Consider the following 144,179-nt stretch of genomic DNA (forward strand, 5'->3'; position numbering starts at 1 on the left):
AAACTATCACATACTAAGAGATTTGAAGCTTATTGTATTAACATCCCATCACGAGAAAGTTTGTCTTCCTTCCATTAGTTTTAGTGATGTGTGTGATAGTATGTTCAAAATATAAAAGTTTATCAAAAGTACTTACTTGAAAGTGTTACTCATACAAGTGCATGTGTGTACTCATAAACTCTAAAAAACCTAATGCCCTTGCAGTTTCGTAGTACCAAGGCTTTGTCGCAGTCTTGTTTTTGGTTTTCTTATGCTTCATAACCTTCTTCTTGAGTTCCTTCTTTCATAACTTTGATGGATTTGAAGTTGCAAGATCCATAAGGAGATGACATTTTTTGAGGCATTATCAAAAGCAACTACTACAAACTACAATTTGCTTTCAACACTTCACATTGAACTCCTAAGTTCTTAAGGCAATGTAGAGTCACTCAAGTAGTTTCTCACCACAGTCACAAAGCTTTAAGGAATGTAATTGCATGACAGTACACAACTATTGTTATGTGAGTGCTTTCACTATCAATGGTACAATGAGTCACTCATCAAATATCTAGCACAATCTAATTGAAGAAACCATTCTATGTGTACTTTGTTTGTTATATGAATTTCATGACTGCTAAGTATGATTTACCATGTAGGACAAGTATGGAGTAGCTACGTTCGATCAATTCAACTTTTCCATGAATGAAAATAGGCATGGGTGCATGCGCAACATAGGAACCAAAGATTGAAGGATCTGAAATACAAAACATTCGAGTTACGATCTACTATCATGAATGGATTGCTAATAAAAAACATGATGATAAATTATGTATGCCATGCCGAGCAACTGTCTCAGGTGAAAAAAGAGGGTACAAACATGTCCATCAACAGTTGCTTACTACCAATTCCACAAAAGAAAGCCAAAAAAAGCTAGTTGAAACACATAGTAGTAGCAATATAGAAGCATATAGTTTTAGTGCAAATCTAACTGAATCTATTGCAATGATTTGCAACTGACACTAGTGATACCACCACCTCAACCTAATAGTTTCACTAAAGCAAGCCATGTTGAAATATTGTGTAAGAATAAAAGTAAAGACAAAAGCAAAGCAAACGATATTGAAATATTGTGCAAAAAAATACTTCGAATCAATCATTTTTATGTCCTTCATTACCTTAAATTGACATTCAATCTTTTTCTAGCCCAAGTAAGATGTTCATAAATGGCAACCCTGCTCGTTTGAGCATAGAGTTTTAACCTTGTACTATTTTGTATTTCAACAGCTCAGCCAAGCTTGTTTGGGATGCATGACATTCGAACTCACCAAAATCAATTCAATTTTTGAAATAGTATAGAAATTGAAAGATATATTCAGCTAAACCAATTAGGAATGCTTGAGATGAGTACAAGCACAACATGCCTTCCAAGTCAAAAGATGCTGAATTTCAAGTCATCAAAGATGCCGTCAAGTGGACAATGCCTCCCCTTTGCCACCTACATTCTCCGCTGTTGTCCTCCAACACAATATCATTTTTTATGATGCAAGGTGTACGAAAGGTATCCCATGAGGACAACTGTACTCCACCAGGTGCAGAGTTACTAACAGCTGTATGGAAGGTATCCCATGAGGATGGAAATGAACATTTCATCCCTTACTATTTGAGCAACCTTTGTGACCTAAATTGATCCCCCTTTGTAATTCTAAATTAGCTGCCCAAATGACCACAAAAAGACGCTATGCAATTTCATCGAATACTCTGGCAAGGGCTTATCACCCTTTCTTCCAAAAACTTTGCGAGTTATAAGGCATTTCTCTACATATTCCATATCTTCAATTATAGTATCTCTGAGAAATTCAGATCTTCTTGATTCATCTTGTTGTGGCCAAAATAAATCATGCTCGGCAAATTTTCTTGTCCTTTTAGATATTCGATAAGAGCTTCATTTGAATTAATTATCTTGTGCCCAGGTTCGGATGGCCTCACCCCGTCTTTTTTCATTGCATTTTGGGATATGATTGGAGACTACATTACTTTAGGACTGCAGGCCATTTGGGACTCTGGCGAGATGCTTGGGTCATTTACAGAGGGTCTCATCCACCTTATCCCGAAAGGAGGTTGTAGAAATTTAGTGTCCGAGTGGAGGCCTATCACACTTCTGGGGACTTGTTACAAGATTCTGGCCAAGGCAATCATCCTTTGATTGCAGCCCCTTCTCCCTGATCTTATTCATGACACTCAAATGAGATTTGTGCATGGCAAAAGCATTTTTTATAACATTTTCTCTTTCTGGGAAGCTTCAGAGTAGGCCATGCAGAGTGGCCAGAATCTAGCCATTCTACTTTTGGATTTTGAGAAAGCTTATGACAGAGTAGATTGGGGTTTTTTAGAGGGCACCCTTCTATGCTTTGGCTTTACTGATGCTTGGATCAGAGGTGTTTCCTCTTTATACAGATCAGCCCACACCTAGGTACTTATTAGTGGGGTAAGGGGTGAGAGATTTCAGATTTCGAGATCAGTCCGTCAGGGATGCCCCCTTGCTCCTTTCCTTTTTTTGTTCGTGGCCAAAGCTATGAGTATCTATGTTAGATCTCAAGCTGACATCTTTGGGCTGAGACTTCCCATCAGAAGGGAAGAGGAGCTACTTGACAGTGAGTTGGCAGATGACACAGGAGTTTACTTGGATGCCACTCCATAGACGCTCACTTCTTTCAAGACAGCATTGGATTTATTTTGCTTGGTAGCAGGGGCGCAAATAAATTAGCATAAATCCAATGGCTTTTGGATCAGTGATGAGGACACTCCAGTTTGGGGGCTTGACATAGGATTCACTTGGGTTCAAAGGGGTGTGCCTATCAGGTATTTGGGCTGCCAGGTCGGCTTGGATATTTCTTCCACACAGCAGTTTGCTCCCATTTTGGAGAGCATCAAGAGGAAGCTTCTTTTTTGGAGCTCAGCCAAGTTGGATCTTGCCTCTAGAGTTGTGGTGGTCAACCAGGTCCTCTTGGCCACGGCCTGGTTTATTTGTTCATGCTGGTGCCATTCTAGGGACTGCATCATTCAGCTCAGAAGACTGATCAGAAATTTTCTTTGGAGTGGGCTTGATGGCACAGCAGATGCCTTAGCCAGGGTGGCTTGGGAGACCCTCATCCTCCCTACACAGGAAGGGGGTCTCAATATTATTGATCCAAATTTAAAGTGCAGAGCTTTACTTTGCAAGATGGTGGTGCGAGGACTTATGCTAGGGCAGGAACCGTGGAAGGACTTTCTTATTAGTAGCATACAGTGGTGCACACCTTCTTCAGGAGGAGACTGGATGAGCAGTGTTAGGTGGATATTCACTACATCACACCTCAGATCACCTTCGTCCCCTCTCATGGTTGCCATTCTGAAAGCTTGGGCCAGTTTCAGAAGGACTCTTTGGAGGATTCCTCCTGCCTCTCGTGAAGAGATTGATAGGCAACCCATCATGTGGAATGACAGTATTTTAGATGATCATGGCAAACCACTGGGTGCCTCACCCTACATGCAGTGGTCCAGGTGGGAGACGGGACCTACATCATCTATGGGGTCTTGGAAAGCTTTCCACAGGCTTCCAAAGGAGACCAAATCAAGGTTGACAGGACATCTCAAAGGGAGTGCAGGGAGGATCTTGCAAATTGAGGCAGCCCTTCCAAAGGTTTGGGTAGACACAAATGATATGCCACTCACTTCCTCCACTTGGGCAGGTACTTTTATGAGAGGTGGTGTTTTGCTTCAGGTTTTGGCCTTTCGAGATGCACAAGAGGATGCTTTAGTTTTTAGTGTCCAGGATGGTGGTAGATTGCTCAGGTCCACAGAGGACATCTTGCTTGAGTCTGCTTTTCAGCTTATCAGGGTTGTAGATTTTTTGGTGTAGGGATCAGATTCAAAGTGGTTCCTAGACCCGGACCCCCGGCTACTCTCCACCGGGTCTTGGAGGCTCTAGCTCTATGGGGGAGTTCCCATCAGGTATTTGCAGTGGGACCCCGGAGAGTGGGAGTGGATTGACGGAGGTCACCGAGAAAAGAGCATCCCCTTATTTCGTTACACGGTCAGTAATGCTAGGAGATTTCAACTCAGTAGTCCGCATAGCCGGTCGTGTAAGACCTCAAAGGCAGCATGGGATATTTTGGAGAGCATGTATGCAGCTCGGAATGATGCCAGGGTGTCTTTTTTGAAAAGAGAATTGTCTCATACACATATGGAATAGGGTGACTCCATGTCAGTGCACCTCACAGAGCTACAGGATTTACGAGAGCAATTGCTGAATATTGATGAGATCATTCCTGATTCAGAGATGATTACCACTACTCTGAATTCTCTTCCTGAGTCTTATCTCAGCTTTCATACCTCGCTGAATTTGTCGTTGAGGGGGGGTGCAAATCCTCTCAATTTTCACGTGTTGATAGGACTTTTGTTGCAGGAAGAGCAGACCAGGAAAAATATGGCTTCACGAGCAGGTGAACATGCCATGCTTTCAAAATTCAAGCCTAAAGTAAAGGGACAAGCAAAGACATCAGCAAATCAGCCTTCCAGTGGTTCAGGACAGCATTCAAAAGGCTAAGGGTGATGCAGGTAAGCCCAAGAAGAAGGGAATATGTCATTATTGCAAAAAGCCAAGTCACTACATTGGAGAATGCAAGAAAAGGCTTGCAAAAGAAAAGAAAAACAGCTCCGGTATGGCTGTTTCAGATTCAGCTCCTCATGCCTCTGACAATGAGCAAGCTACAGCCAACTTTGTGGAGCACGACTATGCCTTCTTGTCTTGCTCTTCAGACTCTCAGTTGGCTGCTCCGGATACTACAGGCACTTGTAATGATGACTCTTATGCTTTTTTGACATGCAGTTATGATTCTTCCAAGGATGCATCAGCTTTCAGTGTCAATGAGATACAAAATACATGGTATTTTGATAGCGGTGCCTCAAAGCATATCACTTCCAGGAAGTGTCTCTTTTCACATCTTTGCATCCACCTCCCATTGGTAAAAAGGTCACATGTGCCAACAACTCCTCCTATTCAGTTCGTGGTACAGGAGAAGTTGAACTTACAGCCATTGATGGCTCAACATTCAAAATTTCTGATGTCTTGTATGTGCCTGGTATCACAAAAAATCTACTTTCAGTGTCCACTCTTAACAGAGCTGGATTTCAGGTCATTTTTGAAGATGACAAGTGTGCAATCCATGACAGCCTTCCAGAGTTCCTCATTAGGAGACATTTGATATCACTGCGGATCTGCAGAGGTGCTTCTGGAGGAGACTCTAGAAATCCCACAGGAATAGAAAGATCACTATCTTCTTTTAGCTCTCTATCCATGGTGGGATTGCAGTGAACCTTTGGAGGTCCAGCCGACCCTACTTACCTTCGCTGCCTCTCTACTTCAGAGTCTATTCAGCATTGCTTATGGGATTGCAGATAGACGAGGATGATTTGGATGGGGGTAGCCAGGATTTTCAGTCACTTTGCCCACTCCCCATTCTTTATGACATGGGGCTACGTGGCTTGGCTTTCTCTTATAGGGCCTCAGGTATTCTATGAGAGATTTGACTCCTCTCGGGCCATTTCGGTTCGATGTCATCAGACTAAGTCCTGTTCGTTGGATGTGGTACCACACCTTCCTTTTAGAGCTGTACATGCCTCTGTTAATACTTCTTGGGAGATTCTAGCGAGCATAGCATCTTGGCATATCTAGAGAGCCAGATGCACAGAGGCTTTGGAGGGTACTCAGGTTCATCCCTCACACACATTGGCTAGTATTTGGACAGACACCGTACATACTTTGATGGCCGTATGGACGGGTATGCAGGGAGACTCTCGTGCAGCCTCAGCTAGGAGGGCTTCTTTCTTCAGGGAATGGAAGGATTCTCCTTTCTTCTCTGAGACTACTACAGGGTTGAGGTGGCACTTTCAGCCTCAGCCTTGGTTGTTTTCCACCTCACTCTGAGGGTGTTTTTTATTTATCCTCATGATTTCATGATGTATTCCGCTTTGAGCTTACTCTTGTGGGTTTTTTCTCTTACTTAATAGAAGTCTCTTTCTTGAAATTTTTTTTTTTAAAATTATCTCAGTATTTTTATTTGACTACTCTGGTATTGTTTCATAATACTTTTAGCATGAGAAATGAATGTCTGTAATCCTTTCATTTCATCTATGTTGAGTGCCTTATTTTTTGCAAGAAAAAATATATTCTCTTCCAACAGTGGTATCTTTTCCAATAAAGCATATGGTTGGCTCCATAAGTCATCTCCATCTACTGAGTAGTGATTCCATTACATCGTTGGAGTGTTGTTATGCATGTAAACCTAAAGTAATGTGGATTTATATGACCTATTAGTGCATCATCTCCTTTTTTCAAAATGTGGCTCAATGAATGTCCTCCAGTCTACCATCCTATATAAGATGGAAACTTTTGATTCCTCCTTTTGAGAGCCACCAATTTTTTTTCAAATTCAAGCTAGCATGCCCTCCCTAGTCAAAACATCCCTTGACTTCAACTTTCCAGATATAATACTAAAGATTTGGTCTATGTCTTCATGTGTGTGCCCAACAATGAGAAAACTCATCTCCACTTCTTCAAATATTTTCAAAGCAACCAACATGGAGCATAGCCCAAATATGTATCTATTCTTGTCTTCTCTTAACCAGCAATTATCAGCTTGTATTCACAAAATTCGAGGTAACCATCCGCGAGCATCCTTGATCTTTCGTATTGCCTTCATGATAGATGTTGCCACTTGAGTACTGTCGTGTTCATGCAAACTATTGCCTTAGTCTCATAATCAAAATTCAGCTTCTAAGCCTGAAGCTGCTGGCTGAAAATAATATTGAATTCATTCAAGTGAGAAGCAATGGAGACCCCTTCCTTCATTTGCAGCTCAAACACCCTCTTCATGAGGCAAACTTTATTAGAGGCAGTTTCCTTTTGATAATAAGTGGCACGTAAATTCTTCCACAAATCTTCTATACTCTGCTCATTTACTACTATGAAATAAAATGACTCTACAAGATGAAGTCTAATAGTGGACGTTGCTAAAGCATCCAACTCATTCCAATTAACTACACGGGAACCAGCTAACTCTACTTATAAGCCCCCCATATGAGGAGAAGGTAGTTGAGTAGCTCAGTTATCCAGTAGGTCCTGGTTTGGACACCAGATGGGGGCCATGTGTGGCCTGATGGCTAGACGGCTTCAGATACAGTTGGCACACTACCAACTAGACTACATGCAAGTGTGGGAAGGCATCCCATGATTGACCGCACAGAGGCTAGATGGAGCATTTCTCAGGGCAGCCCACTCTCGGAATGCGAGGCCCATTTGGAGCCCCAGATGATCCCAGATGGCTCTGGGCCGGTTCTATCATGTGGTCGGTGGCCTATTTCAGGACCGCCGACCCCTAGTCGACCATTTTGGGCGAATTGGGTCTAACCGACTATGACTGGTGGCTATATAAGAGCAAGCCCGTGAAGCACATTTTATCACTGGAGATAGCAACCCCGATTCCTTAGCATCTAGCCGCCGTCCTCTACTGTTTCCAGCACGCCATCAAAGCTTCTCTCACAGGAGCGCACGGTTGGGAGGTAGCACCATCTATTGTATCAGTTCTACAGTAATCAAAATTTTGATTCTCCATACTATATACTTTTCTCTCTTGCGTACGAGATCTTGTTATCTGTTGAGCACAGACGTTCTATTATTTTCTTACATGGTATCAGAGCCTGGACACCAGCAAGAAGATTTGGTAATGTGTTTCTGTTTGTGAGCAGATTGTGAGAGATGGCCCAGCCCGCAAGACTGCGAATCCCACCGTTTGCCGAAAGCGAAAAGTTGGACGGCACTATCCACTCCGGAAGTTCAAGATGAAGACCATCCTAAGTGCATACAAGCTTTGGGATGCTACTGGGGTGGACGTGAAGCCAGTTGCGAGACCGGATCCAGCCAATGCAGGACAACAAATAGTACCAACTGCGGATGAGATTCTCGCATGGACAAGAAGAAATGCAGATGCGCTGTGTTCTATTGTCTGCAGTGTAAGTGATTACATCATGGCGTTAATTCAACATGTCACCCCAGCGGAGGAGGCATGGATGGTCTTGAAAAATCAATACGAGACCATGAATCAGACGTGGATTCAAAATCTAGAGACAACTCGCGAACGAGAAACTATCTGAGTCTGAAGCGGCAGAGAAGTTCATCACCAGGGTGAAGAATTTGCACGATCAGATGACTGCGATTGGCATCACCATTACCAGTGAGAATCTAGCACGAAGGTGCATATGGATTCTCCCACCAAAGTACGATGGTCTTGTTACGGCACTGAATATGCAAAATAGAAATCTACCCCTCAACTTTGAGGATTTTAGCACAATGCTTCTGGAGGAGGAGATGCGTCAAAAGATGAGGACTGGAGAAGATTCGGCTTTCTATGCTGGATCAAAGAAAGGTAAGGGTAAGGACTCTAGTAACCCATCTTCTTTTGATGATAAAAAGAGAAAAAAGAAGATCAAGTGCTTCTATTGCAACAAGGCAGGGCACAAGCAGAATGAGTGCCCAAGGATCAGGACCTCAAAGTTCACTTCGATAAGTTGGATCTTCAAGGGAAGGTCGTTGGTAAAGGTACACGGCGCAACAACATCTACGAACTCTCAGCTTTCAGTGCTTGAGCTGATGTGAAGAACACTAAGCTGTGGCATGACAGGTTTGGTCATCTAAACCTTAGTTCTTTAAAGGAGATGCATAAAAGTGGAATGATTGCAGACCTATCAGAAATTATAGATCTGCTCGATGTATGTGAAGCTTGCATGATGGGCAAGCAGCATCACCAACCCTTTCCTAAAGAGGCCAGTAGGGCAAAGGCTCCTCTACAGCTCGTTCACACGGACCTCTGCAGAAAGATGGAGATGGAAGCTTTGGGTGGTTCCTACTACTTCATGACACTGATCTCGACGACTACAGTAGAAGGATATGGATATGCTTCCTGAAGACTAAAGATGAGGCTTTTAGTAAGTTCAAAGAATGGCAAATAATGGTCGAGAAAGAAACAGGGAGGAAGGTGAAGAAGTTGAGATCAGACAGAGATGGAGAGTTCACATCAAGTGAATTTGAAAGTTACTGCAAAAGTCACGAAATCAAGAGGTAGAAACCCCCGCCACATACATCACAGCAAAATGGAGTAGTAGAGCGCAAAATGCGCATCATTTGTGAAATGGGCAGGAGTATGATGAAAGGGAAAGATTTGCCAAAGACTTTCTGGGCTGAAGCATTTAACACGGCAGTTTACATTATGAATCGTAGCTACACGAAGGCTGTGAATGGGATGACTCCACTGCAAGCCTTTTCTGGTAAGAAACCTTTAGCTGCACATTTTAGAGTTTTTGGATGTAACTGTTTTGTGCATGTCCCTGATGCTAACAGGACCAAATGGGAACCGAAGAGCCGAAAGTGTATTTTCTTGGGCTACAGTGAAGAGGCGAAGTGTTATCGTCTCTATAACCCTGTTACCAAGAAGGTAATAGTAAGTCACAATGTGGTCTTCTCAGAACAGCCGCATCAATTGGAGGAGGATGCTTCCTTCCCAGACAACGAAGACCAGGATATCCATCCAGTACAACCACCAATAGCAGACCGAACTCCCCCAACAGTGCTTGGGAGGTTCAAGATAAAGAAGAGGAAGAAGAGCCTGCAAAACCACAATGGCAACGGCCATTCCCGAAGTGAGTAAAGTAGCCTTTGGATGGCAAAGAACCTCCAGCCATTGAGGAGGAACCATCCGAACAACGCCGATCCAAGAGATTAGAGGAGCAAAGAAGGGCACAAGAACACTTGGTGAACTACGCTTTGATGACAGAGGTGACATCATGAAGTTGTAACAAGGGAGCCACAACTATTTAGCTCCCTTGCTTAGTTAAATTGAGCTACCAGTAGAAGGAACCACACAAACAGCAAAAGACAAGTCAATGGCTCCAAACAAATTATAGAATTACATTAAAGTTCAAGGTCCTTCCTCTGCTCCACACTAGAAAGTCTTGAATAGCCAGCCATCCATGAATGTCCAATTTCAAGTTGAGGGTGGAGATGTATTTGTTCACTCCTTCCTCTTCCCATTTATTTTCACGACTATGTAGTGGGCTTCGTTGTGTTTTTGTGTACTATGTTGAGTCTTTTTGTCCTCATGCGGCCTCGATATTTCAACACTCTATTGTGTGTGAGCTCCATACGCCTTGTGGCCACTTGTTCGAGAGTAAAGATTGTTAATGTATCTTTTTGGAGAGTCCAAGGCTTATGCCTTGAGCTGTGAGCAGATCCTCCTCTTCCTTTGGAGCTCCCCTACATTCCTTGGGATTTGGGACTTCCTCAAACACCATGGCTTTGCCTCTTCTTTTGGTTCCTTCACAAGGGGATCCTGTAATGTTCTACATCTTTTGATGGTTCCCATGCAATCAATATCCCACCCTCTTCCACTTTCTTCATAAGTGTATTCCATTTCAAGAGAGAATAATCCTACAAGTGTGGGGAGTAAAAATACGTACCCATAACATTAGTTGGGTTATCTAAGTTCTATAAGCCAAGCATGGCCATTAAAGTTCCTCCATCTCCCCATGAATCTCCTTCATGGTCCCATCAATTTCAAATTTCCACTTGTCATGCTTACAAATTACTAGAAATAATGTATGTGAAACCACTATCCACTCGCTCCTGTCGTTGGTCAACCATTTAGGAGAAAAGCCATTTCAAATTTACCAAATCTCATTTTACACATACAGGGCCAAATTATTTCACAAAGTGAAGGCAGCTTTTTCTAAAGGGTCACCAAACTGTTGAACAAGTGCCAAGGGTCCCCCACAGGAAGTTTAAGTGATTGTCAATTCATAGATGCAACCTAAGAGTGCAAAGGTCCATGAGCGGAGGTCTGTGTGTGTGCATGCATGCATGTGTGCATGCACACACGGGCACATGCACGTGTGTGTGTGTGTGTAAGTGTAAGTAAGTGTATGTGTGTGCGTGTGTGTGTGTGTGTGTGCATGCACGTGTGCACACATGCATGTGCGCATGTGTGTGTGTGTAATATTAAATAATATATTCATAATATATTAAATAATGTATAATATATAACTCTCTCTCTCTCTCTCTCTCTCTCTCTCTCTCTCTCTCTCTCTCTCTCTCTCTCTCTCCCTCCCTCCCTCCCTCCCTCTCTCTCCCTCCCTCTCCCTCTCTCCCTCTCCCTCCCTCCCTCCCTCTCTCTCTCTCTCTCTCTCTCCCTCTCTCTGTGTCTCTCTCCCCCCCCTCCCCCCCCTCTCTCTCTCTCTCTCTCTCTCTCTCTCTCTCTCTCTCCAATGTTGGGCTCCCGCTCTACCATATCAGCTTCTTGCCACATGGTTGTTTTTGTGCATACGACACATGTCTTCATCGCGGGAGGCTTTACATGCTCGATGTGTCATTTGATCGTTGCGACTAACGTGCCAATCTGCTTTAGTGACTATGCTCACCGTTCACGACTGTTGTATGGTCAGCATGGTCATTAAGGCTTGGGCTAAAACTGTTAATGAAAGTGATAGTGGTTAGTGTTACGTGAGGGTGGTTGACAACACAAGGCACAACAACACGTCCGAGCAGCATTTTGCAATCACTATCATGATTTTCTAACCTACATGGTGACTTTAGGGTTGTTACAACTTGCCACATTGTGCTGCATTGCCCTTCTGGTCAACTACACCTTTTAGTCCACTACAACCCTTCTGAGCTATGCCATGTGCTACCACATGGCAGTAGTTTACGTGCACCCCTATGCACTTCTACAAAGTGACACGTGGGGCAATCTCCAAATCCTTCTACTCTATGCGAACCTCCTCCTCCTCTCCCCGAGCCTTTCTTCTCCTCTTTCCCAACCTCCAAATCTCTATCACATTGGCAAATATGGTAATGTTTGCCATGTGGTAGCCTCTTGTGCCTCCCACCATCCTTAATATATAGTAAAGGGGTAATGACACGGTGGGAAAAGTGTTTTCATTGGAAAAACAAAAAATTAACGTTGAATGTCATAATGATTAGTAAAATGTGAAATTTATTGTCATTTTTAGCCCTTAAATGCTTCACAAACTCTTTTTCCCACCAAAACATTGGGCTCAAGTGCTCCCTTGTTTTGTGGGGGGGAAATGGGAAGAAAAGGTAGGGGACCACTTGCCACCTTGGCATAGAATTTCCCCTCTTCCACAAAAGTACCAAAATGTCATAAGGGCCTTAAGAAGTAAGATAGAGAAGATTATGTGCCTAATGTTTTGATGTCTTCGGTGCCCGTGTAGTAGTAGATGGAATCAAAATAAATCTTGGTTTATGGGATACATTAGTTTGAGAAAATAAATAGATAAACTTTATGAAATTTATTACATTAACATGTTTATATGCATACAATTGTGTATGTGCATGCACAAACACACACCCATACCTCTATACATGTATATATATACAATTTATTTCACTGACCCTCTTTCACTATAAAAGGAAGGAGAGAGAGAGAGAGAGAGAGAGAGAGAGAGAGAGATGTGGAGAGGCTTATTAAAGTGAAGGTGCAATTTGAAAATACGGAAGCTAAGGAGAAAAAGAAAAAACCTAGGTGAAAAAACATTTGATAAAAATTTAATAAGGTGAGGTAAGAATAGATTTGCTAGTTAGGATTAGGATGAATAGGGTAAGTGAAAAAACAATTTGGAAAGGGGTTACTAATAAGTAAGAAAAAAGAAAGTAAAGAAATAGAGTAAGGAACTAATAAATGTGACTATAACAGGGAAGCATATAATATATAGAGAAGTGGAAAAAATATATAAAGAGAAGGGGGAGGGAATAAAGAGGGAAAGGGAGGGGGGGAAGGGCAAAAGGGGGAGAGGGGGAGGGGGGGGAGGAATTATTAAAAAAGGAAAAAGTTTTGGGGAGAAATAAATAAATAACCTTAGGGGGAGGGATTAGTGGAGGAACAATAATGAATGAAAAGAAAGGATTGGGGGGGGGGGTGTTTGAGGTTTTTTTAATTAATAAAGAAGAAGAAAGAGTAGGCATTATTAAATGGAAGGACCTATGAGTCCATCAAGGTCTTTGAATGAGGTGGTGACATAGATGAGGGATATTGCTCAGAGGAGGGAGCATGAGGCACGAGACGGAGGTCAATGCGAATGGGGATAGAGAAACTGGGGGAAACAACAGTCGTCATGCAGGGATTGGGTCAGATGAGAGGACGATCAGGGAATTGTAGCACATGCAGATAGCAACGATAAAATAGTAGATGTGGCGGGTTTTGGGAAACGAGAGCGGGGGAGCCGTAGCGACCGGGCATCACAAGTAGGGAAGTACATGGAGGCTACATAGGTACATATGAGAGGAGGTCAATGCGAATGGGGATAGAGAAACTGGGGAAAACAAAAATCGTCATGCAAGGATTGTTTCAAATGAGAGGACGATCATGGTTTGGGGGAAAAAGTGTTGCTTTATTGGATAAGTAAATGTGTTTTTAAAATTATTGGAGTGTTTAAAGGGAAGAAATGGGGAATAATAAAGGGAGATAATGAGAGGAAAATTAAATAAATAGGTAGGAGGGAGATAAAAAGGAAGGGGGATTTTTATAACAAAGAGGAGGGGGTAACAAAGAAAATATCAATAGATATGAGAATTCAAAGTGTAAATAATGAGATAGAAGGTTAAATAATGAGTTAAGAAGATAAAAAAGTAAGGAATAAAGCGAGGATTAAAGGGAGAAATAAAAAAGGTTAAAGATAGAAATAAAGAGGGAAAACTTAGGGTTGAAGTATTTTCATATAGAAAGAATTAAAACATTATAAAGGGGGGGCGGTAATAGACCTACGAGAGTGTAAAAGAAAAGGAAGGGGAGGGGAATTATAGAGCTAAGAGGGGGGGGGGGGGGGTTATAATAACCAATATGAAATAAATAACCTATGAATCATTGTTTTCGACTCTCGAGGAGTTATGAGGGTGGTGAAGTCCAGGTATGTCGATGCACACAAACCGCACCATCAAGCTTGGCACAGAAGGAGGCAGAGTGTGCGGGCAGGTATAACGAGGAGTAGAGGGCTATCAAACTTGGCGCAGAAGTCAAGATGGGGGGAGGTAAAGCATGCGGGTGGGTATAGCAAGCAGTAGAGGGTAGCAAGGCTGGCAGTGCAGTATTGCGGCTGTGAAGGAGGAAGAGTACACAGGTGAGGGGGAGTTGAAGCCTACATGGGTGGGTTGGATAGCCAGGGGTTATAATAACCAAAATGAAATAAATAACCTATGAATCATTGTTTTCGACTCCCGAGGAGTTATGAGGGTGGTGAAGTCCATGTATGTCAATGCACACAAACTGCACCATCAAGCTTGGCGCAGAAGTCAAGACGAGGGGAGGCAGAGTGTGCAGGCAAGTATAACGAGGAGTAGAGGGTTGTCAAACTTGGCGCAGAAGTCGACGGGGGGAGGCAAAGTGTGCGGGTGGGTATAGCGAGCAGTAGAGGGTAGCAAGGCTGGCAGTGTAGTACTGCAGCTCTGAAGGAGGAAGAGTACGCAGGTGAGGGGGAGTTGAAGCTAGCACAGGTGGCTTGGATAGCCAGGGTGCCATAGTTGAGGCGAATAGAGGGGACTCAGGGAACAAAGGCTGTCACAACGCATGCGTAGATAAGTAGTGGGTGGCAATAGCTACAAGAGGGCGCCATTAAATAGGCAGTGACATGTAGTCAGGGTTGGAGAATATGGTTTGGGGAGTGGGGAGATGAGCCGACTCGTGAGGAATTTGGGGAGAGCAATAGTCAAGGTTAGAACTTAGAGGAGTAAAAAGTGAATTAGTTAGGGGGGCAGGGTTGGTTGGGTTCGATGGGTTTGGTAGAGTTGGATAGGGAGAGTAAATAAAAGGGAATTAAAATGAGAAAAAAGGAGAAATTGGTTTTTTAAGACAACAAATTTTAAGGAATACGTTTTTAAAATTAAAAATAAGAGAAAAAGTAAGGAAATTTTGGAAAAAATAAATAACACAAAATCAAATTTAAAATAAGGCAAAATTAAGAGAAAAAATGTTAAGAGAAAATAGAAAAAATTAGAGAAAATATTTTAAAAAGATTTAAGAAAATAAAGAAGAAATTAAGGAAAATAAGGGAGACTTAGGGGGGGTTTAAGGAGCAAAATAAAAAAGTAAGGAACAATGAAAAAAAAAATAATAATAATAATAAGGAAGGTAAGAAAAGAAAAAAATAGGAGAAATAAGGAGAAATATAAGGGAAGTAAGAAAAAAAAAAGGGGGGGGAAGGGGAGGAACATAGAGGAAAAAATAAAAGGATAGGAAGATAAATAGGGAAAATAATGGAAATTAAGAGGGTTTTAATGAACAAAGGTTATAGGAAAAATCAAAAGTTAGAGAAAGAAAAATTAGGATTTTTTTAAATATTAAAAAAAAATTAGGGTGAAATTGGGAGAAGCTATCAGTAAAAGGGAAAATACATAAGGAAGATTGGGGAAAATTAAGGGAGGTAGGAGGGAATAGGGAAGGATGGGGGGGCGGGGGGGGGTGGAGGGAAATAGGGTAAAGTGAAAGAAAAAGGGGAACTTTGTGTGTGTGTGTGTGTGTGTACCCACCTTTGCCCAAGTAGGGTGCATTATACTAGGTGAGATAGTAGGTCATCACCTAGTGTGATGACCTACTATCTACCAAAAAGGGATAGAGATGTAAATAAATCAACTTTTAGTTAAGGAAAGGTATTGGAAGAGATGTAATCGTGGATATATTTTGTGATTCTATCAAGTTGGAATCCATTGTGCTTGCAAATGTCTATAAGAATGGATAGGTCAAGGAAAGCTTTGAAAGTGTCCAAACAAGAATAGAGGAAGGGAAGGACTAATTCATCTTCCTCCACTCCACAGTAGCTAGCTCCTTGTCTGCTGACTCTCCCTCCACTACCTAAAACTATACGTTCAGCTGTAGCTCTTGCTTGAACTTCACTAGCCTCAGCCCCATCGCTGCCAATGACTCGACCCTCCCCTTGCCTAGTTTTGGCAATGCCACCCCTTCATATTCTCATAGAAGCCTTCGCTCTACCCACTCCCACCTTACTCGCTATTGCTCTCAACAACGTGGCCCGTTGCACCCCCTGTGATATGCCAAAGTCCATTATATGCACCCTCCCATCGCCTCAATGCCGTGAGCTATGCGAACATGAAGTATGCATGTTGCATGAAAGTATCGGCAATGCAATGAATAAAATCACTACTCTCAAGACCACATGAAACTGAAACCATATCAACATAAGCACACAGATGCAAATTTTAGCTGATACAGACATATATTGTAGTTGTACAAAAATTAGAGTATCAGTCAAAAGCCATTGCAATGTCTATCAGATAATTTTTTTCCATCTTCGATGATGATCTAGTGAGCTCTCATGAACAAATACAGTGCGAGGGCCAATAGTCGCTCCTCAAAGACTCATCTCCCTCTACTAATGGCCCTTTCAGCCAGATATGCCTCCTCCAGAATCTAGGTCCTCCTCTTGGTGGTGGGAAGATGACGCCCATCACCATAGCTGAAAAAATGGCTAGAAACAACATTTAGAACCGAGTAGATGTTGCTGAAGGAGGGTTTCTCCATGAACTGCTTCTCACGCCAATATTTGGCAACCCACTTGTTGGAGGTTTGAAGAAGGGCTTTGACGGTATCACCTCCGAAAGGATCAGCCTTGTCGAGGCCATGGGTGTGGAGCGGACCTACACGATAACTTTCTAGGTCTCGTTCTTGTACTCGTCTTCAAAGTTGGTGAGGGCAGTGGGCTTGCAGCCATGCTTGTTCATTGAAGAGGTTTTTGTAGTCATGAGTTCCAAAGCCGATGAATTGTCATCTTCATCTGACAACTTCAGAAACTTAGACACTTCCTCTTCATTGATGGTGACCATTCACCCCTCACCTAAAAGGTTTTCATGGTGAAATCATAGTGTTAATAGCTTCAACAGCAATGTTCCAATCAGATGCCTCTTGCCATGGTACTCATAGGATTCCCTCAATCCAGTAAGGTCGAACCATTTTAGTATGGCATCGAGTGAGGTCAAAGTATGGGAGGGTGGTTGTCCGAAACTTGCGCTTCTCTAGCTTTGGCTCCTTAGTAAAGGTTTCTTATCCCTTCTGAGCTAGTCTCTTCTTTGGTTGGTAACTGTCATGGCATTCATTGACTTTGTGGTGGAGTTTGGGTGAGGAAGCATGGAGGCTATGGAGGTAGAGGAGGAAGAACTCTCTCTTTACTTGAAGATGTAAAATGAGCTCCTCTCCCTTGAGAGGAGGTTTATATAGATGGGTCCTAGGGTTTTCCCTCCCTCCCATGTTTTTGTTAGTTCATATCACCTTTAATGCCTCTCGTTATTATTATTAGGCCATGAACTTCAAGATCATGCCTCATTATGACTGTACTTCTAGGAATTTGTGCCCAATTTTGGCACTCTCCATAACCATGATTTCACATGATTGATCTTTTAATTGTGATTTGACATGTAACAGTTCTTGAGTTGATTGCTTCAATTTGTTCCTTTGGGATTTCCTCTGTGAGGTTTGTTTGAGTGAAAATGACTTGTGGCCAACACCTCTTGATCTGGATTCCATTGATTTGCTCTACCTCTATTTTGATTGCCACTTGCAGTGCATCGATCCTTGCAACTGGCACAATAGTGAGTGTCAACAGCTGGTCCCCTATGTTCGAGGCATAATCTTCTTCGACCTCCAAACACTGGGGCTTGCAATCCTTCTAGATCATGCTTGTGCCCATTAATATCCATACATCCTTGCCTTCTTTGGTTATTGTGAGGGTTTCCCCTCCGTAGATGGAGACTTTGGCACCCTTCAACCATGGTTATCCCAACTACATGGGATACCCTTCTTTGCTCTGCACCTTGACCACAATGAAGGTTAGAGTGAAGTAGGCTCCGTTGATTTTCATATAAACATCGCTTTATCATGCCCACACGCATGACCAACCTTTGATCCATCATTAGAATTTTGAATGGCGGAGGTTTTAAGCTCTTCAACTTTAGCCTCTTGTGGACTTTGTCTAAGATGATGTTGGCACCCAAGCCTCCATCGACTATCATGTGCTTCAACATATGGTTTCCAGCCTTCATGTTGATCATGGGGGTACATCTTTGTCCCATATCATCGTCTCCATGACTTTGATGGTGGATGTAAAGGGCGTGTTGTGGGTTGTTGTTCCACCATGAGATTTTGGAAGAATTTCAAGCAATGGGGATTGAGTTCCATCTGTTGACTAATAGAAATTGTCACATTTAGCTTGCATGGCGATATTGATCCATGTGTGCTCCATTGAATATTCGGTCATGTCTTTGGTTGGGGTTATGTTGCCCCATCTCATTCGTTTTTTTTGCACCATCACTTGCCCTCTCAATTGTCGATCCTATACTTCTCCCACTTCTGTGAGCGGTTCTTGCTTCTTCAATGCATGAATGATCTTCGTTATCGTTGTCTTCTCCTCCATCCCGTGAAACTCTTACTCTTTCAACTTCTTTGGTTCCATCTAGGCTAGCCCTCGTGATCAAGTGACTAACATCGAGTCCACCTCTATTATCACCACACGTGCTTGGGTTGCACGACTTTCTTGATCGCATGCTTTTTGCAACATGTTGAGTTGCTTTTTCCACAATTGGCATTTACTTTTTCAGTGTTTCCTTCGCATAGAAGAAACATGCAATGTTGGTGCTCTTAAGTTGTTCACCTTAGCAGGCTTTCTTCGGCTCTTGTTCCACTTTGTAGAAGTCCGTTGTTTTCTTTTGCTTGTTCTATTAGCGGTCTTCAATCGCGTGGCTCGAGTGGTTGCAAATGTCACACCATCTACCAAATTGACTTTCATGCACCGTATGACCATCGGTTTTGCATTTTTGGCACGAGGTCTCTCCATTTTATGGGTTCCCTTGAATGCCATCTCTTTCAAGATCTTCTTGAGCTTCTCCTTTTCTATTTTGATGTCCTTTTTTTGCCACTGTTTCTTCTTCTTTTTCTTCATCACTCTCTGCTTCTCATAAGGGTAGTAGCTTCTTCTTTGTGAGCTCTGCATTCCCCTTTTCTGGGTCGATTTGTTTACTCTCTAGCAAGCAAATTTATTGGTCAATTTTTTACTCTCCACTAGCTTCTCCAAAGTACAAAGTTGCATACTCCCTACTAGGATCACCGAACGTGTGTCGTAGAAACTAGTTCAGCTCTTTGTGTTGTGGCCCTTCCTTCATCTTGGTTTGAAGGACAATTCGCTTTTTCTAAGTAGACAATGAAGCATTAAGCAAATGCAAATCGATAAACATATGCACATTGTGAGGGCAAGGGGGAATGAACAACTCAGAGTGACATGGATAGTGAAAGAATAAGAGAAGGAAAGAGTGTCATCATTTGTACATGGAAAGCCTTTTTATTACTTAGCCATACAATTATGGCTATTGACATCTAGCTAATATGCCAGTATCTTATCCATTCACCAGACTTATTCTCGACGCTTATATTATTGGCGTTTATATTCTGGGCGCATAGGGAAGGGTCTATTTCCTCGGATTATAACTCTTTGGGGAAGGAAATGCACCGCCTCCCCACCCACACTATGTATGGTTATAATAATTATATATTATACATTATCATGCAAATATTTTCAATTACTTTTCCATTTGCAAGGAGTATCGAGTCCTAACAGACACTACGTCGTGTCTCATGCCCACATTTTTACACATTCACATTTTTCCTTTAAGAATTTGATAAAACGCTAGGATTCAAGCTCAATTTTGAGTTAATAGTTACGTGCTCCACCACGGAAGGGCTGCTTGCCTCAATCTAGTTTAAAAGCACTGGCTAAACCAACGACACTAGACCATTAGCCAAAAGGGCCGCCTGTCACACACACATGCCAAGCAATGAAAATGCACCTCGAGTCGACTACCCATCACACCTGCCATCCGCTCCATCTCGTCACATGGCACCCGCTCTCGATGGTGACGATCGCTGATTCTTAATTGGAAATCAATGAAACCGACATGCGACCTACTTGACAGTTGCCAACGTGAATGTTATTGTACCACATAGCGCCCGTTCTTGACACACTAGGAAACTGGTGAAACACCTATTAAGGAACAACTACCACGTAGCACGTACCCGCGACTGGGGGCTTGAGTTCTGAGTACTATAGGGAATGGGAACTACTCTTGAGTTTCGAGTTCCCATTCCCTACTATTGTTCCCAATAGGGGGGCTATGAGAGAAATTGTATTGGCCCATAGGGAGGGGTTGAAGGGCGATAATGGGGGGGCAAGAGAGATATCAAAATTTGAATGTTTGGCACGTGTCCTGCCTTCGTGAATTTTCCCAACTGCCCTGCTCCACATAAAGTGAGAGCCTAACCCTGCTTCGCGTCGCTACGCCAACCTGAGAAGCTCCGCATCTCCTTGAAGCCACACTCGCATGCTTTCAGACTTTTGAGGCCGAAGACCGTCTTCTCGATTGCTTGTATTTTTGCGGAAGACTGTTGAGGCCGAAGACTGTCTTCCAGGCTGCATCAAATCATCTGTTGTTGGATGGTCGACAAATTGTACAAATTGTTGTTGGGGGTCGCCGAGCGGGTCTTCACTTACGAGTTCATCTATGCAAATGGGGCTGCAAGGACCACACTTCCTTTCTTGCAATTGACAGATGACACGGAGAATGACAACTATTATCCATTTGTCCATCTCCTACCTAACGGAAACCTCTATATCTTTGCAAACATAGATTCAATCATTTACAACTACTAGACGATGAATGTGGTTCAAACTTTCCCCACCATCCTTGGTGAGCCTCGCAATTATCGATCTGCAGCGTCTTCGGTAATGTTGCCAATCCTCTGTGGAGATCCGCTGCAGAGACACACACGGAGATGGAAGAGGGAAGACGTGGTTGGAGCTGCACGGTGCAAGCGAGCGGGTCGATTCCTGAGCGGTGCATAGGGGTTGAGATGAGAGATGCGAGGGGGAGGGGAGGGAACATGGTGGGAGGCGACGTGAAGGATGCAGGGTGGGCTAAGCGGAGGGCACTGAGGAAGGACAATTAGATTAACTAGGGGGATTAATGCGATTAGAATTGGGGGCTACTTAGATCACCAAATAATTTTTTGGATGAATCTTTCAAATCTTTAAAACTTTGATAGCACTGCCAGGCAGTGCAGCGCTCTAGGTACACTTTTGTTAAAAGTGTCCCACACACTTTGTTGCCACATGGCCCCTTCTATTTTGGTTCTTTCTCTCTCTCACACACACACACTCACACACACTTCTTTTTTTAAGAACTCTCTCTCTCTCTCTCTCTCACTCACACACACACACACACACACACACACACACACACACTCTCAGGGTCTTTACAGATTGCCCAAGTCCCCGCCCGCCAAGCTTTATTGCAGGGGCATGCTGCCACATTTAAAAAGCTTATCGGATCCTTAAAAAAAGGAGGGTGGATAAAGTTGGGCAGCCAAGACCCCTCGCCCAAGAGCATGGGTGGGGGTTTACATTGTTGAAAGCATTTATTGCTTAGGGGTTGGTGGGGCTTGAACCTCCCATACCTTGCTACATCTTCATGGCAGTGTGTAATGAACCCCACCCGCCATGGAGGGAAAAATAGCAACTTGGTCGAGCGGGGGCTTGGTCTATAAAGACCCTCACTCACACACACACACACACACACACAGAGTAAAGACCCTCACTCACACACACACACACACACACACACGGAGTTTGCAAATCATTCGAACTTTCCTATACACAGGCTTCCATCACAGGTGTTGCAAATTAATCATTCATTCATCTTGACAATTGTTTTCCTTTGACAGAACCAATTTGAAGGGAGTGCTCACTTGTTAATGTAATGCATTTTATGAATGCAAACACTAATGAAACACAAAATTAAAAACCTATTGGAACAAATCCGGTGGAAATCGGATGCTTGAATGACACACACAGGAGACCCATTAGACAAAACACAAACCCATTAGACCCATTACTCGTCTGAAACCTTGTGTAGACGGAGTATGGCAAACACGAAAGAGAGAAGCGACCATGGCGATGGCGATGGCGAGATTGTGAAGAAATTCATCGCTTTGCTTGCAAATCAGCTCACCAGCGAGAACACGGATTCCAATCCGCTTCCTCTGGAATCCTCCAACTTGGAAGAGGTTTTACTCCAAGTTTCACATGATTTGCCTGCCGGCAACCTGCGCTCTGCTCTGCTTCGACAGGAGAATTTCTCCACTTTCGTTGCTGCTCTACGAGATGAGATCAAAGCAAACAAGAGCGTTTCGGAAGAGTCGGTTTCCGTCGAGAACTTGCCTGCTTCTTTCAACTCCTCAGGAGTGCTGCTCTTCGCAGAGGACTATTCGAGGCTTGTTCATGTGCTCTCAAACAGGATCGAGAGTTTGCATTCAAATGGTAAGCAGGTATCGGACTTCAGTCTCGAAGTTCGGCGTCGTCTCCTCACAGAGAAAGATCCGCCGCTCAATGTGCTCTGGACTATAGCAGCGCTTGAAGTTTCGCATAGAAGTTTACCCCGCCAAAACGAAAACGAGTCGTCTGCAGCCCTTTCCGCGGCAAAATCTTTGCTGCGGTGTCTCAAAGCATTGATTATTGGTCACAAGAGTGCTTGCACAGCTGTTGCTGCCTTAGCTCCGCTCGTACCTGTCCTGTTCCAAGCCATAAAAGACAACCTGCAGTTGGCGTTAGGGGAAAGCGCCCCACTCGACACAACTACATGGAAAAAGGCTAGAAAGGACATCAAGGCATTGCAAGCAACGATTCGTGAGATTTTGAGTTTCATAGTCGTCTGCCGCAGGAAGGAAAAGGATAGCTCAAAAGTTGAAGCTCTATGTTTCCCACCTTTATTGGACGCTTTCTCCTTACTGCTAGGCGCTCTGGAACTGGAACAGATGAGGGAGCAAAGCGACGTGGCTGCCGTTACTAAAAGACTCAAGCGTATGTTTCCTCTTGTTTCAAAAGTCATCCTCAAACGCGTGCAACGACCAGATTGCAAGATTGACTACGTCTCCGGCCTTGTTGTTATTGAGTTCGTACAATTACAGCTCATTCTAGAATTGATGCATTGGCGGAACGAAGTGAAGATGCAAGAAGTAACAAATGAAGCCAGTCGCCAGAGGTTCATGGCAGCGATGAGGGCGATTGCTGTTCACGGGGTTGCAGCAGTAGATCAGGGTGATAATCTCTTTAATAACTCGAGTTTTCGTAAGATTACCGGCATTAAATTTTGTATTGTCCTGAAATGGAATGCTTGAATAGCCTCTCTTTTGTACTCACTTGAAGTGCGACGAATAGTCATCGGTTTGTGTTTGTGAACGATTCAGATTCAACTCTGAATTTGGTGAGCGTTTGCCAAATGCCAGGAGAAGGCCCCTTCGTAACCTTTGAAAGAAGTCCCTTCAGCATGATACAAACCCTTCTGATGCATTCCCCTCCCTTCTTGTGATCCTTGGTCCAACTCCAACATCCGAGATTGTACATAGCTTCGTGTACACTTTCTCCCTTGTCTCAGCTCCACCTAATACCCTCACTAGCTTGCGTACGTACATCTGAACGGGTTGGATCCTGTTCGTCTCCTTACACATTCGTTGTCCTACATCTTTCATCAGCCTTTTTTCAATTATCTACTCTAACCTGGCTGGTTATTTGAGGGTCTAACTCAAGTTAGAAGGAGTATCCAATTGACAAGCTTTTGCACCTTCCAAAAGAAGATCTAGAATACCCATTTGAGAATGTGTGGGTGTGTGGATTTGTATGTGTGAGAGCATATTTTTATACTATGGTCTACACCCACTGTTGGGCTCTGATGACGTTAGTGGGGATGTCATAGTACTTAGTCCCTGCTATGCGTGATGAAGTTTATGGTTTTCAATCTTATGAGTGACTATCGTGAGATTGAAACTGCACTATGTTGTGTTTTAGAGGATGACTTTGGGAATGTTCCTGGATTTATCTAGGTATATACTTCTACCGTATTAGCGGACATGCAAATTTCACCTTATGAAGTTTTCGTCCAAGTTGCGGCCTGCTGGTATTGTGATAATTCTTTCTATCTTAATTGGTGCGTTGCCCTATCAGCTAGATTTAGATGCTCGTTTGGGAGAGACTAAAATGAAATCGTTTGGACTTGTAGCTTGAATGAAGAGATTTTGGACTACTTTTTGATTAGCCTTCTCCTTTAGTGCTAGCCTTCGTCATGGCTGAGTCTGCCCTTCACCTCTAGAGTGCCGACAGAAACTCAGTACGAAGACTTCGTATAAATGGATGCTCAAGTATGTGTGGGTATGTGGATTTGTATGTGTGAGAGCATATTTTTATACTATGGTCTACACCCACTGTTGGGCTCTGATGACGTCAGTGGGGATGTCATAGTAGCTAGTCCCTGCTATGCGTGATGAAGTTTATGGTTTCCAATCTTATGAGTGACTATCGTGACATTGAAACTGCACTATGTTGTGTTTTTAGAGGATGAGTTTGGGAATGTTCCTGGATTCATCTAGGTGTATACTTTTGCCGTATTAGCGGACATGCAAATTTCACCTTGTGATGTTTTTGTCCAAGTTGCGGCCTGCTGGTATTGCGATAATTCTTTCTATTTAATTGGTGCGTTGCCCTATCAGCTAGATTTAGATGCTCGTTTGGGAGAGACTAAAATGAAATCGTTTGGACTTGTAGCTTGAATGAAGAGGTTTTGGACTACTTTTTGATTAGCCTTCTCCTTTAGTGCTAGCCTTCGTCATGGCTGAGTTTGCCCTTCACCTCCGGAGTGCCGACAGAAACTCAATACGAAGACTTTGTATAAATGGATGCTCAAGTATGTGTGGGTGTGTGGATTTGTATGTGTGAGAGCATATTTTTATACTATGGTCTACACTCACTGTTGGGCGCTGATGACATCAGTGGGGATGTCATAGTAGCTAGTCCCTGCTATGCGTGATGAAGTTTATGGTTTTCAATCTTATGAGTGACTATCATGAGATTGAAACTGCACTATGTTGTGTTTTTAGAGGATGAGTTTGGGAATGTTCATGGATTCATCTAGGTGTATACTTTTGCCGTATTAGCAGACACGCAAATTTCACCTTGTGATGTTTTTGTCCAAGTTGCTGCCTGCTGGTATTGCGATAATTCTTTCTATCTTAATTGGTGTGTTGCCCTATCAGCTAGATTTAGATGCTCGTTTGGGAGAGACTAAAATGAAATCGTTTGGACTTGTAGCTTGAATGAAGAGATTTTGGACTACGTTTTGATTAGCCTTCTCGTTTAGTGCTAGCCTTCATCATGGCTGAGTCTGCCCTTCACCTCCGGAGTGCCGACAAAAGCTCAGTATGAAGACTTTGTATAAATGGATGCTCAAGTATGTGTGGATGTGTGAATTTGTATGTGTGAGAGCATATTTTTATACTATGGTCTACACCCACTGTTGGGCACTGATGACGTCAGTGGGGATGTCATAGTAGCTAGTCCCTGCTATGCGTGATGAAGTTTATGGTTTTCAATCTTATGAGTGACTATTGTGAGATTGAAACTGCACTATGTTGTGTTTTTAGAGGATGAGTTTGGGAATGTTCCTGGATTCATCTAGGTGTATACTTCTGCTGTATTAGCGGACATGCAAATTTCACCGATTCTTCATTTGTTGATGGAGTTGTTCCTTTAGCCAGATTTGCTTTGTTGTTGATGTAGTCCTTCTTCACAAAAAATGCTTCATTCTCTTTGGAGTTCTTCTTCTTCATGGAATAACACACTCCCTTTTCCAATTGTAGCCAAAGGAACTTAATAAGCAAGATATATTTGAAGCATTTCTCTTGTGCACCAAATACTGTGTGAAGATGATCCCAAGCTTCATGTGACGTTTCAAAGCCATCAATGTGGTGAATGTATGAGTCACTTAATCCCAAAGCAATGATAGCAAGAGCCTTCTTGTCTTTGATCAACCAATCAGCTTCTTCTTTTGTAGGCTTCTTTTCCTTTCCATTCACAACATTCCATATCCCCTTTTTCATAAGCACAAACTTAGCTTTTGTTTGCCAAGTATGGAAACTAGTTCCATCAAACTTCTCTACTTGCTCGGGCTTAGTCATGTTTACAATTCAAGTACTCATAAATCATGGTCAAAGAGAATTGCATAGTCATCATTCTAAATGCAAAGTATAAGGACACTCATGAGCTCCATGACTGAGTTCTACTACTCAAGTACAATCAAAACAATGAAAATTTGCAGGAAATAAAAGAAGCCCCAAACTTATGGTGATTGCTCAACACCCTTTGACCAAAATATGAAGAATTCTGCCAGTAGAGACCAAGGTAGATTGGAGGCCACAATTCGCACAGCTCGTAGCTCTATTCAAGGGGATTTTTATGCAGAAATAAAGGCCTTATACTAGAGAAGGTCCTCAACCAAGGAAGCGCGCAATGTTGCGCTAGGTCGCCATAGCCAAGCTTAGTAAGTTTGACTGGTTTTTCGTCTGTTTCTCCTCCAATACTTGACCAAATGGGCTCAAAATTCACCAGCAGCTTGCTTGTAGCGTCGCCCAACTCATGCTCATAGGAATTTGGAAATGAGTGACCATAGAGGCGAAATTACACGATACATCGGCGGACTATTTTCTTGTTGGCACAGGTGATGGAGGCACAATTTCGCGACAAGCTTCAAGCTGAAGGTGCGCCTTACAGAGATTGTTCTACAGGACAAAGGGCTTGGAGAATGGTGAAACGACGAGGGAGAACAAGCTCTCACAAATTTGGGGAAGAAATGGTGAAGATGGTAGAAGCTTGAAAAAATCTAAGAATTTCTACTAGGGAGCATCTAATGCTAGGCTAAGCTAGATCTAGAACCTAAAGCTTTGATACCAAATGTAGAAACAGGTGGGATAGAATAGATGCATCTTGGAAGAGGAGTGAGAGCACAAGATGTAACAAAAAATGTTGTTCACTCCATTGATTGTGAGAGAGGTGACTCTCTCTTATAGAAATGGGGAGAAGGTGGCCTAGATCAAAGGCACCTTCCCTACATCAGTGGTAATCAGCCCCTACATCAGGGGGACTGGTCTAAATCAAAGGAACCTCCCATGTGGGGGCCTTTGGCTTACATCATCACTTAGGTCACACACTAGACACATCATAGCACTAGATGTGCCTCTACAACACACACACACACGTGACTACCCTAGATGCACACATGCACCATAGAGCAAGCCCTTGACCATAATTATCCCAACAACTTTCACTCTCTCACTCACACAGTAACCTTGCATTCCGGTGGACAGGACAAGCCTCTCCCTTGCCTTGCAGAAGCGTCCTACATCGTCAGTGTGGACAGCATCAAGGTCTCGGTATTGGTCGGCGTTGCCTCTCAAGTCTTTGGTTCTGCTATACTTATGCACAGTGAGCAGCTCTTTAGAAGCGCGTTTCCGTTCTCTCTCGAAAAGTGTTCAGAGGAATTTGGAAATGAGTGACCATAGAGGCGGAATTACGCGATATATCGGCGGACTATTTTCTTGTTGGCACAGGCGATGGAGGCACAATTTCACGACAAGCTTCAAGCTGAAGGTGCGCCCTACAGAGATTGTTCTACAGCACAAAGGGCTTGGAGAATGGTGAAACGACGAGGGAGAACAAGCTCTCACAAATTTGGGGAAGAAATGGTGAAGATGGTAGAAGCTTGAAAAAATCTAAGAATTCCTACTAGGGAGCATCTAATGCTAGGCTAAGCTAGATCTAGAACCTAAAGCTTTGATACCAAATGTAGAAACACGTGGGATAGAATAGATGCATCTTGGAAGAGGAGTGAGAGCACAAGATGTAACAAAAAATGTTGTTCACTCCATTGATTGTGAGAGAGGTGACTCTCTCTTATAGAAATGGGGAGAAGGTGGCCTAGATCAAAGGCACCTTCCCTACATCAGTGGTAATAAGCTCCTACATCAGGGGGACTGGTCTAAATCAAAGGAACCTCCCATGTGGGGGCCTTTGGCTTACATCATCACTTAGGTCACACACTAGACACATCATAGCACTAGATGTGCCTCTACAACACACACACACACATGTGACTCCCCTAGATGCACACATGCACCATAGAGCAAGCCCTTGACCATAGTTATCCCAACAACTTTCACTCTCTCACTCACACAGTAACCTTGCATTCCGGTGGACAGGACAAGCCTCTCCCTTGCCTTGCAGAAGCGTCCTACATCGTTTGTGTGGACAGCATCAAGGTCTCGGTATTGGTCGGCGTTGCCTCTCAAGTCTTTGGGTCTGCTATACTTATGCACAGTGAGCAGCTCTTTAGAAGCGCGTTTCCGTGCTCTCTCGAAGAGTGTTCAGAGAAATTTGGAAATGAGTGACCATAGAGGCGGAATTACGCGATATATCGGCGGACTATTTTCTTGTTGGCACAGGCGATGGAGGCACAATTTCACGACAAGCTTCAAGCTGAAGGTGCGCCCTACAGAGATTGTTCTACAGCACAAAGGTCTTGGAGAATTGTGAAACGACGAGGGAGAACAAGCTCTCACAAATTTGGGGAAGAAATGGTGAAGATGGTAGAAGCTTGAAAAAATCTAAGAATTCCTACTAGGGAGCATCTAATGCTAGGCTAAGCTAGATCTAGAACCTAAAGCTTTGATACCAAATGTAGAAACACGTGGGATAGAATAGATGCATCTTGGAAGAGGAGTGAGAGCACAAGATGTAACAAAAAATGTTGTTCACTCCATTGATTGTGAGAGAGGTGACTCTCTCTTATAGAAATGGGGAGAAGGTGGCCTAGATCAAAGGCACCTTCCCTACATTAGTGGTAATCAGCCCCTACATCAGGTTGACTGGTCTAAATCAAAGGAACCTCCCATGTGGGGGCCTTTGGCTTACATCATCACTTTGGTCACACACTAGACACATCATAGCACTAGATGTGCCTCTACAACACACACACACACATGTGACTCCCCTAGATGCACACATGCACCATAGAGCAAGCCCTTGACCATAGTTATCCCAACAGCTTTCACTCTCTCACTCATACAGTAACCTTGCATTCCGGTGGACAGGACAAGCCTCTCCCTTGCCTTGCAGAAGCGTCCTACATCGTCAGTGTGGACAGCATCAAGGTCTCGGTATTGGGGTCTTGCTGAGAATTACACGATTAGATTACCGTTGCATGTTACACCCCTTCACCCTCCTACATGTTTTTAAAGGTGAATTCATGATTGTACGGCTGATTTTCATCCTTCTCATGGTGCAAGGACCTTGGATTTTGCTGCTGCCCACTTCCCAAGGTGATTGGAAGCTGTTTTTGCTGATTTCTGCTCAGATTTCGAAGCTGGAACAGCTGCCTAAGGCTGGCACGCATCCAGAGGCAGCATATATGCTGCAATTTGACCTGCTTTTGCTGCATTTCAGCCCGTTTTTGCTGCTGGCACGCATCCCAGGGCAGCTCTCTTGCACCAGAACTGTTGGCATGCAGTCCAAGATGTGATTTCCAGTTGGTACATCATGTTTTCTGGATTGAACGACCCATTCTGAAGCTGTACGGGTTGTTTTGCGCCTCCAGAGATCGTGTTGCAGATATTTTAGCCTTTCTCTCTTGTTTCTGGCTTCTACACCTGTGAGCCTTGCGGGCCAATTTCGTTGAGAGGGAGAAAGCTTCTTGCTTTCAAAGGCTGTTGGCCTTTCCTCTTGGAGGAGAACTGCTCCTACTGCAATGCCACTCGCATCGGTTTCAATGAAAAATGGTTTTTGGGGATGAACTATTTTTAACACCGGTCCTAAGACCACAGCTTGTTTTGTGGTGTTAAAACTTTCCTGTTGATTTTGTCTGCATACAGAAGATACTTTATCTGAGGTCAGATCAGTTAATGGCGATACTATCTTGGAATATCCTTTGATATGCCTTCGATAAAAGTGGACAGTTCCCAAGAATGATCGCAAAAAGCGGTCAAACTCTGAGGGATAGGTCAAGTTAGTATCGCAGCCACTTTCTTTGGATCCATTTCTACCCCATCCGGAGTAATAATGAATCCTAAATATTCAAGTCTTACCATACACAGTACAGTTTTTTTAAAATTTACATAAAGACTGGCTTTCCTCAAAGTATTGAACACTATCCTTAAATGTTCGTGATGTTCAATAATACTTTTGTTGAAAATAAGAATGTGTCAATAAAATGTACTACAAACTTCCTGATATACGGGCGTAGTAAATCGTTCATAAGCATGACGAATGTAGCCGGAGCATTGGTAAGTCCAAAACGGCATTACCAAAAACTCATAATGTCCAAACTTGCTTCTAAAAGCGGTTTTATGTACATCCTCGGCTCTAATACGGGTCTGATGGTAGCCACACTTAGAATCAATCTTGTTGAAAATTATGGCCCCATGTAATGCATCTAGCAAATCATCGATCCAAGCCATCGGATACCTATGCTTAATAGTGATATTATTCAATGCTCTGTGATCTATACAAAGGCAAAAAGTATCGTCTTTCTTTTTCTTCAATATCATTGGCGAAGCAAAAGGTGAGAAATTGGGCTGAATCTGTCCCAGCTTGAGGTATTCTTTCAGTTGTCTTCGCACCTCCGCTTCTTTGGTACTTCGCACCTCCGCTTCTTTGGTACTCGCACCTCCGCTTCTTTGGCAAAACTTAACGTATAGGGAGGTCTATTTATAGGTTCTGCCCCCGGGATTAGTTCAATCTTATGTTGAACATTCCACTCTGGAGGTAACCCATAAGGGAACTCATCCCTAAAGGTAACCCATAAGGTAACCCCATCTTGGGTAACATCAGTACTAGCGAAAGGACCATCAATCGGTTCTACCGGTGCACTACAAAGAAACAAAAACTTTTCGAACTTCCATTACGGAAACCAACGGTCCTTGAGGTATATCTTTTGCACCTCGTAAGACATACATCACATCATTCATCTTGAATTGATAAATGTGCTTTTTCCAATCTATGGCTGGATTCTTCCTAGAATGCCAAGCCTTACCCAGGGCTATATCTTCGTGAGCAAGTTTTGTCATTTCAAAATCAAGCTTCTCTGCATAGTCTTAAATTCGGAATTCTAGTTGGGTAACCCTTTGGTCCCATACTTCAGTTGAACTTCAATTTGCCATTTTGACTGTATATGCATAGTCAGATGGGCTAGTCCTTTAATTTCAGTCTCTTTACAAGCTTGGAGTTAATTACATCGTGCGTTGACGCTGAGTCAAATAACACAATGACATCATGATTGGCTACTTGCCCCTTCATCTTAATTAGCTCCGTATCGTTAAAGGCTGTATATCCTGTTGCTGCAGGCTTTGGTAGGATATTATTAGGTGCACTGTTTACTAGCTTAGCAACAGACACACATAACAAAACAGGTACACTAACCTTTGAGAAGATCCCGCTAGCTAAATCTGCATCAGTTCTGGTCTGGGACTTTCCTCCATTTCCACGTCGCATTCTGAGATCACCATCTCAGCCATCTGACGATCCTTGTTTCGTGGACAATCTTTCCACTGATTAGGTTGAAGGCATCAAAACACTAGCCTTCTCTCCTCTCTTTTTCTCTTTGCTCTGGGTTCAAAGAAGACTTCGACCAAGACTGAGCTGCCTTTGGTGTTACTTTTCTTTTCACATCAATAGTGGTACTTGGTTTAGGAGTCGTCTCAACTGGCTTCGCCTGCTTGGCTTGGCCACTAGGTTGTGAGGCGCTCCCTTTGCTAACCCACTTCTTCTTAAACCTAGTTTTCTTCGGGTACTCATATCGAGTCCCAACCTGCACAAACAACCCACTTGGTCTATTGCCTTTGGCATCCTCATAGTTCAAGGCTATGGCAATTGCTTCATCTAGTGTGTTCGCATACTTAGCCCGAACTTCCATCTTGCTCCGATCATTCAGTCCAAAGATAAAATCTTTTACCTCTGCACCGATTGAGGTAGGGGTTCATAAACTTTCATTACACTTTCTCTGAACTTATCAGTGTATTTAGCCACTGATAAATTTCTCTGACGAAGGTTTCGATACTGTTCATCTTGCTCCGATCATTCAGTCCAAAGATAAAATCTTTTACCTCTGCACCGACTGAGGTAGGGGTTCATAAACTTTCATTACACTTTCTTTGAACTTATCAGTGTATTTAGCCACTGATAAATTTCTCTGACGAAGGTTTCGATACTGAACCCAAGCTTGGGATGCTTCATCAGGAGGTAAAAAGTGTTTTCTAAATTCTTTTTTAAACCCCTCCTAAGTAGTGGATGCCACTCCATCTCTCTGTTGTTTTATCCACCATCTATCCGCTGCCTCATTAAACATGCGGGTGGCCTCGCGGATTTTCTTCATATCATTCCTGATTTCACAAATGGCGAAGGCCTCGTCCACTTGTGTAATCAGGTCTCTATGATATCGGAACTACGGTTAGACCTCCGACCAGAATACTTATTTGGCCTATAATTGGCAATATTAGGCACCTTAGTCCTCCTAGGCTCGACCGTATGAACATTGGTTTCAGGCTCCATTGGAGCTTTACCTTTCTCATCATGAGATGGCCTAGTAAACATACTATGCCCTACATTTGCTTGCAATTGTTGAGCTGAAATCTGTTGCAAGGCATCCGTCAATAATGCAATTTTACCAGACAGTGTATGGCTTGCTGGATGCGACACTTGCGGGGTCAGCTGAACTCTCGACTCTACGGGATCCACCCTAGAAGCTTCTTCTTCAAATTCCATTTAAGTCTATTGGGTTTTTTTTTCCCCCCCACCCACTATCCAAATGATACAAACTCAAAAATTGTATTTACAAGTGTATATAACAACTTTCCACAACCTCGCTTTACAAGCATATCTCCAAATACTCACAACTGAGACAAATATGCTTTCCCTATACTAGGGAAATATCTGCAATTTTAAATAATTGCACAGAAACTTGTATGGCAAACACCCGAAAACTTAAATATAAATCATCGGCATGAAAGAGAGAATAGAAAGCCCCCTGGTCAATCGTCTGGAGCTTGCAGAAGAATGTCGAAATTACTCTGCTTTTATATTTAGGTATGCGAGGATGGTAAAACCCCCATAAAACGCCTCTAAATTGGATCTCCGTCTAGTTCCGTCAAATTTTGGATGGAAAAAAACGGGATTTTGTCACTGATTGATGGAATTCTATAACCCCCGATTTGGCTTCACCAAACGTCATCTAGCCTTGCAAAGTTCACTAAAGCCCTTCTTCTAGTGAAAGCGATGTCTTTGTTTCAGAACCTCACTGTTGTAGCATTCAAATTCCTGCGAACTACTTCTCAAGAAGTGTCGCTACAGTTTCTCAGCGCATGTTCAAAATCTTCCTTGTAGTCGGCTCTCTTCCAGTAGGAAACAAGGAGATTATTGTCACAGTTTATGTACCACTTCTGCCATGGCTTTCAATCGCACTCAGGTCAGTTTGAGACACAACTAAATTGCGTTGTGTATTCTCATGCCATATGTGTCTTCGCTTGACGGATCAGTGGTGCTCTCAGATTCCTCCTGTGAAATCCGAATATATCTTTGAAGCTATGAAAGTAGGAGGTGACGTGAGTTTTTCACTAGACACGTCAGCGCTTGCACCATGTAGTCTAGGAGAGTTCATAACGTAGGCTTCTTATTCATTGTCAAAGAAGCACACATTTCCCAAATTGTCACCGGACTGCAAATTCCCCAACTTCGTCCCTTTTCTGATGCAGCTCTGATACCAAATGTTACGTTCCACTGACGTACAACCTATTCCAATCTCTTGAGTCTACTATCAATCACGGGGCAGGCACACGTTTTTCCTCCTAGCCAAATCTTAGTGTTAGCAAGCTCTCTCTCTCTCTCTCTAGATAAAAATTGTACGTGAAAGCTCCTGCTTGGAAAAAATCCACCAAGCCCCAATTCCCTAGATGGATCTAGTATGCCACATGTCTTTATTCTAGGGTAGCTCTTAAATGCACCATATACCCCTCTCTTGGGATACCATTATTCACTTGTCCCTAGGCACATTACACATTTAATGTATTTAAGACCCATAGCCTTAGACCTATCTAGTCAATGCTTGTCACCCTCATCAAAGACCTTGACGTTAATCCTGATGACCATTTACATGAAGCCCAAATAAATATCATACAAACATTGATCCTTTAAAGGAAAATGTCCACTGACCCTTCCGAGGCCATGTTACCTCAACTTGAGCGTAACAGAAAGCCCCCATTGCATCCCAGTTACATGCATAAAGCCAGCAAGCATGTCACACCGTGAGAGGTCATTGACTATCTCAGAGCAAGAAGAAGATAGCTTTGAGGAGGACAACACCAGTGAGGGTAAAGAAGAACAGAATGATCAGGGACATCATGTTCTTTCGGGGTATACCACTGAGGTATCCCAAGATGAAGCTGATGAAGCATAAGAACTATATGCAATATTGGATGCCCCTCACCAGAGCAAAAAGACAGCCAAGAAGAAGCATAGGAAGCAAAGGCCTATGCATAATGATGCACCTCCAAGTGGACAGCCACCCGTGACTCCACCTGTAATGCTCTCAGTTGCTCTTGGCACGGGGAATGCCCCACAGGGCAACAATTTTCAGTCGGTCAATTACGGACAACAACCCTTTTCCCTTCCAATGATGCACCACGGATATTTTGGAGGAGGGTCGGTCTTCCAAGCAATCGTGGGACAGCCCACAGAAGGGCTGAGTATCCTTCGCACATACTTTGGGAGTCTTCAACCAGGGATGCAAAATTTCCAGCAACAAATGATGGGGGGAGTGCCGGCTACAAATGCCAACATGATGTATGCAGACATAGGGATGCAGCCCTGAATGCGGATGGGGATGCCAGGAATGATGAGTGGTTCCATGAATATGTCACAGATGCAGGGAATAGGACCTGAAATGGTCAATCCAGCTATGGAAATTGGCAATGCACAGAATTTGGGCCAGATGATGCCACCTTCTTATTTGCAGCCACCTGTGTATGACAACATTGCACCCAAAGGCAAATTGAAAGACTACAAAGAGGGTGGGGCTGCTGTAAAATTTGAGACGTTCAATGGGACTTAGGACATGCTGAAAGCATTGACTTTTGTGCAAAAATTTGATGGTGCCTATGCCGGTGGGAACTTCATAGAGTCATCAAAGGTCAGGAAGGCAGCTACATTTCTCAAGGGCAATGCACTTCAATGGTGGACCAATTTGCTCTTGCAAGGTAAAGCCCCTAACATTTGGGTTCAATTCAAGCAAGTTTTCTCATCTGTTTGGCTCACCACCACTTTTGAAGTGGATATAATGACAGCATGGCATAAGCTGGATGCCATGAATTGTAAGAACCTCGAAGAGTATGATAAAAAGTTTTGGGAAGCCTTGCTGCCCCTAAGCTCTTACAGGCGTGCGGAGCTGTCTGAACAGAGTCCGAACAGATTGAGAAATATTGTTGTGGGCTGCCAAAGGAAATTCGGGACTACGGCACCAAAACCAAAGTTTCCAATATGTCCCAGCTGGTAGAAAATGTCGTGACAGCTTATGCCCTATTGTAGGGGAAAGCTTCGCGCTTCAAGGGCAGCCACCAGGAAGCACAAAAGTTTAGGGGCAGCAAGCATGGCGGCCATAAGCATTTCAGAAGATTTGAACAGCCCGTCAAGTCTAGATTTGTTGCAGGACAGAGGCGAGGATCGCCTTGAAAGAAGTTGTTAGAGGAAGAGAAGAAGGGCCTCTATGATGCCAACAAACGTTTCATATGTAAGGAAGAGGGCCACCGAGCACATGAATGCCCATATAGGAAGAGAAAGTTTCCCTCGTTGGATCAGAGGAGAAAAGAGGGATGACCAACAGGGTAAGAAGCCCAAACCTACTGCTGGTCTTATGCTAGATGTCACTGGCGCTATACAATATGTGGATGCCACGGAGTTATGTAGAGTGTGGGGTAAAATCCGTGACCAGACCGCTCTATTCTTTTTTGATCCAGGCGCAAGAGCCAATTTTATATTGCTAGAGCTGGCTGGAAAATTGGGCATAAGGGTAGAAGAGATGGGGCCACTATGTGACGTGGCCATGGACTTCATCTTCGATAATCCTCGTACACTATCAGCACATGATTTAATTTGGACCATAATTTGCAGATTCAGTAAGTAGGCCCACTTTATTCCAGTGCGGAAGAAAATTACAGCAGATCAGATGGCGAGATTATTTATGTCTCATATTTTCAAGCACCACGGGATGCCTCAATCCATTGTCAGTGATCGAGACCCCCGTATGACCAGCCTTTTCTGGAGAGGTTCGTTTGAGAACATGGGCACTACGCTGAATTTTTCATCTTCTTTCCACCCATAGTCAGATGGACAGTCAGAAGAGGCAAACTCTATTTCCCTCGATCTTTTCAAATGCTATGTTTCAGACCAACAAACAATATGGGAGCAGTTTTTGCCACTGGCTGAGTTTGCCTACAACAATACAGTGTTTTCTTCCACAGGGAAAACACCCTTCGAAATTGTGGAAGGTGAAAGAAAGGTGCCTCCCATCTTGCACACCAAAAAGAAGATCTTCGAAGCGGACAGATTTGTGGAAAGTGTAAATGCAGCCTATTAGAAGGTAAAAACAGCGCTCCAGAATAGCTAGGAGAAGCATAAAAGAGCAGCAGATAAGCACCGAAGTGACTTGGTCTTTAAAGACAATGATTGGGTGTTGCTGCGTTTTCAGAAAGCAAGACTTAGGCAGATGAAAGGCAAAGATAAGGTGTACACCAAACTGAAAATGCGGTACCATGGACCTTTCCAAGTCTTGCAAAATATAAATGATGTAGCTTACAAGCTGAAACTACCATGCCATTGGACAATTCACAATGCCTTTCATGTGAGTTTGTTGAAGCCCTTCCAGGGAGATGTGCTAGAAGACATGCTTGATGAAAACAGCCTGAAGTGGAGGAATTGGACGAGATTTTGGTTCCGGAACAGATTCTGGCACACCGTGAAAGGAAAGTTAGAGGTAGAGTTTCCAGAAGGTATTTGGTTAAGTTTCATAATTACTCAACACTGGATGCCAAGTGGATGGAGGAAGGTGAGCTGGCAGATCCTTGGAAGCATTTCAGCTCGAGCCCACTGCAGTACAGGCTCATTCAGGCTCAATAGAGAGTAGAGGTTTGGAGCATTGCTTGTTGCTCGAGAGGGGGGTAGCACCTCTGCTCCCTCATGATACAGACAGCTCACAGGATATCTAGAGGTTGCTTGGTGACACTGCAGGTCTCACCGAGGTAGAGGTTGCTGACAATATTTCTGCCGTGGAACCTCTATGATGAATGTACTAGTCACTCCACATAGGTGATGCATTGATGTATGGATGGAATCACACGTTCTCGTAGACCATATCATCATTGTTGGTTGTATCATACAGATCATGTATTATCTGGTATGGGCTATTCATGCCTTTTCCATTGTTGTTTATTTGTTGCAGCAAACAAGATTGTTTGCTGTCTCAAGAGGCGGGTATGTCACGGGGACGTGAATTTCATGTGCATCTAAACTCGTGGCTACACCCGTGGATATTTTGACCGCGAGGGATTGGCCTAGAGGAAGTGTCTACTTCCTAGAATTCCCTACTGGCCGCAGGGACTGGCCTAGAAGAAGCGCCAACTTCCTAGAAGTCCCTAGTTTGATTTCTAGAGCACCCAAGTGCTGGGGCAAGGCAAGGCTAAGAGGGGTCCAAAAGTTGGGCCCAAGGAAAGCCAATATTTAATTGGTTAGGAGGGGTTACGACTTTAATGTGGGGCAAACCAACTGTTTCATTGGTTTAGAGCATTAATGAAGGGCCGTTTGGAAATCCCCCATGCATGCTTCTTCCCCCCTTCACCCTCCTCCATGTTTTTCAAGGTGAATTCATGATTGTACGGCTGATTTTCATTCTTCTCAAGGTGCAAGGACCTTGGATTTTGCTCCTGCCCACTTCCCAAGGTGATTGGAAGCTGTTTTTACTGATTTCTGCTCAGATTTCAAAGTTGGAACAGCCGCCCAAGGCCGGCACGCATCCCTAGGCAGCGTGGCTGCTGCAATTTGACCTGCTTTTGCTGCATTTCAGCCCGTTTTTGCTGCTGGCACGCATCCCAAGGCAGATCTCCTGCACCAGAACTGCTGGCATGCAGTCCAGGACGTGATTTCCAGTTGGTACAGGATGTTTTCTTGATTGAACGACCCATTCTGAAGCTGTATGGGTGGTTCTGCACCTTGAGAGATCCTGTTGCAGGTATTTTAGCCTCTCTCCTGTTTCTAGCTTCTACACCCGTGAGCCTTGCTCTTCCTTCTCTTTTCAGCTCTCAGAATCTTTATCCTTTTTCTCTCTTTTCCCCTTGATTGGAAGCCATTTCTACACCCCAGGATAGGTGCAAGACTGAGCTTACCCCTCTGCCATGGACAGTGGGTATGGATATTACACTCAAAAGTCAAGGGTTTGGTCCTCTGTCCCGTTGTCATTGTCCTAATGAAGCTTTTGAAACTCTGTGATAGTCTCCCCAGTACCATCAAGGCCAAATGGGACGAGTCCACCTTCTGACCAACCAATGCTAGTTGATCCCTCACCACCTTGACCTTCGTCAAGTGGTCATGTACCGAATCTCCTTCACTTATATCCAAGTTGTAGAGCTGCTGAAGAAGCAAGATTCGTGATGTGTTATCTGTCTCAGACAGATCCTTTTGAATGGCTCACGCTTCTACTGACGTGTCTGTCATCTGCATGTGAGGAAGTATAGAGTCCGCCGTAGTCTCTATGATCAATGTCAGGGCGTGGGCATCTCTATCTTCCCAAGCTTCGAGCTCCTCTCCATCTAATGGTATGGGTATCCTCCCATTGTTGTCCACCACATCCTCCGGCTTCTCCTCGACTCCCATTGTCAGTTTCCACAGTTTTCGAGCTACTAAATGACTCCGGATCTTCACTTTCCCGATAGGGTAATTTGTCCCATCTACTCTCCAAGACTCTCCAAAGTTAGGGATGGTGAAAGAAAGAAATCTGGGGGAGGAGGAAGGGAGAGAATGGGCTGAAGAGGCTTTTGAAATCGACATCTCTGTTGCTAAACCACACAGCGAAATCGAACAAACTCAACCTTATGTGCATCATATAGATGTGCACTCATCAATAGACAACGATCCAGCCAGATATAGGAGCTACCAAAAGAAAAAATATTTCCATCCAAAGCTATGGAGACAATATAAAAGAGAGAGAGATCCAAAGTCCTACTAAAGCGTGGTCCTTTGCTCTTACCACCACGTACCTCTACTACCTGCCGGATATCTCTAGACTAGAGCCCGCGTGCTCCACCTCGAGCGTATGTAGACTCTCCGTCCTTTGACCTCAGCTCCTTGCTGCCCTAGAAGACAGCCAAAGTCCCAGCCCTCTGTGAGCTCATCTTGATCTCCTCTCCTCCTGGATGTAGGTCTGAGGGAGTGTGTGCTGCTGCTCCTGCTGCTCTGAAGTGTGCTGTCTGCTGGATGTATGAATGAGGCCAAGTGCCTCTCTTTTATAGGGCCAAGGCCCCTCGAAATAACCAACTGGTCAGCCCCTTGCTGGCCGACCCAGTTTACCAAAGATCCGCCCCCACATGCCCTTTATCTTGTGCTGTGGGCAATTCCTGTGGGGCTGTGTGCCCTCTGCATTTATGTGGGGGCTTTATATGGGGCAAGGCTGCCCACAACACCACCGACCCAGTAGGGAAAAATTAAAATAGCCGACCCCTACTGGCCGACTTTCTCTCCCTCCTGGCCACCTGTGTGCAGGCCCTCCTGCCCAAAACCGACCCTCCTGGGTGCTTTAAAACCAGGGCACATGCCCTTCTTTCTTTGCAGGGACCAGCCCTCCTGGTCAGCCCATCTTCAGGCCTGGTTGGCTGGCTCCAACCAGCCCTACCAGCCTTTACAATGGTTGACCCACGTGCTGCTTCTGTTCTGCCTCCTGTTGCGCCTCCTTGCAGGTCTTGCTGCAGGTCATGTTCCTGCCTGCAAACACTGCCAAGCAGCTCGCCTTCTCTCTTGGGATGCCCCACCAATATTGCGCCATCTTCTCGCCCTGTTCTAGGCCTAATGCAGGCCATGTGCCTGCCCTCATATCTGTCCATTGCAAGGCTCCTTTGATCTCTCCGACTCCTGCCCCCATGGCAGCCATCTTGCTACCCATGTGGCCATCCATCAGATCCAAGGTCCACCTCCCCCATGCTCTCCTCATATGGGGGCTTACAGATGGGGAGGTGACCTTTCCAACAACTTGGGCGTGCGGCATTGGCTGTAATTATTCTCTCTCCTCTTGTTAGTAACACAAATTTTGTTTTTACCTTGGGTTGCATTGACTTCATGGCCAGGAGTTGCACAATAGACGAGCAGGATTTTCATGATTTCATAATTTTCCTCTCAACTAAAAGGAGGAGGTTGGCATAATTTATGGGAGATATCACTTGTTTTTAGAATCTACCCATATTTATAGGCACATGGATGTGTGTATCATTTTGAGGACTCCCTGGTTCTGTTTTGAAGGAGCCATTCCACTTAAAATTGAAGATGATGTGTTTCATTTGATTACCATCCCGCTGGATATTACTGAAATTTTTTCACTATTTCAAATAACAAAATTATGGTTTAATCTATACTGCCAGTGTGTGCCCCCGTAGTCATGTGTTCAAGCTAGGAATGGCCAATGTTAATATCTACCCCTTTGCTAAAATTGCTTTTGTGCTTTAGCAGGCGATGATGTGTTACTGGACGTATTATTATCTCGCTTATCCATGGGCAACGTGTTGGTAAATATCTTATATACACACAAATGAAAATATTTCTGACCCTTTTCTCTATAAGCTCTAAGCTCTTCTCTTTGGCACTCAGACATTCATGTGGACTGAATCTCAATTTTTGTGTTAGGATGACAAGGAGACGGCCCTTATGAATATATTCCTCTTTGAAGCTCTGCTTGTTGAAGATCGACATTTTGTCAACAAGCCCATGGTTGCAGCTTCAATAAGCAAAGGGAAGATTTGTAGTGCTTTTTTGAAGAGGATGGCAGTTTCAAGGAATGCCACCCACAGTTATCGGTGAGGTTGACTTTCCATGTAAAGCAAAAACTTAGAAAGCTATCTGCTGACTATTGTGGGGGGATTTAAGGTGTTTTATTCTAAGGTGTTAGATGTAACCTTATCTATGGCCTTGGGGAGAGTTCCCTAGAATCAATGTGCTTTCTTAATTTAAGGTAATTTGAAGGCTGTTGGAGTTTCTGGTTTGCAAAACTTAAAATGAAAATTCTGTCATCAAACGATTGGAGTGTCTGATAAGCTGAGTGTGAAGCCTTTTGTACATGTGATGTCAATCATAGATGATCCTCCACACCTTGGTTTGTTTAACATGCATTTTACTGAGATTCAATTTTTGAAAGAAGGTGTGAACTGCCTGTTGCTTGTTAAGTCCTTGCAATTGTGTGTAGAATTCATATCCCCCTTACTAATACTTTATAAAGTCACCTATGTATTGTAAATACATGATATTCTTATGCCTTGCAAGTGACATCAGTACGTTTCCGTAAATGGGTTCGTTTGGTTTTGTTTTCAGGTTAGCAGGTGAGCAAAGTTCATTTGATCAGTTGCTGCACGATTTGCACGTGCCTGTGGAGCTAGTTCAGTGGTTGAAAATGGCAAAACTAATGCAGAAAGTACCAGAAAAGGCCACGACGAGCCCTCAAATTCTGATTGGTTAGTTGATGATTTTTTCATGTGCATGTGTGTATTTTGCTACCATCATTACTCTTTTCTTCTTTCCATGCACCATATTCACATAAACAAAATTGTTACCTTCACATCTGGAAAATTCTCTAGAGACGGTGTCTACAATAAAATAAGTGGCAAAACACTATTCAGGAAAACAAGGACCGGAAGAAAGCATATTAAAACAGTCACTTTTCTTCCTGCTAAAGTTAGACTCACAGTCATAGGGATGACTAATGATTCAGAGGTGGAGAAAAGAGATACAAATCATGATGGCAACTCCAGCACTCTAGGAATGGTAGTCGCCAAACATCAAAAGTATGAAAGTGACTCTAGATGGCAGAGGATCACGGGAGATCAGCAGAATTTAAATTGGATAAACTTCATGACCCCTGGACTCATCCAGATGATTAATGCCCAATTAAACTTAGAACATTTAATTATAGCCCAAGCTTGCTAAGGCCCTAACTTGAGCTAGGCTTATCAAAATGTACCCAAATCGAAACCAACAGTTACGGCTTGTAGTGCACTATCTAATCTGCATGTGATTGATCAAGGTACAGATAACCTTACTCAAAGATTATTGGTTCCGGAGACCACATCATACTCAGAGGTTTAATCTTTGTAATCTCGTTGTGTCCTTGTAAGACTCAGCATTACTGCCTAGATGCATCAAGGCTCTCCCCCAGGGCCCGTATGAAAGCACTAGGAGTTGAAGGGTATAAAATCCCCTTTTTGAGTTGGGTATGGAAACCCAGTGGATGTGCTGTCTCGTGAGGCATGCTGGTAGGTGGAGAGTGATCCGGTAGATAACCATCAAGTACTTGGACAACCTTATGGGTAGTGAAACAACTCCATGTAGTGGAATCCACCCCATGCACTAGCTCCTATCATCCTATTACCGTAATGTGACTGGTTGTACACATAAATACATGTCAGTTGTGACCAAACCTTCTACAAAAAGGTGCCATTATCATGTTAAGATAGTAAAGTCTCATGATGTAAAAACCATGGATAAAGTGACATCACGGAACTAATGAAGACCAATGCATTAAGTGTCTATAAGAAAGAACTAACATAAAACACACACGTGTGATCAATAAGTATGTGCACAAGAAATACATAAGCATTAACTGAAAATAGAAAATGTAGTAACAATGTCTGTGGAAAAATGTGTAGGTATGTGACAGATGAAATGATGTAGGAGTATTGTGCTCCCCACCGTGATGAAGTGGAAAAAGACCACTCCTAAAGCAATGTCTAGAGAACATCTATAGTATCCTTTGTGTTCCCAGGCATATCCATGTGAGATCGGAGAGAGAGAGAGAGAGAGCAAGAGAGTGAGCTTGAGAGCTGAAAGCTTGATAGCTGAGTTGCAATAGAAGAGTGTGTTAGAGTACAACACAAAAGTGAGAGATAAGGTTTTGTCTAAGTGACAAAACCTTAGTAGTCACTAACCATAGTTAGTGAACTAACTGCAATTAGGGGGAAAAACCTCTTAAAGAGGGAAAAGTGCCCCTAACTAGCTTATTAAATTACATTGGTCACTGCTGAATTATATCTGTAATTCTAACACCCCCCTGCAGTGCCAATGTCATGTACAAGGCTGATCAATCACCAAACGGATATAAGTTTAGGGCACTACGAAATGCCTCAAACTTTTCACGTGGTAGTGCTTTGGTGAAAATATCTGCAACGTTGTCATGTGTGGACACAAAGATCATACTGATCTCTCCTGCATGCAACTTCTCTCTGACATAGTGATAGTGAACCTCAATGTGCTTCGTGTGAGCATGAAACACTGGATTCTTTGCCACTGCAATGGCACTCTTACTATCAGTGAGAATTGGAGAAGGACCCTCCAATGACAGATGAAGATCAGCAAATAGACGTCGCAGCCAGACACATTCAACTGTTGCTGTGAAAGCTGCCCTGTACTCAGCTTCACATGATGAGGTAGCCACTGTAGATTGTTTCTTGCTCAGCCAGGAAATGCAAGATTTACCCAAAAAGAAACAATTGCCACTAGTGGACTGCCTAGTGTTAAATCACCAGCCCAATCTGAATCACTGTAGGCATGCATCTGCAAGTCACCCCCCCTGGGAAATAGCAAGCCAAAAGACTTCGTGCCCTGCAAATAATGGAAGATGCGCTTAACTGCCTGCCAATGCATAGTTTTTGGGCTGTACATGTACCTGCTCACCTGAGATACTGCAAACTGAATATCAGGTCTAGTGTTGCAAAGACATATGAGGCATCCAACAGCCTGACTGTAAAGTGTGGCATCAACTAATTCTCCTGCATCATGCATTGTGAGTTTCAGCCCCGGCTCCATGGGAGTGGCTATGGGCTTACAATCATGCATGTTAAATCTGTCCAAGAGTTTCTGCACATACTTGGACTGAGACATAACAGTGCCACGTCTCTCATGAGAGAACTGGATCCCCAAATAAAAGTGAAGCAGCCCCAAATTTGACATGTCAAATTTGATCTGCAAATCAGCTTTGAAATCTGCAATTTTGTCTTCATTGGACTCTGTGAGCAGTAAGTCATCGACATAAAGAAGGATGACTAAAATTTCCCCCCCATCCATCTTGATGTAGAGGGTGTTCTCAGTAGGACTATTGTGCAGCCCCTTGCTGGTCAAAAAGGCATGAATCTTGGCATACCATGCACGGGGGGCCTGTTTCAGCCCATACAAAGCTTTGTTTAGCTTGCATACCTGAAGTGCATTTGCTGTAATTTCAAAGCCTGGAGGTTGTTTGACATATACCTCCTCCAACAAGTCTCCATTTAAGAAGGCTGCTTTTATGTCCAACTGATGAACATTCCACTCAAAATGTGCAGCCATTGCAATAACAGATCGGATGGTGGTCATCCGGGATGTAGGAGCAAAAGTCTCCTCATAATCTATGCCCTTTTTCTGAGCATAGCCTTTAGCAACCAGCCTTGCCTTATATCTGTCAATGGAGCCATCTGGCTTCCGTTTCACCTTGAAAACCCATCGTGTGCCAATGGCATGTTGACCTGGTGGCAAGTCTACAACATCCCAAGTCTGATTTTTCTTTATGGGCTGCAACTCATCGTGCATGGCATTCATCCAATGCACATTGTCCTTGGCTTCTTCGAATGTGTCAGGCTCCTCCTCATCTAGAAGAGTACCTGCATATGCTGATTCCACTGAATTAGCACCTTCCATGTGCCTTGCTGCACTGCGAGTCCTGCCAGGTAATGGAGCATCAATCTTACTCTCCCTGAGAGTCTGTAACAGCCAGTTTGGGACTGTTTTTGCTGCATATATGTCTGCAATTTCTTGCTGAACCACCTGTTTCACTGCCTGTGGAGGTGGCAAGACATCCTGTGGCTGAACTGGAGCATCGGGAGGTGGCTGTAAATTCTGATTTGCATCAGAAATATCAGCAGGGGAACCCAAGGCAATGGGTAGTAACCCCTCAAAAACATCCTCTGAAGAAGAAGGCATCTGAAATTCAGCTTGAGTGTGAGCTGAATTTTCTGCAAATATCACATCTCTACTGACAATGATCTTGCGTGTAGCAAGATTGTAGAGACGGTACCCCTTGCTTTCTGCACTATACCCAACAAATATGCACTTAATTGCCTTATCTGACAACTTATGCCGAAATTCCACTGGCACATGAGCATATGCAAGGCATCCAAAGACTCGGAAATGATCCACTGAAGGCTTTCTCCCATTCCAGACCTCATAGGAAGTCTTTGTTTTCAAAGCCTTAGTGGGAGCCCGATTTAAAATGTAGTCGGCACACATTAGACCTTCAAGCCAGAATTTGTGAGGCATGTGTTTGCTTTTCAGCATACATCTGTCCATCTCCATGAGAGTTCTATTTTTCCTCTCAGCTTTGCCATTTTGCTGAGGGGTCAGCCTCACTGTGAGCTGATGCACAATACCCTTGCCTTTCAGAAAAGCATCAAAATCTGCAGACAAGTATTCCCCACCTCTATCTGTGCGCAATGTCTGTATCTTGAGTCCGGTTTCATTTTCAACCATGGCTGAAAAGTGTTTAAACACCATGAATACTTCTAATTTGCGCTTCAGCCCATAGACCCAAGTGAAATTGGAGAAATCATCTATAAAAGTAACAAAGTAGAGATGACCACCCAATGATGGAGTCCTCATGGGACCACAGACATCATTGTGTATAAGCTGTAATTTGCGGACAGCTTTAACTGAACCATCCTTTTTGAAGGGGAATCTATGCATCTTGCCTAAAATGCACCCTTCACAGGTATGTGGAGGAGGTATCTCAAGGGGTGGCAATGCATCAACCATAGAGTGCTTCTGAAGTGTCATCAAGCTGTTGTAATGCATGTGGCCATATCGGGCATGCCATAATTCTGCATTCTGCATGGCAGCAGTAGGAGTAGCAACTGCAAGAGCATGGGCTGATCTTTTCTCAAAAAGGTCAAGCTGAAAAAGCCCACGCAGCAGAGTACCAGATAATCTCAAGGCATAATCATTTTCCCTGTCTCGGACAGCACATTTGTCATCCTCAAAGATGACCTGAAATCCATCTCTGTTAAGAGTGGACACTGAAAGAAGATTCTTGGTGATACCAGGCACATATAAGACATCTGAAAGTCTGAAAACTGAGCCATCAATGGCAGTGAGCTCAACTTGTCCTGTGCCACGTACTGAATATGACGAGTTGTTGGCACAAGTGACTTTCTTATCGACGGGAGGTGGATGCAAGGAAGTAAAGAGACACTTCCTAGAAGTGATATGCTTGGATGCACCGCTGTCAAAATACCGGGTATTCAGTGTTTCATTGACATTGAAAGCTGATGCATCCGTAGAGGAGTCATAACCGCAAGTCAGAAAGGCATATGTATCATCATTACAAGTGGCTGTACTATCTCGAGCATCTAGAGCAGCCAGCCTAGAATTCGAAATGCAAGATAAAAAGGCATAATCCTGTCCAACAAAGTTGGCTGCAGCATCCCCACTGTCAGATGCATGAGGAGCTGAATCTGAAATAGCCATACCGGAGCTGTTTTTCTTCTCTATTGCAAGCCTTTTTCTGCATTCTGCAATGTGATGACTTGGCTTTTTGCAGTAATGCCAAAAACCCTTCTTCTTGGGCTTACTTGCATCATTTTTAGCCTTCTGTGAAGGCTGTCCTGACCCACTGGAAGGCTGTCCTGACCCACTGGAAGGCTGATTTACTGATGTCTTAGCCTGTCCTTTTGTTTTTGACTTGAACTTTGAGAGCATAGCTTGTTCACCTGCACGTGAAGCCAAGTTTTTCCTGGTCTGCTCTTCCTGAAGCAGAAGTCCTATCAACTCATGAAAAGTGAGAGGATTTGCACCCCCCCTCAATGATAAGTTCAGCGAGGTATGGAACCTGAGATAAGACTCAGGAAGAGAATTCAGAGTGGTGGTTATCATCTCTGAATCAGGAATAATCTCATCTATGTTCAACAAATGCTCTCTGAGATCCTGTAGCTTTGTGAGGTGGACTGACATGGAGTCACCCTCTTCCATAGGTGTATTACTTAACTCTCTTTTCAAAAAAGATACCCTTGCATCATTCCGGGCTGCATACATGCTTTCTAAAATATCCCACGCTGCCTTCCAGGTCTTACACGACCGGATATGCGGAATGATAAATCTTTTCACTGAAAGAGAGATGCATGACAAAGCTAAGGCATCCCGTGAATCCCATCTCTTCTGCTCTGGAGTAGTGACTGTAGCTGCACCAACAACTTGTCCTGCAGCTGCACCCCGTGCACGACCTCTTCCACCTCCTTGCTGGGGAGGGGTAGTAGGTGCCATATCTGCTGGTCGGATCTCACCCCCATTGACATAATCCCATAAATTGCGAGAAATTAGAATATTGCATACCATAAAACTCCAGGGGGAGTAGTTGGTACCATCCAACTTGTCTTCCTGTGAAAGACCACCGAATTGGAAGTCATTCTGATTTTGATGGGCCATATCTGAGAAAGAGATTTAAGCAGATACAAAACTGAATTCCCTTACTGGGAATGAAATGCACAACTCCAAAAAAAACACAGCCAAGCACTGGCTGTAAATGCAACTCCAATTTCTGCACTTACACTGTCATAAATCTGTCCAAGCATCAAAAACTCTCCAGAACTTGCCAAAAGTGCTGCAAAACACTTCAAGAAAGGCAGTATGAATTGAAATCTCCAAAATTGCTCTCCCAACACAAAAACCCCAAAATAGGCCCGAAATTGCAACCGGAAAGGGGCAAACTGATCAAAAGCCCCAAATGTTGCAAGAATTGCCCTGTGTCTGCAAAAGCTCCAAATTTTACTACAAAATTGCAGTGTAATCACTAAATCCCCAAATTTCTTCAAGAAATTGTACTGCAAAACTGAAAGCCCCAAATTTCGAGCTTGAAATTGCAACCAGAAAGGGGCAATAGCACAGAAAGCCCCAAAATTTGCAATTTCAACAGAAAGCCCCAAATGTTTGGACTAAATCTGCAGATCTATCTGCAAGATTGCAAGCAGAACCAAAAAGCCCCAAATTTCTGAAGCAGATTCTGCAAATTGATTGCAATGTTTGCAACAAACAAGATGCCCCAAATGTACTCCCAAAAACTGAGCCAAACAATGGCTTTCTGCAAGATGTGCCTGCCAAAGATAAAAAATGCGAGATTCTCGTGCAAGAAAGAACTTGTGTGCAGGTACAACCAGTTGTACCGTGCATACTGCAGATGTACGGTAAACTGCATGGAATCAAGGCGACATTGTACGGCAATTGTACGGTAGCACGAGCTGTATGAACCTGTACGGAAGCAGAGATTGTACGGAGGCAATAATGACGACCTGTTGTACGGAAGCAGGACCAGTATGGAAGTACTGCCTGTACGGAAGCAGGAATGAAAACCTGCTGTACGGAATGTATGCACATGTACATCTGCTACGTACGGCGATGACGCAGGTTGTACGACAGGTACAGTGAACTAATTGCAGGTGTGCTGGTACGGGCAGCGCAGGTATGTACGGCCAACGTAGACTGTACGGTGATGATAACACAGAAGGTACAGCAGGTACAAACAGCAATGGCGCAGCAGGTATGGTACGTACGGCGTCAGCTCAGCGACGCAGGTTTTGGAGTAGCAGATCCGTACGGACCTGTACGGAACGTACGGCGCTGTACGGACAGCTTTGTATTACTTCGAGTTGTACGGACGGGTTGTTGAAGCAGGAGCGATAGCAGGAGCAAGAGCTACAGCAGGAGCAAGAGCTAATGGGTTGGGTGCAAGAGCTCAACTTGGCTCTGATACCAAATGTGAGATCGGAGAGAGAGAGAGTGAGCTTGAGAGCTGAAAGCTTAAAGAGGGAAAAGTGCCCCTAACTAGCTTATTAAATTACATTGGTCACTGCTGAATTATATCTATAATTCTAACAATCCACTCCTGAATTTCCCTCGACCTCCCTAGTATTAGTCTAGACAATCTGCTTCCTTTTTCTCTCTCTCCTCTTGGGAGGTGATACTATTTTCTCTTTACTCTTCCCCCTTGTCTTAGTTAGAGGAGTTGTACTCTCCTCAGTATCCATCTATAGAACAGTAACACAAACAACAATAAGAAATAAACAAATCTTCACAATACCATTGGAATGAGATAAGACTCCATGTGAGAGAATTAAGTCGTGGGCAATCGAAAAGGCAAAGTTGTCTTTGGACTTTCCCTAATCATATAAGCAATAAATTCCTCACAAGAATTGGCATTAGAAGCTAATTCCACTCAATAGGGTACCACCACATCCACATCCACAATCCCAAGATGGACATATAATATGTGCTCAGTGTGTCAATGATTGACGATTTGCCAATGGCCATTATTGCCAGCCAAACATGTTGTAAAGATATATCAGCAATGAGCAATGCCTGTGTGCCATGAAAGAGTCCCAAAAGCGTCGACTTTTTTGACCGACTTGGTCAATGGTCAACGTTGACCAGCCGACCAAGGTCAGCGGTTGTCGTTGACCAAGTCGGCCATGCTGACCTAACAGCCTATAAAAGGGCAGCCTTTGGCCCTCATTCTTCATCCCATAGTTAGGCATCACAGCCTTAGAATAGGAGTAGCAAGGCCTCAAAGTAGCAGACCAGCAGGTAGCCTCAACCTCTTCAGGGATCTAGTAAGGATTCACCTCCTCTAGGTAGTCTAGTCTTCTAGTTTTGCAGTGAGGATTTCAGCCCCTCGTACAGTTGTATTCAGCCTTTTGGGCATTCATTATTCAGTTGTATCTATTTCCTCTTCGGAGGTCCACTACATTCTCTCCCTTTGATTCTCTCACTCACATCCACAGCATCACTTTGTGTATTGAGTGCATCATCTTGCAGTTGCAGGCAATATTGAGCAGGAGAGAGAGAGAGAGTGAGGATAGTCTCTCTCCCGCTACAGGATACACATGGGAGGCAACATATCTGGATGAGACCTTGGATGCATGATCTTGCAGTTGCAGGCAGTATTGAGCAGGAGAGAGAGTGAGGATAGTCTCTCTCCCGCTACAGGATACACATGGGAGGCAACATATTTGGATGAGACCTTGGATGCAAGTGCAGTTCAAGGATTGGGAGGAGTGGCAGTACCGTATCGATCATCCCTTACCTAGATGATCTCCATTGAGAGATGAGATACACACGCCAGGTTCTTATGGGCTCGGATCCGGCAGCCCCCCCCCCCCCCCGAGAGGACCTCTTTATTGTAGTTGGCTATTTCTTGCTTGAGGCCTCACACTTTGCTAGGGAGGTACGTGAGGAGGTTGAGAACTCACTGTACGCAGCCCTCTACCTTGAAATCATGATTTTTCACGCCACGCGGAAGCTCTCCTTGTTGGGGACTTCAACGTGAGGACAGGTACCCCCAAGCAGCAATTCTAGATTTCCGTGGCGATTCTATCATATTACCAAATGTTGAGAAAGAAGAAGTTGGGATGTCTCGAGTCCCTGCAGACAGACGGGACTTGGTCACAGCCTATGGTTATGCTGGCCCTCCTCAGGCGGGTTCACTTGTTTCCCACAAGGGGGGGCTCTAGTGTAGTTGACTATCTAATGGAATCTCATGGGATTTCTTGCCTTTACTTCACGTATTATTGACTTCTCCATCTCACCACCACCCCCAGGAGCAGACCACATCTATTTGTTTTTTAGTATATCCACACCACCTCCTAGGTCACATACTATGACACCATCCACACACACTACTTACTATGACATACACTTTGATTTGTGTATGTCTCTCTGATTTACTCAGAGACATTGACTGCATACCACTCTTAGAGGATTCAGCTACCCTTATCATTTGCTCTCTCCATGAGGCCGCCTTACACACTTTCCAACACACCACTCGATTTACTCCCCCCACCACTCAGCTTAGTACCTTGCAATAGCTGGCACGATAACGAGTGTAAGGCATTACGCTGATAACTACGGCTTAAAATGAAGCATCATGTTTCGAGTGAGGTAGAGACCGTACACGAATTGTGGACCAGTGGGGAGAGACGACGCAATGCTATTGAGCGAGGGACGCAGAGACCACACACGCATGGGAGAGTGATAGGAGCAGAGGTCCAGTCTATGTCAAGAGTGGCGCCTCGTCTCTGGCGGTCTCCTCTGAGGAGAGCTGAGATGGCCCATTGGATAGAGAGATCGAGGAGACCACGTCCTCCGCCACAGTGAGAGACAGCTTGACAGATGTAGATACGGAATATCTTTGCAGCCCACCGGAGAGCTACCATAACACTGGGTTTGGATTTTGAGCTTTCAGTTTTTCAGTATTTCAGCTCTTTAGTTTTGATTTTTGAGTTAGCTTAGCATAGCACTCAGCAAGGGCCCTAGTGCGCCCTTGGCTTCAGCCCACATAGGCTTGTATGGGTTTCTTCTTTTGATGTACTTTGTCCCGTAGGCCCATGAGGTCTTTTGAGGACATTAATATATCTTTCTTTCTTTCTTTTCTCTCTCGCTCTCTCTCTCCCCTCCTCATTTCGAGTGCTTTCCTAGTTGAATCGTTGCTGCCCTTCAGTCGTAAAGTTTTCAGCATTTAGTATTAGTTTGGACGTGCTTGGAGTTGCTGTGACTGGATGAAGGTATGTGAGATTGCAAGTCGGTTGAGTTTCAGCATTGATCCATTGCAGTTATAGGAACCAAGAGACAATTGCAGGCTGATGGAATGATATTAAGCGAGAGAATCTCGCCACAAATGAAGGATTCACAAACCACCAAGTGATCCGCCAAACAACGTCGATGTCTTCTCAAATATGTGCCATGCAACACCATGCAAAGCATGCAATTGCCACATGCACTAATGGTTGCATTAACCCTTTATTGATCCTAACCAAATCAAATCGTACTAAGGTTTGCTTTTCTTTAACCGTCCCCCCTCAACCTGAGGTATCCAAAAAGCAGTGAAGGCTCGAAACCAAAAGGCCTCACCAATAGAATTAGGAATACCTGCCTGACAAAAGTGTGAGTTCTCAAACTGAGATTACTCTCACAAAACAAAGAGAGAGTATCTCGGACAAAGAGACTTCTAATTCCATAAACAACAGGATGATGTTTCCTCAAAAGCCAACCATAAATGGAACTAGAAATCCAAAAAGCAGTGAAGGCTCGAAACCAAAAGGCCTCACCAATAGAATTAGGAATACCTGCCTGACAAAAGTGTGAGTTCTCAAACTGAGATTACTCTCACAAAACAAAGAGAGAGTATCTCGGACAAAGAGACTTCTAATTCCATAAACAACAGGATGATGTTTCCTCAAAAGCCAACCATAAACGGAACTAGAAACCCAAACCTAAACCACTATGAGCATCAATAAGTTTAGAAGTTCACATGTGTCTAGTTCAACAACACACGGTCCTGCATATTCATTTGTCACCATATTTGTTGTAGCTGCGTCCTTCTTGTCAGTGTCATTTCTTTTCTTGAGGAGGCTGGCACCTTTGGATCCTTGAGCGCTTGGTATGCAGACGTGATATGGGAATAGAGGGTGTAATCCTAACCCACATATATGTATTTGGAGTGGATCGCACAGCCATTGAGTTGCTAAAGCTAGGCTTCCTTGAGCGGAGAGTGTGCTAGTGACCTTACAACTTTGTACTCCCCCTGTGTTGGTGCTAGTGTGCTTCTTAGATGATCGAGAAGGAGGGATCTCGTCCTCAATTTGTAGTTTGACTGTAGGGATGTCGAATGGCACCTTGATCGACCCTGAGGGCATGCTTTGGGATTTAGATGAGTCGGTGGGCAAGGGATTTTGACAAGTGCTGGATTTGGGGGGTGGAGACCGAGTTTCCTTTTGAATTTGAAGAATTCAATTTTTGGATGCATTGGAAAGAAAGTGGATAGGGTGAATGAATTTGTGTGTTAACATCCACAAAGTGCAGCTATGATTACTGAAATGTTCACCAAGAGAAGTATTCTCAAAACATTTTCAAGCCAAAGGATTCTTGCTTCAGTATTACTTTGGAATTCTTTAACCAGACCCGAACAATGTGTTGACTGCAATCCATAGTTTACTAGCAAGCATTGATAGATCGAGATGGTGGTTGTACTTTCTCCGGAGTGCTCTACCAAGTATTCCAAGGGCCTTCTCGTTCTTTGCTTCCCATTGTGTGGCCTTCTCTTCTGTCTTGTTCTTGCCTGGATTTTCTCTGATCTAGTGACCACTGATGACAAACCTTTCTCCATGAGATGCCACGTGGGCACAACTAATGGGGAAAGCTAGGCTGCCACATGGACAGCACATGGGCAGCCAGCTTACAAAGAACAAACAGGAAACAGGGCTGCCACAGGGGCAGCACAGAGGCTGACAGCACCCAAAGTTGTACCTGGCTACTTGGAGTGTACAGAATCTGTACTGAATGTGAGATGCGACCAGCTGGAGCTGTATGGAGCAATCTGGGACAGATTTGGAGCAGCAACAGTTCATGGAGATCTCCCAGGATGGGCCGTGATTCCACGTGGCATCATGTACTTGGTGCTCAGCAGTTGTACAGGCCTGGAAATGTTCTGGAACAGAGGATCTGAAGCAGGGACAGGTGGTCTGGAGGCTGGGCCAGGCAGAGGCTTGGAATGGACCTGAAAAAGGGCTGGGAGCAGGCCGGGATTAAGGAGCCTGGATCAGCAGCAGAACTGGGCAGGAACAGGAAAACAGCTCCAATTGGCTGGTTGGCTCGTGGTTGGCGGACTGACCAGGTGGGTTGGTTGGCTCCACCAGTCGGCTGTTTGGTTGGCTGGGGATCAGCCTATAAAAAGACCCCTTGGCTGGGGCATTTGTACATTCCAGTGACCTCAGGTCTTGGGCATTTGAGGCCACGTCAGGGAGCAGTACACCCCATAGGTGGATGTTCTAGAGAGAGGTGATTTGCAGCAAGAATTGATCTCAGGATTGCTGCAGGTTCCTGGAGCACATGAAGGAGCAGATCTACGCAGAGTGGAAGAGTTGGATCATGGTGCATAAGAGCAGCAAAATAAGACAACTTTGGAGGGTACTTGCGCCGTATGATTGGCTGTCTTCAGAGCAGCAAGCAGGCCAATGATGTTAGAATTATTAATATATTCTAGGCAGTGGCCAATGTAATGTAATAAGTGAGTTAGGGGCACTTTTCCCTTTTAGAGGTTTTTCCCGCATTTCTACTCCATCGCCAAGCTTCAGCTCCTGGACACCCGTACAGCTCAATCCAGTCCATACACTCCGTATAGTCTATACAACTGTACGGATTCTGTACTGTGCCTGCTTCCGTCCGTACAGTCCGTACGAATGCATGAATTTCCGTACCTGCGCGTCAGTTTGTCCGTACAGGCAGTACAGTTATGCATTTCGCCGCCCGCACAGATTTCGCCGTCCGCACTGTCCATACATTTCGTACCTCTGCTTCTGTACAGTCGTCCGTACATTGTATGGATTTTGTACAGCTCTGTACTTGCATATTTTTACAGGCTGAAGGTGTCCGGTGTCCGACTAGTGCATTCAGCCATTGTTTGACTTCGCTTTTGGGAGCACATTTGAAGCTTTAGCAGACATTGCAGTAGATCTGCAAGTTTTGGAGAATTTTTGGGGCTTTTGCAATCGCATTGCAATCTGGGAGTGAAATTTGGGGCTTTTGTAGGCATAGTGCAATTTGTGCAACATCTGGGGCTTTCAGATCATTTGCCCTCTTTTGTATGCAATTTCCCGCAAGAAATTGGGGCTTTTGCATTTGGGTTGCAATTTTGCAGGTAAAAGAGCATTTTGGAAGTTTGCAAGCAGTCCTGGACTCAGTACGAGTCAATTTGCAGACTTTTGCCACTTTTTGCAGATTCTATTTGCAGATTTTTGAAGGGCAGATGTGCAAAAGAGGAAGTACTGAAGTTGAGGGAGATAAGCCATCACGTCAACTAGATTAGAATAAAATGAAAAGTACATAGTACTTGAAGGTAGACCCTAGGACTAAGTGTCCTAGGTGTCACATAGGACTAAATGTCCTAGGTGGCATAAAAGGCACTAAAACACTAAGTGCCTATAACTATGCCTACAAGGCACTTACCATGGTCAATAGGGCATCACTAGAACCGAGAGAAGATGGCCTACAAACTCCCCTGCATGGTATGGGCTGAAGCCTGAAGTATTCTGGAAACGTCTCAGAATACGTAGTATTTTCTGGTCATGGTGGTACATGTTCATCCAAAAGGATATAGCCACTTATGAATGCACAAGGTATGTCAGATCATGTAACAAAGGGAACCAAGTGTAAAGCCTGCCTGAAGACTTCGAACTTTGGACGAGAAAGTGCCTTTGTAAACATATCTGCTATGTTGTCCTTTGTGGGAAGGTAGGACAACTCTATGTCTCCTGCTGACAACCGCTCTCGAACATAATGATAGTGAACTTCAATGTGCTTGGTACATGCATGAAACACTGGATTACGCGCAATGGCCAAAGCACTCTGGCTGTCAGTGTAGACCATAGTGGAGGATGTCTAGCGAATACCAAGATCTGTAAGTAACTGTCGAAGCCAGACACTCTCTACTGTAGCAGTGAAGGCTGCCTTGTACTGAGCCTTACAGCTAGATGTGGCAACTGTTGGTTGCTTCTTGCTGAGCTAAGAGATACATGAACTGCCAAGTAAAAAACAATTGCCGGTATGTGACACTCTGGTGTCGGTAATGCATATGGTAAGTGGACCCTGATCACCATAGAAGAGGGCTAAATCCTGAGTGCCTCTGAGATATTTGAAGACTCTCTTCACTGCCTGCCAATGCTGTGAACTGGGCATGTGCATGAACCTGCTGAGCTGAGATATTGCATACTGTAAGTCAGGTTTGGTGTGACATAAGTAAATGAGACATCCAACAGCCTGCTGGTAAAGGGTGATATCACATGGTGGGCTCCCATCATGAGCTGAAAATTTGAAGTCAGGGTCCACTGGAGTAGAGATTGGCTTGCCCAAGAGACTCCGTGGGTCTTTAGAAACCCAGTATAGCTGCTTATGCTTGGGCACTGATGACGACATAAGTGTTGCTTTGCTTGCTAAGTATGTCTTCCTTCTGTTTTTCATAAAAGTTTTTGTTTACCTGTTTTTTCTTCTCTTTCATTTTCTCTTTTATTTTCTTCGTAGATTTTTGATCTTTAGAACAACAAAAATTCTAAATTTATATGATTGGACTTATTCTAGTCTTACAAAGGTATATATAGAGATTGGCTTGCAATCCTCGAACTGAAAACGATCAAGGAGCTGTCCAATATACTTGGACTGTGACATCATGGTACCCCCCTCAACATGAGCAAACTGAATGCCCAAATAATAGTGTAGCTGTCCCATGTCTGACATTTCAAAAGATTGCTGCAAATCAGCCTTGAAAGCTGCAATATGCTGAGTATTCGGGCCCGTGATTAGCATATCATCCACATATAGAATCAGCACTAAAAAATCAGATCCACTCCCACGGACATAAAGAGTGGGTTTTGTGGGGTTATTCTGAAAACCAAGGGATAGTAAGTGTGCATGAATTTTGGCATACCATGCCTCGGGTGCCTGCTTCAAACCATAAAGGGCTTTTCTAAGCCGGCATACCTTGTTTTTAGAATTAACAACCTCAAAGCCAGGAGGTTGTGTCACATAAACTTCTTCCTGTAGATCCCCATGAAGAAAAGCAGTCTTGATGTCAAGCTGGTGCACTTGCCAATGGTGATGGGCTGCAATGGCAATGACACATCTAATAGTAGTAATCTTGGATGTGGGAGCAAAGGTCTCCTCAAAGTCAACGCCTTGTTGTTGGGCATACCATTTTGCAACAAGACGGGCTTTGTGTCGATCTATACATCCATCAGATTTCCTTTTTAATCTGTAGACCCACCGGGTACCAATGGCATGCTTGCCGGGAGGGAGATCTACTAATTCCCATGTGTCATTTTTGGCAATGGATTGTAACTCAGCTCTCATTGCATCCATCCACTCTTTGCTGTCAAAAGCATCTTTATGGCACAAAGGCTCTTCATTGCAACCTGTAGCAAGGAGTGCAAACTCAAGAAAGTGACCATGCATCTGTCTATTCCCTGTTCTTGTCCGGGCATCAAAAGGTTGATCTTGTTTACTGTCCCTCAATGTATCAAGAAGCCATCTGGGAACTTGCCTTTGCTGTCTATTGACAGCTCTTTCTTCAATCACTGCATCATGAATAGTGGGATCATTTTGTGTTGGAAGAGAAACCTGCAAATCAGCATGGGGTACTGGCTGATCATTGCTTGTTGGAGGGCTTGCAGGAGGCTCATGTTGTGGGTCAAAGTCCCCCAAGTCCCCCTCTGAGGAAGGCAGAGGTAACCAAGAGTCAAAGGCATCAAACATGTCCACTTCTGGCTTAGCTTTGCAGTCCACAAGAGGAGAAGCCGAACGTTCAGCAAAGATTACATCTCTACTGACAATAATCTTCCCAGTATTTGGTTGGTATAACCTATACCCTCTGCTCTCCTGGCTGTAACCAATAAATATGCATTTGATTGCCTTGTCATTAAGCTTATGTCTCAGCTGAGATGGTACATGAACATATGCAAGAGACCCAAAAACTCTCATGTGTGAAAGTGAAGGCTTTCTGCCTTTCCATGTTCATAAGGTGTAACAGTCTTCAATGCCCTTGTAGGTGATCTATTCAGCACATAGTTGGCACACATCACTGCATCAAGCCAAAATTTATTGGGCAAGGACTTGGCCTTAAGCATGCGTCTGGCCATCTCCATAGTGGACCTGTTCTTCCTTTCAGGATTATGCTGAGGAGTGTAAGGAGTAGTGCATGAGTGAACAATGCCCCGTGAAGAAAAAAATGCATCAAACTCCTTTGACATATACTCTCCCCCCCTATCTGTGTTGAGGGTGACAAGCTTGCATCCTGATTCATTCTCAACCATATTCAGCCACCTCTGAAAGCATGAGAACACTTCAGATTTGGCTTTTAAAGCATATACCCAGCAATATCTTGTTAAGTCATCAATGAGAGTCATGAAAATTTGTACTCCCTAATGGCATTTGTCCTCATTGGGCCACAGACATCATTGTGTACTAGCTGCAATTTCCTTTGTGAGAGTTTTGGACAATTCTTTTGAAAAGGAAACCGATGCATCTTACCCAAAAGACAACCCTCACACACATGTTTGGAAACTCTGTGAATTTGAGGTACATCATTTGCCATGTCGTGTGAATGTAACTTGGCAAGAGCTCTATAATTGAGATGACCCATTCTCTCATCCAAAGATGAGTTTCAGCAAGCTGTGAATCTGAAATAGCAAATGCTTCAATAGAGAGTGCAGCTGAGTGATCATCAAGGTGATAAAGCCCCTTTTTCAAAGTGCCAGTGAGAACTATGGCATTGTCATCACGAAGATCATATACTAGGCATTTGTATCCATCAAAAATCACTCTGAAACCTGAAGTGGCAATTGCTAAAATTGAAATCAAGTTGACTTCTATTCTAGGCACGAAAAGAACATTAGTCAGAGTGACAGGATGGCTTGAAATGGATGTGAGCTGCACATCTTCAATTCCTTTTACAGCATAGGAGGCATTGTTAGCACATGTGACAGTTCCCCCACGAGGTGCATTAGCTAAGGAATGAAACAATTGTCTGCAAGATGTGACGTGCTTGGAAGCACCACTATCAAAATACCAAGACTGAGCATCATTAACAGTAAACAATGCATCAACTTGGGAGGGATCAAAGGAGCAATGGACAACCCATGCCCAATCATCTTGGAGAGCATGTGCATGTGAGGCATTTGCTAGCTCGTGGGATTCAATTGCATGTGAGGCATTAACTGTCGATCTTGCTTTCTTTTTCTCCGAAGCGATGCGCTTCTTGCATTCTGAAATTTCATGCCCGGGCTTGCGACAATAGTTGCATCTTTTCTTCTTTGACTTGTCTGCTGTATTTTTAGATGCATTGGAGGAATTGCCATTGTCAGGCCCATATTTAGGCTTGCCCATAAGCTTGGAAGCCTTGCCTCTTCCTGTTTGCTGTGAAGCAAATGCATGATCAGGAATAATAGCTTGTCTATTAGCTCGACTTTGCTCTTCCTGCAAAAGCAAAGTGACTAGCTGATCAAAAGAGTAGTGGTTTGGATTACCCATGGCCACTAATCGAAGGGTTGTAGCAAGCCCTTGATATGTATCTGGCAGTCCATTCAATGTGGTACTGACAAGGTGAGAATTTGGCACCACCTCATCAATATTGGCAAGTTGTTCCATGAGGTCCTTGACCTTTGTCAGGTATGCATCCATAGAGTCACCTTCATTCATACTGACTTCCTGCAATTGCCTTCTTAAATATGCAACATGTGTCTCATTGCGAATCTGATAAAGAGAAGCCAATTTGTCCCAAGCATCCTTTGCTGTCCTGCAAGACCGGATGTGTGGAATAATGATTCTCTTGGATGATAAAGCAATATAGGAATGTGCATTTGCATCTCTTGAATCCCATCTTGATTGTTCCTGAGTTGGAGGAGCAGCAGCAGGGGTGGTAGAGGATAAGGCATCAGGAGGAGTACCCTTTGCAGAGGGACCAGCAGTAGGGGCAGCCACTGTAGCATTGGCTGGCCTCAGATCAATCCTAGAAACAATATTCCAAAAGTGCCTTGCAACAAGAATATGTTTCATGAGATAAGACCACATCGGATAGTTGGTGCCATCCAACTTATCATCTTCACAAAGAATGCCAAATAGATCATGATTGTTGCCAGCCATTGCAAATGGGATACCCTGAAAAGAAGAGACCCGAAAACACAAAAGCCTCAAGACTATCATTGCAAAGAGCTGGCTGTCCAAAAATGACAGCAAATGTCTGCAAGTAAATGTTCTGCAAATTTCCAGCCCAAATCAAAGGGCAAATGCAAATTTGACCCAAATGTGACTATGTCAGGCAATGTTTACTGCAAAAAACAGCAAATTTGGCAAAATCCCCAAATTGAATGAGGGCAAATAGGCCAAAAAGAGGGCAAATACAAAAGAGCCCCAAATTTTGCTGAGATTTTTGCAAATGTGACCCAATGTATGCAATCTGACCCAATGTCCTACAAATGTGACTCAATGTCCTGCAATCTGACCCAATGTATTGCAATCTAGACAAGAAATTGCAGACCAAATCCCAAAACTCTGATGTTCTTGCAAGAAATTTTCAACCAAAGGAGGTGAAAAGAACTGAAAGCCCCAAATTTTCCAATGTCCTGCAAAATCTCCCAAACTATATATAGCTTTGTACGTGCGAAACCTGTACGGAATTCCGAAAGCAAGTACGAGTTGTACAAACAGCTGATTTGTACGAACAGTACAGATACACTTGTACGGAGCAGGTACAACGTATCGAGCAGGTACGTAGCTGTACGGCAGCGCAGGTACGTAGCGCAGTGTACGAAGCATGTACGTGGTTGTACGGCGGCGTAGGTACGTGGCGCAGTGTACGGAGCAGGTACGTGACTGTAGGGACGTGCTATTTGCAGGTTGTAGGGATGTGCTATTTGCAGGTTGTTTGAGAGGGCGTCTGTACAGACGTACGAACTATATGGATGGAGGCGCAGGTAGATCTGAGATATGTATAGATTGGACGGATTGCTGGACTTGTTCCCTCGTCCCCGGACCCTGTATTGCTCTGATACCACTGAAGGGGCGATGTGCAAAAGAGCAAGTACTGAAGTCTAAAGACTTTGTCACGATAATGATTGCAGGGCAATGGTTGGCACTGGCAACTTTTGAGGAGCTAGTGCCTTCGCTTCTGCGGGAGGAAGCTCAGGAAAGGAAGTATGACGGATCCAGTGAAACGGCCTTTTAAAGACAAGGCAAAGGCAAGGACAAGCATGGAAACTATAAGCCCAATAACAAGAAGAAGGATGTCAAATTTGAGAATGATGGGGACAATTTTGATGGTGAGGATAAGAAAAGAGAAAACACCAAAAGAAGTGCTTCTATTGCGATCAGCCATGACGTTATGCAAAGGAGTGAAAGAAGAAGGCAGATCAGAAGTCGTCGTCCGATCAGGATGCAGAGGAGACAAAGTCTACGTTAGCACGTGTGGTAATCTCAGGAGCTTTTGTTGGCGACATCTCCATGTGTTATTGAGGCAAGGCATGCATACCATGGTGTTATAGTAAGAATGTCTGACATTGGGAGAGAGTTTGGAGAGGATTCAGAAGCCTTTGTGAAGGTGAATGATATCAATGAGTGCTTAGATTGCTCTTGGTGTTTGGTTTGGTATCACTAACATGAGGGAGGAGTCTTCAGAAGACCTATGGATTCAGGGTCAGATGGGAGTTGTGATATTGGAGGGGGGAATATAGGATTACACAAGGAAGCTGGTGTGCTTGCATGAGATGCATGGTTTGCTTTCAGAGCAAACAGACAAGCAGGTGGATCATGGGGTATGCACATTCCTTGTTTAGTCAAAGGGAGAGGACTTGGAGCTTCTCCAAAGCTTGGAAGCAGGGTGTTGGAAGGTGAATATGGTGGACCTGTTGAAGCCTCAGTGGTGAATATAGGGACATCTATAGGAGGACTGTGTGCTGAAGCCAGAGGAGTATTTGCTCAAGAGCTTATTGGGAGCTCATGGTCCAGGTATTCTGGGGCTATATTTTGGTTGGAAATATGTACCTAGATGGTTCTACTGTACGGGACTGGACCTAGGAGGAGCAGGAACCATTGGTTGAGAGGGGTTCTTCATGGGAGCTGATGGCATATCAGGTGGACCAGGTTAGGTTAACTCACATGTGGGCACTGTTTGAGCCTGCCACATGGGCATAACTAATGGGAAAGCTAGGCTGCCACATGGACAGCACATGGGATGCCACGCGGGCAGCAAGCATACAAAGAACAAACAGGAAACAGGGCTGTCGCATGGGCAGCACATAGGTTGCCATGTGGGCAACACCCAAAGTTGTACATGGCTGCTTGGAGTGTACGGAATTTGTACAGAACTGAGGTGTGACCAGAGGAGCTGTACGGAGCTCTGGGGACGTAGTGCAGCTGCATGCAGATATGCATATTGGCTGGTGGGAGGGGATCTGACTTCGTGCTAACAGTTGTTGGACTGATTCCTCAAGGGATGTGAATTACAATGATCATTTAACGAGGGATCCACCACATGCACTTTATGGAATCTATATAAAAAAGAAAAATACATGCAATGTGGGAAGGAGTTGATATGATCATAAAAAATTGGGTAGGATATATAAGGCATTTGAGTTAAGAAATGATATGCTATCACTATGCAAGCATAAACTGCATTGGACTTTGCAAAGGCTCGCTTTCTCTACATACCATGGATTATAGTTGTCCTCTTGCCCTGTAAAGTCTGCGTGGAAAGCTAATGGGCACCCTGGAAGGATTATCTTTGCTACACCTTGAGCCAGCCTGGCAATTTTGGTTCAAATGCTGGTTTCTGTCTCACTTCTACTGTTAAATGTTTATAATCTGTAAAATGCTCAGTTACAACAAATTGTGAACTTGCAGAGGCTTAGTTTAGTGAACAGGAGGCAATCTACCAGTGATTCACTCATTATTGAGATTGGTGCTTCATGTGAGTATTCTTTGCAAATGGGGCCACGGATTTATTGCCTACAGAGACATAACTTCTTTCCTGATTGAAATTCAACTAGATTTTTTGTATCTTGTTCTTGATAGGAGTAGAATGTAAAGAGAGGTGTATGGTTATTCGACGAGGGAAGTCTTGTACTACCCACGCTCTTAACACGGGCCATGCTACTTATCTTTATGGTGCATGGTTTAACTCTAAATCTCTAAAAGAGAAATTACAGCTCTGGATTTGTTGATGTGACTGTCTAATAATATAATGTTGTCTCTGCGTAAACAATTGCAAGGATGAATTACATGGATAGCTTGTTTTTCTTTCTACAAAGAATGTTGTAGAAGGACTAAGTGTGTTGTGTAATCACTTGGCGGTTGTCTAGGTTGGCTTCTCAACCTGCCGGACATGGATTTCAAGGAGATATTTGGCAAATCGTCCAACTATGCCTCTCATGCTACTCGAAATCAGGAAGAAAAGACCAAAGGAGTTGATGTCTTTGATGTTACAGAAGGTGCCCAAAACCATTCTTCAAGAGATGTTTCCTCACAGGTTGAACCTGCACATCTTTTCTTTGTGGACACAAAGGGAGAGGCAGAAGGGCCCGCTGCTGGGGACATGACTTTACCAACTGCCATCCCTGTGAAAGATAACAAGAAAACTAGAAAAAAGAAAGGTGAGATTCTCTTTGACAGGTATGCACATGTTACAGATGGAAATGCATCTGATAATGTGACCAATGAGTTGGTCGCAGCTGTAAATATGGTTGATATGAATAAGGGAGACCGGAAAGCAAAGAAAAGGCGCCGGAAAGGAGGGAACCCTGTATTGTGATCTTTTATTCAAAAATATTGTGACCTTGGAACTAAGCAAGCCAGTAAAAATAACAAAGGTATCAATAGGCCAGCCAACTTACGAGGCTGTCGGTGTTAATGCTCACACAATGTCACTTTTGTCTCGAGAGACCAACATTCGCCCTTAAGCTTTTCATTTGGGGTGCCTTCTTGTGGGCACTTTTCCTTGATGGGATCTTAATCTGCTATGTGCAGGGGAGTATTTTATATATATATATATATATATATATATATAGAGAGAGAGAGAGAGAGAGAGAGACGGCTATAAATCCTTATTTAGCTCATGGGTAGCATAAGCTGTATTAGCAGTGCTTGTATAGAGGAGTGCCACACAAGTAATGCTTTACCAAGAATTTGGAAGACGCTTAATGTGATTTTCACGTGCTTGTTTATTATGAAATCTTCAACTTTTGGACTCCTTGCTTCGACATTCAACACATGGCACCATGTAAATGATAATTGGAAAATGATCCAAATGATTCACAAAATCAAGGCAAAATTGGAACGAGTATGTCACCTCCTAGCTGAAAGTGATGATAGGGAAGCATGAGGATGCATGGGGAGAGGTGTGACCATCAAAAGGGGTGTGGGAGTTGAGTTTATGATAAGCATGCTTGCAGATTCTCTAGTGAGCTTACTGCACTCTTATATTTGTTGGAAGCAAGTAATCTGAAGAAATGCGACATCTTCTTGTTGTGAATTGTGCGAATGTCAAAAGCTCAGGAAGTCTCTAGCAAGCTTCTATTTCAAGATTTGGGGTATGAGGAGTGGAGGGGATTGCAATGACGATAAGCATGATTGCAAGTTTTTATGTGATCTTCGTGCAGAGATGGTCTATGGCATTGCTAGCTACGAAGCATGTTGCTTACATGCAAATTCATTGGCGTAGGCATGCATTTGGAGTGGCTACGCTTTGGGCTCCGTTAAGGAAATGTGCTTGTCTTCAAGTTGCATAATGAAATCTCATCACAACCCCTTGTGTAGAATGCTCATTCAATGTTAAGTGGTGTAGTGGATACATTGCTTTAAGACATTGAGGGGAATTTTCCATTGTGGACTATATCCATGTATTTTTATTATGCTTCATAAAATGAATCTCTTGAAGTTTGATATTATATTTTATGTTTGGCTAAAGCTCGCACACATAGTTGGATATCATATTTTCCTAATGTATTGCATTTTATCTCATGATGCTAGAATTTGTGTTTATATGGCTTTGTGGTTCCAATTATCAAAACATGTAGAACTACAAAAACCCTTCACAAATGACCACTCACCACTTTTCCAATCATTAGAACCTGAAGCATTGCTAGAACCCTTCACGAATGACCATTCATCCTTTTTATACTCTCTTCCAATGCTTGGCATGTACTAGACACCGGGCATTTGGCCTTTAATTGTCACTGAAGATTTCCCCTTGATGAGGCCCATTAGTAAATGTGAAATGAGATGCTAATACCTAAAGTTGATGGGTTATGTTATACCTAATGAAGAAGCCCATATGAAGTTATAAGTGATGGAGAAGCCCATCGTTGTTACATTCACCCTCGTGTACCTATGACTTTTCTCTACCATACTTCGTAATCGTTTGTTATAATGTAGATCAAGTAGCTTCCATCACCATGGGCATTTGTGTATTGAGTAGACATCACCTGGTATTTTGCAGATGGTGAAGCCATAGGTTGTAGTTGTAGTCTTCAAGTAATGACTACGACTTTGCACATGGTCCCATTGATGGACACCCAGCATGCAAGTGGAACTTGCAAAATTATTTATCTTGGGAATAGTGCGTGTGCTACTGCTATTCTTTTGTTGGTGCATGGAAGATTTTCCATCTTCAAATGATGAAGTTGCATAATCCCTAATATGCGCTGGCTTAAACCGTCATCCTTCTTTCATATTCTGGAACTATGGCACAACCTCAAGAGTCTCATAGTACAATGGAATTAAGGCCTATGTCTACTCTTATTCTTCTCAGAATCTTTTGGGTCTAACATTGCATGTTGCTTGTGCATCTTATAGGCACCCCAACTTTTTGTATTTATGATCCATTGCATGGGAAACATTATTTTATCTCACCAAGTGAGTTATGCATCATGCCTATCATGAGATCTATGGACTATTACCATGGGCATATGTTGCATTGTATGTACATTCCATGTTTTATCAAATTTCACTACTTGAGGCATTTATTGAAGCCCATGGCAAATTCCGATGGGCATCAGTGAATGGATTCAAGCATGACTCTATTGATGGAAGTATCCTTCAAACCATAAGTGGGAGCCCATCATAATTTGCCATGGCCTAGCATATGGTATGGAGTGAGAGTGAGGAGATTGAGCAAATGTTTGATGATTTAAGTGGGCCCCAAATGTATGATGAATTAAAAAATTCTTGGATGTATATTGATTTATGACATTTAGGATTATATGTCATTGTGGACTACATCCATGTATTTTTCTCATGCCTCATAAAGTGTGAATCTCTTGAAGTTTGGCATTATATTTTGTGCTTGGTTAAAGCTCATAGTGTAGTTGCAATTTCTTGATGATGATGTTTTATCTCATGATGATTTTTTTTTTTTGCGCAAAAAGTAGTGCTAGTTATATTGCTTGAAAACGAGAGTACAAGAGGGCCTAAAGACCAGCGGGCTGTAATCACAAAACGGATATAGCTCGTGGTAACAAAATACTAATTACAAGCCTCTCAGGGCATAATCATCGGAGTGTGGACAAACAGCCATGGTGGGGGGGAGTAATGCCATTGAAGACTCTGATCAGAGTGCTGGAAGAACAGCTCTCGATGGTCCCAGTCGCGAAGGAAGCGCCATCTCTTCTCCTTTCCTACCCGGGACTCCCCCTGAATCTGATCCCACTAACCCTTGAGCGTGTGAATGATCGTGCTCCAAATGTCCGCTAGGGTCTGGGTAGCAGAAGAAGCATGACCTCCTAAGGTCTGCGCGCATCTGGAAGTCTAGATATGCCAGCCTACAATACTCCCTATGATCTCCCAAACTGGGTGCCGAGTCATTGCTCCTGCATCTGTCTCTGTCAGATGCCAAGGGAAGTTGTCCATGTATGCCCAGGTGGCCTGCGTGATGAAGAAAACTGGATCCTACCTAGAGAACTCATAAAGCCAAGTGATGTCCCATCTCGGTGCTGCACCAGCAAACGGCTCCCCAAGTGACTAGTCCTAGCTCGGGTGCAGCCCTCGCTAAGATCCCCATGACTCCCTTCCACACTGTCTGAGCATGCGAGCAGCTCCAAAGGCAGTGCTTCAGGGACGACTCCTCCTGAAAACACATCTGGCAGTGCCCCTCCTGCCCCATCTGCCTCAGCCAGTTGCCAACTGGTAGCCCCTTGTGGGCCACCATCCAAAGAAAGTAAGAGATCTTCCTCGGCCGCCAGCTTGCCCAAAGAGTCTTCCAGAATGTGCGAAGAAAAACCAGAGATATCCCTTGGGCATACCAACTATATGCCTGTGTGGGTAGCCTACGCTAGAGAGCCCCAAGAGCATGCCTACCAGTACGCGCACTGTATGAGAAGAAGGGGGTAGGGTTCTTTGAGGTCTCCAGTGGTGGCCAGCGCCACTCCCCTGGGTCCCACTCCACCTCTGTCAAGGAGCGGCCCTCCCCAATCCAGAGTCTTCAGTCCTGGTCCTGCATAATCAGGGGGTCTATATGCCACGTTTTCCCTTGTAGCCCTATGATGCGAAGGCGCTACCAGGGAAGCTGGGGGGCCTCTCTGCTCTGGAGACGGCTACCATCAGCGACGGAGAAGAAGTGAATGGAGGAGTTTGAGAAAAGGCCTGCAACCACCAAAGGAATGCTACAGGGTGTGAACTACCCTAGCCACCTCTCATCTCCCGGGAGGAGCTGTCTGTTGATCATGGGAATCCTCCAACCTGCAGGAATGGTAGCATCGATCTCCGCTCGCCGAGCCTGGATCCCACATGCCGTACCTACTATTGCTGCCAGCTCCAGCTGGCTATAGACGTCCCTCCAAACCCGGAGCGAGTGCGCAGGCCCACACACCCAGAGCGCCCATGGGATATGGGATCTCTCTCCAAGCTGGCGACCTGTATCATCTGTCACCTGGCTGCTCCAGATCAGGGGCTGTCTGTCTATCTCCTCTCGGCAGCTGGGGGGAACCTGAGAGAGGTTGTGCTGCAACTTTCTCTAGACCGAGACGAGGCTACGGAGAAAGGGGGAACGGGGATGAGTCAGTGGGGCAGAAGTGAAAATCCACCGGATAGACGGCTTCCAATCACCCCCTCTCTAGGGAATACACGCGCTGAGACCATGCTGAAGCAAGAGCTTCCACGTCTGCCCTCCTGGGGTCAGACCGCGGATGACTAACTTGCCAAGTAATGCCTGACTCTGCAGTTCTGGATCTATGATGCTAAGACCGCCCTGTGTCTGGGGGAGAATGATTGTCTGCCAGGCGACCCGGGCTCTGGTGGTGCCAGAACCATCTGAGATAGACCAAAGAAAGTTTCGCACTAGTCTCCTCAGCTGGGCTACACACGATCTTGAGAAACACAAGCAAGATGCCACGTATCAAGCGGTGGCAAGAAGGACCTGGTTGACCACAAGGGCCTTGCTTGCCAAAATAGCCGAGCCGTGCTCCAAAAGGTTAGCTTCCGTCGTATGGAGACTAGGACTGGTAAGAACTATTGAGCCGACGTGATATCCAGGACCTACCTGGAATCCCAAGTAACGTGTCGTCTGTCCTCTAGGGATCCAGCGAAACCCCAGGAAAATACCGCACTGTGAGCTGGCTCCCGGATCCGTAAGAAAACCAACTGACTTATGGCAGTTGATTTTCGCCCCAACGGCTAGGCAAAAAACCTCTAAAGACAATCTCACTCGCTTCAGTGACTCGATATCATCCTGCACATATAGGGCCGTGTCATCTGCATACTCGGAGTCTAGAAGTTTTGCATCGTTCCGAATAGGGAGGCGCATCCCTTGAAGACCAGTGGTACGGGCTCGTAGGAAGTGAGTCATGGCCTCCACAAAAAATAGGAAGAGGTAGGGCGCAATCGGGCAGCCCTGACGCACCGAGCGCTCGAGGGTGAATCTCTTCCCCATCCTGCTGCTGATGATAACCCGGCTGGAGGCCGACCTGTAGAGACTAGCAATACCTCTGATCCACTCGTCCGGAAAACCAAACCGAGAGTGTACCTTCCAAGAAGGACCAGTCTACCCTGTCGTACGCCTTCTCAAAGTCAAGGAGGAGTATGGCAAGGTGCTGGCCACTGTGCTGCGCCCACTCCATCGCCTCTGAGAATGTGAAAATGTTGTCCAAAATGCTGCGATCTTGGACAAAAATAGTCTGGGTGTCATGGATCAAGTCATGTAGTAGGGGGTGGATGCGGCTACTGATCATCTTGGCGAGGATTTTGTAGGCAGTCGGGAGGAGGGTGATAGGGCGCCACTGTCTGATCTCCTGATGGTCCCCCCCTTTGGGGATGAGGCAAATCAAGCCTGTCACAAGGCTCTCTGGCATCTGTCCGCTGGAGAAGATATGTTGGAAGGCTGCGAGCAAGGGTTGGTGGATGTGCTCCCAGAAGGTGGTGAAGAAAGCTCTAGAGAGCCCATCCTCACCTAGGCATTTCTTCCCATCAATAGCGCTCACCGCATCCTGCATCTCTGCCACGGTGAAAGGGGCAAGAAGGGTTTCACTCATGCTAGGCTGCACAAGCGACGGTGTATACCTCCACACCTCCTCCCTGCAACGGCGGGCACGAGGGTCTAGGGGCTCCTGCTAGAACAGGGATCTATAGAAATCTGTCGCCAAGTCTCGAACCTCGTGTGGATCTGTCCTGACACTACCATCCTGCGCTCTAAGAGATCGGAGTTGTTCCCCTGCTGACCTCTGGCCATGAGTCCTGAAGAACTCTCTGCACATCTTGTCGCCTTTCCTAGCCCAAAAGGACTTGGAAGCATGAAACGAGAACTCTGAGCATCACTGGGTGATCTCCTCTAGTATGGCTCGAGCTCTAACCTCCTGTCGTCGTCTGAGCTCCTCAGAGCCTGGAGAAGACTGCCGCATCCGCTGTATCGAGGCAAGATCTCGTTTGAGACCCCTCTCCTTCGCCCACCATTGCTGCCTGACCTGAATCGCCTCCTGCTGATAGATGAGACTAGACTCTGCAAGAACCTGAGCTACCTGAGCTGCCATATCCCCCATGGGGTCCCAATCCTGCTCCCACAGGTCCACTATTCTGCTACGAACTACTGCTCTAGAGTAGATGGAGTCTGGGATCCGGCACGAGCATGGAGGTAAGGAGTGAGAGGCTGAGTCCAGGACTAGGATGACTGGGGCATGGTCAGAGAGGGTCATCCCTGGAACCACTCCTGACTCTCCACCTCTACCTAGCGCCCAATCGCTGACATAGAAATGGTCCAACCGCTCCAGAAGTCTGCCTCCCTCCCTCCTGTAACCCCAAGAGAAGTCCAGAGTCCCTGTCCATCTGCAAAAGGAAGGCTCCCTCCAGCTGTCCTGACCTCCCATAGCGAACAAGGAGTCCCAATCTGCCTGCTCCGCCTGAGCTATACCGAGGAACTCTGGGCCCCATCCTTGCTGATCCTCTAAAGTCTCAAGGTTATTGAAGTCCCCTCCTACAATCCAAGAATCCATCTCTGGTAATAAGTCTGTCAAAGAGCTCCAGAAAGCGGCTCTCCGTCTGAGGTTGGTCGGGGCATAGATATTGAGGATGCCGATGCGGGATCCCTCAATATTCAAGCCCACCTAAAGTGCTCGTCCTGGGATCAGGGTGCCAAAACCACACACATGCTGAACTAGAGAAGCGTCGATGGAGGTACAGACACCCTTGCTCCTCCCTTGCTCGCCAATCGAAAGTTCCCAGTAGGTGTGGGAGCGTCCTGTGAGGACCTTCCCACACTTACTGGTCTGAGAAGCCGAAAGCTTGTGTTCCTGCAATAGGAGCACATCTACCCTTCCCACCAAGGCTGGCTGGAGCTCCTGTCTAAGCACCATCTTCCTGGGGCCACGGGTTCCTGATGAGTGGAACCCGTTGACGTTCCAAGAGATAATGTGTATACTCATGAAGAGGGGAGATGGGCCACAAACAGCTGTCTGCTTGCGGTCGATGTCGAGGTGGTCGGAGGATGTCTAGTGTGCAGACGAAGGCGCTTCTATGAGGGTTCCGAAGGAGAGGCCGGATCATCGAACCCATCCTCTAAAACTTTCAACAGAGGGAAAAGGCCCTTCGTCCCATGGTGGTAAGATCTCTCTAACCAACTCGAAGCCTCTGCCAGGGAAATAATGTAAAAGCCCACTACCTCTGAGGTCCTCCAAGGGCAGAGCCCTTCCGCGTAGATCCACTCTAGAGGCGGTCGAATGATGACCAAAAGGCGGAATCGTTTGGCGCTGTGGTGCTATCTTAGACGAACGTCACCCTCCTTCCACTACTGCTGGAGAAGCTCCGTTGCTCTGCTACCGATCCAATCTTGCACTTGCTCCTGGGACTGATCTCGAATCGTCTCCCAAACATTTTCATTCGTCCATTGCTCATTCCCGTCACTGGTAATAGTGAAGGAATAGCTAGGACCATCATGGGGGGCAAGGACGGACACCTTACCCTCCGCCCCCTTTCAGAGGAAGAAGATGTTGATGTCTAGGCATGCAATACCCGCTGCATCCAAATAATCCCAAGGCCCTGCTCGCCAAAGGTAGAGCTCTAGGAGTTGCCCTTGGGTGTGGGGACGAGGATGAGGAGTCTGAACCAGAAAGAGGGGTGCTGGCTGTCGAACAAGATGGAGTGGTGCTGGCCATCTGCGGGGAAGGGCCTCTGCCCTCCACCGGGCCAGGCGGGATAGACGCGGAGGAGGTCTGTGTTGGCTTCGGGGCCACAGGCGGTGCATGCAGAAGGGGGGGTTCCCTCGGGATCATGCTCGAGGGAGAGAGGGGAGCTGAAACCAAAGGTGCTAGGGGGGATCCTGGAGGGGGGGGAGGTAGGGGGACCGAGAAGGAGGGGGGAGGGGGGGTGGGGTGAAGGATGAGGGGGAGGCTGGCTGATCTTCTCCTTCCCTTTCTCCTTCCCCTTACCGGGCTGCTGCTGATTGGTGACCACAAGGGTCTCTTGTTGTAGATGGGAAGGCTTTTTTGGTCCTATTTTGTTTCCTTTCCGTTTTCTTTTGACCTCAATCCAGCCTTCCCCTTCGGGAGGGGGTGTCGATGCTTGGCAGGGGGGATCCTGAGTTGCCTGTGGATGGGGGCCATCTGAGGTTCTGTTCTCGTGAAGCGAGGACAGGAGTGCGCTTGGTGCCCGAAGCCGTGGCATCTTAGACACTGATCTGGGCGACCAGTGACCATAATGCGCTGCATCACCACACCTGTGTCCGTCTCAATCTCGAACTCCGAGGGGATACTCTGCAGATCTAGGACTGCCACTTTGACATGTGGCACCCCTTGGGCTACCGCCGCATCAACGAAGGTGTCCTGCATGAGCCAGCCAAAGTGTGCCCCCAGGTCCTTGATGATCGGGCGAAGCTCTGTTGCGAGGCCTGGGAAAATGAGGGTAACTGGATGGTGAGGAATGCGAAAGCGGGCATCGAAGTCCGCTACACTGAAACCCCCATACCATGGGACCATAAGGATGATCTTCCCACCCACAGAAGTAGGGGACCGTCTGACCATATCGCTTGCAGCCTGTGCTGAGGAAAGCTTGAGCTAGAAGATACCACGTCCCATGAGTGCGACCTCCTCAATGTGGTTGTCCTCAAGGTAGAGGGTGGACTGCAGCCAGTCCCTGATGTTTGCTCGTGAAGGGGCGTAGCCAATGACTCTCCCATAAACGGACGTCTGAGAGAAGTCAATGGCGGCCTGCTTCACCAAGGAGACCTGATGCTCTGTTAGTGTTATGCGGTAGGCTGATGGAGTGGGGGGTCTGTTTGGGCCACCGGTTTCGGGCTTACGGTCGCCATACCGCACCGATAAACTGCGAAAGCTCCAAAAGGTGGGGGAAGGAAATGGCAGAGGCAAGGGAGGGGGGAGTGGGATGGAGGCAGGGGAGGAAAGAGGGAGGGATGGAGAAGTACGGGGAAGCGGGGGGAGGAGAGGTGGTGGAGAGGGAGCAAATGGCGAAGGGGGAAGGAAAGGAGGAGGGAGGGGGGGGGGCAGCACACCGTAGGGCAGGAAAGAGGAGGGAGGAGAGGGGGGGTGTGGCAGCGCAGCGTGAGAGGGGGCGGGGAAGAAAGGCGAGGATGGAGGGGAAGGGGGGTGGCAGCGTTGCGCAACAGCAGGGAGGGGAGGGGGGGGATGCGGGCAGAGAAGGAGGAGAGGGGGATGGAGGAGGCGTGGCGGGCGGCTATGAGTTGGGAGGCAGCGGAGAGAGAGGAGGGGGAGGGGAGAGGGGGCCGCGCAGTGCGAGGGGGGGTAGACGGGAGCAGGGGAGGGGTGGGAGCATTCGCAGGAGCGATGTAACAAAATTCTTATCACCTTATCTCATGATGATAATGTTTCATCTCATGATCTTAAAATTTGTATTTACATGATTTTGAGGTTCCAATTATTAGAATCCGTAGAACTAGTAGAAGCCTTCACAAATGAACATCCACCACCCTTCCAATTATTAGAACTTGTTGAACTACTGGAACCCATCTCAAATAACTAATCATTTTTTAAATACTCTCTCTTCCAATGCTTGGCATGAATTTGATGCTAGGCATTTGGCCTCTAACGAAGCCCAAGTGACGCTGAAGATTCCCCTTGATGGAGGCCCCCACTTGGGTTGCCTTTGCATTACAAAAATTTTGGACTCAAAAAGGGGCCCTTTAGAGAACTAATAAAATATTAGAGGTCTAGATAAGGGAATATGGAATCCATCAAGGAGATTATGCCATGTGGACTTCTCTGTAACAGAGGCTCCCCAATTCCAAGGGAAATTCCCTTCTTTTTTCTAAAATAACCCAAAAAATGTCATTGGTGCTTCATAATAAAGTATTGCCCATGGCTGGTTTGGCCTGACCATGTTAGACCTCCTTGTTTTCCTCCTATCCAAACTTGCCCTTAACTAGAACTATGCTCACGTTTTCCTTCTAGTTCAACCAACTTTGACTTCCAAACCAACTCTCTCACTCTTCTCTCTCTTCCAAAACGGTTCACCTCCTCCATGCACTCAAAAAAAGCATTCCCGCCATATTCTAACACTTTGTTTCAAACTCTCTCTATTCTACTCTTGATTAGTCATTTTTCCTCCTCTTTGTTCACGTTTTTCTTACACCTGCAAAAATCTCTTAGACAAAACTTTCATCCATTCACCCCTCTTGCTTCTCTACCATTTATCCATTACACATGATTTCCCTTAAATGTAGTCTTTCCTCTTCCTTTGTTGACTCTAATCAAAATCTCATCTGCATCTCTACCACTTTTCTTAATACACACATTGCCCTTTCTCCTCCTTTCCTAAGAGAATTCTTTACCACTTTTGTTTGGAAGAAAAAACTTCTCAAAGTTCTCACTGTCTCCCTCATCAGTCATCCTAGTAACCGACCTCTCTCCTCCTCGTACAAAGTCTACCTAACATTTGTCCTTCCCTTCCTCTATTCTTGTTTGGACACTTTCAAAGCTTTCCTTCACCTATCCATTCTTATAGACATTTGCAAGCACAATGGCTTCCAACCTGACAGAATTAGAAAAATTATCAACAATTACATCTCTTCCAGTACCTTTCCTCAACTAAAACTTGATATATTTCTTTTTTGTAGATAGTAAGTCATCACACTAGGTGATGACCTATTGTCTCACCTAGTGTGATGTACCCTACTGGGGCAAAAGTGAGTACACACACACACACACACACACACACACACATCCTATTCCTTCCCCCCTTTATATTTACTTTACCCTATCTCTCCCCCCCCCCCCCCCCCCCCCCCCCCCAGTTATCAACAATTACATCTCTTCCAATACCTTTCCTCAACTAAAACTTGATTTATTTCTTTTTTGTAGATAGTAAGTCATCACACTAGGTGATGACCTATTGTCTCACCTAGTGTGATGTACCCTACTGGGGCAAAAGTGAGTACACACACACACACACACACACACACACACACACATCCTATTCCTTCCCCCCTTTATATTTACTTTACCCTATCTCTCCCCCCCCCCATTTTCCCACTTAAATCTCCCCTCCCTTAATTGCCTTTTTTCTCCTTCAAATCCTCATTTAAATCCTCCCTTAACTATTTTAACCCTCCTTTAAATCTTTTTTTCTTTCTTCTTTATCCCTTCTTATTATTTTTTACTTTGTCACACAAACTTATCCTCCTTATCTCCTACATTGATTTTTAATTTATTTATTTCCACTCCCTTCCCACCTTATCCTCACTGCTTTCCTATTGTTTTCCTTAAATCTTACTAATTTTATCCAAATTTTCCTAAAACTTATTTTTTTCAAAATTTCCTCAATTTTCCCTTAATTTTTTTCTAAATTTCCTAATTTTTCTTAAATTTATCCTAATTTCTCTTGATCCCCCCCTTCCCCCACCTTTTCCCCTATTTTTCTTCCTTGTTTACTTATACCCCCCCCCCCCCCCCCAATTTCCCCCTATTCCTTCTAAATTCCTATCACTTTAATTTCCTACCCTTAAAAATTCTCCCCTCATGCGTGTTTTGTCGGCTTGCCTCTCTTTACTAACTGGTAGCCTTTTCGTATTCATGGCACGCCTCTCCGTATTCGCGCTCTTCCCAACCCTTAGACTCCCTAACTCTCTTTATTCCCTTCCCGACTCCCTCACTATTTAATAGGGACTCCCCCCTATCCTAGCGACCCGCAAACCCTTCGCCTCTACTTGCCTATGCTCTCTCTGCACGGTGCACAGACTTACTGTGCCTCGCCCGTGTGCTCTTCCTCAGTGCCTCAGGAGTCTACATCACTCATTATCAATGCGCTTGGTTGCCGCATGCCTTGGGCTTGGTGATTGGACCGTGGACAGTTCGCCAGCGTCGCTCGTCTTCACCTCTGCATTGTGCTACTGTCTGCCCGCCGTCTGCGTCCCAAGGTGACCTCGAAACTGGTCACGATCTGCAGATGTGCTGCTCGTAGTCTACTCCCGTCGGCGTGGCCGTGCCTCTGTGTAGGCATTACAGCTCCGCCGTCTTCCACGCTCCTTCACCCGCCATCTCCGCCGTCTTCCACACTCCTTCTTCGGACCTCGTGCCTCCCTTCAACTCAATCTCTCCCGCGACTCGCCCACGGTGTTCTTTGAAGCCCGTTTTCGAGTCACGTGCCCGTTGTCGATGACTTTGCTACTTGCAATGGACTGCCAGGTCCTTACTGACCCGCCGCCCCGTCCCTCCCTCCTTTTTAAATTCCCCCCTCTCTAAACCCTATGGGACCCTTTCTCCTATTAACCTTTTTCCCTATTTTCCTTTTCCCTCTCCCTTCTCTATATACATTATTTTCATTCTCTTAAATTTTTTTCCCCCTTCTCTATTTATTTTATTTTCCCTTCAAGAGTTAGATTTATTAAACCCTTGTTTTTATTTCTTTACTTTTCTTTAATTTATGTTCCTTTAATTTTCATTAATTCCTTTACTTTTCTTTAATCTATGGTCCTTTAAAAACTCATGGCACAAATTTCCCCCTTTAATCCATGGGCCTTTAATTTTCATTCACTTCTTCACACTACTCAAAGCCCCCACCTCCCCTTTATCTCTTGTCTTGTGGATTGGCATCCACATCAGAATCTCCTTATTTTTTTGGCTTACCTTTAGTTAGATTAATCCCCCCTTTTCTTTCTATTCATTTGTTTTAAAATTTCCCTCTCAAGTTGATTGGTTGTTTGATAACTATACCTTCTAGCATAACTTTTTCTCCTCCACACTTATTCCAAAAACCCCTCCCCTCCCGCTCCCCCTCCTCCACACTTATTCCAAAAACCCCTCCCCTCCCGCTCCCCTTCCACACACTTCTCACCTACCCCACGTCTACAAAGGTTCAATATTCCTCTCCCTATAATTGCTTAACTCATTCTTCTACTCAAACAATCTGGTTTTTTCATTAAAGCTTGATAAGTATATGGCAAAGTGTTAATTTTTATTGTGACTTCGATAACAAGGGAGGGGTGTTTATGACACCTGTCTTCCCAACTAAAGTTAAAACTAGTTCTTACTATTTTTCTTGTTGGATGGTGGCAGGTAGGCAAACGCCCCTCTTTAATAAAAATGATGCTGCCAACAGCTTATCAAAGTTGAACTGCTCACATTTCCTTTTTCTTAATAGAAAAAATTGTTCACCCTCTAGTGATGTTACTTCACTTTTAGTGGATGTTTATTTTAAAGTTTATCTATAAAACATTTTCTCATTCCTACTCTAAATTGTCTTCTCTTCACTATGGAAAGGGGTGTTGTAAATGTCTTACACACACACACACACACACACACACACACACACACACACACACACACACACACACACACACACACACGAATATAAATTTTTGCTCCACTGGCTCTTTTTGCTCACACACAAATTATACATTTTGTTCCACTTGCTCTTTTTGTACACACCATGTATTAATAAATATGGTAATCTTTTCAAACCCCCCTAAGTTTATTATCCCCCATTTAAAATAAAATAAAAGTTTTACTTTTATTATTTTTCCTTTCTCCATGTTTCTGAACCTTCTCTTCATAAAATTTATTAGTAATTTAATAATTTTACATTCCGCTCATTATTATTATTTCGATTTAATAAACATCCCCCCCCCTTGATCCTCATATGTTTATAATCACTCACTCACACACACACACATGTAAAGAATCCCTTGGCCCCCTTTCTAATTATTTAAACTATTCATAATATTAATTGTTAATTTATACTCTGTGTGCCTATACTCTTCTTTATTAACACTCTCTTATTATACTAACCCTCTTTATTTTCTTTCTCTCACATTCTTAACCTTATCTAACCCCCTAATTTATGCCCCCACAACCCAGTCTCTTAAAAACCCCTTTTACCCCAACCACATCCCAACCCGACCCCAAAACCTCCCTCATCATAGACTCCCTTAACTAATTTAACCCCCTACCTAAGTTCCCGTTAACCTATTCACGCAACCTCCCAACCCGTTTCTTACCCCAACCTAACCAACCACACCTTACCTAGCCACTCCTACCTAACCCACTTGCATCCTCCATTACCCCTACGTAATTACTATACCTTTCTTGCCTTGCAACTCAACCACCATCATCATTACAAATTATCACACATTAAGGTCTCACACTCACCGCCCTTGATTGCACGTTCGCCTGTTTTTATGGGCTCACTGCCTCTCTTCTTCCCTTATTCTTTTCACTGATCTACCATTGTGTTGTCTTGCTAGCTTCCTTCATGGTCTCTCTTTATGTACACAATTAGTCGCTTGGCATTCTTTCACACTAAGCTTCATGGTAGCCTTTTATGCTCAGGTCGCTGCTCTCTTGGAACTTGGTCGCATCTTCTCCACAAGCTTGGACATTCTTGGCTCCATGCTATCCCTTCTCTCCCTGTTTCTCTTTTGTGGCCGGTGCCCTCCTTGTCTAGTCTTTTATGGCTGTTCAAACTTCTTTCTAACTGCTGAGCTGCCCTTCATGACCACATTCTCAAGTGCTCTTCTTTGCCTTTTGCCTTTTGTCTTCTTTTGTGTCAACTCTTCCATTCCTCTACAAGCCTATAGCCTCCTTGCAATGGATGCCTTCTACTTTTTCATCTCTCTCATGATGCCTTATCCCTTCACACACACACACACACACACACACACACACACACTTCCTATTCATTTCCCCCTTTACATTTACCTTAACCCCTTTTTTCCCTTCCCCCCACCCCCCCCCCCTTTCCTCTTTTTTTAGTTTCTTCCCTTTTTATCTTTAATGTATCCCTTTAATGTCTCCCCTCAATTTCTTAAATTCACTATCCTTATCTCACCCCTCTTCCATTTTCCCTTTATTGGTTTCCTTTTTTATTCCCCTCATCTCCCTTTCCTTTTAAATTTTAAATAAACCTTTTTTCTTTTTTCTTCTAATTTTATTCAATTTTTTTCTCCCTAATTTTCCTTCTTTATCAATAAAACTCTCCCTTTTAAATAAACCTCATTGATACCATTGCTCTTAATGAGTATTACTCCATCATCCCCAGCCTCACCAATGACATAATCATCCTCAATTGTGCCTTCCCCCTCCACGTCCCTGCTGGCCTTGCCCCTCCCAACAACACCTTTCACTCCTTCATCAACCTTGACCTCCTCTCCGCTGAGGACACAGTCTCCTTTGAGACCCTCTCCTAGTCTCATTCCCAGTCTCCTCAACACATTAAAATGAAGGCCCCTTTACTTGACCACAAAATCTGGTGCCTCAATAATCTCAGCTTCCTTGCCCCTTTCACCAACCAGTCTCTTGCCTTCATTTGTAACCTCTCCTCCAAAGAGGTTGAGCAATGGCAAAATGATGCCTACCATGGTCATCAACATTTGAATTCCAATTATTTCCTCAACATTCCCTTCTTTCTTAAAACCGTTAATCATTCTAAGTGTGGTCTCACTAAGGAAATATTTTTTCGCTCCAAAGGATCCAACCGACAAGACTCTGGCTTCTCAAACAAAGATGACAATTACTATGTCAAAAACTGCTGGAACGTTTTTTGTCCTTACATCAAATGTACTTGCCTTATCAAGAAGACCAATCTCTCCTACAAATCCTCCATTCTTTGGCTTAACCATGTCTTATGGTATATGCTAAATCACCTAGACATCTTTTTTCCTCTCGGCTCCCTTCAAGCTAAGTTCTTCGCCTTTCTCAATTGGACTTCTTAGTTACCAAAGTAAGTCATTTTCTCCCTTACCACCTTTTATCATTTCAGAGTCATACTTATTGAAACAGCCAAGTCTCCCGCACTCTCTATCGACTTTACCTTCCCCTCCTCCTTGCAAAACCTTCCCGAACCCTCTCTTTCTCTCAGCATTCTCTCCCTTCCCTCCTCTTCTAAAACCAACCTCTCTCTCAAATGCAGACAGAGTTCCCCTCACAAGTATACCCCCAAACTTTAGAAGACATCCCCTCTTGAGGTTAATCTTTCACAAGCTTCCCTAGTTAAAAATTCCCTACCGACGTCCTCCACTGCTTCAGTTCCCAAAGTAAAAGCACTTGATGATGATGATCTGCACTACTCCAACGACTAGGATAAACACTGATCTACTTCGGCTCTTTGATTTTGCAAATTGCCCCTTCTGATTTACCTGAGGTACGCACTACTACTCTTCTCAACAATGGTTTACTGCATTTACAATTGTCTCCTAATCAAAAGAATATGAAATACTTTCATGTTCTTTATGCTCACAAATTTTAACTAAAATCTCCCCCAAATCCCTTTACAGAAGTACTCTGCTTTTACATTACAATTCCCTTTTAGGCACTGTTCAAAATTTTGATACTTTTGCCTTTAGTTGGAAATATACACCTCCCCTTAGATCCCTTCTCTACAAGCCTAAACTTACCTTCTTAGCTGAAAACTTCACGTCTTCTTGTCTTTGCACGTCTCTCAAGAGATTTAAACCCTTTCTCAAATCCTTTGATAACAAACTTCATGTTTGTACCTCTGACCCCAACTTCTTTCATCATCCCTTCCTCTGCTCGCACATTCATTATGGCCTCAATCACATTCCTATCACACCCTTAGACCGACATCGCACTCTTCAAGGACTTATCCAAACCTTCCATGACGTCTGTCTCTCCCTAAACTTGGACCCTACTCCTCTATTAAAAAGCCTCTCCCATCTCTTTTGGAAAGAATTCCGTTCTTTTTTTCCCTCCTTAAAATCCAAAAGCTTCCTCTTGAAGACAAAACTCTTCTTGACGAAGTTAACTGGCTTCTTGGCCATGTTTTCATCACCGGTCTAGATAAAGCCTCCCAAACTCCCATCATTCTTTGTAATTTTTTAGTACATACCCTAACCCTTGAAAGATTAAACTCCCTTGAATTCCTACCCTCATCCAACCCCCCTTCCACTACTCTTTCATCCATTTCTATTACCCCTGACTCTCTCAATCTTCCTTTTATATTCAATTCTTTACCCTGTCTCATGTGTATCTATAAGGCACACAAACATAGCTTTCATTGGCTTACCAATGCCCATAACTGCATCTTCTCCTCATCTTCTCCTCATTTACTAATCTCTTAGCTTCAGGGCTCAAAGAGCTAAAAAATGTCATCGCCCTAGAGGGTGAAAAACAACATTCCACGTATAAAAATTTCCTCAATGTATCCACAAACATGCTTTGGGGCATCGATTCTAACTTACAGTTCCTCATCAATTTACCCCTTGAGATTCACTGCTTATATTCTACTGACATAGCAAACTGTTGTGAAGCTATTCCCACTTTGGCCCTTTCAACCTTATGGAATCCCTCACCTATATTTGTGAACTTCCTTCTAAAGTAGGTTACAAAGGCTTTTTTCTCAAATTTGGCAGTTTCCACCTCACAAAAAGGGATAATGTAAAATTTCTTTTTCACTGTGATACCTTTCTAAGCTACAACCACCTTCTTCTTGATTCATGTGTTATTCAGGCTGGCTCTGATTGCAGGACCCAATCTAAAGGTATCCCCATGGGCTTCTCTGGTTCACCTCTTTAGTGCCACGTTTATCTCACTTCCTTTGAATTCAAGTTCATAAAAAAATTCCACAGAATCAGAAAAATTAGTCACGACTACATTGCCTCGAACTCCTTTCCACGTCTTAAAATAAATTTACAAACACTTCTCTCCCTCGGGTAGACAGTAGGTCATCACACTCGGTGATGACCTACTGTCTCACCTTGTGTGATGTACTCTATTGGGGCAAATACGAGTACACGCACATGCACATAGGCACGCACGCATGCACACATGGACGTGTGCGTACACACACACACACACACACACTTCCCATTTGGGTCCCTTGTGATTTTTGAGTATGCATACTCATCCCCCTGGGGGACCTATGTAAAGTCTATGCGTGAGAACACTTTAGAGGAAGAATTTTGGGTACGTTCTTGGCATTGTCCCCCACAAAAAGAACTTGGACTTGTGATTGGGGGTTTAATCATGTTCAAAAACTTTTGGACCAGTACTTGGAGCTTAGGAGGTTTTCTATGTGTTAGCCTATGGGTCGGAAGCACCATACATCACCTTAGAGATCATGGTGTCCTTCGACTGATATTTGGGTGATGATGTGTATGCTTGAACATTGGATGCATTTATACTCAATGGGAGAATTTTGATTTTGGCAATGATCGGATATCTGCCATGAATTTGGATTATTGGCATGCACTTAGAAAAGGTTCTCTACATGTTTGACAACAAAAAGGGATTTTGCCTTGGAACAAAAATGGGTTGGATATATATGGTATATGCTTAGGCCCTATAGATTTATTATACCTTGGGGATCTTTATGGTTTCCTTGTATGGGGACTATGTATAAGACCTAATTGGTCTTTCTCTTGCCTCCTCTTTGGTATCGACCTCAAAAGATAAATAGTTTGAGACCACATCAACTATAGTTAATGAGATGGATGACCACACCTATATTGCTTGGACAATATATGGATGGCCACAGCTAGATAGTAATTGTCCTCATGGCTTGGAAAATATTTATTTTTCCACAATGAAAAGAAGGGTTTACTAACACTTGTACATTTTGATAAGTTGATGGTATATAAATAGAACACGGTACCCACCTTTTTTATAAAACACGGATAGTAGTGGGAAGTGTACTAAAGGGAGAAAAATTAATGACTAAAGATGGCTTAGGATCTTGTAAGATCTTTGGGGACTTTTTAGGGGAGAAAAGAAGAAGGGGTGGTATCCAAAGCACTCAAATTTTGTCAGCACAAGTGCAATCTTGGGACAACCATGAGAAATGTATAGAGGCACAATTTTGCCTCCAACTCCTCCTCCTATTCTCCTCCTTATTGGAATATATTATGGTATTAAAAGTACAATGAGCATGGGTTATATATCGGCCTTGGATACCATTGGACCACCACTTGGATCCAAGATATCCCTTGGACCACTGTTAGAGAGGACTAAGTACACCTGAATGTGGAGGGTGATAGAGTGGTACTTGGAGGTGGAAATAAAATAGCCACGTGACCACATATTGGGCTTAAGCAAAACATGATTGGAGTTAATTGCATTGAAAATTTTACTTATAGATGCATACTTCGAGGAGTTGTAGTTCAAGTACTCTGCTTGGAGAGTCCCTACACAGAGGTCAAGGGGGTGCGAAGTACTAAGAGCTGTGCACAGAGCTAGATAGGACATGGAGACCCAACAGTTCTCAAGCCGTGAAGGTCATTGGAATTTGGAGATAATTGTATTACAATTTCCTATGTCACGCACCAAGATTAGAGCATGGTGATCGTTTCCTTTGTCAAATCTCTCTTGTTGCTTTTCGGGATAATGTCCCTGTCTGTTGGCCAGCAATGATTGAGTAGCAGGATGGAGCAGGATAGCCCCATTCAAAAGCACTAATCAAAGAAGAGGCGTTCAACACAGGCGTCCACTCAAATGAATTCAGGTGTGTGTATGAAACAAGTTCAAGAAAAGTAGAGGCATATGCTTAGTAGGAGAATATGAACGTCATAATGCTCCAACCTATAGGTCTGGGGATTGTTTCACACACTATTTACTCGATAATGTTTGTCGCCTATGCTGGCTATACCTTCAGAAATGTATGGACCCTGGAGTCCTTGGGCTTGAAACAAACTCTCTGGAATGTAGTGACCTTGAGGAGGGAGTCCACTTTTTGGCTTTTTGTCTTCTTTGAGTGTCCCATGAGGACACAATGATGCCGATGACTGCAAATCTCTAGAACAATGGTGGGTTTACTGGCTTATGTTTCGCTCCACTATGCCTGGGTGAGGGATCCATAGTGCTATAACGTGTTAATGTTGGGAGCTTCTTCCAAGGTCATCCCAAGCTGCCCAAGCCTTCGTACTCAGAGTTTTCTTCACCCTTATATATGTTCTCCTAGTAGATCGACTAGAGCTTAAGATCCAATAGCTGCGAACAAGTTTGATGCGCAACTCTAGCTTGTTTTAGTTCTATGGAGGATCCACACCACACCACACCTAAGAGGGGTTTTGAAGCTCTTTACTGGTTTGAGAACTACAATGCAAACGCATCATTAGAGAATAATGCCGATACTCCTATAGATGAAGCATGCAATTCTAAAAGCGGTGCCACAAATCAACAATTAGAGTATCTTGCTATGAATAGAAAGCCCTCCAGCATCAAATTAGTGGTATACATTGTGCTTAGGGCTAGAAGCCAAATATTCGATGCTGCACAACATGTGCAAGAGTTTCCTTAAGTGTAGATATTCAGCTTGATACCCAGGAATCCTTGACCCGGCTCCTCTGTTCAACTCTTCATTCATGACTCCTCTGTTGCTTCAATCAGCTATGGCAATAAGACGAGGAAGTAATCCATCTCGATGTTGGCTTAGGAGCAAATAATCCATGGGCTGGTAACCAAGCTCATCTCGACATTGGCTCAGGAGCAAGTAATCCATGGGCTAGTAACACGAAAGTCCTTCTGTTTGGGCCGCTACATGAGGCATTCCCCGAGATGCGAACTCCTTCTGTTTGATCTAAGCCTATCTTCACTCTTTAAGTGAAGATTCTAGCCTCCCACCATTCCTGATTGTTTCATGTATTCTAAGTGCCGGAAAAGATAATCATTATGGCTGATCAAATTCTCTGCCATTTCCTCATATGATTGAGCTTATGCCTAGCATTTTCTAATACGATTGAGCTGTGCAAACAAAACATTGACTATGGCACATGAGTTGTTCGGTAGTTTGTGGTTTCCATTATGCTCATTAGCTGCTCATCGCTTATCTGTGATGGATTTTATTCAACCCCATAAGCCTTAGGGATGTCGAAAGTGAGATTTTATGTGGCAATATGTATTATTATATTCTTCAAAAGGGGCTGCAACCACTTAATCATGTAGAAGACATAGTTTGGACCCTTTCCACTAATACATAGTATACATTACCTATAAGTAGTTATGTAGATTAGTAGCTTATAATATAAGAGACCCATGTTATAGAAGTCAAACTCTGTGTTGTGACCATGTACTTTTGTTGGCTTTGGAAGATTGAACTTACTAGTTAGGAAAAAAACTTTCCATTGTCGGACTAACCTTTATTGTACCTTTGCGTAGATACTTTACAACCTTCTACTATACTATAAATGAAATTTGTAGGTTGTAGGGCTTAGGATGCAGTTAGAAGTTATCTGATACTTTAAATTTTACTAGGACTTTACTCTACTATTCATGGAAAAAGAGAAAAGAAAATGAGAGAATTTCCTTGAGAATAGTTATTGAATTTCTTATTAAGTGTGGATTATTTTAAGAACATTAAAGAAATATCTTCTGTTATTTATTAATGACCACATATAATGATGGACTGGGAGAGTAGATAGATCATATACGTGCAATTCTTGCATGGTGGAGTTCTTTACAATTCTAAGAATTATGGTGATACTTACAAGAGGCCTGATGAGAACCACTTGGGCAATATATTTAAACTATATTATATTGGAAATTTCTTCACATTCATGAGTATTATGTGGATAAACTACACAATCATTAATATGGACCTATGAGATGGCCTTGACTTAATAGATAGCCCTGACTTATTTGGTTTTCACCATATGGTGAGATTGTTTTAGCATTCTTTAATCTAAGGTGATAAACACTGTACCATTGGAACTTGGAATTTCTCTTTAAATTGAAACAAGGGAATTGCAAACATGAGGAGAAAGAGCAATGTCTTTGATGAATATTATTTGAGTATTTCTTTATGGTATTGTTTATAATAAATTTTCCTTTATGGTGAATGGATTAATGCTTTTATGTGCCACTTTTGCATTGGAAAGAGCATAAGTCAATGTACAAGTTCCAATGACCAGGCCCCGTCAATGGTTGTGTAGGCCAGTGGTGACTGTGGTGGCATTTGTTCTTTTTGGGTTTCCATGTCATGCACAAAATCCTCCTCAGATCTATTGCTCTAAACCACAAATGCATGTCCTCTATGCTATCCTCCTACCCATTGGCATCTTATCACAATATGTTATGCCTAGGATGCCATTGGTGTTTGAAGACATTTTCTGGCCCTATGTTCTAGATTATTCAAGTGAAAAATGGGATCATCTTGGATATATGTTGAGTCAAGATATATATTTTCTACCCTTTGATCTATATGCAGGTTTATATCCATCATTTTTTTGGGTTCTTGTGTGTAGGCCTAACATAATGCAACATCATGATTGGTTGAGATTTGGTCAAAAGACTTGGTTGGAATACCCAAATTTATGGTTTAATTGAGATTCCCACTTATTACTTGATTTCACTAACATTTTATATGCATTTCTTCATATCTTTAATTGCCCACCTCTGATTACTATTGAATAATAAAATGCCAAGATTTGATTATGCTAATCTAGATCGAGTGACATGGATAACAACTATGTGCTGGCATTGAAGCCTGTAGTCCCCCTCAATTTCTTAAATTCACTATCCTTATCTCACCCCTCTTCCATTTTCCCTTTATATTCCTTGGTTTCCTTTTTTATTTCCTTTTATTATTTCTTTTTTTAATTCCCCTCATCTCCCTTTCCTTTTAAAATTTTAAATAAACCTTTTTTCTTTTTTCATCTAATTTTCTTCAATTTTTTTCTCCCTAATTTTCCTTCTTTATTAATAAAACTCCCTTTTATTTCTTATTTAATTTTCCTTGGTTTTATCTACTCACTTTTTGATTTAATTTCCACCTAGTTAAAATCTCCTAAAGCTTTTCCTAAACAGCTTTAGTCTAAAATCCCTAAACTCAACTAAACTATCCATTAACTACCCCTCAAAAGACCTGACCTCTAGCGCTCCACTTCCCGAATCCTGACTCCCTATTTCCCAACACCTCCCTTCATTGACCTATGGAGTCCCTCCCCTATAAAAAACCTCCTCCTATCATCTAGCTCCTCCCACCTCATTCTCCATGCTTCCCTACTCCCTCACAATGTTGCTTACCTCCTCAGTCTCCGTGCTCCCCTACTCACTCATAACTATGCTTGCCTCTCACCTCCCATGCCCTTGATTGCCCCTGCTCCCTGCGTTGCACCAATTTGTACCCGGTCCCCGAGGGAACTCTGCACCTAAGCAGTCTGAGACTCCTCAAGGCTCACTCGTGGCCCACCATTTCACCATTTCACTCCAGGCTTCTAGAGTCCAGAGTCTCTAGAGTAGCGTGCCCTTTGCTATTCCACATGCTAGCCTTGACGGCTCACCTCGACTCCAGCACCCTTGACTGTAGTACCCCGCCCGTGGGCTCGCGGCTCACTGTGCACACTACTCTCTACTCACTCTCCCCTCTCTTTCTTTATGCAGTCCACAGACCTTTCTCCCTCACCATTTCTCCATTATCCCGCCCCCTTTCCCTTTCTCTTTTTCTTTTTCTTTTTAAATTCCCCCCTCCCCTTTTTTTATTATTTTCCCCGTCTTAATAACCCTTTCCCCCCCTTATTATTAACCCTTTTTATGTCCCTTCTTTAATTAAAAAAATGTTTCTCTTTAAAATTATAGTTTATACCTTTTAATTTCTTCTCCCCCCTTGTTGACCCCCCCCCCTTTTTTCCCCTTTTTTTTAAAAACTTTTTTTTATACTTTGTTTTACCTCTTCAAATTCTTTTGTATCTTGAACATTTGCATAAATCTCTTATTTCTTTTTATGCTTCTAACACTAATAGTAAATTTTATTTCTTCATAAAATTTATCACTTCCAATAACCTTATCACTTCTCTCCCTTCCCCCTCTTTTCCATTTTTTCATCTCCTAATTTTGCAAAACTTTTTAAATAAGTCATAACCTTCTTTACCCTCTTTATCCATATTACTTAATGTTCTTTAAAATGGTCTCTCCTAACTTTTTCTCTCTCCCTACCTTCTATTTCCTTATAATCCTTTAATTCTCTCCATTAAACTTAAATTCTCACCCCCTCTTTTTACAATACTTATGTCTATTTTTTCATTACCTCCCCACTTCATACCCCCATAATTCTCTTAACCTACTTCTACAACCTTGCACTCATACTTTTTTACAAACTAGCTTTGTAAGTCAGTGGTTAAGGGTTTATTTTTATTGTGACTTCGATAACAAGGGAGGGGTGTTTATGACACCTGTCTTCCCTAACTGGTTCTCACCATGTTTTTCTTGTTGGATGGTGGCAGGTAGGCAGACTCCCCCCTTCAATAAAAGTGATGTCGCCAACGACTTAACAAAGCTCTACTACTCACATTTCCTCTTTTAGAAAAAATTGTTCATCCTTTAGTGATGCTACTTCATTATTAAGTGGATGTTTTTTTCAAAGTTTATCTATTAAACATTTCTCATTCCTACTCTAAATTGTCTACTCTTCACTATGGAAAGGGGTGTTGTGAATGTCTTCTACAATCTCTCTCTCTCTCTCTCTCTCTCTCTCTCTCTCTCTCTCTCTACCCCTTCTTCCTTTTTTGTCTTCCTAACCCCAACCCCCTTTCCTCCTCCCCCCGTCCTCTATGTGATCTTCCACACTTCACTTAATTTTTCCCTTTTCTCTTATTTCCCTCACTTTTTATCTCCATTTCTCCTTATTTTTCTCGTAACTTTTCCCTTATTTTTTCTTTTCTTTTTCTTTTTCCTCTTTTCTAATTTTTATTTCCTCCATTAATCCTCTTCTACTTTTCAAAATTTCCCTCTTTTTCCCTTAATTCTTCAATCAAAAAAGTTTTCATTTTCTTTTGCCTCCTAAAATTCCTATGTACCTTCTTCTTTTCTTATTTCCTTTCTTAAATTTTTTCTTAGTTCCTTAATTTTCCTTGATTATTTTTTAATTTCCTTATTTTTTTAAAATAAGTTTTCCTTGTTTTCTAATTTTTCCTACTCTCTTTACTTTTCCCTATATTTTAATGTTCTTTACTTTTTATTTTCTTTAATTACTTCTTAATTTCCTTGTTTTTTCCTTTTTCCCTTCTTAAAAATTGTTCTTTACTAATTTTTCCTTTTAATTTTCTCTAATTTACTTCTTTATCTCCTTAAATTCTTTTCATGAATTTCTCTTTTATTTTCCTATTTCCCTTGATTATTCACTAATTTTTAGTACTCTCCCTAACCCATCCCTTATATCAAGTAAAGTTCTCTCCTCTTTTTACTATTTTCCCTATTTATTGTTCCATTTTTCCTATGTCTTTTTCTTTTTTTACCTTTAACTCCCCCCCCCCCCAACCCCAACTACCTCTCTCCCTCGTCCCTTAAACTCCTTTGACGGTTCGTCCTCGACTACTCCTCTTCCTCCCTGCTCCTCTATCCCCCTCAACTACCGGCCCTATTTAAGGCCTACCACATGCCTCTACAGACACCCTTCTGTTCCCACCTCCTCTCATATGTACCTACATAGCCTCCCTGTACTTCCCTACCTATGCTGGTCGAACGTTGCGGCTTCCCCGCTCGAGGTGCCCTCGATCCCCATTCCATCCTCTATTTGTTTACCGCAACCCACCACATCTGTTGTTTTCTCCTTGCTATTTGTGCTTGCTACAATTCCCCAGTCGTCCTCTCATATGGTCCAATCCCTTCGTGATGACTGTTGTTTCCCCTGATTTCTCTATCCCCATTCACATTGACCTCTGTCTTGTGCCTCATGCTCCCTCCTCTGAGTAATATCCCTCATCTATGTCACCACCTCATTCAAAGCCCTCGATGGACTCATAGGTTCCTTCCATTTAATAATGCCTATTCTTTCTTCTTCTTTATTAATTTAAAGAACCCCAACCCCCCCCTCCCCACACACACACACACACACACACACACACTCCCCCTCCCCCTGGCATTAGTAAAGAGCCTTTCAATAAAGGATTGATGGGTATATCAGTCTCGAGGGATAATTTAAAAGGCTCTATAGAGAAAGAAAAAACTAGAAAAAATAAGCATACGGATGAATCACCGTGCCGATGTTGACCTAGGTAGAGGAATGAGATATATTATAGGGCAACTAATTAAAAAAAAGGGGGTAACGAGAATAATATTAATATTGTTGTGGGATTATTGGTGATATCCCCCTAGAAAGTACGGCATGAAATATTGAGGCTTTTAATCCCCTAGGATAAAGGGTATGTAATCGCACTAGTGTAGAAGTAGGTTTACACAAGTATTATAGAGGGGCAGTTAACTCTTTTGATTCGACCACTATGGGACATAATAAGATGGGCATATATTAGGTTACGATATACAAATTGGAAAAAAGAGAGATGGATGTGGGGAAGAAGAATATGACGGATTAATATAAGAATTAATGAAGTATTGGGAAATACTTGGATATAATTGGACCCCAAAATCTCCACGTGGAATAAAGGAAGGAGACCCACTTGGTCTAGTGAGGGCACATGTATATATACACTTTTTAGTGATGGGAGGATAATATAGAAATTGGAGACCAAAAGTGGATGAACCATTCGAAACCCCTGGGGATATAGGGGACCATGGAAGACCCAGGGATATATATAGGGGATATCGTCCCAAACCTAACAGTTGAACCCATTACATAAACCATCCCCTTAATAAATGTTGGATAAAGGAGCCCCCTATCCATGTCCAATAAAATATAGCAGCCGTCACCGTACTGGGGGAGAGTGAAGTAATATTACAGTGCATTGCAATTTGCAAGGACATGGCGTGGGTGCGTGCGAAGTTGAATCCCTTAGAAGTACAGACCAGGTCTTAAGCCCAGAGCTAGGGAATACCCTAAGGAAATGTCCAAAGGGTTTTATTGTCCTGGGAGGGAGTGCATGTAAGCCTAATGGTTCTCACATTGGCTCGTCCCCCGGTGAGCCTTGGATCCACTTGAAGCTCTTCAAAGGAGTCGCTGACCGGTGAAAGGACTTGACAAAACTTGAACCACGGCGTGCCAGAAACAACGCTGAATACGAGTGTCCAGACCTCCTCAGGAGAGTAATCTGAAGCATCATGGATATGGAGACAGGCCAGGTAAGGAGACGACGTATAGGAACGAAGTGCCTCTACTTACCGACACTCTGATATAGCTACATTCCTCCTTCCTTCCACAATTATGCATGGAGAAGAGCCCACTGCACCGTTGTGACAGGGGGTTGCGGAACGTCTCTATGGCGCGACCCCAAGCACCCTGTGGATACCAGGACTGCGAAATTCCCTGTTAGTACATTGCATGCAATGTTTGCCCATCCCACACTCCATTGCCAGTGTCGTTACTACAGGGAGGAAACTCATGGAGCTACTATGCGAAGAACTCCCCACAGCCAGTAGAGTGCGCTTCGGGCATGGTGATGCTCATCTCGCCTTATACACTTAATAGTAGCAAACTTGCTTGTCTCTTTTTTTCTCTAATTTACGCGAGGCTACAGGAGAGTATCTTGCCACGATGACCCCGAGTCGGTAGTCGTTGGAAAAAATCGACGGACCCTGGAGCGGTCACCTAGCTATACCTTACCTGCACTAGATTACTGCCATTGCGCTGTCTGTATGAAGTCATACTAGGTTGAACATCACGAACGAGGAAGTGAGCCAGTTATAGTTCATGCGGATGAGCATTTCATTTACTTCCCACGGTACTCCACGGTGAACATAGCTCTTGGGAAAGGGTGTGATGAGTCTCCTCTGGTGCATTCCTCTCTCGGGTCATGGATGGACTGTATGATTTCAAGATATGGGAATGTAGTGATTCATGTTGGTGAACCAAATATTGATCCTTGCAAACACAGAGAGCTTCAATTTTGCTAGCCTCTGACTACTACGGCATTCCATTATAATAACCACTATTAGACAATGTTAAGCTCCTAGCTGCACATACACAATACCAATAGGTACCAAAGGACTTGCAAGGTCAAAATTTTGAACCTAGGAGATACCTGACGACATGGATTTGATACTATGCATGCACGGCCCCTAGTTTATATACACTACATAAAGTAAGGAAAGGGCACGTAAGAGTATAGGAAGGTGGGATCAATGGGCTCATAAGGGATGTCCTGAGCGATTGCATGAAAGTTGGGAGTGGTCACAACTAGTTAAGTTATGCCCCAAAAGGGCGAGTAAGGAATTGAGAGGTCCGGCGGGTCCTGGTCCAAGGGCGATCACAGTGGACGAGCATTGTGGTGACACCCCAAGTCAAGTAACATTCGTAGATAGGCCTTCATCATGCTGAGTACAGAGATAGTAGCTTGCTAATGAGTCATAGCGCGTGACTGAGAAAACAATACACTATTCTGGTTTGACCCTTATACATATAAAATAAGGAGAAACTCAGAAAGTTCGATGCTAGGATGGTTAGAGATGCATATTGGAAGGGATGTTTCTTTTGATTAGTTTATTGAAGGATGAGTAGGGGCTTGTATATTTCAATAATAGAAGGAGTCACCAAAGGTGGGGGCACTGCATTAACAAAAGGTTGGAACTAATGGAGGAATTTGCTTTACTACCCTAACCCATAGTTGTTGTTTAGAGTTTATGAGCAAGTTCACAGCTTGTTTTACCCATGTATGGCAAGTATAAAAGGTGGAATTGCTAACCTTGGAATTGGTAATACTTTAACCATTTTTGTATGCAGGGAAGCGGTGATTACATGATCCATGAGGCATGCAATATGTATGCCTTGGTTGGAATATGGTGTTAGTAAGCTAGTAGATAGGCTAATCTTTTAGCAGCATGGGGAAGCAATATTAATTACTTGGTACCTAAGAAACAAATTTACACTTTGTTCACATGACACACTAGAGATAAGAAATGTGCTAGTTTTTCTTATACTAAAATATATTGGTGGGATTACAACTTCCATTGTCTTTAATGTAGAATTATGGATATACTAAGTTAGAGGAATTATTAACAAAGAAAGCAGTGATGGAAGTTATATTCATTAGATAGTTCCTTTTACAGCACAAGATATGGTAGTTTTAATGAAATAAGGATTCTACAATGATTTTCCGCGTACCACGCTATGGACCATGCAAAGAGTTATAATGTGTGAAGCTTCATAAAGTTTTCGATACGACAAAGCGAAAAGGACAACGGTTGAGGTATCTATAGAGAGGTCGAAGCCTTGATCAAAATGCATGGCAACGTCATGAAAAATGAAGGTAGGAGGCACCCAACGTGTTGTTTACATCATTAAGTAGAGGAAGCAATGGTTGGAGGGGATCAACGGAGGTTCGCGACAAGGTACATAGAAGTCATGAGCCTTGTAAGTTGAATGAAGAAGGTAACAATGGCATAATCCTTGTGAGGCTCTAGCTATGTAGAAGTCGTGAGACAAGGCAGTAAGTAAGGGGAGAAGCCATCACACATTTAATTGTGCATAGCTAACTGCTACTTGTGAAAAGAGCAGGGACCAAAGGCTTGTTGGTCGATGAACAAAATAGCCATAAGTAAGAAAGAAAAGACGAGCCATTGGGCTAAGCGCAGCTCACAAAAGTTCAAAGCGACTAACGAATAACTAAGTGCAACAGTTAAAAGCACAGCTAACGGTCGAGAGAAGGGACAAAGCCAGAAAATAAAATGAAACTTCGAAGTACCAGCCTCCCGTGGAGACCAGTAAAAGTAGCGCCATGCAAGCAAATATGACTATGGTTCTTGAGTATAAGCAATCGGGAAATCAACAGAGCACAAAGGAGAGATAGTGCATCGGAAAAAGGCTCCATTGAAGAACTAGCAAGACGAAAATCAAAAGGAGGAGATGGCAAGAAGGAAACCTGAGAGAAGATTGGCTAATACAAAAGCTTTGTAAGGGCGTATTATGAAAAGGGTGTACTTTGGAGAAGAAGCCAAGTGACAAGCAGGACTTTGGAGAAAATCAGTAGTATAAGTAAGCTATGAGAGATGAGCAACCAACCTTTTAACATAGTCAGGGCAATGGAGAAGAGCCAGGCGTTACCCGAAGGAAGCTTGCTATGATAAGTAAGACATGGGCAGTGAAGCAAGGGGTGGAAATGGAGGTTTAGTAGTTTAGGTTAAGCATGCACTCCTCTTTGGTGAGGTGGAACCCTTGTCCATTCTTTCTATCTCTCCAAGTACATTGCTTTTTGTTTAGGTGTAAGCGAATGTATTTAGATTCCATTTTCTCAAAAGCCCAACCAATGCTTTCTGTCATAACTGCCTTTAGTCCCCATCCCCCCTCCAAGGGGATATTCTCATAGCACTTCCCGATATCTGCTCGTGAATAAAGAATGGATTTTTCTTGGGAGGTTTAGTTTAACTTCATATGTGGAATTCACAATCCAAAACGCACTTAGTGCAATCCCCATACTATTCCATAATTCATTTTGGAGATCCTTTGCCATTCTCATTAACAGGGTCTAGGCAACCTTGTAGCATCAATGTCATTGTTTCTACTATCTCCAAAAATACACATGAGTGGGCATTCGTAATCCATCGAAATGATTAGTTGTGGGCCTTGTATGTGGCCATCAAGTATGGGAGTGATAGTGAATGTAGTGAGAAGTGTAGGTCAAAGTGGTTGATCTCATCGACCAATCGGTCGAGGATCGATGGGTTCGTAATCTTTATAAAATCTTTACTTCGCAACCTTTCCATTGATTTTTCATAAATAAATGCTTTGCAAATAAAGGCTAGTGTGTTGGTCGATTTGTTCATACACATTATTAGCAAACAACTTGTCAGGTGCTCAATTTCTAATCTCATCTCTGTCAACTCCATACAGGAAGGTGTCTTTTTGAATCAGGTTATTCTTTTTTTTGTAATATTCCATAACTTGTCCCAACAAAACTCCAAAAAGAATGGTTCCATTATATGAAATTGTATGCCTATGTCAATCCCTAATGTTTCTATTCTTTGCCATGCATCATGTAGAGACCGCATGGACCCATTAATGCTATAATTTTCTTTTACTATATGTCCTAATACTTTTTGGATTTCTGTTTTCAGCATTTCATTTTTTACAATGCTCATATCTAGGGTTACCACATGGCTCCATTCCTCATGTATAAACATGGCAAGTTCTTTGTTTCTACACTTGCAAATATTATCCATACAGTCCCTAAACGTTTTTTTAGGTCTACAAAGGATGGCTGATAATGGTTTCTTGAAGGACCATCCAAAAGATACTTCATCAATTAATTTACATCCTAGAACACAATTCCATTCTTCAAAAAATTCCTTGAGGAATGCTTTTATGGAAAAAAACTCCATCATGGGGTTATCAAATAAGACATGAATGAATGTATTATGAGTACTCTTATTGCATTCCAATGTCATTCTTCCATGCGGCATCAAAGGTACAAATCTCTATGATCAAGCACATACCTATCAGTACTTATTCCTTCTCACTATATAATAAATGCCGAATTGGAAAATTATGACATGTCGTACTCATGCAAGAGACTGTTTTACTCCCTCTCAGAGCTTTATATTTTGTACGTGTGATTCTGGACTATCAAGATGGACCGAGCATTTTATGGATGGATGCCAATCGATAAACCTGCTGCCTTCCTAGCCTCTTTGTGGGTAAGGGGTGTTACGGATGTGTCCTCTAGTCATGCTTGTACATCCAGCAAACCTTGCTTTTTGGGTTGAGCTTCCCATGATCTGAGCATCGATTCTCCATATGAAACAATGCCAAGGGATGGTTGTGGTAATAGTGGGGCTTGTGGATTCTTCTCCAAGTTTTTGACTGCTCTCAAGACCAATTCCCTCATATAATAAAAACTGAGTGATGCTTTGCAAAACAAGCTAAAATTGGGGCCAGTTATTTCCTATTTCACAAGCTTTTTTCGAGATATAGTAGAAAAGGTTCCTTCATTTATTCATATGTTTCTCTCAGCCACTTACATTCAAGGCTAATGCCATGATGCTATATTGACTCTTGCAACTATTCCAAAAAGGTTTTCATTTTTCAAACAGTCTAATAACTCCATACAAAAATTGTTAACATTAACCCATCCATTTCCAAATTCTAGGGGTTAACCTAGCAGTGTTTGGATTCCTGCATTTAACATTCCATCAACCATCCAAGCTTTCCACGTGGCTTTGAATGTAGTTCTTGAGTCACCTCAGATCTTTCACTAGTCAAAAAATTGTCAAGCAAGTGCTTCTATAATAGGCTTAAAATGTTACTATTCCATCATGGTAAACTTAACCAAACTTCCATTAAGATGGTTTATAGTATTAGTAAATCAAAAAGGGTAATGTAGTTTTCCCATCAGAATATTCTAGCTATGGGTTCTGCCTTCTTCCTCCATATTTTGACATCTGAGCTCCTTCATAGGTGTCTTCTAAAAACTGTGCAGAGAACTATAGGGACTCACCTGCCATCATCCAAACAAACATAGTTAGCTTAATTTGGGAAGGCAAGCTTCAATGCCCCTATACAGTTGTTATCCATGTCACTCCACACTAGTAATCAAATATCAACACTGATGAGCTCTCATTTTAACAAATATAATATGCTAATGAAATTCCAAACTTATTAACTATTAGAATGGGCAATAAGCTCCCAATAACCAATAAGGGGTTGGTGCCCATTCGTATAATTGTCTATGTTAACTAGTCTTGATTCTTCTTTTTCATTGAAGTCATGTGTTGAAGTGTGGTTTTACTTGTTGTAGACACGTGTCCTTTTATAAAACCATTATCTTTAAGGTTTAAGTTCTCTTCCCTTTTAATGTTCTTTTGTGTAGTCAACTGTAGGTTTGATGGTATTTTTTGCTTATTTTCCTACTTTTAAAGCATTAAAGTCCCTTAGTAGTTGGAAAATTTTTCCATGTTTTCATTATTGTAGCAATTTTTAATGTGGGGATAGCTAGGGGTGGCCTTGGACTTTACCCCTTGGCATTGTGTTTTCCTTTTCACCTTCATTGTTTACTTGTGGTTAGTTAACCTCTATATTGTTTAATTTCCCTCTCCTTCTTAAAGTTTTAGACACAGTCATTTTTTCTTAAATTTAATTCTACTAGTGCTTTTTCTATAGTTGTTCCCTTCATTTAAACACACACACACACACACACACATACACACACACTTTTTCAGTACTTTACAAACAAACACTCACATCGGTCCCCACACCCCTGCCCTCACTCCCTACTTATGAATTACACAAAATGAACCCCCCACCTGAAAGCTTCTTTTTAATACATTAACCTTTAAAAATCTCTTAGATTGTTTTTGATAAGTAACCCCCCCTTCCTTTTTACACTTTCTTTGCTACCCTCCCTAACTTGGTTCTTCCCCCTTTTAAACTCTGCCCTAACCAATCCCTAGTCATGACATAATTCTTTATTAAGCATTGATTTGTCATTTTTAATTTAACATCTTTAAAAAAGAATTCTTCTTCTTAATAACCCTTGTTATGTCTTCCCCCCTCCCACCTAGCTACACCCTCTAATTTTAATATAATTATTAGCAGGATATATATATATATATATATATACATACTTATAACATGAGACAAGCATCCCTTTGATGTCCCCCTCCCTATTTATAATGCTACCTTAACCCACACCTCAATCCTAAACCCCCTACTCCCACTAACTAGTCCCTAACCTTGACTGCCTTCGAACCACGCCCTAAACCCCTAATTATGCTAATCCACTATTCACTTATTCACTCCCTTTCTAGTACTAGACCCTTATTTTCTCCCTACCCTTATTAGAACTTTCTTCCTGTGGGCTTCTTCCCTCGTGACCTCTCAACAAGCTCAAGTACTCATGGGTATCATGACTCTTTTACTTTGGATCCTTCATGCTCCAAGCTTTCATAAAAAGCCCATACCTTGCTCTTCATTAGCAAGTATTGCTCCTACTATTTGGTTGGCTAACTTGATTGCAAAGCACTTACGAGTACCAGTTCCACAACTACATCGACTTACAAACTTGGGCTCGCTTCTCACTTGGTCTTACCCATGTTTGGCCACTCTTCCTATTGTGCAATTTCTCTTCTACCCCCCATTTATTAGCTTCCCTTATAAAATTCTTTTTAATTTTATGTTTTGCACTTAGAAATTCCCTAAGCCTACTAACATAAACTAGTAAATCCCTTAAACCTCTTTTGCTTAACCTAAACTACTAAACCTCCATTTTCACTCCTTGCTTCACCGCCCACGTCTTCCTTATTATGGCAAGCTTCCTTCGAGTAATGCCTAGCTCCTGTTCGTTGCCTTGACTACATTAAAAGGTTGGTTGCTTGTCTCTCATAGCTTACTTATACTACTGCTTTTCTCCAAAGTCCCGCTTGATGCTTGGCTTCTTCTCCAAAGTATGCCCGTTTGATAACATGCCCTTGCAAAGCTTTTGTATTAGCCGATCTTCTCTCAAGTTTCCTTCTTGCCATCTCCTTTTGCTTTTCGTCTTGCCAGCTCTTCAGTGGAGCCTTTTTTCCACCCATTATCTCTCCATAGTGCCTTGTTGATTTCCTGATTGCTTATAGTCAAGAACCGTAGTCATATTTTCCTGCATGGCACTACTTTTACTGGTCTCCACTGGAGGCTGGTACTTCGAAGTTTCATTTATTTTCTGGCTTTATCCCTTTTGGAAATAGGGACTTTACACGAATGTGATAGATAGTAGCTACCCATATTGAGCTCCACCCTGGGACTTGAGCCTCCTTTGTCATTCTGGTGTCTCTGAGAAGTGCCTACCTCTAGGAATGAAAGAGGAATACATCTAGCAACAAGAAGGATGAAAAGGATGCTCTGTTGGATACATTGTTGGTCAGATAAGAATCTTGTCTAGGATGTTTTAAAGTTTGTTTTGCTCTAGCCTATCTGTTGTCAAAAGGTTGTATCTTTTTCTTTCTCTGAGTTTGTTGTCCTTGCAAAAAAACATTTACCATCCTTGCAAAAAAAACATTTACTGTCCTTGCAAAAAAACAAACATGGACACTATGCCTAACCTTCTAGGGTTCATATCGGAGGAGAACAAACATGTATTTCCAAGAGCGATGGGAATGTTTATGGATGGAGGTACCTATTTTAAGTTTTGTGTCCTTAATGCGTTGCCTGATTTGATCATGAGCTCACTGTCATTACATTGTATGATTTGGAACATAAGAAAATTCAAGCAACCTTGCTCTATGGGAGAATGACCTTCAATCACATGCCATCATTAGGTAGTATGAGGCCCAAAAAAAAGAGAGAACAATGAGAACAAAAGAAACGCATGAGAGAGGATAATTTGATAGAGATAGAGGAATTTATAAAGCAACAAATTGTCCTTGAAATGGTTAAGTTTTTCAATGAAAAATCCCAAAGCATGGAGAAACAACCGAAGTATGAAATCTTCAATTGAATTCAACAACACCCTGCAATGATAGGATTATGAGATTGAATAGCTAGAGAGGAGGTAGATGTGCAAGTAGCACTAATTGCCAATTTGTGCAACACACTGGCTATCTTAAAGTAGCTTGCAAACAAAGAAGAGTTGTTCCTAAAGAAATGTACATTGACCATGCTAATGAAATCTACTAAAGATGTGCCCATTGCTAAGGTCGCAAAAGGGTTTTGCAAGTTTCCAAGCGTTCCTTGTACAAGGCAAGATTTCATGTGGAAGCCCAAATGGATGATGGTAGTCACTCTCATTGGCGGATTATTGGAAGCATCAACATAGCGATACAATAAAGGATGACATGACAGGACTTATTTACTATTCTTGGGAATCTGAGCCATGTGTTTCCCTCAATAAGAAGAATGTTTGTAGAAAGAGATTGGGGAATAAAAGTTACATCAAGCACCCAGCCCATCTACTTGATGAGAGGTAGTTATGTTGTCTAAGCACTAGTTCAAGGTGCTATCTACTATATGAAATCATTTGGTTACCTAGGAACACATATTACCTAATGTTAGTATGCTAATTAGCACTTGTTCTATCATTGTTAGTAGTCACTTTTAATGATAGTTAGCATTTAGTTTTAATGATGATAGTAAGCACGTGACCCCACTTTAAAGGCTAAATTGGGCCCCATTTAGGTAGCTACTACTAATCCTACTGTATCCTAATGTTACCATGTGAAAGCCAGTAAATAGACAGTGCTCTAAGAAAGATATCTACAATGGTATATTTTCATCCAAAACTAGACACAATACAAAAGAGATGCAGATTCCCACCAAACTGAGGTCCTTTGATCTTACCAAAAGCTCTCCTACTATATGCTTGGCACCTATAGATCCTTGACCTCACATGCTCCTCCTGGGCTTATGTAGACTCTTCGTCCAATGATCTCTCCACCTTACTGCCCGAGTAGTCAACCTAGGTGGGTAGCACTTCCAAGCTTAGTTTGCCAACAGCTCCTCTGTCCCTCCTCCACCTCCTAGATGTAGGCCCAAGAAAGTCTTTTGCTACTCCTATCTTCTCACTGAAGGTTGTTCTAGATGATGCTAATGGAGGCCCCAAAGGCCCCCTTTTATAGGGCTCCAAGCCCCTCCAAGAAAACTAACCAGTCTACCCCAAATGGGTCGATTGGACTGAGCTACTAGCTGACTGGGGGCCCTTCCCTTGCTGGTCTATAAACACCCTGTGGAGGCACACATTTTGAGGGCTGGCTAGCCCAGCCTAGCCACATGATAGGTTGCCACTGGCCTAGGCCTATCCAACTTAGACCACCCTTCTCTAAGGCCATTTCCAGCACCATAACATGCCCAAAACTGTTGTGATTCTTCCTCTTGCTTGCTGTTGTAGGTCCGCACTCTATCATGCCTCTTGTAGGCCCTAGAACCCGGCCTTGGATCCCCTTTAGATACGTCCATAGAGCCTGCTGTACATGCCTATACACTTGCTGATATTAGTGCTGATGCAACCCTTTGTGCCTCTATACCCTGTGTAGTTTTGCTGCCTCAGATCTGGCCTTGTGCTAGCCACATGAAAACCTATTTGCTATCCATGTGGCAGCCCCCAAACCATTTTTTTTTCTCTATGGTCCAACCCCCCTCCCTCAATTTGGGGCTCACAAATGGGGAGGTGACCTCTACAATCCCAACACTTCCTCTCACTAACACATCTTGGCATCATGCCATTCTGTCGATGTTTGCCTTTTCCAGGCTTACCCTCACCCTTGCCTTGCTCTTGTCCTAAGCTATTAGGGCTGTATCATCTGTTCCATCTCATATTTCTTTTCTAGAGCTTCTTCTTGTGGCAGCAACAATGGGACTAGCTCTTTGAACGTCAATGGCATTGCCCTCTACCATGCAATCATTGTTTCATCAAAACACATATCTAGGTGTTTTTTTCATTAAGTTTACACATTTATATGACAAGTCCTCAAAACAAACGTATCCCCATTGCACTTTACCATCACCCCTTTTGTAATTTCCATTTCTTAATTACTTACCATGGTTTTTTATCTACCACCCCTTTGTGGAACTTAAAAAATGTCAATGTGGTTGGAGATCATGTATTTACCACTCCTTTTGGAACATTGTTTCGAACACCAAAATCCTCTTTGGATGTAAGTTGATTACATAATTTCCAAAGTTGAAACAGGTGTATGTTGAAAGTTGAAGAGGAAAAACCTACATAGCATGCCCTTGTAGTTTAGTTGGATCCATTTGACCTATTGTGTTCAAAACATGAGGCGGCCCCTTGTTCCACCTTTTACTAGAAGAACTTATGGTTATATTGGTCATCATTTAAGTGAAAAGACAAGTGCACACCTTGGAGTTGCTTGTGATTGAGCATGAGTCCATTGTATTTTGTTAAGGCTACCTTGAGTAGCCAAGCTATCTCCATATTCTAGATGCTAGAGAAGATGCCCATGGGTTGCTTGTTGGGTTAGGGAAGGTTGTTGGCCTCGTTGTCAGTAGAAAGATGCTACACAGTTAAGAAATGTTTTATTATCAAAGTAGGTAGGTAGTAGACACACAAATTTTCCAATTGCTTGAGGTCCGAGATTGTTCAGGTTTTGATTCACGATCCCCCACATGCTTGGTAATCTTTATGTGCTTACTTTTTTTATAAAAAAATATTCATAAGTTGCCTTTTTTCATTTGCATAGTCGTGAGTCTATTAAGACAAGCTTTTAGTTGCTCATACATATGAATGACCCAGGCAAGAGAAATTACAGTATTACAATTGATGAAGACCTCTTGTAGTTTCTTTCATTAATTAGTTTTGTCGATGATGGGACATTGGACATGATGCCAGCCGTCCTAATATTAGGGGGCCATAAGGTTGTTATGATGCATAAAGGTGGGTTGTTGCATTGTAAGAAAAACAATTCCAGAATTAATATGAATTAGTGGTAAAATAATGTGGTGTTTGGTAGCACACACTTTTTGGAAATCATAACACAAAGTAGAGAGAGATGGAGAGGGAGATTGAAGCTATCTAGGGAGTTTGGAACGGTTAAAAGTATTCGTGGGAAAAAAATGGTGGGTTTTGCAATATGAAAATTGTGCTTTGTCATGTTAGAGCTATATTGGCTACACATACACACACACACAAGTAGAGAGAGAGAGAGAGAGAGAGAGAGAGAGAGATTAACGTCTTCACGAGACCTTGCGAGCCTATGAGAGAAGGTACAATAAAAAAGGTTAACTCATGTAGGCCGAAGAAAAGGGCTCGCTAAGGCCCTCGCTGAATGCGATGCTAATAATCTCCAAAAAACTCAAACACTCAAAACTAGTGCTCAAAACACATGTCCAATTATCATGGTGGCTCTCCTATGAGCAATGAAGATATCTTGTATCTGTATTTTCTAAGAGACATCTCACTATGGTGTGGGGGTGTGGTGTCCATGATCTTTGCATCTAATGGGCCATGTCGAGAGCAACACTAAGCTCCGACGATCCCCTTTGAGGAGGGTTGAGATAGGGTGAACTTCCATCATGCATGCTCTGGTCACCCTCTATGTTGTGCATGGTCTATGTGCTGCTCCATGCCATCTCTTCTTGCTATTCATGATAATCCACTCTGTCCTCATGTCAGCTACCTCCTTCTCAAATGTGTAGAAGTCCATGACATCTTGCTGTGGGCTGTCTATCCCAATCCCACAGGAAGTCCGTGACATCTCACTGTGGTCTGTCTATCCTAGTCTCTTGTAGTGCTAACATCTCTTGCTACTGCGGTGCTAACATCTCGAGGCATTGGCTTTTTGCTTTATTTGACTGCTCTATCAAAATTGATTGCTTAAATGACGGAGTGTTCCTAGTAGTACAACCAACAAACATCTGACTACTTTGTTATTGCTTTGACCTTGTGATTCTGCTTTGCATCTGGTTTGTGTCTTCTTTGCATGTGGTTTGGGGTTGCATTGCATGTGCTTTGGGACTGCTTTGCATGTGCTTAGGAATAGCTTCACATGTGCATTGTGACTACATTGTTCATCAATGGTTGCTTTGACTACTTTATTACTACCTTTTACCTTAGGTAAAGACCAATGTAGACCTTATCATGAAAGTTGATCAGCCAGGAGAGTTGTCTAAAGCTGAACCCTATTGAAAGACAGAGTGGTAATGCCTCAAGACTCATAATAGACTTGGGGATACACATGAAATGCTCCTCTATCTCCAACTCCTCCAGTGTGCATAATCTACAAATCTGTTTTTCTCTAGGTGTGGTTGCAGCTCTCCTTGCCTCGATATTTAGTTGATGGGATGAGACCTGCATTTGTCCAATGGCAATACTTAATGCATGTGAAACTCCTTTTTCCTCTAGGTATTGGCATCTAATGTTCACTCCATCCTCTAATACTCTCAAAAAATGGTCGCGGTACAACTGGATCTTGGTGGGGAGCTCTTGGTCTTTCCCCCAAGTTCAATTTAATCATATGATATGGTAAATCTCATCTTCTAGGATCAGTGGGTCTGGTGCATCTAAGCTATACTAAAAGGGGGGAGCATGTCCATCCAAATATTATGATTATCAAATGTTCTGGGTACCTGTGTATACCATGCCATGCTAAACCCACTATCTGCTAGTCTCTTGGATGACTCTAGTGCCAAACTTGGTAATCTCCACCTAGTCAAAGTCTGAACCCTATGAAGAAATGTCTCAGTGTGGAAGATAGCATCAATCTAAAGTGGCATGATAGTGAACCCTACTGCACAATCTGATGAGGACCTGAATCTTACTCTGAATCTTCGAGATCCCATAGTCACATGTAATCTCTCTCAAATCTCCTCCATGCTGAGAGATCACTCTCCCTAAAGGGGGTTGCATACTATGGATGTGGGACTCACTAGTGTATCAAAGAGATATCCCTTCGTGAAAAGATCTTGAAAGTGTGCCTAGAAGCTCTAACAATATCTATATCATCAAGACAACTAGCATTGATTTCTCATTGCCCAAGCTGTCAATGAAGACCGTGATCTCATCAAAGCCCAATGAGGGTTGGTGAGAGGGGGTATCCTTGCTTCATTCCAATTGTGCTCTCTATCAAGTCTGACAAACCTCCTAGGGTGCTTAGACATTTGTTGTCCTTTATCTTGTTTTATGTAGTCTTGTCAAATCATTTTAATGTAGAAATTTCTCCCCTTGTCAATGCTTGTTAAATGGTTACATGCTAATGATGACAATGCCACCATTTTGGAGTGTTCATTTTATTCTCCCATAGCATAGGATAAAGTGTTCCGCCTAGTTCTCTAATCAGTAGTGTTGTGATAATGATCCTATGAGATGGGACTCTACAAAGCGCAATTGTGGGCATGATTCTGGCACTGGGGTTAGGAGGACTTTTTTTGCAAGTGAGAGATATTTTCCTTTGCAAGGAACTTCCTTAAATGGGCTTCAAAGAGCTTCTAGAGTTTTGAGCTTTGGTGACAATAGCCACGGTCCTCTAGGTCAAAAGCAAGGCTATCCTTGAGATGCTTAAGAGCTCATTACAATGCATGGAATTACCACTCCTTGGTAGTTATCAAACCTAGGGAGCTTTGTGCATGGCACATGAGGTCACCAAAGAGGAACATAGCCCATATGAGATGATACATGATGATATCATGGAGTTCCCTAGACAAAGGGAGACCCTCCTTCTTTGCGACTTCAATGAATGTACCAGGGACAAAAAGTTGGCCTACTGACTTTAGATCAAACACCAAAGATGGACCCTATAGAGCTTGGGATAGTGAGGCACTCAGAGGGTACACCACATGTGACAGGCTATGGATGACACTTATTAGAAATGGGAGCAGTGCATACTCGTGATCATCTATTAACGATCTCTAGAGATGGCCAGTACCTAGAGGGATTACTTGTTTCCCCCACATGGTGGGGGGACAAGCACAAGGGACTACCTAATGGGCTCCCCAATCTTTGTATCACGTGTACATGATCTCACCACCCTCAATGTTTTGATTGTCATGCCAGCTACTACAAGACAAGACTCTCATGCCCCCAACCTTGTCCCCTACCTAACCTTTAGCGTTTTGATTGGCAGTGACCACTCCTACCTAACCTTCAGTGATTTGATTGTCATGCCAACTGTAGGACAAGACTCTCCTACCCCCAATATTGTCCAAACACATTTTGACCAACTCTGGAAGCAACATATTTAAGCCCCTTGTCTCATGGGCTATCGACCTCCCTTAGAGATGATGCATATGTTACCCATGTCTCAAACACTCTTGTGTCTTAGTGGTTCAGAATGCCACTGCGAGATCATTCCCTATGACCCCATCCCCAATCCCCCATCCTGAAAAGATGCCCAAGAACCCATGATTTGATAATGAGTGCCAAGAGATAAGACCTCACCTCTTCCATGGGCAAGCTCTAGGGCTCCTGACAGCACTCAAAGGCACAATGGATCTCGCATCGCTTGACACGTCTCATCCCCATGGGCTTCTCTTGTTCACCTCTTTGGTGCCACCTTTATCTCACTTCCTTCAAATTCAAATTTATTAAGAAATTAGCACGTCTTGGCCTTTCCCACTTTCTCCCTATCTTTCTCCTTACCTTTAGGTATGTCGGCGACATCCTCTTCATCAACAACCCCCTCATTACTAATTTCCTCGACCCCGCCAAACCTCTCAATGAGGATGACCCCCTTACCATCTACCCACTTCACATCATCTCCCTTAAATGTAGCCTAACCTCCTCCTTTACCAACACTAACCAAAATCTCATAGGACTCTCCTGCACCTCTTTAAACACTCAAATCTCTCCTTTACCCCCTTTTCTAGGAGATTTTTCTTCTACTTTTGTCTAGAAGAAAAAACTCCTCAATTTTCCCACCATCTCCCTTATTTGCTGCAATAGCAACTGACCTTTTTCCTCCTCATACAAAGTTTTCCTAACCTTCATTTTCCCTATCCTTTACTCATGTTCTGGTGAATTTGATGCCTTTTTTCATATCTCATTACTTATTGACATTTGTAAAGACGACGACTTTCTCCCCCATAGAATCAGTAAAATCATTCATAACTACATTGCCTCAAACTCCTTTCCACATCTTAAACTAAACTTACACACACTTCTTTCCCTTTTCGGGTAGATAGTAGGCCATCACACTCAGTGATGACCTACTGTCTCACCTTGTGTGATGTACTCTACTAGGGCAAAGGCGGGGTACACACACAGACACACACTTCCTATTCATTCCCCCCTTCACATTTTCTGTACATTTTTTCCTTCCCCCCCCCTCTTTTACATTCAAGTTCTTTCTCCCTTCACATTCATTCTTCCCACCTTTTTTTCCCCTTTGATATTAAATTTCCTTCCTTTTAATATCCTCATTTAAAATTCCTTTCAAATTCCCCCCTTATTTTCTCCAATTTAACCTTTTATTTCTTCCTTTTATTTCCTATCCTTAATTCCTTTTAGTTTCTCTATTAAATTTCATCTACTTTTTCTTTTCTAAAAACTTCATGTTCTTTTCAAAATTCTCTTTAAACTTTATAATCTTTATTTTTAATTTAAAAAATTCTACCTAACTCAACCCTTACTCTACGACAGATTAGGTCTAGTTAGAAGCTATACTAATGCTTTTTCCTAATCAAAATTAGCCTAAATACACTCTTCTAAACTACCCTTTAATTCCCACGTGCGCTACGGTGGTAGCTCCTAGTTTCTAGCTTCACTCACCTTCTTTCTACCATCTCTCTCTTTCTACTTCATTTTTTTCTAGAAACTCACCTTGTAATTCGCCCCTTCTCTGTCTATATTTATTTGTCCCCCCCCCCCTTTTTTTTGTATTTATATCCATTTATTCATTGTTCCCTCCCCCTTCTCTCTATATATGTACTTCCTTTTTTCCTTTTTCCCCCTCTCCACTTTCCTTCAAACTCACCTTCGAATTTGACCCTTCTCGATATATATGAATGTTCTTTCCTTCCCCTTCTCTTTAGAATTATCTCCCCTTACCTTTTTTTAAATTATAAAATTCTCTCTTAAATTTTTTAAATTACCCTCCTTCCTTTAAAATTTCCATGTTCAAAATAGTTCTCTTCATAACCTTTTTATACACATCTATGTGCTTATTATCTCTCTTACTAATCTTAGTGTGATTAAATGCTCACATTAGTCTCCTTTCTTTATTATTTCCCATTTTCCCTCCTAATAATTACTTTAATCAACTTTACACTCGCAAGTTCTCACAGCTTGATTAGTCAGAGGTTAAGTGTTAATTTTATTGTGATCCCGATAACAAGGGAGGGGTGTTTATAACACCTATCTTCCCAACTTAAGTTAAAGTTGGTTCTTACCATTTTTCTTATTGGATGGTGGTAGGTAGGCAGACTCCCCTCGTTAATAAAAGTGATGCTGCCAACGACTTATCAAAGCTCTACTACTCACATTTCCTCTTTTAGAAAATATTGTTCATCCTTTAATGATGCTACTTCATTTTTTGTGGATGTTTATTTCAAATTTTATCTATTAAACATTTCTCTTTCCTACTCCAAATTTGTCTACTTTTCACTATGGAAAGGGGTGTTGTGAATGTCTACTAAACACACACATACATATACCCATACACACAAATTCCCTTTCTTTGGTAGAATATGTACCCTTATATTAATTGTCCCCACACCCCTACCTTCACTCCTCACTTATATGGGTTACACAAAAATAATCCCCCCCATGTGAAAGCTTCTTATTAATACAAATAACCCTTAAAAATTTCTTAGACTGTTCATATTTTTGTTTATAATTATAAACATTTTATAATTATGTTTCTTAGACTATTTATAATTTTGAAATCCACACACAGGAAATTTTCCCCTTCCTCTTGTTGCATATGAGGGAATGGCTCTAATAGAAATATTTTTAATGATGATATTATTCCGCTATTCACTGCATTTTTTTTGCTCATGATATGTATATGTAATCATGGCAAGATTTTTTGTTTGATTTTTTCTCTATTCAATTTTTATGGTATATATTTTCCTTATTTCTTTTTAATATAATGATTAATTTTTGTTTAGGACTAAGCCTTGGATTATATATGTGTATATATATATAGAACCTTAATAATAAGACATGTTTATGGTTCTTATTTACACTCACACGCACATTTAAACATAGGAACTATACACACCCACACACACAACAGTGTCACAAACACACATGCTTTTCTCACCTAACACCTCACCTTCTAATATAGCCCCCTCTTTTTTTGTGGTTTATAGTCTTTATTAGAATCTTTTTATTTGTAATTCCCCCCTAGACTAATGAACCCCTATCCCAAGTTTGTTCACACACACACACACACACACACTTCCTATTCACTTTTTACCTTACAGTTACTTTACCTTTTTTCCCTCCCCCCCCTTATTTCTAATTTTTTTCTCTTACGTTTCATACTCCAATTTTTTCCTTTTCACTCCACTCCCTCACTACACCCCTCTAATTTTTTTCTAATTATTTCTCCCTAATTTTTGACTATATGTCCTTAAATAATATTTCCTAAAAAGTCTCCTAATTTTTTCTTTCCCCTAATTCTTTTTATTTTCCTAATTCGCTTTATTTTCCTAATTCTCCTATTTTTCCTCCAAAATTTTTTAGTTTGCTTAATTATTCTATTTCTCTCTATCCTAACCCTCCTAATTCCACCTAACCTTACATGCCCCCCCCTCTCTTAATTTCCCCTATTTTCTACCCTCACTTCTCTAATTACCTAATTTTCCCCTTACTTCTCTAATTAATCTAATTCTCCCTTAATTTCCCCTATTTCCTCCCCTTACTTCTCTATTCACCTGATTTCCCCCTTATTATTTGTTTTCCTAACTATCCCCTAATTTTCCTATTTACTTATTTCCCCCTTATTATGCTCTCTAAAGCCCTTCTAATTATCTCCCACCCGTGCACTCACCTTTAGGACAATAACTACATTCCATTCATTACCCACAACCCTCCTCGACCTTCATGTCCCTTGACTACCCACCTTTCCACAACTAGCTAAACTCCTACCCACCCGCTTTCACTTCCGCGGTCTCTTCACCTCCTCGACTCGCCAGACCCCGACTCCCCCAGCCCCGACTAGTAGCCCACCTATATATTACCCATTCCATGCTTACACTACTTACTCCATGCCAAACTCCCCTGCCCATACCTCCTTACGTACTGCCTCACTGCTATGGGCATTGCTCCCCACAGCGATTGTCGCGACTTGTGCCTATTGAGCCACTGACCCGCTGCCAAGAGCCTCTCTGCTACGTTAATTCTCTGCCTCTTCTGCCCACCACTTACACCGAGCTCTAAGCTCTCCCGATTTTCCCGCTGCTTCTACTCATTGCGCGATAGCCCCCAACTCCTCTGTCTCTACTTCTTTGCTCCGTCGAATCCACCCCTCCTGGTGTGGCCGACGACTACAACTGCTTCAAAATGCCGTCTCAGGGCCCTGTTGTACCTGTTTGACCAGAAGTACATATGTCGATCCGTGCAACACTCATCCTTCTTGACTCTCCTTGCTTGGACCTCACCTTACCTCAATGGACTCACAGGTCCTTTTCACTCTTAATTGCTCTCTCTTTTCCCTTTTTACGTGTTCTTTTCCTTAATTCTATATGTAACAACCCCCCTCTCCCCCCTCTCCTTTCTTTAAAAGTCTCTCATAGTTAATTAAACACAAAGAAATCCCCCTCAGTTTCTACTTTGTATATTCTCTTTTGTTTAATTAAAAACCCCCCTTGCTCTCTCTCTCCTTTCCCCTCCCCTCCTCTTTATTTCCTTATATAACTATGTATATTCCACTATGACATCTAAAGTTCCCCCTTTTTAAAATTTCCCCCTTCTAAATATTTGTATCTAAATTCCCCCTTTTATATACTGGTTTTAATGCTTTCTATTTATTTACTTGTAGCTATCCCTCCTTTCATTTTTTTAATCCCCCCTTCTATATAATCACACCTAGCTCTCCCTTCTTTCTTAATACCTTTCAAACCACCCCTATATCATTAAATTCCTGTTATGTAAACACTTTCTCTCTCTCCCCATCACTTACTTCAAATAAAAACTTTTTTACAAAGGACCATTATCTTTGCTACTTATGCTTGATTAGTGTATGGCAAAAGCATCTATTTTTATTGTGACTCCAATAATAAGGGAGGGGTGTTGATGACACCTGTCTTCCCAATCAAAGTCAAAATTGGTTCTCACTATTTTTGCTTGTTGGATAGTTGCAGGTAGGCAGATTCCCCTCTTCAATAAAAGTGTTTCTGCCAACAACTTTTCAAAGCATTACTACTCGCTTTATCTCCTTTGGAAATAAAAAATTGTTCTTCCTTTAATGATGTCTTTTTTTTTTTGTGGATATTTATTGCAAAGTACTTCTACTAAAACATATCTCTTTTTTCACTCTCCATTTGTCTACTTTTCATTATGAAAGGGGTGTTGTTAATGTCTACTACTACTACTACACACACACAAATTGCATGATGTTCCAACCACCGGGCTGGTTTAGGACAATCACATTTAGTCCAAGCCTAGTTTAAGAAATGAAACAAGTACACTATCCTAAGTTCAATCACAAACAACCACCGAGCTGGTTTAGGCACTAGTGACCTGCATTGTATCTAGCATGTGTATGATGTGCTCCTCAAACACCTTGCATCCCGTCTGCTTCTTACAGATGTCCTTTATATTTGGAGAAACTCTCATATTTTCATGCCAAAACGTCGTTACTGTAGCAATGACTTTTGCACTTAGGCTGTCTCTCCTTTTCTTGCATTCTGTTGTTAAAGCACCCACGGACTTCTTGGATCGGGATGATCGTGCATTGCTTCTGCTCTGTGTTCAACCATTGGAGCCATGTTGGTCCTTCTAATTGATAACATCTTCGACATTGTGCGTCCAAGCCATTTCTCCTTTGTTTCAAGGGACACCAACATAGCTAATGTTGCCCTCTTTGTAGCTAGTTGATCTAAGTTGTGCACCCCTTTCACTTTTTGTAGGCCATTTCTTAGGTTAGAGAGCATCGCCTCTTGGGCGTGCATCTCCCGAGGTGTTAGTAGGGTTGTTACTCTATGAACTTTAGGGTGCAGGCTAAAGCTCGTGAAGACTCAAGACTAGTAATCACCTGAATGGCCTAATGTTACTGCCTCGAATGCTCCCACCAATCATGACACCACAACTCATGTTCTTTGCTCCAATGGCAATGATCGAATGCATGCATTTGCAACCACTTCTTACTGCTGCTCTGCAAGCGGTCTTCTTTCTTCTCATTGTTTCTCCCTTCACAGATGTTGCAAAAGTGTCTTTCATTGCCGACCCGCACTTTGTTCCTTGTGCCTTGACCTTGCTTTTTAGCTTTCTTGTCTCACAGCCTCTGTCTACTTCTCTTGCAAGCCATGGCAAGTTGCATGTTGCCATTGACGCCATGGCCATGATCAGAGAACCTAGCTGGTGAGGCAAGCAAAGAATAGAAGACAACTTACCCAAAAGAAGACAATGGAAAACCAAAGTCTGTGCAAGGTCACGTCGAGGTGCATGTGGGTTACAGGGCATTTGTAGCGGGGGCAGGTTGCAGGTACTTAATCTTCCAAGATTTGATGGGCGAGAAGTGTGAAAATTTAAAATTCGTGGGAGTAGCAAAATTTGAGCTGTCGATTTTTTCCCCTCCAACGATACACATCAGCAGAATTGGATATTCCAAATAAGTGCAATGTGGCCTAAAATGCTTCAAAACACAAATAGGCCAAAGGTTACACTATTGGGTTTGATGCTATGTACTATTAAATGCAATGACCTTTGGCATGCTTATGAGCCATATAGCAAGCAAGTGCATGGAAAAAGAAATAATTCAAAATTGTAAATAGTATTGGATTTATTAAAATATATTTTTACATGCACACATTGCACCTTTTCAACTTCTTCCATTTTAGGGTGAATCTAGATACCAATACCAACAACTATCAATGTTTTAAGACCACCATGCACTAGTCCCACTAGTTGGATTCCAAAATTTCAATTCGTTTTGGTTTTCAACAATTAAAAAAAAAGTTATGGAGCATGCCCTCAAATGGGTATGCAACATCACTTTAGCACAACATTGGAGGCCCATTAACCTATGCCTAATGTTATCATTTAGGTGTGTCCTTGGGTTGAGGAGAAGCTCACATAGTGTACTTTTGAATGATTACTTGGTTGCATGTATGTATAGAACAAAATTTTGATGATTTTGAATAAATTGTTATATCCTATAGTCCTTAGGATGCATGCTTCACATGCAATATAGCACTTGTAATGCTTTAACGGTCTCGTTCCAAAACCTTATTCCATATTTTTTGGGTCTCATGTTCAAGTTTGGAATGGTACTACAACTTGAAGACAAAGTTTGCCAAATTCCATTGAGAAATGCATGAGTTACGTGTCATGCAAGGTAGCTATATACAAAAAAGTCCCTGAACCTCACCAAAAATGGCTACACCCAAGCAAACAATGATCCCTATGTCATGAATTGTATAAGATTTTGAGAAGTTTTTGGGTTCCAACCATAAGGTTTCATTACAGCTCCAAATGGTACAAGACAAGATCTCGATATGCTGTCTCATAGACCTCGCCTCCCTATGTGGGAGGAGGGGCAGATGCCCTATTGGGATCCATCTCAAACTACTGCCCACTTTCCATCCTTGTGGGCCTAGTCCCGTTGTTGTATTAGAGTGCGCCTCTCCTCAACCTACAAAGGGGTGAGATCCTCATCCATGGATATCGATGGGCTAGTCTCGTAAGACTGATCTATGCCATAGAGCTGAGAGTCATGCATGAGTATCATGGAATCATATGATAAGGGTATGCTCTTGATTGGGATCCCTCCCCACCCGCCATGCCCTCTCAATCCTATGCTCAGCTACCGCAAGTGTAGTGGCCACAAATGTAGTTGCATCGCTCATCGGTGTAGCCTTAGTGTGTGGAATACCACTAACTCTGATGTTGAGAGCCTTATTGGCTATCTGCTACATCTCCATGAGAGTTGTCAAAATGGTTGCCTTCGTAGGTTCCTATTTGGCCATGTCTACCCATCTAGATGTCTCCTCAAGTATAGATTACATGCTTGCAATTTGTGCCCCGACCACTGGGGTACTCCTTGGGACTACATGGATGGTTGCTACCTCCTGTCGAAGTTACAAGATGTCCTATTTGAGCCCCTAGATCAGGCCCACCTGCTCTTGAATGACTCGAGCCTCTAGTCCTTGATGAAGTGGGTTTAATCCTGTGCGAGGTGAGTCAACTCCATCTCATGTACATGAATGCTGTGTACCTCCATGAGCAGAGACTCCCAAGCATTTGCTGATGGCCCAACTAGTCCTCGCCCAAAGCTGAAACTGAAAGGGCTATGGTACAAAGCTAGGCGAGTGTGGAAAAATGTGGAATGTGACTACGCTACCTAGGTGAGATAAGGGGATGTCTGAGGTATGGGTGGAATGATACTAGGTTGGTGTGGGAGAGATGGCTGGCTGAGAGGGAGAGGAGAAAGAAAGGCGGAGGAGTAGTGTGGGACAATGTATGACACCTCCGATGTAGGTGACATAGGTAATGAAGTGGATGGGGAGATTGTAACTGTAGTGGGGGAAGGAGAGAGGGAGGAGATTGCTGTCGACCCCTCCATCACGGGAGAAGAGGAGGAAGTCAATGTCGCACCTACTATTAGGGGTATGTCTGTAGATGAAGAAGTGGCTGGAAAGGGTTTGATTGTAGATGTGGCTATGACTGTGGTTGGAGCTGAATCTGAAGCTGAGGTAGAGGTAGATCTAGTCTTATAAATTGCTTTTCTATCCACTCCGAGTCCACTCCGATTGAAGTGCTTATTCACATCCTCGAGCTTTAATTGTATCCGTTGGTTTTTGTCTTCTTTCTTGATTTTGTCTTTGTCTTTCTCCCCTTTTTCCATTTTGAAATCTAACTCTGGTTATCCTACTGTAATGAGCAACTAAGAATCACAGAAAATGTTGATGGAGAAGCTTGGGACGAAGGTCATCAAAGAGGCTTCAAAACGGCGCCCAAATAAGCACCCAAATGAGCCCAAATGGGGCTATGGAAGGCCTTCATCAAAAGGGGGTGTTAAAAGCTTTTTTTATTTCTTTTCGAGGGGGGGGGTTGGGTCCCTAGGTCACCTAGGACAGCTAGTCCATAGGATAGTTAGGACAGGTAGTTAATATCTAACCTAACCTTGTTGAGATATCGAGCTCCATGCCAGGGTGGCCGTTGTGCATTTATGTCACCAACTTGTTAGCTGCAGATGTGGTTGGTACACCACCCATGAATAATAGCTGGATGACAGCTATCCTTATGTACTCTAGTTCATGGCTTAGTTAGTATGCCACCTTAGTTAGCTGAGTTTGGTTTGAGACCCACATATAGGGTTCTTCTATTTCTTTGTACAAGAGTTCTTTTGGCTTTCACAACTAAGAAGAGGAAAACTGTTTTCAGCCTCCACCTTTGTGTGTATTCCCCCATTGTGTATGTGAGAAAGCCGTAAGTGACACTCCTTCTCTCCCACTATCTTCACATGGTATCAGAGCCTGGTTCGTGGTAAGGAGCTCAAGAAAGCAAACCAAGTTCGCGGTGTCCTGGTAAGAGGACCAGTGTTGCTTTCCTTTTTCAAGTTTGGGAGCAAATCTTTGCAGGTAGCACAGTCGGAAAGTGCAAGAGTCCATTGTCTCAGATTGAGATGCCCTTCGCAGTGTGGCGAGAGGGCAATATATGCTACGGGACATGACGAAGCCGTTGGTGACTTTATTTTTCTGATTCGAGGCCATTTCGGGGCCCGTTTTGGAGGCGGAAGTTCTTCGCAAGCACTGAGAAAAAGGACCTATTTTTGCTGTGCGATCACTGCTCTGTAGGTTAGTGAAAAGTTGCCATAGAAATTGCATCATATGCCTATGTGCAAAGATATTGGGAGTTGCAAAATCATCCTTATTGCCTGTTGATGCAAAATCATCACTAGGAAGTGATTGTGTGGTCAAATACCACTTTCATCAGTTTTGCAGATTTGCCCTTATGAGGCAGAAGCTGTGTTTTTTGCAATGACAGAATATTTTGCAATGTTCTGTAATGGCGTCTAATTCTCTTTCACAGATTGTCACTGAAAAGCTTGACAAGAACAACTTCCAAGCATGGAAGTTTAGAATGTCGAATTTCCTTATGGGAAAAGGCTATTAGGAGTTCATTACAGGAAATGAAGAAGAACCAGTTCTTCCTAATGTCCCAATCAATAGGAAATACAGGCATTTAAAATTTGGCATGAGAGAGCCAGAAAAGTTTTGTACTGGCTGTCTATCAGTATTTCTAATTCTATGATTGTGCATATTCAGGATGCAAGTATGCCAAAGGAGGCATGGGATACTTTGGCAAAAATGTACAGCACAAATACGCAGAAGTTGCACAATGTGCAGAGAGAAAATATGAGCATCAATGACTACCACATGAAGGTGAAGAAAATTGCAGATGCACTTGCTTCTGTTGGGTCGCCAGTGGAAGATGATGATCTAGTTTCTGTGACCTTGAATGGTCTAGGAAAGGATTATGCATAGTTTCGGACATCCATTGCCATCCGTGAAAAATTTCCTATTTTTGAGGAGTTGTTTTCTCTTCTAATTTCTGAAGAGCAAAGAAATGGTGGTGCATCTTCTTCAGGGGAACTTCAAAAGAAACTATCTTCTACTCAAATGCTGGAAGAGGTAGAGGCAGAGGTAGAGGAGTCCGATCTGGAGTCCATGGTAGAAATCAAAATATGCAGCAAACTCAAGAAAACCAGTCCTATGGAGAAGGACGTGGTAACTCTAGTGACAGGGGGAGCCAAAGAGGTCATGGTGGATGGCAGAGAGGCCAAAATGCAAACAGCAATGTTGAATGCTACTATTGTGGTAAAATGGGTCATATGGCTAAAGACTGCTATAAAAAGCAGAATGACATCATGAATGGAAAATTGCAGCAAGGGAATTATGCATCTTCTAGTAGACAGGGTGATGACAGAAATGAGCATCTGTTTATGGTGCAGCACATACCAATTCTGTGACAAGTGCAGAAGAAAGCAATGATGTGTGGTATGTTGACTCAGGGGCATCAAACCACATGATAGGTTATGCAGAATGGATGCAGGATGCAAGGAAAATGGAAAGACCAGGATTTGTGGAGACTGGTGATGATACTGCACATCCTATTGTGGTAAAATTCCTTTGTCTATGCAGGATGGGAAAAAGAAATACCTGTCTGATGTATTTCATGTCCCGAATATCACCAAGAACTTGGTTTCTGTTGGTTAAATGGTTGAGCAGGGCTTGCAGGTCAGATTTAATCCTCATGGATGCTTTGTTGAGGATATGAAAAATAACGGTCGCTTGATAGCAAAAGGAAAGAAGAAGGGCAGGATGTTTACGTTGGTTGCCAACATGCCTGAATTGAGTGTAGCAATGTTTGCACATGGGATCGGTGTAGTTGCAAATATTGATATCTGGCATAAACGCATTGGTCATGTTAATGTACAGTGACTTAAATCAATGCAGGCCCAAAATATTGTTGCAGGATTGCCTAAATTCAAGGTTGCAGAAATGCATAAGCTATGTGAAGCTTGTCAGTTTGGAAAACAGGTAAGGAAACCATTTCCTAGACATGTTCAAGAGAGTAAGAAGCCATTGGAATTAATCCACTCTGATGTGTGGACTACTAAAGCTGCATCTATTGGAGGCTGTCATTATTTTGTCACTTTTATTGATGACTACAGCAGAAAAGTTTGAGTGTATTTTATGAAAAAGAAAAGTGAAGTGTTTGGGAATTTCAAAGCTTTTAAAGCTATGGTTGAAAAAGAAACAGGCCTGCAAATAAAATGCCTAAGGTCAGATGGAGGGGGAGAGCACCTCTCAAATGAGTTTGCAAGGTTCCTATAGGAGCATGGCATAAAGCAGCAATATTCATGCAGTCATACCCCATAGCAAAATGGGCTTGCAGAAAGGAAAAATAGTCATATTGGAGAGGTATCTCGGGCCATGCTAAATGAAAAAGACCTACTAGATTATTATTGGGCTGAAGCAGTTGCTACAGTAGTTTACATAATCAACAGGACTCCCACTACAGCAATACATGGCATGATGCCAGAGGAGATGTATACTGGTAGGAAACCAGATATTTCTCATTTGAAAATTTTTGGTTGCATTGCCTATGTTCATGTGCCAGATGAGTTGAGGTCCAAGTTGTATCCAAAAGCTGAGAAGTGCATCTTTATTGGTTATTCTTTGCAACAGAAAGGGTATAGATGCTATAACCCTTCTACTCGTAAGTTTACAATGAGCAGAGATGTTGTCTTTGATGAGATGAGCAGCTGGTATAAACCAGTAAATGTGATTGATGATGTAGATGCACAAAATGGTAATGCTGCACAGAATTCACAGCAACAATCACAAAATATTAGTGGACCTGCAGTGTCCTCTAGCAGTGGTTCACATACTTCGCCATGGACAGGTAGATTGAGATCAGGAGAATCTCCTCAAAGCAATGCAGATAATGGTATGCAGGTATCACGAAAAGGAAAAGAGAAGGTAGATCAACCCATGTTTGATGTGAATGCAGGTCACTCTTATGTGGATGGTGAATCCAGTGGCTTAGAACAGAGCATTGATGAAGAGTTGGGTATTCCTTCTATTGTTACACCTGGAGTAAGGAAGACCAGGTATGTTTTGAGAGCACTTGGAAGTGAGCCTATTTTGCGTAGGTCTACCAGAGCTAGATATCCTATGGATAGGCTGAAATATGATGGATTTATAGCCATTCACTATGTTTATATGGTCAAAGTGATACAGGAACCAAAACCCACTTCTTTTGAGCAAGCCATGGGAAAAGAAAAATGGGAGAAAGCCATGGATGAAGAAATGGATGTCTTGGAAGCAAATGCTACATGGGAATTGGTGCCTTTGCCTAAAGACAAGAATGTAATTGGCTGTAAGTGGGTTTATAAGGTGAAGCACAATGCAGATGGTTCTGTGAACAGATACAAGGCAAGATTAGTTGTCAAGGGGTATGCACAGACATATGGCATTGATTATGAAGAAACATTCAGTCCGGTTGCAAGGATGGCAACCGTAAGAGCAGTCATTGCTATGGCTTCATCAAAGGGATGGTCTTTACATCAGATGGATGTAAAGAATGCCTTCTTGCATGGTGATTTGCAAGAAGAGGTCTTTATGGAACAGCCACCAGGTTATGTTCATGCTATTCATCCTGAGTTTGTTTGCAGGTTGAAGAAAGCCTTGTATGGCTTGAAGCAAGCACCTAGAGCATGGTCTAACAAGATAGGACAATATCTTGTCACTAATGGCTTTCAGATTTCCAAGGCAGATTTCTCACTTTATGTGAGGAAAACAGAGAAAGGTATTATGCTGCTTGTCATTTATATTGATGATTTGATCATCACAGGTGATAGTGATGAAGATATCCTTCATGTGAAAATGCTATTGAAGCAGAAGTTTGAGATGAAGGATTTGGGGGAGCTGCATTATTTCTTGGGCATTGAGGTGATTAGATCACCAAGTGGGATACGAGTCTTGCAGAGGCAGTATGGATTGGGGACATGCTGTCCAAATATGGGATGATAGGCTGTAAGCCTATTTCAGTTCCTTTGGAGCAGAATGTGAAGCTGACCGCAGATGCAGGTGAGCTTCTGGAAGACCCCACTAGGAAGTTTGATTTATATGACTATTACCAGGCCAGATTTGAGCTATGCTATTGGATTGGTAAGTCAGTTTATGCACGCTCCAAGGAAACCGCATTTGGATGTGGCTAGATGCATACTCAGGTATGTGAAGTCCACATTGCAGTATGGACTATTTTATGAGGCTGGGGTTCAGATACAGTTGCATGGATACATTGATACTGATTGGGCTGGTAGTATTTTAGATAGACGATCTACCAGTGGATATGTGTTTTCTTTTGGGAGCAGCAAGAAATAGCCTACAGTTGCCTTGTCAAGCACAGAGGCTGAGTATACGGGTGCAGCAATGGCTGCATGTGAGGTAGCTTGGTTGCATAAGCTACTTTATGATATGCATCAGTCTACAGATGGGCCAATTGTCATTTATTGTGACAACATGGGCAGTATACAATTGGCAAATAACCCAGTCTATCATGCTAGAACAAAGCACATTGAGGTACATTATCACTATGTGCGGGAGAAGGTTTTACTAGGTCTTATTGATCTAGTTTATGTCAGCACATAGGATCAGGTAGCTAACATATTCACGAAGGCATTGGGTGTAGAGAAGCTGCGCAAGTTCAGAGACCTGCTTAGTGTGCAGGAATTGGGATTGAGCTCGAGGGGGAGTGTTGAGATATCGAGCTCCACTCGTGATATGCCAGGGTGACCGTTGTGCATTTATGTCACCGACTTGTTAGCTGTAGATGCAGTTGGTACACCGCCCATGAATAATAGCTGGATGACAGCTATCCTTATGCACTCTAGTTTGTGGCTCAGCTAGTATGCCACCTTAGTTAGCTAAGTTTGGTTTGAGACCCACATATAGGGTTCTTCTATTTCTTTGTACAAGAGTTCTTTTGGCTTTCACAACTAAGAAGAGGAAAACTGTTTTTAGCCTCCACCTTTGTGTGTATTCCCCCATTGTGTATGTGAGAAAGCTGCAAGTGAGACTCCTTCCTTCTCTCCCACTATCTTCACAAACCTAACCATGAATTAGCCTAACCCTAGTTAGATTAACCTAACCTAACCTAACCTACCCTAATCCTAACTAACTACCTTGACCCAAGGTGACGGGAGCAGTAGTAACAATAGGTGAGGTGACATGAATGACGGGACGTGAGCAGAGGGGGCATGAATGACAAAAGAAGAGGTGGGTCGAGGCTCCTAGTCATTGAAGAGTCTCAGGGCCTCGTAGAGCATGGTAGCCATTGAGCTTGTTGAATCGATGGAGTGAATGCCAGTCACATGCATTGAAGCTATTTTCAGGTCACTATAGCACTGAGAGTCAATGGATGCTGAGTGTTGTATGTAATGCATTTGTAGCATGGAGGCATCCTCAATCGTCGTGTCTATTGGGAGAAGGCTCCATCTCACTCGATCTTTGGGCATTGGGACACGGGACTACTGTGGAAGCTAATGTAGGGCTACTTTCTACGCTCTCCACTTTATTGTAGGTCACCCCGACTGTGTGCTACTCGAATGGTTGTACTTTTCTTGAAGTTGGCTAGAGGACCATTGAGGTGTCGTACTGCGTGCCTTGTTGAGATGCTATCATCAAGCAGTGATGCATGCGATGGAAAGAGCGTGGGCATCACGTAGCTCAAGAAAAAGAAAGCCTTGACGTGAAGAACTAAAAACACATAGTAGAGAGAGAGAGAGAAAGAGAGAGAGAGAGAGAGAGAGAGAGAGAGAGAGAGAGAGATGTATATATATGTGCATGCATGCATGTGCGTGTGCACGTGCACACACACACAATATTTTGTGTTTCCCTCTTCACAATGGCCTCTTCCACTATGTAATACACATACTAGTCCTGTCTCTCCCTCATCACACTTACCCTAGCTTGGCCTCTTCTCATGGTCAATCCTCTTCTCCATTCCCTAATTTTCCCATTCCACTCCCATTCTCTCTCTTATTATCCATATGAGCCTTCGAATTTTCATCCCTTACTGACCTCATCTCTTGTGGCCTTAAAGAACTTAAAACTATGATTATCCTTAATGGCAAAGAAGTAACCCATCTTTTTTCACTTAATTTTTTACATCGTGTTGGCTAAGTTTATGGCTAAGCTTCTAATTTATTGTGACCCCAATAACAAGGGAGGAGTGTTTATGACACCTGTCTTCCCAACTTAAGTTAACCTAGTTCTTATCATGTTTTCTTGTTGGATGGTGGCAGGTTTGCAGATTCTCCTCTCTTCAGTAAATGAGATGCTTGTCAAGACTTCATCGGCAGTACTTTTGTTTGCAAATAGTTTTTTGCTTAGCATTATTGGCATTCCTTGCCAAATAAACTCTTACATTCTCATAAGTGGACCTTGACCCCGGAGCTTGGACTACCTAAAGGATTCAACATCTTTGTACCAACTTTTGTTTTATGAACAACCATGTAATAAATAATTTTTTATCCACACTTATCTGAGCTTCATGTGCCGTGTTGTTCAAAGGTTTTTTATTTTAACCAAACACACACACACACACATTGTCTACATGTTAATTTGCCATGTATCATGCTTGGTTGCCATGTGGTATCTTTGCAAAGTGATCCATAGCCACATCATTTCTTTGAGTTGCTTCAACCTTACATAATCTACCATATATAAACTAAATACAAAATGTAAAACTAAATAAATATCTTATACCTAATATAGCTCTCTCTCTCTCTCTCTCTCTCTCTCTCTCTCTCTCTCTCTCTATCTATCTATCTATCTCTCTCTCTCTCTCTCTCTCTATATATATATATATATATATATATATATATATATATATTGGTTTATATAAATAAATAAATTCTCTCTCTTTCTCTCTCTCTCTCTCTCTCTATATATATATATATATATATATATATATACATATATATATGTTTATATATATGTATATAAATATATATATTCCCTCCCTCCCTCCCCCCCCCCCTCTCTCTCTCTCTCTCTCTCTCTCTCTCTCTCTCTCTATGTGTGTGTGTGTGTGTGTGTAGTTATTTATTATTTATTTATATATTTGTGTATATAAACTTTTTTAAAATATAAAAAATATATGTGTGTAATTTATATATATATATGTGTGTGTGTGTGTGCGTAAATGTAAAACTAAATATAAAAAATATAAATATATATGTATCTATATATTTGTTTATATGTATATATTTTTTATAGTTATATATATATATATACATATATTATTATATAAATATATTAATTTAAATAGAAATATATAAATATATATAAAGATATATGTATATATATAGATTTTTATATATATGTGTGTGTGTGTGTGTGTATACATATAGTTGCTTGTATAAATAAATAAAAATAGAAATATATACAAATAAATCGATACATATATATATATATACTATTTATTTATATTTGTATATTTTTAATTAATTAATTTAAATAAGTATTCTCTCTCTCTCTCTCTCTCTCTCTCTCTCTCTCTATGTGTGTGTGTGTGTGTGTGTGTAGGTGTGTGTGTGCATATATTTGCTTTTATAAAGAAATATAAATATAAATATATATATATATATATAATTTATTTATTTACATAAATATTCTCTCTCTCTCTCTCTGTCTCCCTCTCTCTCTGGTTCTCTCTCTATTGGCCCCCCTCTGAGCCCTCATTGCACAGTGCGTATGCTGCACTATGATGCATTGCCATGTGCTACCATGCCATGTGTCACTATCGTGGCTCTCTAAGGCCCTGTTTGATGTGATGACTACATGAGTATCGTGAGGCACTGTCCCTCTGCCACATGGCCATTTTGGTCCCATGTTGAGTGCTGCCCTTCCTGCTCTATCCCACACCACCACATGGCATCCTCGCATGCCGCAACCCAGCCCTCCATGAGCTTTTCCCTCTCCGGGACTCAGTGAGATTGCCACATGTGTTGCCCCACAGTCCATGCCACATGTCAGCCTCTCACAATCTGCGCTTCAGGCTACCTTCATGGCCCATTGCACCGCGGCCCTAGTGGCATCACCAAGTGTTCTCTGAGGACTACCACGTGGGCACTAACCCTACTAGTCACGTGCTGTGTGGCCACGTGCCTGATTCTAGCGTTGCTCATCAAGTTCTGCCATCGCCTCTGCCACTTGTGACCTCACATGCTTGTGTCTCTCTGCCACAATCTGACATGTGCCACATGGCATGTGCGGATGCGTCGCCCTACCCCTCCCTCATTTATTCCTATTGGATGCGTGTCGCGCACCACACGTGATTCCCTGATCCTCTTCCTGACTGCACCATGTGGCGCTCATGTGCTCCTCGAATGTGCTTCTGTGCCCTCCCCCTTTGCCATGTCGCCTCTCTGACCCATGCATTTGGCCCTCGCCCTCTGCCATCTCGCAGTCTGCTCCAACTCCTCTTCTCTCCCGAAACCTCCCTCCTTCTCCCTCGAACCTCCAAATGCATGCCATGTTAATAGGTTTGGTAATAGCCTCCGTTAAGAATAGAATAGAAGATCAAAGTTTTGGGCTCTAGGGGATACCCTAAGTAGCCTTTTTCCTAAAGCTTGTGGTGGCTAGCTGAAGGTTTCTGGAAGTTTTTTGGTTGTACTTGGGCAAGGGGTTTTTTGGCCAGCTTCTTATCTAGTCCTCTTCCCACTTTTTCCTTTCTCTTGGCAGTTCACGTTTGTGTTGTCTTCTAGAGATTCACTTCTTGGCAGTGACCACTTGGTCTCACCAGAGAAGCTCTCAACATCCTTGACTCCCAAAGCTATTAAGATTCAACTCTCCCCATCAGACAAGCAGCAGGTTCAGAATGTAGTTTATTACAAGATAGTGCTTTGGTAGGACAAATAGTCGGCATGACTCCCTCGAGGCGGTAGATTTTAGAATGGCTTCAAGCTAGTTTAGCACTAGAGGGTGATCACATTCAAGAGATCACCATCTACGGAAGGGGGGTATTTCTTCTCTAGCTGAGCTCTTCGACCACTACTTAGGCCCTCATGGAGCAGAGTCCAATTTTAATGGGTCCACACTTGGTATATCTCACTCCCTGGTATCATGGCTTTACGATGAAGGACATGAACATGACACACCATGTGCCCTGGTTTTCACTAACACTCTGCTTTTCAAAGCTCCCAAGGGAGTACTGATCCATTCGTCCCTCGATTGGGCATGTACTTGGTTCAAGTCCCCAGTGGCCATAGCAGCTTCAGTAGTAGCAGGTGACGGTGTTCCTCAGCTCAAGCTATAGTGGTGGAGAGTCCGGAGGCCCTCCCATAGGTGATTCTCCTAGAGACCCTCGAGGGTGGATATTTCGTTAGTGGATGGAGGTTTCTATGCTCCTTGGGTAGTGCCTCTGATGTAGACAGTGAGAGTGCTCTCAACAAAAGCGGAATGGAAGAGGGAGAGAGAGAGGGAGAGCCAAAAGAGAGCCACACAAGTTTTGTAGGGTGCACAACACCCTAATCTTCTATGTCATCCATATATATATATGTGTGTGTGTGTGTGTGGGTGTGTTTGAATATTGTACATAACTGCCTTTAACTCCCACAACCCTTTAGATTGGGTCCAACAATGAGAGCCAGCTTGGATAACACATGAATCAAGAAGAAGGTGGTTGTAGCTTAGAAAGGTATCAAAGCTAAAAAGGGTTTTTACATTATCCCTTTTTGTGAGGTGGAAACTACCAAATTTGAGAAAAAAGCCTTTGTAGCCTACTTTAGAAGCAAGTTCGCAGAAATAGGTGAGGGATTCCATAAGGCTTAAAGGAACAAAGTGGGGAATGGCTATAGAGCAGTTTGCTATGTCAGCAGAATATAAGGAGTGAATCTCAAGGGGTAAATTGATGAGGAACTATAAGTTAGAATCAATGCCCCAAAGCATGTTTGTGGATACATTGAGAAAAATTTTATAAGTGGAATGTCATTTTTCTCCCTCTAGGGAGATGAGATTTTTTAGCTCTTTGAGCCATGAGGCTAAGAGATCAGTAAGTGAGGAGAAGATGCAGTTATGGGCATTAGTAAGCCAACGAAAGCTATGTTTGTGTGCCTTATAGGTACACATGAGATAGGGTAAAGAATTGAAAGTAAAAGGAATATTGAGGGAGTCAAGGGTAAAAGCGAGGGATGAAAGACTAGTGGAAGGGGGGTTGGATGAGGGTAGGAATTTAGGGGAGTTCAACCTTTCAAGGGTCAAGGTGTGTATTAAAAACTTACAAAGAATGATGGGAGTTTGGGAGGCCTTATCTAGACCGGTGATGAACACATGGCCAAGAAGCCAATTAACTTCGTCAAGAAGAGTTTTATCTTCAAGAGGAGACATTTGGAGTTTAAGGAGGGGAAACAAGGAACATAATTCTTTCCAAAAAAGATGGGAGAGGCTTTTTAATGGAGGGGTAGGGTCCAAGTTTAGGGAGAGACAGACGTCATGGAAGGTTTGGATGAGTGCTTGAAGAGTGAGATGTGGATCTAAGCGTGTGATAGGAATGTGATTGAGGCCATAATGAAAGTGGGAGTGGAGAAAGGGATGATGAAAGAAACTGGGGCTAGAGGTACAAACATGAAGTTTGTTATCAAAGGATTTGAGGAAGATTGAGAGACGTGCAAAGACAAGATGAGATGAAGTTTTCCGCTAAAAAGGTAAGTTTAGGTTTGTAGACAAGGGATCTAAAGGGAGGTGTATATTTCCAACTAAAAGCAAAAGTGTCAAAGGTTTGAAAAGTGTCTGAAAGGGAATTGAAATGTAAAAGTAGGGTATTTCTATAAAGGGATTTGGGAGGGATTTTAGTTAGAATTTTGTTAGGGTAAAGAACATGAAAATATTTCAGATTCTTTTGAATACGAGACAACTGTAAATGCAGTAAACCATTGTTGAGAAGAGTAGTAGTGCATACCTCGGGTGAACCAGAAGGGGCAATCTGAAAATCGAAGAGCCAAAGTAGATCAGTGTTTGGGAATTGAAGCAGTGGAGGAGGTCGGCAGAGAGTTTTTAATCAGGGAGGCTTGTGAACGATTAATCTCAGGAGCAAGAGGGGATGTCTTCTGAAGTTTGGGGGTATACTTGGGAGGGGAACTGTGTCTGCATTTGAGGGAGAGGTTGGTTTTAGAAGAGGAGGATGCAAGGGACTTGGTTGTTTCAATAAGTATGATTCTGAAATGATAAAAGGTGATAAGGGAGAAAATGACTTCCTTCGGTAACTGAGAAGTCCAATTGAGAAAGGCAAAGAACTTAGCTTGAAGGGAACTGAGAGGAAAGAAGATGTCTAGGTGATTTAGCATATACTATAAGACATGGTCAAGCCACATAATGAAGGATTTACAGGAGAGATTGGTCTTCTTGTGATAAGGCAGGTACATTTAATGTAAGGATGAAACACGTTCCAACAATTTTTGACATTGTAATTGTCATCTTTGTTTCAGAAGCCAGAGTCTTGTCGGTTGGAGACTTTGGATCTCCTTAGTGAGACCACACTTGGAGTGATCAACAGTTTAAAGAAAGAAGGGAATGTTGAGGAAGCAATTGGAATTCAAATGCTGACGACCATGGTAGGCATCATTTTTGCATTGCTCAACCTCTTTCGAAGAGAGGTTACAAATGAAGGTGAGAGACTGGATGGTGAAAGGGGTAAGGAAGTTGAGATTGTCGAGGCACCAGATTTTGTGGTCAAGCAAAGGGGCCATGTGTCTAGAGGGGAGTAGTGGTACACATGAAGTGAAGTTCTTCAGTTCCTTTCCTTCAAGGGGTTGAGGAGGCTGGGAGTGAGACTGGGAGAGGGTCTCAAAAGAAGCTTTGTCCTCAGGGGAGAGGAGGTCAAGGTTGATGAAGTAATGAAAGGTGCTATTGGGAGGAGCAAGGCCAGCAGGGATGTGGAGGGGGAAGGCACCATTGAGATGAATATGTCATTGGCAAGGCTGAGGATGGTGGAGTGATACTCATTAAGAGCAGTAGTATCATTGAGGTCAATTCTGGAAAGATTATCAGTAACTTTTTGAAGTCTTGCTAGAGCATTGTCAATTTCAGAGCAGGAGAATTTCAAAAGTTTAACCCAATCATTGAAGGAGAGGGTTTTGATAAGTAAAGGACAGTTTTTTACCAAAGCGTTGAGATCGTGAGTCCTAATAAGAGAAAAGAACTCAAAAACCTGGAAGCAGGAGAGTATTGCCTGAGAAGCAGGAGAGGGAGTAGGAAGTGGGTTGTTGAGGGTCTTTAGCTGGAGCGAAACATCCCAAGAATGTTTCTGAAAAGGAGGGGAGAAAAGAGGAAAACCAAGTTAGATTAGGGAGTCAAAAAGCCAAATAACGGCCTTGATGACTTAAAGGTCCTATGTGCAACCATCCAAAGTTGCAAGGGAAAGCATGTATGTGTAGTAGACATTTACAACACCTCTTTCCATAGTGAAAAGTAGACAAATTTGGAGTAGGAAAGAGAAATGTTTAATAAATAAACATCCACAAAAAATGAAGTAGCATCATTGAAGGATGAACAATATTTTTTAAAAGAGGAAATGTGAGCAGTAGAGCTTTGATAAGTCATTGGCAACATAACTTTTATTGAAGCGGGGAGTCTACCTACTTGCCACCATCCAACAAGAAAAACGGTAAGAACCAACTTTAACTTAAGTTGGGAAGTCAGGTGTCATAAACACCCCTCCCTTGTTATTGGGATCACAATAAAATTAACAGTTAGTAATCAAGCTTAGTGAGAACTTGCGAGTGTAAAGTTAATTAAAGTAACCATTAGGGGAAAAGATGGGAAATAATAAAGAAAGGAGACTAATGTGAGCATTTAATCACACTAAGATTAGTAAGAGAGATAATAAGCACATAGATGTGTATAAAAAGGTTATGAAGAGAACTATTTTGAACATAGAAATTTTAAAGGAAGGAGGATAATTAAAAAATTTTAAGAGAGAAATTTATAATAATAAAAAAGGTAAAGGGAGATAAATCCAAAGAGAAGGGGAAGGAAAGAGCATTCATATATATCGAGAAGGGTCAAATTCGAAGGTGAGTTTTGAAGGAAAGTGGAGAGGGGAAAGAAGGAAAAAAGGAAGTACATATATAGAGAGAACGGGGAGGAAAAAAGGAATAAATGGATATAAATACAAAAAAAGCGGGGGGGGGGACAAATAAATATAGACAGAGAAGGGTGAATTATAAGGTGAGTTTCTAGAAAAAAAATGAAGTAGAAAGAGAGAGATGGTGGGGGGAGGGGGGGAGAAGAAAAAAAATCTCCAAAAAAAGGGGGGAAGGAGATATAAGGGTAAAGTATAAAGGGAAAGAGAAAAAAAGGGTTTGTCTTAAAGGAAAGAAAGGGGAATAATAAAATAAAAAGAAGGGGGAGGGGAAAAGGAGGTAGGGAAAATGAAATAAATATATAGAGAAGGAGGGGGGGTGGGGGGAATAAAGTTAGAGTCAATTTTGCGAGACAAACTAAACATTATGAAATTATATAGTACAAAGGGAAGGGGTGAAAGGAAGGGACAAGGGTGTATTATTTTAAATTATAAAATTAGAGCTAAGAGGGGGGTGGGAGAGGGGGTTAAATAAGTGAATGTGAGAGAAAAGAAAGGGAAGAGGATGGGGAAAGAAGGGGGGGGGGGGGGGGGGGGTTATAATCTAGTAAGGATGTTTAAAGAAAAGATTAAACCTAAGAATCCATGGTTTAGAAGAAGCATGTGGGGAGTGAAATCGTATCGACAATTTCTAACAATGTGGCGGTGCCCAGAGACAACTTCGTAGCATTTAGGCTCTGAGGAGTGGAAAGGAGTAAAGGCCAAAGTGCTGAGTAAGATGGGCACGAGGCGGTGTGTGTTGAATAGCATAGAACGTGGGAGCCGGCACAGAACATAAGTGGAGGCAAAGCATGCATAGCAGTGAGAGGTGAGTAGCTAATGTGGCATGAGTAGAGGGCTAGAGACTGGCAACAGAGAGGAGGTAGCATCCAACAAGCAGAGGTAGTGCACAGGGGTGGAGGGCAAAGATGCAATGATGAGGTAGAGAGCCTAGCTACGGGGGCGCTAAGAGAGAAGCAGTGCACGGGGCAGAGCGCCAATGTACAAAAGAGGGGCAGTGAGGAATCGAGAGCGTACGGAGGCTTGAGAGGCTTGTGAGTAGAGGTTGTGGGTAGTGGGTAGAGGATTACGAATAGGAGGGTCTTAAATAGGCCAGTCTTAGTAGTTAGTCAGGTAGTGGGAGAGTCGAGGATGGGAGCTAGAAACGAGGAGCCGCCATTGTGGGAATTTAGAAGAGTGTATTTAGGCTAATTTTGATTAGGAAAAAAGCATTAGTATAGCTTCTAACTAGACCTAATCTACCATATGGTAAAGGTTAACTTAGGTAGAGTTTTTTAAATTAAGAATAAAGATTATAAAGTTTAAAGATAATTTTGAAAAGAACAGGAAGTTTTTAGAAAAGAAAAAGTAGATTAAATTTAATAGAGAAACTAAAAGGAATTAAGGATAGGAAATAAAGGGAAGAAATAAAAGGTTAAATTGGAGAAAATAAGGGGGGAATTTGAAAGGAATTTTTAAATGAGGATATTAAAAGGCAAGAAATTTAAATTGGAAGGGGAAAAAAAGGGGGGAAGAATGAATGTGAAGGGGGAAAGAAGTTAAATGTAAAAGAGGGGGGGGCAGGAAAAAATATACAGTAAATGTGAAAGGGGGGAATGAATAGGAAGTGTGTGTGTGTGTGCGCACCCGCCCTAACCCGGGTCTGCACACTTGAAAAAATATTGGAGTGGGCCCCTACCTTTCCAGGAGTGGGGCCCACTTCTCAAGAGTGAACAATAAAATGTAGTAGTAGTGGCAACCCAATCGAGTTCTTCTCCAAATGGAGGTAATCTTATATCATTTCCCACCAAGGAGAGCCCCCCTCTGGGACTTCATAAAGAAAGAAAGTAGTGTATGATTGTGACATCAATGGTTGTCAATGAAATAAACACCAATATATCAATGTATGCGACAGTACCTCGTGTATGATATTTATCCTACAAAAGCAAGAAAGCAATGAGATTAGTGATGATAGGAGAAAGCAACGTTATGTGGGAAACTATTGAAAATGGTGGATAAAACTAACACTAGGTAGAACACACCATCCGTTTTCCTAATGAAAATGGAAACGGGAATAAGTGTGTGTAATAGGCCTATAGGAATCCGCGCTGGGAACAGGTAGTGGTTCCAATCCTAGTATTACTGATGAAAATAATTATTGAAATTCTCGATATTAAAATTAGCATGAAACATGCCAAATACAATAAGGCAAAAACATTTTAGAAATTACAACCCCTAATTTGGGGTGATGACGAGAAAGTAGGGATGATGAAGAATTGATCTCATTAGCGGCTACATCGAGGCATATTCCAGTGTCGGGGATTGTCACCTGCATCCATTTAACTGAAGGTCATGTTAGAATACATACATCTTTTAGCTTGGGACTGTAGGTGTCATAGACCCCAACTGCTTGTTATTGCCATTTGGAATATGACCCATTAGTCCACCAAGAGACCTAGCTACATTATAATTAGCTTGAAAAGAGAATTATTGCTAAAGGTCCGAAGCTAGAGGGAGTTGCCAAGCACACAAGGAAATTCCATGAACTAGAGATTGGATTGCCTAGTATAAAGGGAGCCATTAAGATAAGGTACAAGAAAAAAGAAAAAGTAGAGGACTAAGATCATAGTTGACTAATACCATATAAGGGAAACTTTCTATTAATAATTTAAGAAAAGGGGATAAAAAGGGAGAGGTTTTAAGGAGAAATTAGGTTCAAGAGGAGGAAGAAGGGTAGAGAGAGAGCGTGGGGGAAATTTTGAGAGAGGGAGAGGGGAAAGGTAGTTTTAAATGGGTTATCAAAGGATTTTTTAAGGGAAAAAAGTACTCTACAAGGTCGAAAGAATAAAAAGGGAAATGTGTGTGTGTGTGTGTGTGTGTGTGTGTGAGAGAGAGAGAGAGAGAGAGAGAGAGAGAGAGAGAGAGAGTACGCATATATACATATACATGCATATATATTTACATATACATAATACTTAAATGATGGGTTCTGCGTTCAAGTATGCAACTATTTTAGTTTCATGTTTGGGATTATGAAGTCACCTATTTGGTGTTTAGAGAGTCATGTTTTGGGTCAAGTAAATGAGTTGTCTCATATAAATTACGGATAAGAAGTAGGACAAATGTGCCAAAGTTGTTATAGGGCCATCAAAGGTATAATCAACCATTGTGCATGTGCATTAGATATAGAGGTTATTGAGGTGACAACCTTGAAATGGGAGAGGTCTCTAGAAGCTACAAGAGATTGCTATAAGAAAAAAAGAAGAAATGGGGTAGGTTTTTCATACTATAGGAGAGTAAACCTCCACATAAGCATGACTCAATTGCTCACTCAGGCCACTATTAGTATTGCAAGCTTTCTTCTTTCACTAATGCTATCTTGTATATTCCATTTGTGTGTATGGAGCTTCTAACAATGTGCACATGAAGCGATAATACCTTTTGTTGAGCTTATGAAACTATTTCAGTCCTATATGCTTTTAGATAAGCCTTGGACTTGCGATTGAATCTTCATGAGATGGTAAATCCTTGAGTTGATTGACTAGAAGGATTCAATCAATCGATTGTCAATCCCTTTGCCCTGTTTACTTGAAGATCATTATTAAAACAATGAAGGGATTGTAAACATGCTAGATTGCATTAAGATAAATGGAAGGATGATGTAGGGACTTCTAGCATCGAATTCAAAAAAAAATCTTTGATTGATGGGATACTGTAACATAAGGTATATTAACTAAAAATCCCTCGAAGAAAAAATAGATCGATATTATTTTATATTTCCTTCACCAATATGATGGTAGTTAAGTTGACTAAATGCATAACTTGATAGTAGTCAAATAAATAATTGGATTAAAGGAAGATATTTAGAAAGGAGATGATTGCTAATTGTTGTAATCAATCAGTGTGATGGTCATCAAAGAGTACTGATGGAAAGGAATTGCTCAGAGTGATTTATGATTTATAGTTTTCTTCATCTGCAACTTTGTTTACTATCTTCGGTTTATGGCACTTGTTATATTCATTTCAGCTTGTGTAGCTTTGTTCAAATTTTCCAAGAGTTATCAAGATCCTTATGAAATCTTGAAAATGTTGATGAAATGGATAATAGTGATGCACTAAAGCCTACCTTCCCTAAAAATAGTGTTTTGCAAAAACTAGTATGATGGCTGGATTTTAGGGTTTAAGATCTAGGGTTTGATGTATAGCTTTCAAATTCTAAGGGACGAAGAGGGGAGAGAGAGTTGAGGCGAGGGGAAGAGGAGGGAGAGGGGTAAAAGAAATGGTATCTTGAAAAATTGAAAAGCCCATTACGCTCACAGAGCAGTTCCCGCCCATGACATCGATTAGTTCCCTTCCTGAAATGCAATGGAGCGAGTCTGCGCTGCGGGATTTGGCTGGAGAAGGTCGGGCTTGGCCTGGAATGCATTGAAGAAACCAGCAGAGGCTGGAGATGGAGGGCTGGACATCCCCTCAAATCCCAGAGTTGCAAAGATGGAACTGCGCGCTGCTTCCTCAGGGGGTCTATCCTCACAGTCTTGGGTATGCACAGGGGCCCTTGCTCATCAGCAGCCGAGCGATGGCGCTTCCCAAGCGGTTAGATCTGGTCCTTCCACATTTTTTGTTGAGGGAGAGAGCTTTTTGCCCTGTGTTTTGCTCTCCATCCCCATCCATTTGTCCGTCCCCTGCGCTTCCTTCCCTCCCTCCTTCCCTCGCCTCTACTCTTTTTGTAGCTGCTTCCTGCACCGCATATGCTCTTGGTCCATCCCGATCGGCATCAGTCCCTTCGTCCTTTGAGTGGCACACGGTCGAAAAAATTTGGGCTGCGGCGGCTTCTTCACTCCTACGACCGCAAGCCCACGGGACATGCACTATTTCAGCTGCTGGGGGAAATGGCAGGAATCAAATGCAAGAAAAACTGTGCTTCAGATGAGAGGAGGCCAGCACCATCATGCTCATCCCTTTCTGATTGCAGCGACAGCGCCGTCAACAGTCTGCCTTGGCCCTTCCTTCATATCTGCAAGTTTTTATCATAAGGACGATGCCTCTGTTGTGTTGACAACGTATGTCACTTCAATTTACCTCAAATCTGTAACCAAATATGCTTAGGACGATGAGAAGGGACGAAGAGGGGAGAGTTGAGGCGAGGGGAAGAGGATGGAGAAGAGAGGGGAAGGGAGAGAAGTGGCTGAGAAGGGGCTAGGGAGGAGAAGGGAGGTCAGGTTTAGGGTTAGGGTTTCTCAGTTTAAAATGTGAATTCTTTGCTGTGTTTATCCTACACATTTCTATCTCGGGCATCAATGATGATACCCGTTATCCTTGCGCTTTGACTGGGTTTTGTGAACCCTCTGAAGAAAACCTTAGCAGCGCTAATCCTGTCTCTGAGATGCCCCGTTATTCGTCCTGTTTTGTGTCCTGCAATCGGGTCTCCGCCTTTTGTTCACGCATGTTTTTTTTGCGCCTTTGATCTCTTTCTGCAAAAGAAATTTCTGTCATGTTTGTATTCTATTCTGTTGTAGCGTTCAGTCACTATCCGACCGAATCTATGATGGATAAATGCGTTATCTTTCTCGACGGCGCAGCCGATGTAGATGATTTATAACTGAGATTCGGTGTTCTCTCCGTCGGAAGGCCTATTTGTTTCGAGTTTTCTGATACGACGATGGTAGAAGGTTCATGCAAGAGAAATTCCAACTCTGTATTCTATTGTGGTCAACATTTACGTCGATGCCAGGGAGTTTGATTGTTAGTCCTAGAGCAGCTAATCCTCGACATTAGGGCCAAGTTAAGATCAATAGACGAAAGTAAGGATAAGTCTTGTATCCGAATGGTTAGAGAAATGTGTTTTAAATTCTGGACCCTAAATAAACTTGCTAGTGTAATTATTGTCGTGGTATTTTGCTTGGTGTATATATCACACGAGTAACCTGACCTGTCTACTATGGGCTAGAGACCTGTTCCGCTGGGTCTCATCTATTGCCTTTAAATAAATTTAAGGCTTCATTAATAAATATCAAACTTTGACGAATTTAATTTTTTTTGCAAAAAACATATACATACATACCAACATGCTAGAGCACTCAAACAAAACACTAAATCTCAAAATATAATTAAATACCTTATAAACACTCTCTCTCTCTCTATATATATTTATATGGTGGGGTAGTTGTCCTATAATATATATATATATATAATAAATAAATAAAAATACAAGTATATCTACTTAGTTATATTTATATTTATGTACTTATAAATATAAATATTATAATAATATATATTAGATTTTTTACAATAGATATATAATTATTGGGCAACACCTTGCCACATGTATATAATATATTATTAATTTAATATTAAATATATACATAAATATATTCTCTCTCTACTCTCTCTCTAGCTCACACAAACTCTCTATCTCTCCTTTCTGTTTGACTCTCTACTCCCTCCCTTCCTCCCCCCTCCTCTCTCTCTCTCTCTCTCTATATCCCTAGTCTTTGTGTGTGTGTGTCTCTCTCTCTCCCTCCCTCTCTCCCCTCCTTTCTCTCTCTACTTTTTGGTACTTATCTCTCATTCTGTACTTCTCTACACCTCTCTGTCTCTCTTTATCTATGTGAGTGTGTGTTACTACTTGTGTGTCCGTGTATTGATGCAGTCTTTTTAGTTATACATTACATATTATATAAAATCCCCTCCTCTCTCTCTCTCTCTCTCAAGTGAGCCTACTTGGGCTCAACACTTGGATCGCAAGATATGCTCGTGAGGCATCTTGGGATTGTTCCTACCACGTAAAAATAATTCTTCTTCTTCTTCTTCTCTCTCTCTCTCTCTCTCTCTCTCTCTCTCTCTCTCTCTCAAGCTTCTAGAAAGAATATATATGTATATATAATCTCTAACCCTTTCTCTCTACTTGTCACTCTCTCTACTCTCCTTTCTTTCTCAAGCTTCAAAAAGAAAAGATATATATATGTATAATTTTATATAAAATAAAATCTGTCTTTCTCACTATTGGGCCATCCACCACTTGGCCTTGCACGTTGCCAAGCCATTAGGTGGTTGTTTTGCTCTTGCTCGTGCCATGTGGCACTTGTGTGCTTGTGTGCTTCCACTGTTGCTCGCATCATGTGGCCTCTGTCTTTTGTGCAGCGGTTTGCTCGTTGACACGCGACTCTTGCGTGGCTCTGTGCTTCTTTTGCCATATGATTGTCTCGTGCAGTTTGCCCGGTTGTGTCTCGTTGTGAGTGTGCTACATGTCTCGTTTGCCATAGCTCTAGGGTTCCATCATAACTCCACATGTGGCGTGACTCGCGGCATATGCGACGTGGTACTTTCACCTCTTTCTTATAGGTTGTGCACAGTGTTTTGTCCTTCGAAGTTTGCACTTAAGTTCGTAGTGTTGTGCCACATGGGCTGGTCAAAGCAACCAGCCTAGAAGGCTCGTGCCATGTTGGTCCCTTCGTTGTGGCCCGTGTTGTCACGTTGCAAGTTACAATTCATTGCCATTTTTGACGCGCCATTGCTCCCATTTGCCTCTTTGCCTCTTGCCATGTGGTTGCCGCCTCTCCCTCATCTCTCCTATCCTTGAGCCTCACCGCAATTGCTCCTCTCCCCTAGCCTCTGCGTCGAATCTACGGGATCTCTTACTCCAACTGTGCAGACGATGTAGATGCCTCTAGTCCTCTCCACAACCTTCGAACCTTGAGAATGCCTCCACCGAACCTCTAGGATCCTCCCTTCTCTCACGTACGGGACTAGTCTCAGTAAGGAATATAAGAGATGTGATGTTCTAATTGTATATTTTACTCGATACTATCACTTATGAAAGATTAGATTCTTGTTAGTCTTGATGAATATATTCTTTTCATGTGAAAATGTTTTCCATAGCATTGAATTTACTTCATGGCATAAAGTAGAAAGATGTTTTAAATTTTTAACACCTTTAAGACTTGAGAAGAAAGGTGTTTTAAAGGTAAAACTCAATGAGAGTGTTTTAAAGCATTGAGTTTATTTAGGGTTCAAAATTTGAAACACCTTTCTACTTAAAGACATAATAATTTGCTAAGACTTCAATGTTATGGAAAACATATTCACTAGAAAATATGTTTTCCATAGCATTGAGTAGCTATGAAGGAAAGTAGATGCTATTGAAGTCTTAATAGATTATACTTCAATATTTTTTTAAAATGTGCATTTTACAAAATAGTAGCTATGAACTAAAGTTAATGATGAATATATGTTTCATCTTGGTTTTTCAACCAAGATAATAGTAGCACAAATACCACAAATTCTAGTATATTGATGTCCTATGAAAAAGATACTCTTAAGAACTCACCAATACACATGCCATTTTAGAACTATGGTACTAGGTTGTTCAAATTATCTATGCTTTTTTTTACAAAACTAAGTTGAAGATCAATATTAGTTGTACAAAAGCTACATTCCATAGAGTCCAATACAAACAAAGATTGTATGTTAAAACCTACGCATGCAAATTGCATGGTTCATAAATTCCTCTAAAAGAATGCCTCTTATTACTCAAACAAGTGCTTTTGATAATGAGGTGCATCTAGGGTGCTTGTCTTTGCGGCAAGAATAGATTTGTGAAGAAGATTATAAGATGCACGGAAAGAAATATCATGCAATTGAAAAGGGCATGGTGATTTGCATTAACGAGTTTTATGATTTGGATAGATGATCTAAGTCTATGAATTAGACCACCATGATTGGTCATGGACATGACTTATCAATTAATGGAAGAAAGATGAAGAAGACTCTTGTAAATCTTTTCACTCTACTACCATCACTAGGTAAGACCTACATTGTAAAGTGGACATACATTGTCATTACTACAACTAGATAAGACCTCCAATGTAGCACTTTTGGAACACAATACACTACTTTTAGCTTCTCTAGAAAATCTAGAACAAGATGGAAGGACTCCTCTATCTTCTTCATGTGTAAAAATAAAGTGCATGCCATTTGTGAACATAAGAATAAGTTGCAGTCAAGAAAATTGGTATAAATCATTTGCTCTCTTGCAGTATAGCATGCTTGCACTTTAAAAAATAAATTAATTAAAAACTCTTCCATGCTCATTTGCTCTTCTCAATTCCTTTTTCATTTTATTCTACGGTGACTCCTTATTCCTTGTCCTACAAGTTTCTTCAATGGTATCAAATTCATCAAACTTTTTGCAAAGTGAGCAAATTTGAAGTACATGCACCATCCTGCATATTAGGCGAGAGTGTTTAAGATTTATGATTTTAGAGTTTAAGATCTAGGGTTTGATGTATAGCTTTTGAATTCTAAGCTTTAGGTGAATTGTAGTAGGGGTTTATAGGGTGGTAAAGCGCAGTGAGTATGTGGTCATCTCCCATGCAAATTGTTTAGAGGTAGGCATGGAAAACTCACATTTTAGAGGTTGCCTTTCTTAGGTCGGATCATGTTCATACTTGCTCCCATGAGAGTCTCAAGCAATGCTTGGCATATTGTCATAGCAAGATTACTACGTTAGGAATAATTGATTCATGCCATTGAAGGTGGGTGACTCTTCCTATGGCATTTACATGTGTGGTGATGGCTTGCTAGCTCTACTGATTGTCCTAGGAGCTATTGTAGAGTCCTTTTGTTATAATATTTGTGTGATAGTATGTCATTGTCAAGGCAACCTATGTGGTGTCTCCTTGCTTCAGCTTGTGATGCCTTTGTGGCTTCATATTTTGTTCTTTGTAGACCTTCACAATAAGTCTAGCGATGTGTTGAGTTCTTTGCAATAAAAACGTGTTTTGGTTGCACTCCATCTACGATCTTTTAGTGTGATTATGTCCTTCAATTGCAAGTTGAAGTAGTATTCATGTCTTGAATACCAATCAAAGTAGTATTGTGTGAATCTGTAAAGTTTGCAGGCTTTGTCAGAGGTTGTTATATCCATTAGCATTCGGTCCTCTGCAAGTCCTTAGTTGATCTTTGAAGATTGTGTGGTCTCTAAAATATGATGCCTTTGTCGCTTCATATTTTGTTCTTTGTAGACCTTCACAATAAGCCTCGCGATGTGTTGAGTTCTTTGCAATAAAGATGTGTTTTGGTTGCACTCCATCTTAGATCTTTTAGTGTGATTATCTCCTTCAATTGCAAGTTGAAGTAGTATTCATATCTTGAATACCAATCAGAGTAGTATTGTGTGAATCTGCAAAGTTTGTAGGCTTTGTCAAAGGTCGTTATTTCTAGAGCGAGGGCTAAGAAGTCCATTAGCATTCGGTCCTCTGCAAGTCCTTAGTTGATCTTTGAAGAGTATGGTCTCTCAAATGGATAGTTGGTCTAAAGTCTCTTCCATTAAGTCCGCTCTACTAGAGACTTTGGATGTAGTGTCTTGTGGATCTGTAGAGTTTGCAGGCTTTATCAAAGAATCTTTGGTCGTGATTTCTAAGTTGAGGGCTAAGAAGTCTATTAGCAATTGGTCCTCTGCAAGTCCTCAATCAATTCTTTGAAGAGTGTTCGTTCTTTACAATGGATAGTTTGTCTAAAGTCTCTTCCATTAAGTCGGGTCCTACAAGAGATTTCAGTTGTAAAGAGATTTCGTTAGCTCTTTGTTCGTCTCTTTTCATGGAAAAGAGTTTGTCGAGGGCTATATCTGATACAAAAGCGTAACTAGGGAATAATCAAGGATTGGAGAAGATGTAGGCATGGGACTTAAAGAATGAGAAGGTGAGCACTAAAGGCACATGAGAGCATACATACACGCTCAAGGGCAAAAGGAAAACTTAGGATAATAGAAAGCCATGCTACTTTGATGATTGTGATCGATATGGTCATGAAGAAAAGTATTGTTATAAGAAGGCTTTTGACAACAAGAGTAAATATGGAAAGGATGTTGCCATTAGTTCTAAGGCTTGCTTGATTGGTGCAAAACAAGATGATCATTTTGTAGGATTGGTTCAACATAAACCACCTCCTCCAATCATTGATGTTGATGCAAATTTTGCTTTCCAAATTCTTGGAATTTTGTCGCTTTTTTTGTTTGTTTTGGAATTTCAATAAAGTTTTTGTTTGATTTCTTTGGTGTTGTTTTTTTCCTTCCTTACCTAGTTCAAGAGGGGACGTTAGAGTTAATAGGGGCCACTTCCTATGCAAACCATTGTGGTTTAGAGGTTGGCACTGAAAGCTCTTTGACATTTTGGAGGTCAACTTGCTCCGATAGGTTCGTGATCATTCGTGCCCTAAGGCAGTGCTTTGAGAAGGTGAGATATCATCACAAGATTGCAACATTAATAGCAGCTCATTCATGTCTCTTGGAGCTCATTGAAGATAGGCATGCTTATCTATATTCTTCCTTAGGAGAGTACTGCATATTCTCTTATTATTGATTTTGTTGATTTGAGAAATAAAGGGGTTAATGACTTCAAAAAAACTTTAATTAAAACTTGGTTTTTTTAAAAGTCAAAACCCTAAACTATTTTCTCTCTCTCTCTCTCTCTCACACACACACACACACACACACACACACACACACACACACACACACACGCACATGCACATGAACGCATTCTTCCCCTATATTGTTCCATGTGACTAACACTTTGCCTTGTATGATATGATTACTATGGTTGATACAGGATGTGCATAGAATCTCTACAGATATCATGGAATTGCACGAACCCAATGTCGACAACTTGTGGTGCCAACTGACTATCATGGTGGTGGTAATATAGTAGGTAGAGGTATTGTTTGCATGAAGCTTCATGATTATGTTCCCTTCTCTTTGGTGGGAAGAAAATGATCATCGATTTTCTAACCTCGAGACTCACTTATTTTATATAATGATTGGTGTTTTTCACATGGAGCATCATGCTTATATTCCCATCTCTTTTGGGGAAAGAATATTTATTGAAACTCCACACTCACTTGGACATAAATTTTGCTATCAAGTTTTTATGCCAATAGTTTCCATTTCATCTTCCTAGTACACAACAACCTCTCAGTCTCCTTGCGCATCATCTCCATTTTCTTAGTTATTTTGTCCTCCCATCTTTTAAGCCCAGGGTGTTCAAGCTCCAAATGCATCTCTAATACTGGAGCTTCAGAAAACTCTATATTCATGATACCACCAACATGAAGGAAACATTACATATGCGTTGAGGATTGGAAGACTACAATACAAGTGGTCTCATTTGATGAAATAAGAATGCATTATTGGCTACCTTGCTATAGTGATTCCCCTACTACCTTCACTTCTTTCAACATAAAGTTTCCTTGCCAATAAAAGAGGGATCCAATCCTTCTAAGGAAAGTCCCTAGTATTGTAGCATTTAATGTAAACAAAAAATTATGCTAGGTGGAAAAAACACCTTGTCATCAACTACAAAATTTTGAATCGATGTTCAATATCTCTTGTCCTAACTCAAATAGATGATAATGATTAATGATTCTTAAATCATCTCCAAGTTTGATTTGAAAAGTGTTTACTGCTAATTTAGCATCATAGAGCTTCATCATCATAAGGTAGGCTTTGTGGTACCCTAAGGAATTTATGAATGAAAGATCATGCCCTTTGGAATGAAGAATTCTATATGGGGCCACATCTTTGGTAAATCCAAGATTTTTCTTTGGTGTATGATATTTTGGTGTAAAAAAGTTTGCACAAGGACTTTTGCAACGTCTTCAAGTTTTTCATCAATTGCTAAAGGATAAGGTTTTGGCTATCTAAATCAAGAAAACGGTCTTAGCTCAAGAGCAAATTGAGTTTCTTGGTGTGTATATTTCTCAGGGCAAGATGTAGACTTAAGACTGTGTATTTAATAAAATCTTTCCTTGCATTTTTTGTTGAATAAGGAAGTAGATGAAGTTGTAGCGATTTCTAGTTTGTGTAACTTATTTACATTCTTTTTACGAGGACTTGTTCTATGATTGATATTCCCAATAGCTCTTCCTTCAAAAAAACAGTGTTCCATGGAGAATAACTTGTCTATACATCAAATCCTATGTACAAAAAGTGCATTATTATGAATTAATTGAATGCCTTTCTAGTTGGTTGGATAGATAATCAAATGACTATTATAGTGTTGTGCTTCTAGTGTTCAAGGTACCTATCTTCAAGATGGGAAGAAATTTGTGTTTTTTGCTTAGATATGTCCAAGGTATTGAATGGGATTGTCATTTGGTTAAAAATCCAATTTAAAAATAGACCTTGGTGGTCGAGTGAGCCATGCTAAAACTTGAGATGTGCATCTTGGACAAGGAATTTGTTCTAAGAAAGTCGACTGATAGTATGGTCATGAACATCTTACAAAAAGATTGAACTTTATTTGTCGAATGGAAGATAGGTGAAGATAAATGTATTCTAGATCACTTGACCTGGTGCACGCATGCGCGCAAGGGGGGGGGGAGGGCAAGGTGTGGGAAGGATAGTTTTGGATTGATAAAAACATGGGAGTCTTCAACAAGGGGTAGCCTCCTTGGTTGATGTGATCTTGTATATGCTTGTCAAATACAAGTTGCATAGACACTGTCATCTCTAAGCAATGATAAGCCCTCCATTACCTCTAAAAATAATTTTTTTTGTGAAGCGGATAGGCATTACCTCACTAGGTAAGATCTTCATCATAGCACTTTCTTTGTGGCACTTTTGGCACATGATGCACTTTATTCCCCCCCTCTTTAACACAATGAGTTGTAGCCAAGCAAACTTGCTATAAATATTCCTCCTCTCTTGCAATATAGCATCCTTTTATTTTCTAGCTTCTATGTGCCCATCCTCTTTTTTTGTTTTTATCTTGATCATCTCCATTTTGGTTACACTCTATTTGTTCCATTATCCATCGCTCAGTCCCATTGTGGTCTTTCTTGTTTTTCATGCTTCTCCTAGCTCGACACTATTTATATATGCCTATTTGAGAGTAAAGTGTGCAACTGGTGATGATTCTAGGTGTTACATATGAGAGAGAGAGAGAGAGAGAGAGAGAGAGAGAGAGAGAGAGATTGATTAACGTCTGCGGGAGTTGAGACAAAGTACAAACCAAACGCGTTACTCATACAAGTTGCTACAAGCTAAAGCAAAGGGCTTGCTAAGGCCCTTGTTGAGTGCTAAAGTGCTAAGAAAGGGCTTGCTAAGTCCTTGTTGAGTGCTAAAGTGCTAAGCAATTGATCAAAATAGTATCAGGTGCCCAAATCTAATGCTTCGAGTACACACACAAGCTCCATGTATCCAGGCACCATGGTGGCTCTTTGATGACATGTAAAGAGCTCTCATATCTTTGTCTATTGAGCTCTCTTAGGGTGGTGGAGGGCATTGTCTCCTCGATTTTCGTATCTGATAAGCTATGTCAAGGGTGACGCCTCATCTCTAGACCCGCCGACCTCGATCGTGTATGCTCTGGTCACTTTCTGTGCTGCATGTGGTATGTGCGCCTCTCATCTAGCAGTATCATGGCGATGGTTGTCACTGCTAATCTATGATGCCCTCATCTCATATAGCTCCTCCTCCTCATCTTCCCCTGGAGCTGCTGGCTCAAATGCATACTAAAGTCTGTGGCACGTGTGTGCTCGGTTGATCCCAGTGACCTATGGTATCAACACCTGCTGCTCTCTAGTTCGTTGCATCAATATATCTTTGTGTCATTGCATCTCAATCAAATAGAGCCCAACATAAAAGTGGTTGGGAAAATGGATTAACCATGTAAGAGAGAGATTGGGGTGTCATTGGGTCCCTTGCTCTGAACAAATCCCAACTAGTTGGCTATTTCAAGATAAGGGGGAGAGAAGGATCATTCACCCTTCATTCGGTCTTTAAACTAACAATCCCTCATTGCTCATGCCCTAACCTCATCTTCTCATTGCTCACCACATAACCCCATAGCTTCCTTGTCTCTTCATTGCCTCCTATCAACATGAGTGACCTTCCATCGATTTTGAGTATTCTCTCCACTCCCCGGCTTTGCACTAGTCTTCCAAGCCTCTAGCCTAGGCTAGAGGTTGCAAGAGCCTAGTGGGATTGTTCCCTCCTCACTGCTCTTTCAAAAGCTTGAGCCTATGCTATAGATTGTAGCTTCTAGCTACAACTAGAGTTTAAAAGGGATAGTAAACTTTAAACCTCTAGCCTAGGTTGGAGGCTAGAATATCTAGGCTAGGTTGGAGGTGGAAAGGCGGGGTGAGGTTTCATGCCAACTCTACGCTATCCATGGGGATGATGATGTGACATGCCCCCACATGAACTTCAATTGAGGTGATGATTTAGTACACAAGCCATCTAGAGTGACATTGAACTGACATTCCAAATCTCTCGTAGTAATCATGGAAACTTTCCACTAATCCAACCGTGGGCAAGCACATGTCCTTTTCCATTTAGACATATTGCACCCATACAAGCCCTTTCTTCCCGAGCTTGAACTTCAAGATATGGCCCTTCCACTCATGTGTAACATCCCCTCTCTTACTCTTGGGTAGCTTATGTGGCCTCTTACAAGATCCTCTCTTAACTATCATCATTCAATTTGTAGGTAAAAGGGAGCAATTCAGCCAATGGAGTTTTGGTGTACAACTACATGGTTATGTGGAGATATTCCTCACAATGCTTGCATAGAAATGAATAAGCATAAGGGATGGATAAAGGTGTTTGCTATTAGAGAGTGGCCAATGGCGTAGTGCAACTAGGTGGGAGAGGAAATACTAGAAATCAGGCTACCAAACAGGAGGAGAGAGTCCAAAACAAGAGGAATGAAACTCTAGCACCTAAAGTTCCTAAAACTCCAGCACCTAAAGGAGGCAGATAAAGAGTGAGAGGGTAGCACAAGAAAGGAGAGAAGGAGAGAGGGGGTCATAGAGTGAGAAGTGGGGCAGATCAAGAGTGTGCTCTGGAAGGAGACGGTAGTTACAAAAGAGGCGTAACAATGCAAATCACATTGCTATACATGTTCAAACCAAAAAATAGAGGGAGGAAAGAGGAGGGGGTAGAGTGAGCAACAAGCCAAATCAAGTGTAAACTACAAATAATCTTTCCCATAGGGCCCACACGACATGGTAGCGGATTTAGGGTAGGTGCAACTAGCACATGGGTTGGAGAGGGTGAAGCGTGGAAATCAGTTGGATGTCCCCCATGTAAGAGGAGGAGCCAATGGGATCTGTCCTCATGAATGGCTATGTACCACTACAACATGGCACTTCCTCACTCCCATTTATCTATCTCAAATCCCTCTCTAATACCTAAAGATTAGGAAACACTAATTGGGTCCCTTTTGAGAACCCAAATCTCCCCTAATGCACTTTTTCATAAACTTCTAGCATTGTCTTAGAGTATTGTCTTGGAAGTAAGCATAAATCTAAATTGGCAAGATGGTACTCTCAAAGTTGTCTAGTATTGGTGACTAGTTCAATAGAAGTCGAGATCGAAAAGGAGATCATCACTCATAGATATGGA

General features: G+C 42.5%; 1 protein-coding gene across 1 annotated transcript; it reads left to right on the forward strand.

Annotated features, from left to right (window-relative positions):
- Nucleotides 1–22,000: 22,000 nt before the first annotated feature.
- Nucleotides 22,001–64,074, forward strand: LOC147888289 (uncharacterized). Its single transcript, XM_087393074.1, has 5 exons — nt 22,001–23,226; nt 40,759–40,814; nt 40,933–41,102; nt 41,614–41,753; nt 63,201–64,074. The coding sequence occupies exons 1-5, from the start codon at nt 22,053–22,055 to the stop codon at nt 63,647–63,649; spliced, it is 1,989 nt and encodes a 662-aa protein (XP_087249200.1). The 5' UTR covers nt 22,001–22,052; the 3' UTR covers nt 63,650–64,074.
- Nucleotides 64,075–144,179: the final 80,105 nt, after the last annotated feature.

This window comes from Dipteris shenzhenensis, chromosome 22 (assembly GCF_047967505.1).
Source record: "Dipteris shenzhenensis isolate YYH24624 ecotype China chromosome 22, Dip_SZ_1.0, whole genome shotgun sequence".
NCBI lineage: Eukaryota > Viridiplantae > Streptophyta > Polypodiopsida > Gleicheniales > Dipteridaceae > Dipteris > Dipteris shenzhenensis.

Coding starts and splice junctions, on each gene's coding strand:
- LOC147888289 (XM_087393074.1), top strand. CDS start 22,053: ATGGCAAACACGAAAGAGAGAAGCGACCATGGCGATGGCGATGGCGAG. Junction 40,815..40,932: donor TATCCATGGGCAACGTGTTG/GTAAATATCTTA, acceptor TTTTTGTGTTAG/GATGACAAGGAGACGGCCCT. Junction 41,103..41,613: donor AATGCCACCCACAGTTATCG/GTGAGGTTGACT, acceptor TTTTGTTTTCAG/GTTAGCAGGTGAGCAAAGTT.